This window comes from Lutjanus erythropterus, chromosome 4, assembly GCF_056507025.1.
Source record: "Lutjanus erythropterus isolate fLutEry1 chromosome 4, fLutEry1.hap2, whole genome shotgun sequence".
NCBI classification, from domain to species: domain Eukaryota; kingdom Metazoa; phylum Chordata; class Actinopteri; order Lutjaniformes; family Lutjanidae; genus Lutjanus; species Lutjanus erythropterus.
Window position 1 is genome coordinate 43,048,324 of NC_139320.1, and position 144,179 is coordinate 43,192,502.

The following is a 144,179-nucleotide window of genomic DNA, read 5'->3' on the forward strand; positions in this document are numbered from 1 at the left end:
AAATCAGTCATTTTAGCTCACATAACACAGGAGTTGCTGGTCTGCTGCTGCCTTGATCAGTTAGTTTGTTGGTTCTAATTATGTCACTTCGGGGTTTTAAAAGGTTAGTTCGGATTCACCAGAGTGGCACAGTAACATAAACAAACTAACAGATCAAGGCAGCAGTAGATAGACCAACCACTCTGATCTGTTCAGTGAGGTAAAGTTGCTGTTTTTGCAAAAGGAGTCTGGTTTACTGAGAGCGTGCTATTTGGCTTATAATAGCTGTTTCCCCACAGGAAAATGCTGATGGCAAAGGAAAGCAGTGAAAATATACTTGATATAGCACAAACTTCAACTGATATTAAATTTTTAGGTTGGCCTAAAATACCTTTTGTTGTTGACCTTGTTTATTGCTTAGCTTCCATGCTGGTACTCCTCTCTGCTTCTCCAAACTGAAGGTGTGTTGGGTGGTACCTACTGAAGGTAATACACTGATTTGGATAAGTACCTCATACAACCCCACTTCAAAAACTCTGAACTGTCCCTTTAAAATGCTTTTTAAGGAAATGATATGATTATGTTAGATCATTTCATTTTAACCAATCAAGTTTTAAGGAGACAAAAGGAAGTGGCACATTGAAGTGAAGTTTTGGTTTTTGCCCATTTTTTTGCATAGTTCATTGGTTCTCCATGTGTTCTTCTAACACAATCACTGAGGTCCACAAATACACAAAAAAGGAGAATAAAAAGAAAATAGTCAACAGTTACTTGCACAAAGCGATAAGAAAGAATTACAATGAATTAAACACTACGTGTTGTTAAATTTAATAAATATTTTTTTCAGTGAGTCTACACTGATCAGTGGTAAAACCAAGGCCTGCCAAAATGAAATGTTTTGCTGTCCTTTAATGTGGTCACAGTAGTGTTTGACTTCACAGAGCAGCAGTACATCATGCCTGCTGGAATAAGAGTGAGAAACACTTGTTCGCTCCTTGCCACATGCCCTCTGCACCAACTTGGACCTGAGGTAAATATTTGCTGGGTGTGTTGCTCTGCTCACACACACACACACACACACACACACACACACACACACACACACAGAGCGTGGATGACTCGGTCATACACTGCTGCTGTCAGTTTGCACAGGGTTCAAAGATTAGTGAGCGCACGGACGGTATTTGCTTGTTAGAGAGCGAGAGCACCTGCTGCTGCTGCTTTAACCTGTCAGGTCAGACTCAACATTAAACCTAACAACTGTATGATGTGTCTAAATAATTCAGTTTAATGACTCCAGACATATTAAATCAATGACATGTGTCCTGAATTGACCTCGTGTGGCTCAGTAGCTTGTTTTGTCAAACCACACCCATGTGCTACTATGAGAAGTTGAAAACACACACCGAGTAAATTATTTAAGTGTTATTTAAACCATTTGTGATCCACACATGGGATATACTGAGACACAATTTCATGGGCTCCATGTCCTGAGAGTAGAGACCTGTGAAAGTGACATATAGAGTCACATCATAAGTTAGCTAATGTTAGCAAAACACTACCTAATCAGCTAATAAACGATTCATGTGCATTAGCTCGCTAGTTAAAAATATTCTTGGAGTGCGAGGCAAAAAAGGGCTGGACTTAAGAATTGGGGTCATTCCCCAGTACTATATCTCTAAACTATCTTTAAAGGGAAAAGGGTTTAAAGGAAAAAGGACATTTTTCTTCTAAACACATATTAGAACATAGTTGCTGAAAACACGTGAAACACTTAGAACTGTGTAGTACTAAATTCTGGAGTTGGATTGTTAAACTGTTGTTGACAATTTTTTGTGTTCTGGATTTTTTTTAGGCAGACCTGAAACATGCCATCCTTAACAGTCAGTTACCAACATACCTCAATAACTCTCTGTCCAAATCAGCCCAGCAGTTCACTTCAGCTCACGTCAGTTCCAACAACCCGACACAGAAGGAAAACAATACCATCCTGTTGTAAGATGAGATTTATTTTGTGAAGATATATTCAGTAGATTCTCTTATTTTTCACTGTTTATTATTTTGTGTCCATATAATTTGCTTAATGGTAATTACAGTTGTATTCTGCTGTTAAAGTTAATCTGGACCTATATAATGTGGCGCACCTTATGTGCAGGTAATATGAGTTGTGATCGAGATTGGCGGAGTGATATGTTAGATGTGAAATGTCACTTTTGTTGTCAGTATTGACTTGTCCTACGTTCCTCCGGACATTAAAGTGAATTAAGTGGAAACAGTCGAAGCTCTCCTCGTGCTGCTTCACCCACAGCCCTTCTAAAGTTTAATTAAGTGATACACAAAGTACCGTGTATTACACTGTCACCCTCCTCTGGCTCTGGTGGCTCAAATATGTCCGGATGTTTCCTGGAAAGCTGTTCATAATGGTGTTTGACGCTGAGACAGCAGACAAACTGCTCATTCTTTTCATGATTTTCAGACTTAATTTTTTTTATAGTTAGCAATTTTTAATCTGGCCGGGTGGTTAAAAGCATGTGTCTGTGGTGTGACAAATTCAGAACACACGTTTATTGTTGCTTCACAAGATCTTTAACCAAGTCAGACACATTTAGACTATTCTGTGTGATCTCCTTTTGATAACTAATGTAATACTTTTTGCTTCCATTCATTGAGGCCCCCACTTTGAAAACCTCTGATCTTGTATTTGTGTGTGTGTGTGTGTGTGTGTGTGTGTGTTTGTGATATTGGCCGTAGCAATGTCTGTCTTCTCTCTAATATAATGGAACTAGATGGGACTTGAGACAATTTGAATGAAAAGCACTGATGTTTTATGGGAATTTGTTTCAAGTGTTTCGTGTGTTTAACCACTGGTCAGAGAGAGAGGAGCCATAGCCAGTTTTTTTTTTTTACTTTGTTAGCAAACATTTGCTTATTTACACATCCACTAGTTATGCAACATCATCATTTAGAGTCATGTTTCCAATACTTACTCTCCTTTGAGTTCTGTTTTTGGTTTGTATCCACTTCTGAGGGAAATGTGTGTTTTTATCACTTTTTTTTATTACTCTTTATAACTGTTTGGTTGCTGTTAAGTGTTGAACAGGTAGTGTACAGTGGGCTTTTAGAGCTTTTTCACTGAAAGCAGCTGCCTGCTGTGGGTGAAACTGATGCTATGAGAGCAGTGAAAGTGAAGAAAACGGTTCAGTTGTGAGCTGACAGCAAACAATGAGCAGAAACTCAGTACGACACTCTGTAAAGCTGAGGGGAGCTGCAATTTGAGGTGATTAGAGTGTTAGCATGCTAACATTTGCTATACTGGCACTAAAAGCAGCAAGAGTACTTAGCTGTGGACGTGCGGCCCTCCACATAAGACAAATCCATAAGAGCATGGACAAGTGCCACATCTAGAGTGCAACTGTTTTTCCTTGGAGGGTGACGGCACGACCCACCCCACTGACTGGCCCACCCTGACGTTCTTATCCCAACACTAACCAATCTCACTCCTCCTGTCTCAACTTAAAAAAACTCAACCAGCAAAGCCAACAAGAGCTAGCCAGTCAGTCAGGCCAGTCAAGACTTCACCATGACGGGAAACAAAAACTGGTTACTGTACAAAAACACAACTTTATCCACTGATTTCAGGGAAACTTGATCATATTTTATGAGGAAAATGTTTTCCGTTTTTCCCTCTGATGTTGGTGTTTACTGGCAGCTAGATAGCTTTACCTGTTGGTAAAGTAGCTATCTGCGCCAACTGTAATCATTAGCTAGTTAACTCAGTTAGCTCTGCAGCTAACATTAGCTGTTAGCTGAGCCCAGTTCCGTTGACCTGCTCGCCTGGCTCCGGTTCTGGTGTCCATTACCGTGCTGTTCCCTGCCAGCATTCCTGCTGCCTCCCCAACCCCTGCGCAAAGCAGAGTTCTCCAACGTTCAGTCCATGACAGGCTGTTAGCTAATTTACCAACATGTAAAGCTGTCCATCAGGACACTCTGTAAATCACATAGAGTTGAGGCAGAGCAGCCGCAGGACATCAGAGGAAAGACCAGAAAATATTGTCTTCATAAAATATGAACCACCTTCTTCTTCTTCTTCTGTCAAGTTTTATCCATCAGCCATTTCTGGTTTTATGGCGGTTGGTATCAGATTTCCTGTCAACTGCAGAGGTGCGTCTTGTACGTTCCCTTGTGGAGGTCTGCATCCAGGTCCCTCTCCAAAGCAGAGTACAGCTGAGGTTGACGGGAAAGTCAGTACTTCTGCAGGTATTGAGCCATAAACCAAAATACTGGAGAAGGAGAAGTTGAAGGATTTACCAAAGAACATTTCATCCTGAGGCAAGCATGAATGTCTGCACCAAATTTCATTGCAAGCACTCAGAACCACAAACGTGAACCCCACTGGTCACACTAAAAATCAGGCGATCACCAAACTCAGAGTGATTAATGCTCTAAACATAAATGTTTGTGCAAAATTCTGTGTCAGTCCAGCAGTTGATGATGAGATACTTCAGTCTGAGACCAACCAACTGGCCAACATCCCTTGAACCACGCTGCTAACAAGTTAAACAATTACCATCAGGGCATAAATTATACATACAACTCATCATACAGGATTTTTCCACATTATGTACCTGTATTTTATCTATTTCTGAACCTCGTAGTCCTGCTTCCTGTGAAAAAACTCAGAAGCTCCTTTGTGCTACACGGCAGCATGTACAGTCACTGATTTCTTTTTTTTTTTTTTACCTCATTAGGGAGTGAACGTTGGGTGATTAATGCATGTCTCAACTATGTTTCACTGCGTAGGACGCACCGTGTAAGGAATGAATGAACAATACCTCAAGTCATGAGTTTGGAAAGATCCAAATATCCAGATCCAGCACAGATCCACCAAACTTCTAAAGGTTAATATATCACAACTCTATTGTGTTCTGTTCACAACAAATTCTTGAATGTTAAGGAGTCTCGAGCCTCTTAGGAGCAAAGTGATCCATTTTTCAGGGTTCATCTGAAGTTCAGAGTTCTTTTTGGTGTATAGCAATGTTGAGTTGGATTTTGGCTCCGTTTCCCAAATCAGTCAGCCACCAAAACTGTCTGACAGCGATTGAGTCAGCGAAGGCTCAGAAACAACAACAAAACAGATAAAAAGCTGCGAATTTCCTCTAATGCCTCTTGTAACTCATATTGTCCTCAGTCTGCCATTAACTTCTTTTCTTGTGGGTCAGAATCGTGGACCTGCAACATCTTCATTTCCCTTCATTTTATATGAGGATTAATAATATAAATAAATGCAGTAAAGGACAACAAAACAAAGTGAAACGTCATTTTAGGTTTGAATGCAGCTGTTCAAACTGCCACACATCAAGTGCTACGTCTCCACTTTTCACATCTCTGACCTTTACTCTGATCCATCTTAGCCTTTACACCTGTTGCCAAGTTACAGATGGCTCAGAGGCTGTCAGCGCCTCAGCACATATTTCAGAAGACCTCGCTGTCCTCCTTGGTCTCTCCTCTGCTCCATACGTCACACACACACTCCTCATTTCGGTTATATGACTGCGGGTCCGTGGGAGTTCCAGTTGGTAGGAATCATTGTTGCGGCCAACAACCTGTACGGGCACATTTTTGTGGAGAGAGCTCCCTGTGAAACTGACGGGGGCTACTGATGAGTGCAGCAAAAATCATTATTTTGGTCCTTAAACAACATTAGAAGCCACATTCGGTGGCAGTCTAGACACTATAATAGCCTTGTGTAAACATTTATTTCTTATGTCCACAGCTTTCCACTGGGCAAACAAGAATCATTTTGCATATTTTTACGCCCTTGTATTTTGTCTTTCTGACACACAAACTAAGCAAAATATATTAAAGGGACAGTTCACCCCAAAATAAAAAAAAAAACCCAGCCAGTAGCGCTATTTATTCATCTACATAAGGGGTTTTCAAAGTCCAAGATTGTGAGCTCAACAATTGAACATACTGAATATAGCCTAATATTGTTGTGTTACATAACTTAAGACTACTTCAAACACCTTTAAAAAAGGTCTGTCTGAAGGCATTTATTGGTTTTTGACTCTGGGAATGTGGAAAAAATGTAAAAGTCACCTCTCTCCTTCCCTGTACTTAGATGTGCTGGGCTCGTCTATGTTGAAAAGAAACACACATTTTGAAGATGGTTGAACGACGGGCAACCTGTAAAAGTGGCAGATATAGTCACATTGTAAGGAAAACACAAGCTAACTAACAACTGATGCAGATTAGCTAGCTAGTGTTTTGCTGACATTTTTCAAATGTAACTAGCTAGCTAAAGATTTATATAGATTAGCTAGCTAGTTACACAAGGCAAAAGAGGGCGGGACTTTCCTCGCCTATGCTCATATTACCTGTGAAACAGCTACAAAACGTGGCTGGCTACATTGTTGCTAAGCGCTGAGGCCAGCTCATCTTTGAATTGTAGCGTGTCACGCCCAACACATAGTGACAAGTCCACTTAAAATGATTTTAGTCAGTGTTATCTGTAATTTTATTATCATTATTGTTGTGTTTTTATCAATTTTATTCATTTTTATTTTGTTTTCTTTTTAATCTATGTTATCTAGTTCTTTGTCTACATTTTATCTAACTATTCTATTATTATTTTAGATCTATTTTATTGTATGTCACTGTCAATATATTCTTTGTTCAGTCTTTTTACTCTATTTTATCTATAGTTTTTGTTTCACTCTATCACAGTCTTCACTTATTCTGTCAAATTATCAGTTGGTCAGTAATCTGTGATTTTTCTAAATTTCTTTTTTTTTACTTTAACCACTACAATCCAAGCACCATCTAGTTCTATTATATTAGAGAGAAAGCATTTATTTCTACAGCTAAGATCTCCAAAACTCTGCAACTCACACCAGCACACACCAGACGGATAAATATCGCTACAAGCCAGAGGAAAAAAACAAAGTGTCATGTTGGTGGTGAACTGTCCCTCTAACATCACTGCTTCAGTTCAATATAGAGTGAACTTTGACCAGTAACATGATTAAGATAAAACTCATCCACTTTCAGCTTCACCTTTTCCACAGAACTGTTGTCATGGAATAGTTTTAGTCCAAGTTGCTCATCCTCTGTGAATAATGAAACTATTTATCCTCTGTAATGTCAGTTTTGACTTCACACTACCATATTTGTAGCCAACTTGGCTCCTGTTTGAAGATGCAGATGCTTGCGAGAAAAGAGTCCACACCAGAGAGTAAGACAACGGTTTGATATTTTATTGAAAAGTAAAATCAGACATCAGTCGGTGGTCCCGGCTAACCCGTTTTCCTCCCCGTTCATGATCTTATCACAACGTTTACAAATGGCAGTGAAGTCTGTCTGTCTGTGGGACACTCGTCAGCTCAACACAAATAAAACAGAGAGAACTACGGTTTTCATCCATAGCCTTTATTGGAAATTCTTTACATGTGAATCCTCCAAACCTGCCCAAACCCAGCTTTTTAGAGACTATAAATATATATATAAAAAAGGAAGTGTAAAAGACTTTTGCAGTTCCTCCAAGAACAAAGAAAGCATTTACAGTCAGGTCTCAACTTGAGAAGGGCAGTCACCTTTTTGTTTGTTCGTTGAAATGTCAAACAATTATAATAGTGATTTTAATCATGTCAGGAACAAAGCCGAATTAAAACAGAAAGTCGCCAAATAAAAACAGTAAAGTCTTGATGACAATAGCACTAGAGAAACACAGGAGAACAGCACAGCACAGTACAGACAGAAGAGGGAAAACCAACCACTGCCTTATCAGTATATATATATACTGTATATACACACATATACATATACATTACTGGCAACCTCGCCACTCACTGCAGGAACTTCTGCACATTCACAAGGTTTTCATCTGAGTGTTGTATCTAAAAATTAAACCAATTTTCTGCAGCAGACTTCCTGCTCGGTGTGCAGAAGTTGTTACAAAACAAGTAAATGAAGCTCCTGTGAAGCTCCCCGTCCCTGTCCTGAGCGCACAAAGCAGTGGGGGAGTCAGGTGTTGCACTAGTCCAGCTAACAGCACTGACATTGAACTACTTGGAAAATGCTGGGAGAAAAGTACTCGAAGTGCAGGAGGAGAGCACCACCTGGTGGGTGAACCAGGACATGCAAGGGGGGGGGGGCGACGCTTCATCTGCCTCTACAGGAGCAGTTTAACCTGCTGTGACAAAAACAAAATAACTGACATGTTCTCTGCATCAACTAGGAGAGCAGCCCTGATTAATCAAAACTTTTTGCAATTTATTGGATGTGATTAAGATCGACTGACAGGTTTTATCATTTACAATACCAAATAAAATGTGCAAAAAATATCAAATATTCAAAAATGCCCATTTTTCTTAACAAACGTCACATTTTGTCGTTTTTAAACACTGTTTACAAATGTTAATTTATGCACATAATTTCAATAAAGTATGGTCCTGCAGCTGCTGGCATTATAGGTGCACTTAACTTTACACAAGAGGAGTGCAAACTGACGAAGCATTTTGAGGTACCGGTTCTTTTAAAGTGGCAGGGCACTACAGAGGAGGAAAGGCTGCTCAGCTCTACACGCCAAAAAGGAGACTTCAAACATCTTGGCACCAAGAGCTGAGATGAAAAGTCATGTTTTATCACAATAATGATGTGACTACATATGTGATGTGCAGTCTCCACTCAGATTTATGACAATAAATCTGAATCTGGGCTGGGAAAAACAAAAAAAATACTACAACTAGTAAAATCCTATCATGTTTATCTATAGAGTTGCATTTGACCAAAGATAATCTTGGTGTCAAGATGCTTCGTAGTAAGAGAGATTTACAGGTGACAGGAACATTTCATATCGCCCATCAGCACTGGTTTTAAGCAAAGAAAGGCTTGCTAGAGGGTTTTAGTTACACAGACACCACCATCTCTTTAACATGAAGTACTTTTAGTCAGTGAAAACACAATGACTTGTGACATATGTGAGTTTACTCATCCCGAAACACCTCCAGTAAAGTGACGGCTGGACGACAGACCTCTGATTACACTGTTCTGGTGTTTGGGGATTGCAAATGTAGAAAATAAAACAGTTCACAGGACATTTTAAGTCAAATTACACGTGTGTGTGTGTGTGTGCGTGTGAACTGAAACTCAAATCAAAGAGTCTTAAGAGCTATGAGAATCTCTCAGTTATCTCAAACGTCTTGTTTTTCTTTGCTGGAAAAAAAAAAAAAGCATCACCAATATTAAACATGTTACAAATATAAATCAGTTTTCTTTGTTGTTTTTCAAAAATATGAACATAAATTTAATAACACAAAAAAGTCCTTCTGAGGATCAAGTCCCGCTGGCTGTGGGAGGAGGCGATGGAGGGCTCGGGACAGAAATCTTAAAGCAAAGAGAGACGACAAAAACGAAAAAGGAACCCTGGACTTCATGAGCGTTTCTGTCGTTTGGAATGTCGCTGCTGGCTGGACCGCTCCTCGTCGCTGCTCCCAGCGTCGCCCCGGCCCCGACGAGTTCTCCGTGTGTCCCGCTCGCCATCGCTGTCCTGCTCCCTGTAATCCTTCTTGCCTGATGTGGCAGAGGACCGTTTACTTCTCCTCTTGCCATCATTATTATCCTCCTCCTCCTCCTCATCGTCCTCTTCATCCTCCTCGCTCTCGCTCTCCTCATCCCTCCGTCCTCGCCCGTTTGTGGCTTTCTTCCTGTTCGATTTGCCGTTCTGCATCTTCTTCGGTTCCTCTTCCTCTTCCTCCTCCTCCTCCTCATCATCCTCCTCCTCCTCCTCTTCTTCTTCTTCTTCTTCATCCTCCTCCCCCTCTTCCTCAGATGTTGCAGGGGCCTGGCTGATGCGTTTGCGTGAGCGACGGCGGAGGTAGCTGAGGCTAGGCAGCAGCTTTTGGAGCAGCTCAATGAACGTCTGCTCCGTCTTGACCATGCAGGAGAGCACGGTGCTGCCCTGCTGGTTGTACTCCTCTGCGTTGGAGAAGACCAGTTTCATGTCCTCCAGGAAGTCCTGGCCGTGACGATATGAGCCCTGGCTGAACTTTCCCAGCATCGTCTGGAAGTCCATGGGCTGGGAGATGATGTCCAGGTAGTCCTCCGCCTCCTCCGGGGACACGGGCTCCCTATAAGAGAAGCAGAGCATGAGGTGAGGGACTATAGATTAAGGATCATAATAAAGTCTGGGTGCTGCCATTTTTTTATTACAGCTACACACAATTAAAGCAGCAGTTTAGCTATATTTTACAGTAGTTTGCTCGCAGTTAAAACACATTCATATTTGTTCTCCTGCTGCAAAATCCATTCTAGTGTATACTGACTCAAGAAGTTAAATTACTTTTGAGCCATTTCTTGTGTAGTTAAATCATGATACTACAAAAAAAAAAAGTGTGTCCTCCTTTTCTCACCTGAAAGGCCAGCTGTAGCGAAATTTCATCAGTTTCTTGATGATCTCCTCACACCTCTCCAGCTCAAGCGCCTGCCTGCGCACTCCTGTCTGAGAACTCTGTCGCACCTGCAGAAACAATGACACAACAATTGATTTAAAGTGTGCACCCCATGTAGTGACGCCATCAGTCCGCTGCAGTGGTCGCCAACTCCTGCCTGCAGCCCATTTGCTGTATGTCATCCCCTCTCACCCCTTTCCTGTCATATCTTCAGCTGTCACTATCAAATAAAGGCAAAAAATGACTGCATGTTTAATTCTTCTAAGAAGCAAGATGTGGTCAGTGCGTGGGTGATTACTTACCAGTTCATCGATGTCTGCAGGGCTAGTGGGGCCTGTCCTCTGTTTGCTGCTCTGACTGCTTGAAGACGACTGCTTCTTGGATTTACTTTTTGAACTTGATTTACTTTTTGACGAGGACTGCTTATTTTTCTTCCTTGGTCTCACTGTGGAGAAATAACGAGGTGATCAGGACAACGAAAAGCAACCCCTATTCTGTAAGATCCAAAAAGTTACAAAAACAAATCTGGATATTCAGTCGTGTGTAACCAAAATGAACTGTTAATTTTTCATGTCATGCAATGTACAGACAGGGCTTTACTGTAATGAGGTTATTCACCAGTGAAATTAAAAATATCACAGAAAATTCATTCCTAATTGTTTGTTATATTGTTATTTTAATTCATACCAAACACACACACAGGATCCTCTCCTGAACTCAGTGCATAAAACTTTATTAATCGTCGACATGCAGGCTTGAGCTAACAGAGGGGATCATCCTGCCACATACTGTGAGTGAAGCCACAGTGAGACATGGCTTCAAAGCAAAGGTCCAGACCTGAGCTATGCTACATGACAACACACAGACAATAGAGACAGGGACACGACAGGGGCCAAAATTCCCCGTCAGCATTCCTCTCATTCCCAGCCTGCCACACTAAGGACCCCCATTTTCCAAAACTCAGGTGTTCAAATATGTCACCTATTTTTGGTTTTGTGCTGTAGTCTTTAATGCAAAATGTTCTGAGTCGATATAAAATGTCAGTGACGACCTGGACAGCCTGGAACAATCTGTTCTCATTAATCACCGTCTGTTCACTGGTGTGTGACTCGAGCACAAACTGGACTCAATTTTCTCTTGCTGATACTCACAGCTGTGTCCCATGGCTTTGTAGTCATTCTCTTCCTCATCCTCTTCATCCTCCTCAGAGTCCTCCTCTTCAGACTCCTCCTCATCCTCTTCTTCATCTGAGTCTTGGTTGTAGTTCCTGCAATGGAGAGGTTACAATCAAAAATCTTTACACTGAAGGAGGGCAGAACAGTGACTGTTGTATTAGTGAGACTTTGTCATAATTTCACACATCTGTATGAAGCCACTGTATGCGATTATTTTCTCTAATATAACATCATCTCAAACAAATCTCACCATGTTCTGTCTTTATCATTTGTGTTAATTTTGGGGCTGGGGTGATAAACAGTGAGGGGGGAGTAAATAATGTAAAAGCTTTGAAAATGAGGTCCTTTTGTATGTCAGAAACCTGCAAAGCTAACATGTAAAAAGTAGCTTAATTTATTTCTACAGTTACCTTTAACAGAACTATGTGTTTGGCCGTCACTGCAGCCACTACTGTGTTAGAGTCGATTTGTTCCATTTTTGCATATGAAACACATATGATGTGCATGTAAATGTTCCTTTTTCCAACAATATGCACTGCCTTCTTTTGTGATAGATCAGCTGAAATAATTAAAATATAAAATGTTTTATTGCACACAAATTAATGCCACTTCTAATTAAGTGAAAAGACTAACTTTTGTTCAGAAGTTATCAATTTTTTCCTCCCTCAAGGCCTGTTCAATCAGTGGCCACTCTGTTTAAACAGCCTGTTTAAACTTAAAACGTTTTAGAATAACTGTCAGTGTTTTAACAGACATAACCAATTATGAGGTAATTAGCCAACGAAAATCTTCTTTTCATACAATCAAACTGAATGGAAAGAAGGTTAAATGCAACATTGTGCTTATTAAAAACGACAAGCTACTTCTAATCAAGGATTACAAATGTTTGTTTTTTCCTTTTTTTAAAAATAATTTTTCTTTTCTGGTCATGAAAACTGATGAAGTGGAGGTAAAAATAAATAAATAAATGGTGCACTGTTTTACACATTTGGGTTAGCCCCTTGACACTTAACTTTGTTGTCAAATGCAGCTCTACTAAAACCAGGAACCCTTCCACCATTAACGGGTGTCTGGGTGAGGCGTGCTTAACTGGACTGGTGGGAGAAAGATGTACTTATAAAGAATTTGATTAGATTGTTATATTAGAATCATCATAATCTATGATCTGTTTTTGATTTAAAAACTTTTTTTTTGGAAAAGTTGACTTTTACATCATCAAAAAAATTAGATGAATGAAGCTAAAAACTTTTCATAAACCAGAGGGCAGAGTGCAGCGGACCTCTATCTTAGAGTAACTACATAGGTCCCTCAATGTAGTGCAACATGTTATATGGACGATGGAGGACAGAGACAAATAGTGTGAGGTGGACGGTTACCTTGAGCGAGAGCCACGTCTGGCCACAGTGGGCTGGCAGGCCGGGCACAGCCACTCTCCTGCAGGAATGCGGTACAGTGCTGGTCGCAGACAGAGAAGGTGGAAGCCCTTGTTGCACTCGTCACAGAGGATGAGTTTCTCATCGTCACCTGGAAGACATCAAGTTATGTCACGACTGCTAAAGAGGGTATTTTCAAACCAATTTCCTGGTTTTATCTGAAATTCATTCAGTATGGCCTCATTTTTCTTCTTCCTGTTTTACTTTTTCTCCCTAAAAAGGCAGACAATCTTTTTGCTCATTTTCCTTGTGTATCTGTTTCCAGTCGTCTTATCGCTACAGGTTCACCTGTTGGCCTGCGGAGCTGCTGCCTCTGTACGAAGACCTGCCTGACACAACTACTCTGTTCTGCTCTGGCCCTTTTGGATCTGGGCTGAGACTCCTTTATCTTCAGCACAGATGGCCTCTGCTTGAAGACTAGATAGGGAGCAGGAGATTGTTGGATATGGCATTGCGTCTTCACTCAAACTACAACTCCAGCACATCCAGCACATCTGGTAGGAAGGACTTACTCTTGTACTGAGAAAGACAGCTCTGTTAGAAAAAACACTCTTGTCAATACGGGAAACCTAGCACTCTCACTGGCTGCATATTGCCTGCGATGCACGTTTTATTTATGGCTAATTCCTTTCTTTGAGACCAAATGAGCGAGATGGCAATGCAGTCCTTACCTTTCCTGCGACAGACTTTGCAGCGAGCATTTTCTGCAGACATGTCCCACTTTATGCACGCGTCCAACATTCCCAGCAGGACGTGCATACGGGAAAAGGTCTGGGCCTCTCGGATAGCAGTCTTCCACTTCTCTACCGCCGTCGCTACCTGAGAGGAAACAGCCCAGACTTGTTTAAACTCAGCAGAACTTAACATGAAGAAAGCCCAGTAGTGATAGTTCTTCCTGTATATTAATTTCAAGTGTTGGATCAACAAACTTCAGCTTCTTTATGGACCCTATTACCTGTGAGTTACGCGTTTGTTACCAAACTGAAAACATTGCAATTCTGTTGTCTTACCCTGGCCTCTTCTGCCAATCTCTTCTCCTCGTCCACCTCTTCTGTCTTGCTGCTGTCTTCACCTCCCGTCTTTCTCTTCTTCTTCTGTTTGGGGGCCATGAACCCCTGCAGGAACTTTTTGATTACAGATGCCTGAAGGGTGATGATGCACTCGCCAAAGTCCTTCAAGCTCTCCATGTCTTTCAACTGTAAGGATGTGAATCAAAAACAGTTATGAAGTATAAATACAACCTTTTGTGAACCACGCAGACTTACAACATGAGCTATAAAATCAGTTAACACTTAAATTTTTAATAACATTAGCAGCTGCACAGAAATGGCAATATAATCAAACTTATTACAGTTTTACAGTGGTGTTTAAGGTTTGTGTACATCGTCAACACCCAGAAATGCAAAACAGCACAACAGTAAAACACTTTCACCCTGAAAACAAAATGTGAATAAACCCAATTAAAATCTCAAATTTATGCCACGAGCCTACAGCGTAACAAAGATGATTTTTTCAGGTGTGACAGAAGGCTGCACACAATCACTCAACCCCAAAGATAAAGGGATTATCCATTTATCAGTCTTCTGTGTTGACATTCCAGTGCTACTAATCTTGTATGTATCTGGACAAACTAATCACCTGTTCTTCAATGTCTACGTTGTCATCCAGGTATCCCAGGCCTCCCTTCTCGAGCCGTGACGCGACCTCCTGAATGTCACTGCGCAGGTAGTTGAGCAGCTCTGTGTAGCCATCACAGGTCCTGAGGCCCAGTTTGGGCTTACGGGTCAGATGGATGGAGTGGATGATGTCCTGGTATCTGAAACAGGGAAAGGAACAGTTTTGTGTTTAGCTTCACATTTACTCCATCACTACTGCTGGGCCTCATTCACTAACGTGTGTAGAAATGTTCTTACTGTGTGCACAAAATAAGTTCCCATGCAAAGTCACCCTCTGATTCATGAAACATGCGCACCAGCCAAGTTTGTTCTTACCACTGTGCGTATGTTTGTGAATCAGAATCTATAGTGACAGGCTTGTACCTGCTGGCTGCAAACAGTGCACCCCATTTTTTCTATGTAAGGAAATATGTTTGCACAGAAAAGTAGCATCAAGAAAGCAGTGAAGTCGTCGTAACTTGACATTCCAGCCAAATCAGGTGTTGCTGCAGTGTGTGGGGGAATTTGTGTTTAGAGTTTAACCGCTCTGATACAACCAGGAAATAACATCTTGTTTCCCTGATTTAAAAACTTTCAACCAGCACTGAGCACCGCCTCACCCCTCAGTCTGTACCACTGCCCGTGTCTGAGGAGGACAGAAAAGACGATTCTGCAAATCATCATAATAACTCCTTGGGCTGCAATAACCGAAGCGGTACATGTTGTGTCCCAGGAGAATGATGAAGATAATAAATCTAGCACAATACATTCATAAAATGCAACAAAAGTGCTAATGAATGCAGTTTTCGTATGCTTTACATTTAGTTAAAAGGTTTGTTTCAACATCTTCTAAGACAGCCAGGCTGTCATCACTTCTGCGTACACATGGTGTGAGGCAGTTCTGAATTTGTTCGCAGAGTACAAACAAATTCAGGTAAGACGATATTGATGAATCCCAGATTTGTGCCAAAAAACTTAATATGCACAGTTTAATCACAAATTTGTGCCCACGCACTGTTTGTGAATGAGGCCCATTATGTTTAGAGCTGCAATGACTTACCGATTAGTTAATCAAGAGAAAATTAACTGGCAACAATTTTAGTAAATAATGAATTGTTTCAGTTATCATTCAAGGAAATGTGCTGAACTTTTGTTCGTTTCAGCTTCTTAAATGTGAGGATTTGCTGCTTTTCTTTGTCATGTATGGCAGTAAATGAAGAGGTCTTTTCTTTCTCTTTTGGACTGTTGAACAAAAACAATTTGAAGATGTCGCTTTGGGCTCTGCGAAATTATGATGAGCATTTTCACAATTTTTAATATTTTAAACTTAACGATTAATGGTGAAAATAATGGGTGGATTAATTCATAATGACAACAATCGTTGCATTCCTAACTGTTGCTGCTGTTGTTTTTTCAATGCAACAAAGGCCAATTTCAAAATAAAGGTATTTTTGTATAAACATGAACAAGAGATCAAAAGCTTTAAACACCAGCTTTCAGATCCCCAAAAGCTGGTAAAACCTGATAATGTTTTGGCACCACATTAGGACTGGATAGTTTTTTTTTTTTATATCTCTTACAATGAGTACACACACCTGCTTTGTATCTTTGTCTTCAGTTCACTCTCTCGTACCCCCTGAGGATGAAGATTTTCCACGAGTTCCTCCAGCTCAGCTACACTGTCACATATAAACCTGCATTCAGAGGCAGAACAATTAGAATGACAGTAAAAACAAAAATGAAATGAAAAAGATGAAATTAATCAAGTGAAAGAGAAAAAGACAGAAGCAGAAGTCTTACCAGAGGTTCTGTCCCTGCTTGGGAACAGTGGTTTCTATCATTTCTATACTGACGTCTGCTGCTGCCCCCTGCTGGGCTCCTTCACTAATAGCACCATCTATGCTGCCGTCATCCTTCTCGTCTTTCTCATCCTTTTCAGCTCCTTAAACATTAACAGGAATTAATCATCTATTACCAACTTAAATTGTTTAACAAACATTTTGATGACGGTATCTTACTGATACTTCAGGTGGTGTACCTTGTGAATCTTGAGCAGCATCTTGAGTGGAAGCCGACCCACCATCCTCTTCCTCTTCTACCTCAGGCTCGGCTGGTTTTTCCTCGGGTGGAGGAGTGAAGCTGTAGTTGATGCTTTCGTGCACCCAGCCTTTCTCAATGTACAGACCAGGAACCACGTCAGAGAACAGCCAGTATCTGAAAGAAAAAAAAAAAACATAAAGCAAACCATGGTTCTAATTTACTGAAGTTACTCAAAGAATGTACATTTATCTGTGTGCGATCTTTCATCGTCTGTGTGCAGCACTAACCTGTTATGATTTCTGTCTGTACCCAGCGGGGTCCTGCGCATGACGAGTCTGGCTTTAGTCATACCGTCCTGAAAGGCTCTTTCTGTAGCAGCCCTCTGTCTACGAACCCGCTCCTCTTCAGCCTCCCTCTCCATGCGCTCTGTGGGGTGGGGTGGAGAGTTACATATACACATGTTATAATCATCAAATAATTCTAGATAAATGGTCTGGGGTTGGGCTTAATGACAAAAATCTTACCTTTGTTCTGTCTGTCCATCTCCTCTTTCTCCTTCTTGGCCTGCATGGCCATCAGCCGCCGACTCTTCACCGAGCTGATCATGTCCTCTGGCTCCGGGTCTGGCTCAACCTTAACTTCTTTTTTGCTCTCCTTCTCCTTCTCTTTCTCTTTCTTAGCACCACCCTCTCTCTTCTTCTCACCTTTGAGCACAGGAAAAAGGAAATATATTGTATCGGTCTGTATTTGGAGCCCCACTGATATTACTGACCAACCACACTTATATCAGCCTATATCAACATATAAGTGTGGTTGCTTTCCTGCATGAAAAAAAGCTCTATCTGCACATATCAAGCTTTTTTTCATGCATGACATAATGCAGCTTGTTTTTATTTTTTTAGTTTTATCGGCAGCATTTTATATACATTTGATTTTTTTCCTAATTTAAGTTTAATATTTCTATTTGTTTCAGAGTTTATTTTTATACTTGAATATTAAAAAATACCCATGTATTACCATTTCCATTCATTGTCCTGATATCATACCAGACAATAAAGGTTATTGTTACACTGTAAAGTATCCTGCCTTTATTACATATATTTATCATACGTGTTTGATAACCACATTTATGGGATCATTGCAAAAATGTGTATATATTCTATATTATGTATATTATATTCTGCATATTATAATGAAAATTGGTCAATATATCGTTATCAGAATTTTTCACTCCCTAATTTCAGTATTGGGCCCAAAACTCCAGTGTCGGTCAGGCTATACTTGTATTTACATTTTGGGGGCATTAATAAAATTCTAATGAAAGGCTAAGATGAAATTTTACTCACTCTGGCATTTTGACAATAGATAATCAAAACCTAGTCTCAATAAATGCACAGCTTGTATTGATATTTTGTAGGTATTACAAAAGTTATTTATTGCAGTTAATGAGTTAAGACAGAAGTGGAAATCACAGTATTAAATCATCTCATTTAATTCAGTATTACATTAAAAACTGCAGATGAAGCTCTCGGGTGAGTCTTGCCTACCTTTGCTTTCCATCTCCTTTCTCTTCTTCCTCTCGGCCCTCTTCTGGTCATTCACCTCCTTCAGCATCGCCAGACGCTCCTTCCACAGCTCAGCTGATCGTTGCTGCTTTGCATCAACATGGTCTTCCACCGAGTATGTCATGAGTATACGGTGGCACAGCGCCACCAGCAGGTTGACCTTCTCCTCAGGGCTCAGCTCAAACACCTCGATTGTCTCAAGCTTATCCAAGAACTCACTGGTCACCACGTCGTCAAAGCCCCCCAAACCCCCAGAGTCCTCTGAGCCCTGCCCACTCTCCTCGCCATGAGCGTCGCATGGTCGCAGGCACAACCGCGCCAGCTCGGACGCCGAGTGCATGGTGAGGGGGATCTCAGATAAAGGCATGTCGAGCTCGCTGTAGCCTTCTGCCAGCTCATCCTGCAGCAGTGTCTGAAGCAGCACCACCAGCACTCGGTTCAGGTAGAGGAAGCCGGACCTCTCCCCGGCCAGCGCTTCCATCAGAGCCACTGCTGTGATTGGATACTGGTCATCTGGCATCAGCAGCCCTGCGTAGCATTGAAGGAAGTCCACGACCATTGCCACATCTCCAAACAGGGTGTTGGGCAACCCCTCGGGCATGTCGACCAGCTTGAACGTCGGCAAGGTCTTGCTGCCCTCAATATCCTGGTCCTCATATCGGCGCGATTGCTCACGACGAACGAGCATCTCCTTCTCGCGTCTCTCCTTGGCCTTTTCTCTCAGTTTTTCTTTGAGCTCCTCGCGCCTTTTCTTCATCTCCTCTTGCTTTTCCTCCTCACTCATGGCTGCCCATCGCCTTTTTTGCTCCAGTAGCTCCCAGCGTTTCTGCACCAGCTCCTGGAGCTCCTCTGGCAGACGTCCCCGATCATCTGGGGACAAGGTCTTTGCAGCCTTGGTGATGAGAGAGGAAAGGGAGTTCTTTTTGTCCTCTTTGCCCTTGTTCTCCTTGTAGTAACGAAGGAGGTGGAGCGCCATAGGGTGCAGGGGCTTCCCCAGTTTAGGCGTTCCCAGGCTGGCACTACGTGCTCTCTTCTTGGGACTGCCAGCCGGGGGACTCTTAGCCAGATGCAGCAGAGTCATCTGCTTCATCTTTGGGGTCTTGGGACCAGTTTTACCATCCTTTTTTGAAGCTTTAAGGACATTGAGCTTCTTGTCACCGCTCTTCCTGCCCCTCTTTCCTTCAGACTTTCTGCCTGCTTTTGGAGTGGAGGGAGTTGAACCTTTGCCTTCTCCTTTCTTTGGACTTCCCGAGTTCTTTACTTTGAGTGGGGAGCCGTTCATTTTTATTTTCTGAAACACAGACAACATAAGCCCATGAATCAAAGTTTTGATTTGATGATCAAGCAGCATCTTAACTGAAACATGACAGCATGCATACAAGCCAGCTAACCTGCATGTGGCCCCAAATGGTTGGACTAAGGGGCATGCCTAGAGCGTCTTTCTTCCTTTTCCTTTTCCTCTCTCCCTTCTCGTTTCCTGATTCCTCTCCTGGCGTGTCAGAGGCCTTGAGCTTCTTGCTGGGTCTACCCTCTGGAGATGTCAGGCTCTTACGCTTCGCAGAGGGATTTTCCGCTAAAAACTTTAGGCAAACAAAAGTGTGAGCCAAGAACATACAAAAACACTTAAATCTGCAAAAACATACCACAAGCAAATTACCTTGTGTGGATCAAGAAGAAAGTTGCTGAATTTGCTGGGCAGGTTAAACTTTTTCACAAGTTCATCTTCGACCACCCAGGGAGCGCTCTCTCCCATGCCCAGCCTCAGAGCGTAGTGCCTGATGAAGTAGCGCATGATCTCCTTTGTTGGCGGGCGCTCCGTTCTGTAAAGACTGTCTGCTGGGACATCACTGATCACCTGCAAGAGAAGTCAGCAGGAAAGATTAGATTAAAATTAGACATTTATGGACACGGCTGCCAATACTCATCTGTCCAGGCCTGAAATTTTATCATTGCTAGGGATACACAATATGGATCAGTTATTATTATAGCTGATCTTTATCTGCTAAAATACACAGATAGCGATAGACCAATATGGATGTGGTAGGCTAAAATTGGACAATAATGTGTTGGTTCAAATTATAGTGCATACCTAATAATTTCACCACTTTGGTAATTCATTTTTTGAGGGCACAAAGGCCAAAGGCCAGGGCAGAATGGCCGCTCACTCCCTTTCTTGCACTTCTCCACATAAGCACTTTCGATCTTGAGCCTCTGTCACACCTAAATTGCCCATTTTTCCAGCAATTTGTACCAGACTTAAACTCTAACCCACCACTGGTTCTGTGTGCAGTGTTTCACTTCATGTTGCCCGATCAGTATCTCAACAAAAACTCTGGTGTCTAAAAACCGCGATGACAGGAAAAAGGCAGAGAGGAAAACAGTGAAATTGTTGGCCTGGTTGCACGCCAGAAAAAAATTAAATAAAATACACTGTCATGGGTTTGAAGAAGGAAAAGACTGCTTATAACAGGATACAAACCTTATCTTCATTAATGAGCTTCACGTCATACTTATGAGGAAGAAATTTGGGCATTGCCCACTTCTTCCTCTCTTCTTTCATGGCAGTGGGAAGTTTTCTGGGTGAACGTCGTGCTCTGTCACCTGATAGGATGTGAAAATTAGACATTTTTTCCCCCAAACACACAGAAGTGAAATAAGTGCAAACTTCAAAAGTAACGTGATAATCATTCTGCAGCAAGTTCAGTTGTATCCATGCTTCATGACTACATTTTCTATGGTCTTCTTCAAAACTCTTCCTTCATTTGTTTTATGTAATGATTGGTACTCACTGAGGCTCTCCCTTCTGTTCTCCTCCTCTCGGGGAGGAGGTTCCTTCCTCTGGTTCTCCTGACTTGCGTTCTCCTTGTCACTGGATGGAGAGTCGCAGGCTCCTTCAAGCTTCTTCTCCGCTGTCTCTCCCTCTGGGTTTTCCAGAGGATGGACCTTCACCACCTTCGCTCGCAAACTTTTGTCTTTCCCCACCTGAGGTGAAAACGTCTTGTGAGCATCTCAGAGGACAAGAGGAAGTTTTCAGTTAAAACACCTGCACACCACTGCAGACGGTTATTAGATTTTACATTAATGCTATATCATATTGATTATATTGATATTTCTTTTTTTAAGATTATTTTTGGGCTTTTTCCTTTAATTGGATAGGGACAGCTGAAAATATGACGGGAAAGGGGGAAGAGAGAGGGGGAATGACATGCACCAAATGGGTCACAGGCAGGATTTGAACCAGCGACCACTGCAGAGGACCAACAGCCTCAGCACATGGGACGAATGCTCTACCAACTTAGCTATGGGAGCATCCCATATTGATATTTCTTAAAAGGAACCAAAACAACTACAGCTGCAATGATTAACTGATCGATTCATTGTCAATTATTAAATTAATCAACACCTATATTAATTGATTAACTGGTTAGAGTTATTCAATTTGTTTTTTTTTCTGAGTTCTTTATGTGTCTGTGACAGTAAACTCAACATCTTTGGGTTGTGGACAAAACCAGACATTTGCAGATGTCATCTTGGGCTTTGGGAAACACGAATAAACATTTTTCACCATTTTATAAACTAAACAACCAACTGTTTAATTGAGAAAATAATCAACAGATTCATCAATACTGAAAATGCAGCCATAAAGCTTGGGAAAATAGTCAGAATAATTCAAAGGTCTGGCTAATTCATTGTCAAAAAATACACAATCATTTGTATGGTCATCTAACAACGTCTATTTTATGCGTAACTCCAGGGGTGAAAACTGCTGGAGTCATCATAGGATGCAAGTTACGAAACAGCCACGTTTTCAAAGTAAAGTCAAACTAACCAGGAAGTCACACTCTTCATCCACAGCATACTTGGTGAGAATTTCCACCCAGGCCATTTCAACCAGTTTGTCTAAAGACACTGTGTTGTGGTGGACCATCTCCAGAACTGGTTTCTCAAACCATGGGGGATACTCCTCCTGAAGCCTGCACAAAGAAAACAATCAATAGTTAGTACAAAAAAGTATATGTTCTCCTTTCATTCATTCAAGACAAAGTCTAATACTGTTTTTAATGTCTTGACCACATTTAAAACATGTTCTGCAACTAAAACTGCTCCCACATTAGAGATAAATTTAATTTGCTCATGGGTGTGATGTACTCTATTCATGACATGCTGTCTTTCACATTGTTTGAATTTCTGTGATACATCATCACAGGGACTAGAGCATTACATAACAGGGCAACAAAGGGTTGAGAGTGACCAGCAGGGGGAGTAAAACTTCTTGGCTGATATAATTAGACAGAGCTTAAGTACAGCCAGTGATCTTGAGTGACTTGAGCTCTGGGCAGCTGAACACTGCTCTGCACCGACTGTACTGTGACATCTCTCTAGGACACATGTATAGTTTGGTTCACCTTCCTCTATGCGGAGAGCACATATTCATACAGTATACAAACACCTGTTTGGTGATAAGTGGGCTGAAAGAGATGAACTACTGAAGATGAAGAGTTGAACTATTGTGTGAAAGATTTTTGGCTATGTCCTTCTCTTTAGTAGATAGGAATAAGGGAACTGTCTCCAGGCCATTGCAGATCCAAGGATGACTCAATCACACACCCTCTAAATAGAATGAGAGGAGGAGCACCACATTTATCCAATCATAGGAAAGCAGCAAGCCTTGTGACCTTCACTGGGAGAGTATGGCTCTTACCTGACACCACTGAGCCCCTACTAATCTGTATTTTTGGACAAGTGCATCTACTGGTACATACATCCCAGCATACATTCCACAGGATATACAAAATTTGCATAGCTCATGGACTTAAATCAGTCAAGAGTAGACTAATGGCTCTTATTTCACTAGCTGGATGGAATTGTGAACACGCACACACAAACTCTGGATACAATACTTACAGTTCAGTGACTTCTTGTTCCTCCTCCCATGCTTCTTTGTGTGTGAGCTGGCTGCTTCCAGTGCTCTTGCATGTCCAGATGCGTTCACCATACCTCTGCAAGCGTGCATCATACTCACTGTAGACATTTTGTCAAGGAACTTAGACAATAGTCACATGTAAACCGCTAATCACAAGCAAGATATCCACGGTCTATTGTTAAGAAATTAGTGTAAGGTCAGGGGGCATCAAGCAGGGCTGCAATAAAATCACAATATGGTCGAGTGCAATTGCCAAATCACAGAACTAGATCACAATTTTCTGAAAATAATGTGTGAGAAAACAGCCTTATAATCAGGTACTACAGCACTGCATGGATGACCTGCCCTAAAAATCTTTTTCTCCAGATGAAAGAAAACATATTTGTTTGGTACAGACCTCAATAAATATCACATCATGATGATTTTAATTTACTTTAGTCAGTGATGATTGTTGTAATGTAAAACGGATTATTTTCATTAATGGTAGTGCATCTCACAGTCAGTCAAAATAACTGCAACATGACTTTGTTTTTTTTTTTTTTATCAAATCGTGCAGCCCTAGCACCGAGCATACACACACAATTTCATAACAAAACCTAAATGTGTGGTTATAATTAGGGATGTACAATAAATATCAAGGCTGATAATCGGAAATTTATATCACTGTTGTTACAATAATGAAATTCCAGCTGATAAATAATGACTAGAAATATATCTGATTTGATCCATCATGTGAAAGCATTTAAATTGAGTTCTTACACAAACTCCTATGAAAGCGAAAGTGTATTTGGTGTCCTTTGTTTGTTTGTTTTCTAGTAAAGGACTCAAATATTTGAAAATAGTGATATCAGTTAGATTTGCTTTGGTCAGAGCTATGAACATTAAATCATCCATCCTTCCTTCCTTACTACATCTCAGGCTTTCTTACCATAAGGTGTACATAAACTACAAGTTATACTAAGTTCTTTTGAAAATACAAAAACATGAAATTATGGATTAATTTATAATCTGAAAAAATCCATATCAAGCATCCCTAGTCATACTCATAAAAAAGTTCTGAGGCTGTAATCAACCATGTAAAACTGGTGGGACAGCTGCTAGGAAATAATGATGACTGGGGAAGCTGGGACACAGTCCTGACTACCTAAGATTAAAGTAAGTTTAGTGGCAAAACTAAACCCACTTGTATAGGTAGTTGAAAAGTAAAAAGTTTGACTCTTCTACCACTGATGACTGTAAAAACCACAACAGCAAGTTGAACGAAATTTCCACTGTAAATTCTCAAGTACGGATAGGATAGTGCAGAACGGTAGATGAGAGGCCTGTGCTTCACATAGCTGCTCGTCAAGCAGTGATGATAAAAGCTTTAATGTAAAAAGGTAGATATAATCAGCTGAATGACATGTCCTTGTCACGGCATGAATCAAAAGCTGCAACAATTTATAACAACTTAGGTGACCATAAAAATATCTGAAGACCACATTTAACGTTACGTGTATCACTTTTGAGCTGTCATGACTGGTTTCATAATCGTTTTAACAGTTAGGGACCGCTGACGTTTAAAGTTTTCATCTGAACACCAAAACAAGTGGGCAGAGTGAAACAACTATTACACCACAGCCAAACTATGTCCCCAAAAATGTTGTCTAATCAGTAAACGCCTCGTAAGACAGCTATTGTCCTCTCTTGGTAAACTTAAAGACATAAATATATACCGGCAGCTAATGCTAGCTGACTCTACAGAGGCTTGCGTGCTAACGTTAACGGCTAACTCTACTCAGCCTAGTATCATATCCTCAGTCAGACGACGAGCTATTGTGCCATAATGGGATACCTAACGTTAGCAGCGGGCTAGCTAACTGTCGTGCTAAAAGGGAACTCCAGACCCACGAAAGATCTCGCGAGAGTGATCATTTTAACCAAAAACACAATCTTTTTCCAACCTATCCAAGTGTTTTTTGTCACCAAACATGCCAAGATCTTACCGCCAGCGTTGTCACATCCTATGTCGTAATTAAAATGTATAACGTCCACAATTAAAGAACAACGCGTAAGAATCTCGCGAGAGTTTCACAACTGCAGGGTTCCCTTTAGACACGAGCCTAGCTAACCCTGCTAGCACTAGCCAGCGGCTGACAGCGGGGCCGTAAAAGCTGAAAGTGAAAGGACGTCTTTTGACAACGCTCTACAATTAGTTAAACATAAGAATTTTGCTATGTGCCATACAAAACGTACCTTTGTGCTAGCCTAGTGAAATAGCCAGCTAGATACAAAGAGTTGTTTGGCAAAGCGGAACGTTACCGTAAGCTAGCTAGCAAGCCTGTCATATAAACTGTGTACATGCGGGGGAAACATTAAATGGGGGGAAATGTCAGGTAACATCAAATTAGGTGCGTTAGCCGTCGTCACAATCGGGTGCATGTGACTGTGTGAGCATCAATTTAGTCGGGTAGACAAAGCCAGATGTACATGCATGCCGGCTGGCTCGACCAGTCGAGACTGAGCATCAGCATCATGTTAAAGGATACTCTTTGTTCCTGAAGGCCTCCTTGGTGTGCTCGATGATGTAGACCTCCTCTCCCGGGCCTGGTGGTTCGGCTAGCGGCTTAACCAGTGGGTACGGTTTCCGGCCTAAAAGCGGTGCCATTTCAAATCCACAAATGGCACGGGTGCCAACGGTAAAAAATCAACCTTTTATCAACAAACTAGTGCAATAATATACAATACTATGTCCTTAGCATGTATCCTAGTGTCCCGATGTATCTTAGCACGTCTCACGTTACCGCCGGCAGGCCCGGCACTCAACGTGCAGTAGCTAGCTGACTAGCTAGTAGGCTGGATTGCTATCTCGTTGCAAAACAATAACAGTGCTCTTCTTGCCAACCGCCTCATCGCATCCTTCTCCTCTCCTCTCGTAGTGGTGTCATGCTGCTTTCACACAATGTCTCAGATGTAGAACCGGTTGCTGAACTTGTCTCTCGGTACAGTTGGTAAACTTTGAGCTCCTCCAGATGAACATGAAAGGATGCAAAACCACACACCGAAATCAAACTCGCGGCAACAGCCAGAGCTCAGTTCAGCGGGAGGTCTGGCGCGCTGTACAATCCCAAGTCTTTGAAAACTAACTAGGCCTGTTCTCCTTTAATCAGCTGTGTTCGACGCTTGTTCTCACAGTCGGAGCTACTTGCTATCAGATAACAACGCTAGTAAGTGTTGCAAAAAAAGTAATCTGGATCAATCAAGAGGTTAATTCCTACTCGAAATGGCGGGAGTTTCTAGTCCACCGGCACAATTCCGTACACCGTCAGTACTCCGTTTCCCCGGCAGCAAGCGGCGTCGCATGCATGTCCCGCCCTCTCTAGACGCCAATTGGCTCTCTCGGTGAAGCGCCCTCGTCGAATAGGGCTGATACGGACTCTCATTGGCTGATATTGCCTGTCAATTGTTTGTCCAGAACAGCCCTTTCAAGGAAACCACGCCCGTATGGAATATAAATTAGAGGTCAGCTGATTACAATAAAGATTACATGATCTGTTTAACTGGATAGTACACAAAAAAACACTTCAACATTTTGATAATGTATTTGATGAAAAATGATTCGTGGTTTCAATTCCTCTTTGAAATATCCAGTCAGTCTCTAAACCCATTGTCTGAGCTCCATTTTGAACAGGTCTGATTAAACAATAGGGCCTGCCTTCATTATAAATTGGCATAAGATATTATGGTGAATAAATACCAATGAATTGAAATGGAAATAGAAAGAAGCATTTATTATGGTTTACAACATCTTCAGTTATAAACATGGGCAAATTATATTATAAATATTAAAAAAAAGAATTTATAAGCCAAAAGAAGATCTGTTTCACAAAGGATATTTAAAACAAGATGGCACATCTAAACATCAATCTGCATAAAACTACACATTTAACACCTTTTCAAATTGGCTTGTAAACCTCAAAAATAAAGCAACAGTATATGACAACATGCAAAAGTAAAGAGAACTGCATAAAGAGTAAATCAGAAACAGTTAGTAGCCAAAAAAAAAAAAAAAACTAGACATTTACAGCATGTGAACTGAAATACACACTGCCTGCAAGAGCCACACAAAGTCTGGAAAATCCTCTTCATTCATGTCATTAAAACAGCAAAGTCTTGCACAAAGATTTTGCTGTAAATACTCTTTTTTTGTCATTTTCTGAAATGTAATATTTGCGTAAAGTGGTCAGTCGAACCTTAGAATAATATTGAAAGCTTAGCTAATCAGACTGAGGAAAGGTATCATGTTTATTTTAACAAAACAATTATAAATAAGCTATCTCAGAACAGCATTTTCTCCTGTGCAAATCTTCTTTAAAGGAGGTGCTCCTGATTCATCCAGTTCCTCCTGTTGAATAAAAAGGAACATATTAAATAGGTTACTTACATAAAACATTTATAGTTTGAATAAACATCAAATTTCCATTATTACTGCAACAGATTGATTACATAGTAATTGAAGCTACTGCAAGGAATTTGAATATGTTGTTGATTTTAGGGGCCCTTGTGGACAAAGGCACTGGTGACTCTACTGCCATAACCATAAAATACACCATCACAAATAAAATTATGAAAATAAAAATCTCTTCCTGCTTCATTTTAACTAGCCAACTTACTACTCACTGTAACTGTGGCTTGAAAAATGTGAACAGAAGCTCTTTCGTCTAATTTCACAGAGGATCCTACTCCGTGGCAGCCATTAAAGAACAACTATACAGAAATAGTCGATCTTCTCGTGTTTGGTCTCGTTAACTTATGTAGGTCATATAGAGGCATCAGCCATAACCAGTCATAACCAGTTACAAAGTCCTTGTAGTAACTTTAAATTCATATTTAATCAAGGAAAATGTTCTTGTCTTCCTTGAACCCATTTTGAGAATGTGAACCTGTGTGTCCGGGTTGCTCCGTCTGACAGTTCCTGATGAAAGAAGGTCCTCCTTGATGAGGGTCGGAGGCTCATCAGCCCCCTCCTGTCCTGAATGTACTGGCTCTGCATTCACAAAGAGGGTGGAATTATATCCTCATTAATGCAGCTTTGACAATGAAACAAAATAGAGACAGTACAGGACATAACTTAGTAAAGATAAGTCATGGTTCCTAATTCTTTAGTTCAAGGTTTCATACCATTCTAATCATGCATACAGTATCTATTATGTGTACTTTATTCCAAATTTCTTCCAAAGATTTCTTCATCCACGTACCATCGACGCTCTCCTGGCCCAGCATCGGTGGCTGAGAGTCTTCGGTTCGGAGGCTGGAGGTATGTGGAGGGCTGACCTGCTGCGAGCTGGAGGTGCTGCTGCTGTTATCCATTTTAGGCTGATAAACGTCCGAAAGAAAGCTCTGGTTGCTGTTTTCATCTAGAGACAGAGAGCACGGGAGTTATCCTGCGCATCAGGCAACAGCTTCAACCACCACACCGGTATCACAGTATACCATGGTATGAAAATTGCTGGTTATTATATCAACCAAAAAACCCTCTGTTTTTCATTCTTTTAAAGGGATAGTTTGTTTTATATATTTGGCACCCCTCTCCCAGTTTGGAGAAGCAGCAAACAAACCAATGAACTGCTTTGGACAGGGTAAGCAGCAAAATGTACTTTAGCCACATAAAAATGGTATTAGTTTAAGTGTATGCTACATTTAGAATATTTCCACCGCTTTACTTTGCCATCAGACAGCCATTTCTAATGGGGAACCACTAGCCAAATATCAGTTTCTCCAAAATGGCCAGACTCCATAGGCAAAATCAGTCATTTTACTTCACAGAACACATTACTTTCTTGTCCACTGCTGCCTCGATCTGTTAGTTTGTTTGTGTTATTGTCTGGCATCTGTGTTTTAAAAAGAGAGTCACAATAACACAAGCAAATTAACCAGTCAAGGTGGTGGCAGACCAGCAACTCTAAAATTACCAGTTTCGCCTATGGAGTTTGGTTTGTTTATAGAAACTGCTATTCGGCTTGTGTGTCAGTTTCCTGTCAGTAAAGGTTATTTGATGGCAAAATAAAGTGGTGAAAATGTTCCAAATACAGCGTACACTTAAACTGATGTTAATTTTTTTTAGGTGGACCTTTTATAAGTGGCTAAAATACGTTTTGTTGCTGACCCTGTCCACAGCAACGCATCGCTCTGCTTCTGTGCTGGTGCCCCTCACTGCTTCTCCAATTTCATAATAATAATTGTGTAAAAACATCCACAAACTCACCAGTGAAATCCAGTAAAGAGTTGGTATTTTCCAGGACCACATCTTTCAGTCCTCTAACATCTCCACCTGTGGATTTGGTGCGATATATCTGATAACAAAGAGGGGGATTGTCAAATTACACTGCCTATTCATAAGCTTTAAACATTAAAGTAATTCTGTAACAGCCATTTTTTTTTTTTTTTTTTACATGGCATAGGACCCCACCTGCTTTGTTTCTGTTACAGGCACCCACTTGAATATGCGTAAGGATGTGTCTCCCACTGTCACCCATTTCTTCTCCCTGGGGATGAAATGACTTGGAGTAATTTTCAGAGGGAGCTCAGTCTGCACCATCTGCTTTAACAGCATTAATCTGTAACATGGCACACAATGCACGCTCGCGGCTTTTCTGTCCACAGCAGAGATGACAGCTAATCAAACATCCCATTATTCTCACTGATACACATCGTTCACTTTACACGACCGTGTAGAAAATCACGACAATTGGTGGTGAGGTGCTCATTAATGTGTCTGTGCTGTGACAACAGGACAGTCGTGTACATTACGGCGCTCAGCATGTGAGGCTGTAGCCATATTGACAGCTCTCGGCGGAAAAAAACTCGACTAGCCCCGCCTCCCCTGTCAACCCGGGGCATTGATTGGTCAGCGGCTCCGTCAATCATCTAACTTTTCCGACTGAAGTTTGTTGAGCGACGCAGCAGATATCAGCCTACAGTCTACTAACACATTTCCCTCCATATTGTCCCCCACACTGCCTACATACCATTTGCGCACTTTCTCGATGGCCGCCAGCACCTTTTTAATGTCATCTTTAGCCCGACTTCGTGTCTCGGCGCGGCCTGATCGTCCCGACATCTTGATGCTGTTATGATTCATCTACAGATGCATCTGAAAACTTCAAGACCAAGCCCCAGTCCTCCGTTACAGCAATAATCTCGCGAGATTTCATAATCTCAGAAGGTTTCTTTTCTTTTTTTTTTTTTTTTTGGGCCTCATCCTCCTCAGTACACTCATATATGTACTGCACTGATTGACACATTTGGCGTTATTTATTTAATTATTTCATTATATATTTAGTCATATGGGTCCACATGCTTGGAAGTCACAAGGAATTAACATGTACTTCTTACTTCTTTCCTTGCATTTTAATTCAATTTTCTGCTACTGTATACTTCTTTTTTATTCTTTATTTTTAAACTGTTTTGACACATGCAATTTAGCTCGGAGGATGTCATTTGTTTCTCAGCCAAGGACCCCTTCCAAGATAGAAAATATACTGGGGACCCCCTTATGTATGTCGCTAACATTGGAAAGTGCTGGTTTCCATCATAAATGGCTTATGTTGGGGTGACATGCTCTTGTCTGGCAGGAGGAAAATGTATACACATATTTATTATGAGTTCTTGATTGTTAGATTAGAACATAAACTATGAATTATGTTTGATTTGATTATTTAAAATAAATAATAAAAAAAAATGTTGAACTATGAAGCTATTTAAAAAATAAAATAAAATAAATGACTTTTTTTTGATAGGCCACCATGATAATTTGAATTAATTTAAATGAAAACCTATCATGGATCCCCTGGGGTCCCCAGAACCCTATGTAAGAACATCTGGCTTAATTGTTTCCAAATTGAATAATTCAAGTCCAACTGATAATAGTAAAAATTAACAAGACAACAACAAGAAAGAAAAAAGAAAAGAGGGAGATATGACAGACAGTTTGGATACTGCACACACTTATGTACATTTAATACATTCACATTTTTCATTCATATACATACTAGGCAATTAGTTAGTTGGGATTGTCTAACTGCAGCACCCAAATGATGAGAAAAGACCAGTTCTTTTCATTTCTTTCACCCACCACTCGCAAACCAATTCATGTTTGACTTTTTTTATTCTTCTCTGTAGTTATATATTTTAAAGAATATTATAGATCCAAGACAAAACTGACAGAAGGGCAAGACAAGAGAAAAGGGCACAATTACAAAATCTGTCTGCTATTTCAGCACCATGAACAGTGATATTGATTTAGCACAGTTAGCCTACTGACATTTCAGAGCCATGGTTAGAGCCATATATTCTATCCTGCACACACCTCAGTCAGATAAAGGATCAGTGAGTCAGATATATACACACCTGTGCGGTCACACAGGGAGCGGTCAGCTACAAAGTCATTTTGATAAAATATTGTAGCTGTAATTTAGCATCATCAGTGCATTTGCTAATGATGAAATCAATGGTTCCCGACCTTTTTGGCTTGTGGTCCCTACAAAAAAGCATGATCTGCTAAGGGCCCCTTGTCCCATTTCTGCTGTTTGTTTGTTTTTTAATGTATATTACTTTTTTCTTCATGCAAATCCCCCCCAAAAAATAAAAGAATAAAAACCACAAAAGCCAGACTACCAGCTACATACAGCAATGTTTAAACTCTTGTCACCTTATCAGCAAGAAAAACAAAACAAGCATGAGAAGGAATCACACAGCTCAATATTATGCAGTAGGGACAACAACTAACAGTTGGGTGGTTATCATATCTCATAATTGGGCCTTTGGCGCTGTCAGATTTTTAATTATTGCCATGTGTTGCTTCAGAGCCTCTCAAGCTAAATCCCTGAAACTTCCTCTCAGGTGGTTTAATTAAGAGATAGTTGTTCAGGTCTCAAAGAGGTAACACTCCAATATGTCACAAAAAAGCAAATATTAGATATTCCTAAAAATTAATACAGATTTGAGTAGTAGAGCTCAGTTTATTCCTTATTACTCTACACTATTAATCATCTCATGACCACACCAGGTTTATCTTGTGACTCTCTGGAGGAGCCTGACCTGCACTGTTGTAAATTACAAAGTAGATGAAATTAGCAGCACCTTGACCGGATACAACAATTAAATTCTTCTGTTCTGTTGCATTAACATTTACTTACAATTAAACTGTAGTACTTTTACTTAGCAATCTCAAGTACTTCTTATCGTCTGTTTATTTGTTTTATTGTGATTTATATTTTTTGTGCCGTGGAATAAAAACTTCCAGCTGATCCACCTGCTTTTCATTGTTAATATATCTAGTTTTTGTATTTGTGTGAATGTGAATGTATTTAGACAAAAGCTTAGTACAATGTGTATTAGTTCTGACTTGTAGTTCCCATGTTTGACCAGCAGATGGTTGCCTCGAGTCATACAAAGCAAACAATCTGCTCTTCCTGAGAGCAAAGCCTGAGTCTGTTGCAGTTTGTTCATTAATTATAAGAGTTATCGCTGGAAGAAAATGATCCTCTGTTTGTTTTGAGTGTGACAGCAGGGTCGTCTCTCTTTATCCAACTACGACCCACTCAAAACTCACAATACTTTGTCTCAGTGGACTGTGTGGTTTACTGTTTACAGCTCCAGAGAAAAGAAACCCCTTGTAAAAAAAAAATATTGTGCAGTGACATAAAGGGAACAAAGAAGTAGTCTTATCAGCGCTCGCACTCAGCAATCAATACATAATGACATACAGTACTACAGTATCACTCATCAGACAGTGCTGATAGTGTTTAGTGACACGTCAGTCTATTGATACTTGGACAAGTGGTGCTGGCAGTGATCAGGACAGCACAGGGGAAATCATTCCTCATTTCCTGCAGAGCTTATTGCATCAAGTACTGTATTATTAAAGAAGTGCTGTATTATCAGTGACTAATAAGTTTGGGCTTACTGGTAAAATGTTGGGAAGGTTACGTTTGAAATGTAACAGCATTCAGATTACTTGTTGCCCATTAAAAAAAATACTTCATCAAAGTAATGCAACTTATTATATGTGATTAACTTTTGAGTACTTTTATAAGAAGTGTTCTAAACAGGGCAATAAAGCTAAAAGTCCAAAAGAACACACAAAACGTGAACCCATACTCTCCAGTGAATGAAGCCTGTCTAGACGTATATAGAGTCATCCCTGATGGTGTTGTATGGTATAATGTGTAATATTTGTAATAATTTGTAATCACCAAATTAAAATTATATTTATTTAGCAATTTAATTACATGTAACTAGCCTGGTTACTTCCCAACACTGAATGTTGTGCTTCACTTCTTCAAACTTCTAAGGGTTTCTGTTGGATTTATTGGCCACACAGCCGCCTCAAACTGCATGTCAACAATTATCGTATCCTTCGTATTTAAGTTCCTGACTAAAGTATTTTAAATTAAAGGGACCATTCACCCTAAATTCAAAAATACATATTTTTCCCCTGGCCAGAAGTGCTATTTATTCATATTATTCAAAAAATTTTTGTTGTTGTTGTGTCACTCATGTGAGTTGCAGAGTTTTGGAGTTATGATATGTCTGCTTTCTCTTCAGTATAATGGGATTAAATGGCACTCAGCTCATGGTGCTCAAAGTATAAAAATACATTTCAAAAATTCAAAACAGCATCTATTTCAAAAAGTCATGATTTGGTGACTCAGAATATATATTATTAATACTGGGGTGAATTGTCCCTTTAAATAGACTTAAGCCTTTCTCCTATCATGAGCTTGTCAGGGCAAAAAGGCAATGACATTTACCATTAAACTGTTGCTGAACACATTAACATTATTATTTCAAAAACTACAATAAATCTCTACATCCATTGTGTTTTTGTATGCAATATAACATAACAGCAACAGCCTCAATGTGATTTTTCAAACACCACGTGAGTCTGAAAATTACTGGGCCTGTGGCAAAAAGTATTGTTGTATCTACATAATAAGGACCAGACACAAAGGGAAAATGAGAAGATAAAGATTTTTTCTTTGAAATTTGCATTCTGAGTTGAAATTCCAAAATTTCGACCTTATTCTCAAACTGCAGATACAGTGTTTGTTGTTCTCCTCTCATTTTTCATTAATGTTTCTCCAATGCTCCGTGTATCTGTTTGAAACGAGAACATGTGTAGTTTGTGGATGAAGCTGCACAAACTACAATCTCCACGCATCAGTGATGTTGTGGGCGGTCCTTCTGCAGCTCCAGCCAGTAGCTGACGGCAGTGGGAGGAGTCAGCGACGGTTGCCAGAGAAAATATCCAAATAACAGCGACGCTCGCGAGCAGTCAGACCGAGCGGTGTCCTCTCAACAGCTGCAGATGTTCATCAGGGTTTCTCTGGGAACACTGTGTGTAGAGGCCTCACACACACGGAGGTCGTGTGTTTTGTGCAGAAGTGAGTTTTGTATAGACAGTTACTGAGTTTTGTAAAGTGCCCGAGAACTATTGCACACATCACTTCTGGTTTCCGTGACTGTCCTCAGTAACAGTGTGTGTGTATTTAAAAAAATAAAAATGTATATGTGTGTATGTGTATATATTAATATACTTTAGATAAGATGAATTATCTCACTGATGCTTCTTTTAACAACCGAAATGTGAAGTACAAACATTATGCAAATGATAGTTAATTAGTAAGAGGTAATTATGGCAGAACTATACATGTCTTCAGTGGAAGAATGTAACCTAACAACGTACATTCACTCAAGTACTGTGCTTAAGTACAATTTTGAGCTAGGCGTGTTCTTTAGCCTACTTGAGCATTTCCATTTTATGCTACTTTTTATTTCTATTCCACTACAATTCTGAGGGAAAATATTATACTTTTTAGATTGTCAGTCATCCAGGTCATTTTATTCGTAGCTCTGAACTGAAGAAGCTTTTTGGTTGGGAAGCAAAACGTTTTCAGAAACTCTACCAAGTCTAGTGGCCTTTTCTATGTGCACTACATATATTTGACAGTTGCATTTACTTGTTATTTTGCAGAATCAGGTTAATTATACAACATATGATCAACTAATAAATTGTCATGTAGTACCAAAAGTTACCCAGCAGAATACAGAGTGGTTAAAATTAGCTCTTACTAATTCATTATTACAATAATCATAATCCAATATTAAGATAAATAGCCATCCTATATACTAACTTTTTAAACATTTAATTTTACTTTGCGTACTTTAAAGGTAGAGTCAGTAGGATTTAAACATATCAGGATATCAAATGCCAGTGTTTTGGTTTGGTGAAGCTTCCCAAGCACAGCAAAGCAATGGAAAACAGTAAGAAAACAGGGACTAGGCATGATCTCTGGGATTAAAAGGGATTTTGTATGAGTTGATGCAAAGGTTCTGAGTTTTTGTTTTGTAAGGAAAATGGTGCAGATTATACCTTCAAGTGTATTTTGATCCTAGTGTTTTTCTACTTTTACTTAAGTAAAACTTTGAATGTAGGACTTTCACTTGTGTTTGTGTTTGAGTATATCTAGATTATATTAGATTAGATTAAATTTTGTTGTCATGCTACTATTTTCTATTCATTAATTTATTCTATTAAGTAAAGAGATCTGTAAAGTAAAGATTTGAGTGCTGTGTGTTGTTTGCATATTATTCTATTTGTAGGCATTGTGCTGAGTTGCAAAAAGCTTCGACTGAAAAAGCTATTTAGCATACACGAATCAGCTCTTCATTTACATAGCCCATTAATCAAATGGAGCTTTTATTTTGAAAACCGGACACCGGAAGCCTCGTCTTCCTCGGTCTCACTTTACTCTGGTGCCGTTCAGGCTGCTTCTGTCATTGACTGGGGTGGTGGACAGAAAGGCCAAATGATCCAGTGAACGGGGCGACGAGTCCAGCACAGCATGGACTGCTGCCCGCCATAGTTTAGAGTAGCTTTCTTTTTTTATTATTATTATTATTTTTGACACTCTAACCTGTTTTTTATCGGCTGAAAGTTTAGTTTTTCTCTCGCTGCCGTGATAAAAAAAAAAAACACACGACAATGGATCGAGTGAAGAGCTCCATGCAGCAAGTACCCAACGCTATCCCCAAAGTGATACGACGGACCGGAGGGGCCAACAGCCTGGAGCTGGAGAAGGAAAACTTTGAGAGAGGGCAGGTACGGAGCGGAGGGTTCAGGGCGGGGGTCACATTAATGTTTTTACATTATTATTTCACTCAAAGCGTGGGAGACAAGGTCCTGCTGGCTGAGAGCCGCTGTGGAAGGTGGGAGGACAAATAATCATGCCAGGATGTTTGCTGTCAGCTCCTTTAAACACTGCATTGTGAGTTTTCGTCCGATCTACGACAAATGACACACAGTAGCCCCGTTTTTAAAACATGTTTTAGCAGTTGTTCCAGTTTTGATCCGTCGGTTCCGCCGTGCTTGATCCAGATTGTGTGTGATATTCCAGTGTTACTTTCCCTGCTGTGTGTCTGTGATCAGCAGAGATACCAGTGAGTCTACTGTACAACAAAAGAGCTGTTGAAATGTAGGTCAATGGCCTTTTGAATTCAGATAACTGTGCTGTTTAGCCTATCTGTAGAATAAAACCAGACAAGAGGGAGGCTGGCTGAAGCTCTGTGGAGCTGTGTCATGTATGACAGGCTGTCAGTGCCTCCTGTAGGCCCTCAGTTAAGGCAGGATCAGTGATGATGATGATGATGATGATGGTGAGAACTATTTTTAGGCAAAGGAGATAATTTTTCTCTGTTGTGTTGAGTTTTATGTTATGGCTGCTGATGACTGCATATTGGCAAGAATCTGACGATACGGTACAGGGGTTACGATTCAGTGTATTGCGATATTTTGTGATACTGTGAGCAAGGTGATATTTTGTTTTGAATTTCAGGAAAATTGTGATAGTATACAGAACACACCACCATATGCATAAAATCTGAGTTAAAAGTTGTTGTTTTTTTAATGCAATCATAACAGTGATATCTAGCAGGTGGGGATTTAAACACATCACAACATCTGCATGTATCATGACACAGTGCTTTGTGAATTGATCTAGACTTTATAGGTCCTGACGGATGCTAGACTTTTGGGGCCGATAACAATATTAGGAAGTAAAAAATTACCAATATCGATATATCAGTCAGTATTCTTTACGCAGAATATTATATACAGAATATATAATATAAGCACAAACTTTTTAGAAGGATGCACAGTAAATATCGCGTCAGGTGATTTTTGATTAACTTAACTAGAAAAAGTAAATGAACACGTGAAGAGTCAGAACTGTTAGTTGTTTTTGTTGTCATAGTGATGTCAGATTTGGTTTAGTCAGAGCTGTGGATTATTAAATCATCCATCTTTGCTCACTACATCTTATCCTTTCTTACCCTCAGCAGTGCATAAACTACATGTAGTATGACCTTCTTTATGTAATACAACATTTTGAAATTACCTGTTATCAGTATCACCTGAAAAAAAATCCAGATTGTGCATCCCTAGTTTTTAAAATTTCATAATAAATAACTATAAATAAAAATCGAAACAGAGCAAAATATGTGTATATACTGATCCAGAATTCAAAAAAAGGATCAAATATACACAGAAGGCTGCCTATAAAGCTAACAAATAAAGAAAAAAAATTAAGAATAATATGCCGATACCAGTATAGACTGATGTAACTGTGATCACTCAATATCAGGCCAATAATATCAGTCAATTGATATATTGGTCAAACTCTAATCATATATCACGGGATAGCCATAAGATATTGAAGTTTTGTTGCTGAGCCATGTTGCCCAGCCTTAGCAGGATGATGATAATGATGATGATGATGATGATGATGATAATGAGATCTGCCTATTTTAAAGCAAAGAATATAATTGATTTTCTTCCTCATGTTTAATTTTATGGGATGAATATTGAATGCAGTCTAGATTCATGTGACTTTGCATGTAGTGCTCTCCTCCCAGTAAGCATATGTATGTAGGCTGCTGTTATGCTGTGCAGCCCGCTGCTTCCTGCCTGGTGGTCTCCTCCCCTCCCCTCTCTCTCTCCCAGACCAGGCACAGGGGAGGGAAGGGGGGAGAAAGTAGGTCAGATGAATCGAGGCAGCCAAACTGCCATGGTAGTACTGCAATGTGCTTCTCCCATTTACAGCCGCTGCTAAATTGGACAGTACAGTCAACACAGGCTAAATGTGCACAGCAGTTATCAGGCAATTCTAAGTCTGGATGGTCGGATACGGTTCACCACCCCCCCACCCCTCCTCCCTCCCTCCCTCCCTCTCCCATCCGGGACAGCAGCAGCAGCATGGATTAGAGGCTGGGAGAGACGCATGCGTGTCTTCATGCGTCCCGAGCCAAGCCTGGTCACTAGGTCACTGTCAGGCTCCTGAGATCACACCCTCTCTGGAAGTGTGTCAAGGCAAAATGGTCTCCGGCATCACAACAATTGACAGTCAGCAAATGACAGTTTCACGCATCTGTAAATGAGACAAAGTGTTCTGCAGCTGATCGGCAGTGAAACTATTCATGCTAGTTAAAACAAGTCTGATTTGCTATTAGTTACCAGTGTTCCAACATGTCTCAGCTGCAGCGTGACACATTCAGCTGGTTTGCTCTTGATACTCGCTCTCTGACAGCTTCTGTAGTAGTAAAAAGTTTTTCACAGTTTTAAATCACTGATTAGGATTTGTTGCCTGTGTAGCGCCTCTGTTTGTGTTTCCCTCTCCCCCCTCGTGGTTGATTTTGGACTGTGGATCCAGAGCTGTAGTGGCAGGCGGTGCAGGAATCAATGAATCTGCTGTCTACTTTACAGGGGATCAGCGAGAGATAATCTCATCTGATCTGTTGTGCTCTAAAGCTGCCTAAATCTGCTGGGTGGCTGGCTTTCACCTCCTGTCTGTCTGCATATCTGTCTCTCTGCCTGTCTGTCTTTGATTTTTTACATTTCCAGCCATCTCTTTTTAGCCATAATGTAGTGAATGTTTAAAGGGATAGGTCAGATTTTTTTTTTTTTTGGAGTAGGGTTGTATGAGGCACTGAATTGCCTACAGTAGATGGCAGCTGGTACACTCCCAGTTTGGTGAAGCAGCAGAAGTACTGGTGTAGGAAGCTAAACAATGTACTGCTGTGGATATGGTCAGCAGAAATATGTGTTTTAACCACCTAAACAAATCAATTTCAGTTGAAGTGTACGCTCTATTTAGACTTTTTCCAGCTCTTTACCTTGCTGTCAGACAGCATTTTCAGACAGGAAACTGCTGTTATATAACCCAAATATCACTCTCTGCAAAATCACCAGACTCCATTGACAAAAGCAGTAATTTTACCTCACAGAACACAGGAGTTGCTGGCCTACTGCTGCCTAGCTCGGTTAGTTTGTTTGCATTATTGTGCAACTTTACTGAATCTGAACTAACCTTTTAAAACAATAAAGTCACACAATAACACAAACTAACCAACTGAAAAAGCGGCAGACCTGTGTTCTGTGAGGTAAAATGACTGATTTTATCAAAGGAGTTTGGTGGAGAGGCGCAAGCAATATAACAAGCGATTTAACTTCATTTTTCTGTCAGAAAAGGTTGTGTGAAGGTAAGGTGCAGCAGTGAAAATATTGTATCGTACACTGATATTGATATTTTAGGTGGCTAAAATACATTTTGCTGCTGACCCTGTCCACAGCAGCACTTTCCTTCCTACACTGGTATTCCTGCTGCTTCTCCAAAGTGGGTGTGTGTCAAGTACCATCTACTGTAGGTAATACACTGACTATGGACAAGTACTCACACAAACACCACTTCAAATAATCTGAACCGTCCCTTTAATGTTTATATTATTAAGCCCATGCAGTTCTTTCAATATTGACAGAAGACTGAGACGAGTCAAAAACTTGAGTTGTTGAAGTTTGCTGCTTCATGTGATCCCGTTAACCACAAAACACCTTCACTTTCATCTGACAAGCGTGCAGAGAAATTTGTTTTAAGAGACGACTATCAGCCATGTGACAGTACAAAGGGTGAACAGAAGATTTTTCAGTATGTCACCAGCATGCTGTCTGAATTCAGTGTTATTCAGCTACATGCATGTGAATGTGAGCAGCGTTTACTGCAGGCTGCTACCGCTGTCGCTGCCTTGGCTTTAAAGCCATAGTTGTGTAAAACGCTGATTCTGAGAAGTACTCGCCTATCTCTGTGTTGAGTTGGGTAAACAACCAGGGTGTGTTCGAAAGCCTCTCTGTCATAGTGTCCACACTGGGTTATAAAAAGAACGAAACATGGCAGCCAGATAGCACACAGCACTTTTAATGACATGTTTAACCTCATAATAGCAGCTGACTCTTTAATTTAGAGTTTCAGGGGGATTTAATCTCTGGTGTGTTTGTCTCAGATGTCATTGCATGATTCGGTTTCATATTCTATTGTGTTGTCAATAGCAATAAGAAGTAAATAACAAGTTAGTACTGAGCAACACTGTATATTTATAATCTTTATCTGAGGGCTCAGAAATGTCAGAGATGCCAGCTCTCTCCTAGATTGCAACACAGGCTCCAAGCTGTCAGGGGCCAGAAGAAGTTTTTCATTTGAAAGCTGGTGTAGGTAGTAATCTCTGGACTGATATGAACCATAATTAGTGCTTGTGGAAAACTTCTTGGGCACCAGTTCCTCAGCAGGGACATGCAGCGTGAGCCCCTGAGTGACACCACATTGTATGTTACATAATTAAGGCCTTAAAATTAGACTCCCTTCCTCCTCTTTTACTTGTACACATGGAGCGAGGTCACTCCTGTGTTTGAGTACTTGGTGTTTGACTGTGTACAGCAGTGTTTCCGAAACTTTTCCCTCTAATTGAGCTGTCAATACGTCCCTGCTGCTCCCACTCTTGAGCTATTTATTCATTACTTTTAGCCGCTTCTCCTTTAGGCAGTACATTTCGCTAACTATTTCAATTGTTTATCCATTACTTTTAGCTAACTTAACTGTTTATTTGTTACTTTTAGCTCTCTGTTTCAACCATTTAGCTTATTCATTACTTTTAGCTAACTATTTCAGCATTGTGTCTAGCTAACTACTTCTTTGTCAGTTACTTTTACTTAACTATTTCGACTATTTATCCGTTTACTTTTAGATCCCTTTGTCAATCATTAAGCTTATTCATTACTTTTAACTAACTGCTAACCGCTAGCTAACTGTTTCAAAACTTTATCCATTGGTTAACTGTTTGAACCATTGAACCAGTCTTTTTAGCTAACTATTTCAACTCTTTATCCAATACTTTTCCATTGACTTTCTATTTTCTATTTGAATTGTTCATCCATTACTTTTAGCTGTTAACTACAACTACTACTACTAAAACGTAGTAACTACTACTCTGCTCACCTGCTAGCTATTTTTTTTTTATCACAAACTCAATAGCAACTCTTGGTGTTCAGGTGCTGACTCAATATGTGATTTCTTAAATCAAATATTAATTTGTTTTATCAAATTATATGAGCTATTACTCCAGAATATTCCCACATTGCCTCGGCAAATGCAGAAGTACCACATGTACAGTGGAAGTACCCCCGGTTGGGAATCACTGGTGTACAGTATGTGTGGACCTGCACTGCTGGACACCCGTCACCCCCTGGCCTGCACCCTCTTTTAGTGTTGTTTGGTGCCCTGGCAGCTGTGGAATTCAGGGGAGGAGCAGGACCGCGGCCCTCGGGCACAAGCAGGACTCAGCAGGGCGGACGTAGACAAGAATTTTTTAATCACCCTGTCTCTCTGCCTCTCTTTTTCCCTCCGTCTTTTGTCTTTCTTTTTGCCTTGTTGTTTACCCCTCCATCGCTCATTGTCTTGAGTCTTCCTTTACTTCTTTTACATCCTGCAATTCAAAATGCAGGGAAGTTATGCAGCAACATCCGCATACATGCAGTACACACACAGACAAGCATGCAAGCATGAAAGCGAGACCATTAAAAGCACTGAGGCAGCAGAAACAGCAGGCGGTGGTTTGTGGCCTCATTGCACCGACTGGCTGTAGAATAATAGAGCTGGACGTGAGTGACAGGTCAGTAAGTGGAACAAAGTGCACCGATGAGTTCCTGGCGGCATTAACAATGGCTTTGATTTACAGATTGTTTTGGAGTCCTCTGCTGTGTTTTACAGCACAGTAAAGCGGAAAGGCAGAGAGACGGAGATGGAGTGTTGCTTTTTGTTTCACATGCAGCAGAGGTCAAAAGTCAGACAGAAACCTTCATCATCTGTGTAAGCATAAGCTGTGTATGCAAATGACCCTGCTTCAACATGAGTGGCCTCATTGTAAATAATCATCTGAATACACAACTACAGCTGTGTGACAGGACACAATCTGCACCAGAGATAAGACGACTACAGGTTTTTCTTGATAAAACTCCTGATGATGGTAATGCTATAAGTTTCAATTATCATTAAAACCATGTTTGATTAAAAACTCATTGCAAACACTGTCCAGCATCAGCCAAAGTTAGCAACAGCCTCCCAGACACCAGCAGCAGCAACAAGGGTTTGTTTTGCATCAGTGAAAACAATGACATCACAAAGGACATGATGAAATTATTTCAGTGTGTATCAGTAGTTTTTAAATACAGTCTAACAATACCATGATAATACTGCTCGATAAGTGTGATATATTTGGTTACTATAATCACGATACAAAATGTTCATACTATTTCATCTTTAATCTGCACACTGAGGCTGGTTGATCTGTTTGAAATTCTTCTATGATACCATGAATGTATAATATATAAAATACTCTTCTACATTAAATCTTCTACATTAAATCAGACAAAAAACAAAGTTTTTGATTATTTAGGGATGTTCATGATTAATCTTTTTTTAAATCATAACTAAGAGTTTAAGCAATTAAAAATGCATTAATCCATAATTTATCAATAGTCTAGAAAGGGCAGTAGTTGCACCTTATTTGACATGTTTCGTCTGGTGAAGCGATTTGTCGAATAAGGAAATTTAAAATGAGAAAATAAAGAGGGGGGAAAAAAAGAATTAGAAAAAAAGAAACGGAAATCTTGAAAAAATTGTGTTTTGTATCATAGCAACCATCAATGATTAATTATTAATCAATTGTTAGAGTTTTCAACTACTGGTTGAGGAAAATGTGCAAGATTTGCAGCTCCAGTTTGGTTAGAATCGCTAATTTGCATATCAGATGTTTGTATAATGTTTAACATGATCTGATTATATAATCAGGTTATAATGCCACTAAAAGTTGATAAACAATAATACTGAAGTGTTGGCCAGCACTAGCAGTGACCAAGCCAACTCACATGGGTTGTTGTTCACTTATACAACACGTCAGAATGAAAGGAAAAGCTTATTCATGGCTAAAGTAAGCACAAAGGACACATCCAGGACTTTACCATCTATTGCTTTGTAGTCTGATAAATGTCGGAGCCTAAACATTCTCTGCAGACCTGCTTTAATGCAGCGGGCTGCCTGAAGTCACTGTAGAGGGATTTTGCGTTTTGAGACACACAGTCAGCCTAACACACTAACCTCAGAGTCAGTCAGTCTTGAGCGAAGGGAAGAGACACCCACATTAGAGGACTTTAACCCTGGCGGTTTGCTGAACACAGATCATGTTTTGGCTTTACAACTCATCAGAAATGATTCAGAGGACTTTAAAGTTTAACTTACGATATAAAGAGTGTCAGCTGAAAGTCTCATACTTGCACCACATATGTAACTGTACAGGTAGGAATCAGCGCATGTTAAACATTAAAGGGATAGTTTGGATTATTTGAAGTTGGGTTGTATGAGTTACTTGTCAACAGTCAGGGTATTACCTACAGTAGATGAGGGTCAGCATGCCTCCAGTTTGGAAAAGGAGGGCAGACCGGCTGTGGACGGGGTCGGCAATAAAACGTATTTCAGCCACTTCAAATACATCAATATCACTTTAAGTGAACATTGCACACTAGAATATTTTTGCTGCTTTACCTTTCTGCCAGAGAGCCCTTTCTGATAGGAAACCACCATTATATAAGCCAAATATCGCTGTTTCTCACTGAACCAGCCTCCATTAGCAAAATCAGGAATTTTATCTGGCAGAACACCCTCAGTCTGTTAGCTTTGTTTATGGTGAATCCAAATGAACCTTTTCAAAACACAGAAGACACACGAGAACACAAACAAACTAACAGATTGAGGCAGCGGTAGACCAGCAACCCCTGTGCTCTGTGAGGTAAAATTACTTATTTTGTCAGTGGAGTCTGGCTGAGCAATATTTAGCTTATATAATGCAACCTTCCCTTTGGAAAAGGCTGTCTGACAGGAGAGTGGTGAAACTATACTAAATACTGTATTGTAACATTTCGTAGGTATTGACAGATGTTAACTTTTAGCAAGACTTTAAGACTTGAGTTTCTGTGTTTCCTTTATTAATTAAAGCACAAGTAAACTTTTAAATATAAAGAGGCATTTAGAAATGGCTAAATGATCTCACAATTAAATCCAGAGGTGATGTTTGGTAAGTTAAGTTTTGTCTCCAGCACTAAAAGGGAGGTGGAATTTCATCTGCTTTGTTGTGATCATGTCCTTCAGTCTGTAATACTTGAGATAGGAAGATACTCAGCATCATTAGTGCTTAACTTGATTTTAAGAAGCTAATTGAAATGGAAATCTCGTGATTGGGAGATGACACATAATGGGCACCGACAGCATAAAACAAACAGCCTTGCCTTCATTAAATTTCACTCTGCGGGATGAATAAACATGACTCACCAGCATTTTCACCTATTTGTTTATTTTGAGGAAACAGGTGTTTTTTTTAAATATTTCATACACTTGGTTAAAATGAGAACTCAAACTCGGACACGTCCTTCATTCCAGGTTGGTAAATTGTATAAAAAGGCGTGGGGGGTGATTGGGCGGCTGAGTGAAAAGCCAGACTAAGACGGAGTGGGACTGCTGTATGTGAGAAATGCTCTGTGAGGCTGCCCTCACAACGAAGGGCCCACGCCGTACCAGGAAGTGAAGAGACTCTGGAGCGAAAAGAGCCGGCATTGTCTGGAGACAGACTGTTTATGTTGAGCAGCCCGGAGGTATAATGAGTAGCATATTGATTATCGTGGCCGGCCTGGCCTCAGCTGGTCAGCTGATGGCCTGTGATTGTATAGAAAAGCCTTTTTCAAAACAGCGGTCTGGGTTTTAAAAATGGATCTTGTGGGCTTATTGTTTCTGGTGAGAGTAGGGTTATTATCATTTTTCATAAATTACGTTTTCTCGTTTACACGAGAAAAACTAACGACAACAATAATAATAATGAATGTTGGATCTTCTGTAATCAATGTTTCAAACTCCTGAAATGCTAACATGTGATGCATCAAATTGCAACTGGAACATGTAATTGATTTCTCTTAAGTACAGTAAATTATACATCAGTTTAATTATAATTGATTGGAACATGACCACTTTAGGTTATTCAGTCCAATCCAACTTTATTTGTAAAGCACTTTAAAACAACCACAGAGGACCAAAGTGCTGTACAGAAATAAAACACAAGAATAGATTGTTTGGTATGGAGGTTGTTTTATTGTTGTTTGTTTGTCTGTTTGTCTGCAGTATTTCGGAAAAACTAGTTGTCCGATTGACATGAGACTTGGTGGAAGGGTGTAGCATGGACCGAAGAAAAACCCATTAAATTTTAGAGGGGATCTGAATCATGCAGCAGACTCTCTGGAGCTGGAGTTCAGTGACTGCCTGTCCTGCCTGCAAGACTCCGTTAACATATTGCTCAGTTTAACTGTCATAAACATTTGCTTCCTCTAAAAAAAATATCGATGATTTCTTACTCCCAGGCACTGATTCATTCAATGAGCATTCAGCATTAATTTTAACTCTAATGAATGTGAAATGGGCAAACAGTAACATGACTTACAAAGGATGAATTGTTGTCAGGGAAGAAAGTATTTCAGCTTAACATGTTTCCTTCATCTCTGGTGACATACCAAGGTCGTTTTTATTATTTATTACAGTAAATATATTACAGACTTCTCCTTTAACATTGCAAGGTATGGCAGTTGGCCTTGGTGGAAAACCTCACCAACTGTAGACATATAATGACCGTATCACACTTCACATTCAGTCGTCTGTGGCAGCCTACACATGAAGTTGTAGTTTAAACTTCAAATAGCAAGCGGTCATTATGGAGCACTCTGGAACTGTGGTTTCATGGGAGAACCGGTAAAATTGTAACACTTTTCTCAAACTAAGATGTGGCCATGGAAATGTAATGCAGCTAATTTTAGTCTCACTCACATCCAAATGTGAATTATCTGCAATAAACGTGCCCTTAATATTAAAGATAATGGTCTAAATTAAGGTTTCATGTGAACAAGCAGTGATATTGACTGTATTAGAGATTTATAGACAGTGTTTGCCTTGTTTTGATGGAGGTCTGCACTCTCTGAGCGCTCTTCTACACTGTCGAACATCATACAGTAATTTAGAGGAACCAACTATTTCCTTGTTAACTTTATGTAAATATATCTTTTCATAAACTAAAGTTAAATCAATTATAAATTTCTACTTTTTCTTTTCAGACTGCTTCAAAATGTACAAACATGAATTGTTCTGACTTGAACTCTTTTCAGACAAACTGATGTACTGCAATGAGTTCACTCAACTCATTAAAGTAAGTTTTCAAAAGAAAATTGTTCAGCATTTTAGCAGACTTCCCAGCATGCAACTGAGAGTTAAAACTGTCTTCAGAGTCCTCTGTTTTACAGTTTGAAATTTACTGTATGTCTTACATGTTATAATGCATGTTATAGCATAAATCATGGTTATTTCTTTTCATAATAATGAAAACAATTCTAATGATTTAGATATAAAATTCATTCCTCTCCAGTACATTTGAACTTAATATCATGAGCTTATTGAACTTGAGTGTTTTCTGAAGTTGACTCTGTTGGTTTTACATTTTCAAAACTCATAAGACGATTTTGAACCAATCATGCAGCTCATGGTCAGATACACAACATGTTTAAGGCAGCAGGGAAACCTTTTTAATTTGAACCATCTTAAAATGACCTACAGTGCAGCTGTCTTTGCAAATGGAGGATTTATGGCTAAGCTGTTGTACTGGACAGCGTTCGTTTTTTTATAGGTGTATGAACAAAGAGGCCACTGAGTGTATATTTATGGCTTATTACAACTGATTAACACACATGTATCAGTAGCGTGTTCAGTTTGACTAACATAGATACAGTTCTCTTTTACAGCATGCAGCTTGGAGCAACATTTAATCAACACAGATATACTGGAAATTGTATATATTATAGAAATGCTGGTCAACCCCGAGTCCTTATCAACACCTCATGTCCTTTCTTACAATAGACTAAATCTGGGAAATGTCCCTGACAGTCTCAGCATTCGTTACACGGAGGAGAAAGAACTGATAGTGTGGGCGATGGTTATAAACTTCCCACCTCCACAAGGAAAACAATGGGTCGCGGTGGTGGGAGGAAAAGTGTCAGACTTCTCTGCCTGTGCCTCCGTCCACAGTTACCATCTATTTACTACTAAATCAGTGAATTATTAAGTGCCTTGTTCTGTATAGATTGGAAAAGAGAATATGCCAAAGTAGGACACCAGATACAATGATAATTTAATTCTTGTTTACAGTTATTAATATGAATGATTTCCTAATAATCTCATTAGTGATGCCACTGTTGTGCACATTACTGGGACCCTGAAACAAAAACAGCTAAATGGAATTCAGCTCTTCATTCATTCATTTTCTTATTTATACCTGTGCTCTCTCTACTGAGATATGTCATAATATAATAAGTGAAAAGCGCAAAAACTATTGCAAAACACATATGCTGTGTATTTAGACACAGCTGTATTACCTTGAGGACAGAAGATTTTGGCTGACAGTCTCAGAGAAACCAGAGGGGGGCATCAGTTACCAGGAATTTCTCTCTCTCTCCCTCTCTCTCTCTCAGTCGAGCTTTTTTGCACATTTGAGGCTCATTCATTTTAAGGCTTCATTTGTTTTCCATGAGCAAATTATTGCCACACACACACACACACACACACACACACACACACACACAAATAAAGGTTCAAGGGGATTCTCCTTGGAAAGAAGCCCCATCCCATTAAAGAACATTTGATTAGCTACCAAAGCTTTCGACCATGTGCCATTATGTAATGTTTTTAGTATTATTATAACCACATGTTGTTAAATCTGATTAATCTGCTGATTATGTTCTAGATTAATCGATTAGTTGTTGTGAAAAATGTCCATCCCAGCCTCTCAGAGTCCGAGGTGATGTCTTAAGTCCAGGTTTTTCAGTCCAAAACCTTAATATGTTCATTTTAATATGATGTCAAACAGAAAAAAAGCAGGGAATCTCCATATGACAGTCTGAAAACAGCATTTTTTCCATTTTTTTCATGAAAAATTGCTTTAAGGAGAAAGTTATTCTAAAAAATAGTTGCTTTAATAATTGTAATAGTAGCCATAACAATAATAATAACAATAATGAAAGTATATTTGCACAGAATATCAGTATACATATAGAACAGTACAATTTATAGAAGTTATAAAGATAAAAATATAAATACAATATGTTTAGCAATCTGTGATATATTATTTAATTGATTGAAGTAATTAATTGTACAGTACCAAGGTTCTGCCACTAGGGGTCTCTCTCACATTAAAGCAATAACAAAACACGTAGTTTGATGACATTGTGAAGTAGCATGGGGTCGAGGTAGTTGTTGTCTTCATTGTTAAACCACCATCACTGGCGATGAGAATCCATCTGACAGGACTCACAGAAATCATGTTCATAGACGAAGTAATATTAAAGTTTTATTCATGTTACATTCCATCTCGCTCGCTGACTTCCTTCCGCAGTCTCTGACATATCCGTATCCCATGTTTTCCTGGAAGTTATGGAGTGCTGCAGGAATGAGTCCTAAAAGCTGGAAATGAGTAAGCATATTAGCTCTTCCGGCCCCTCGTCCCTCAAAGGGTTTTTTAAATGGGTGGGTTTTTTTTTTCCTGAAATAAGGTTTGTGGTTAACACAAGCTTAACAGATTTTCATGTTTTGTGCCGCAATGCAAAACACGTCAGAACATGAAATTGTTGTCATACCGAACACTAATCTCTTACTGGTGGTGACGTTGAGTCACGTGACCAAGGTGCAGTTTTTTTATAGCCTAACGTTAGCGTTTTACTTCTGGTGACTACATTGAAGCTTCAAAAACCATGAAAGGCTCGTTCATTTGTGAAGATTATAGTGCTGAACAAAACTTGTAACTATGAAAAACTTTTGTTGTTTGTTTGTCACAGAGCTTCCTTTTTGCAGTAATTCAAAATCCAGTGAAAAATTCCATTGGATTTTTGTCCAGGGAACCAGAGCGATGCTAACTTCAGGGCTGGTCTACAAAAACATGTCGTCCCTGCAGCATTATAAAGCAACTAGCTAACATCAGCTAGTGGGAAACGCACCGTTATCTTGAATTAATCAGAGATTTCTCTGTGGTTGAATATTGTTGTAAACATTTGGGATAATTTAAGTACACAAATTAACAGAATATATAACATGCGTATTGTTTTTAGATATTTGAATGTGGAAATTATATCTTTAAATCTGTGTTTACCTGCTGTTTCTTATTAATATGGCTGCTGTGAAAAAGGTCTATAGGTAAAACAATCTGTCCACACTGCCTCCTAATGAATGAAAGCAGTAGGGCTGGGCAATATATCAATATCATCAATCAATCAATATCAATAACATGATATGGGACTAGGTATCGTGACAGATTTTGCTTATTGTTGTATTTTGTTATGGAATAAGTGTTGTCTTTTTTCCTGGTTTTAAAGGCTGCATGAATTAAAGTGATGTAATTTTCTGAACTTTGCCTATTTGCCTTCACCCACTTAGTCATTATATCCACATAACTTGATGCTTATTTTTCAAAAAATCTCATTTGGTTAATATTTTGTGAAATCACCTATAGACATCCCTACAATATTGCTGCAATATCAAGGTATCTGGGCAAAAAATATTGTGATATTTACTCATTTTATCACCTCAACCACTTCCACCCCTTAACACAACATGTCGTGAGTTATAACCAGTATAATCAATAATTATCAATATGGTTGCAAATTGTAAGCATTTTTTAAAATTGATTCATTGGTAGCATTAATGATCAGTTAATCAATTCATTGTTATTATGAACCAAATGTACCTCAAGCAAAGCCTTATTTGTACAACAACATGTTGCATATTCACTGACAGCATTACAGCCTATGAAAAAAATCTCTCTTATATCCCAGATTTTTATTTTATAGTAGATCAATTAAATTTTACTTGATCTATCAAATTATTAACGATCATCAGTTAATTGTCACTTAATATTGATTGATATGAAGCTGAACTATTGTGATAAGTTTTTCAGTTGTATCACCCAGGCCTAGAAAGGACCACCAGTGGTTAAAAACTCAGCTGTTTTCTATCATTTCCTGGACTTCACCTCCCCTCTTGTAGGACCCCCGGCAGGTCCCCGCACCCCAGCTTGGGAACCACCGGGTTTGAGCCATCCCACTCTGCGGGCTCCATGCTACTATTGTCTAACAGGAGAGCGGGCTATTTGCAAAATAAAGGTAGCCTACTGTCCTGCTCTCAGCCGCTATGTGAGCTGGCACACACACACTCTCTCACACACACACACACAGACACACACACACACACACAGGAGGACTATATTTCTGTGTTATTATGTGAAGCAGCGTTGAAATGAGCGGCTCTTCTCCTCAGCAGCGGTAGTCCTCTGGGTTTTTTTTTACTCCCAGACAGCCTCGGGCTCCTCGGCGGTCGGATGCTGGAAGCCCTCGCCGAGCAGGGAGCGCGGAGGGCCGGCAGAGAAACAGGAGAGGGGACGCGGAAGGAAGGAAGGAAGGGAGCGAAGGACGGATAGAGGAGCATTTTAATACCAAATCGGGACACATGTTGAGCTAACCCGCTCCACCTCCCCCCTTCTCCTTCTCCTCCCTAATGCATTTGTTGCCTCAATCGCTGCTTTCCCGTTACTAATTACTCGGCGTTAGGATAAAGGCAGCGGAGCTCCTCAGCTCTCCGCCTCCGAGGATCCTCACTCACTCTCCGCTTTGCTTTGAGGGACCATCATGGATCTCAGTAAGATTGTAAGTGCACAGGATTTGTTTTCTGTTTTTTTTTTATTTACAGATATACCGACGCTTTACATGTGTGTTTTAGGAGGTGGGGGTGGTGTCCACAAGAAGTCCTGTTGCACACACACACACACACACACACACACGGGCTGTTTGCGCCAATACATGCAAGTTATGCTGAATGCAAGCAGGGACTTGTTGTCTGAAGATATTACAGCTAAATGTGGCCGTGGGAAGTTTGGTTGTTGTTGTGGAGAGAAAGAAGGAGAAGACATGAAGGTCTGGGCAGCCGCAGGGTCCCAGAGACATGGAGGAACCAGTTTAACCCCACTAGAATTTAACTGGGAACAATCAGCAGATCACAGGTTTCTTTTTACTTCCCCTTAGTGATGCAACAAGCAATCGATTAGTTGTCAACTATTAAATTACTTACTTGATTAATCAATTCTAGTAGTTTTTTTTTTTTAAAGAAAAAACATCCTTTTCAGTTCAGCTCAGTTGTTACCCTCATATGTTCCCTGAATAGTGAATGCAAAAAGGAAAAAACAATGAAAAACTTGGTCACAAAAACAGGAAATAATGTCAATGTTCTGATTCCAGCTTCTAGAATTAGAAACAAACAGATATATATCAGTCGGCCAAGCACAGCTATATCAGTTTATATCACTATCAGTGTGTTGTCTGATACTTTCTTCACAAAACATAATAGAGATTTTTTTTTTTTCATTCTTAAATTTTTAAAATTTGATTTTTTTTTTGCATTATCTTAATTCAAATTGTCCTATGTCTGTTTCTTTTATAGCTGTAGTTATTTAGACTTTTTTTTCAACATCATTGAAAGTTTCCCTCATTTCAGTTTGGGATTTTATATAGGTTATATATGAATAAAGAATATTGGCCAATTCTATCTATTGTCTTTGGGTTGTGGACAAAACGCGACATTTGAAGATGTCATCTTGGAAACACTGATCAATGTTTTTCACAATTTTCTGGCACTTTACAGACCAAACAACCAATCAGTTATTTGGGGAAATCACTGATAGATTAATCGAAATGAAAATAATTGTTGGGCTTGTTACAGCCGTAACTGAGAATAATCAGACACTCAGATCACATGTTTCTCTTTACTCTCTCTTAGAGCTGCAGTGACTAATTCATCAGTTGTCAGCTATTAAATTAATCGCCTACTATTTTGGTAATGATTAATCGGTTTGAGTAGTCAGATGTTTCTGATTCCTGCGTTTTAAATGTGAGTATTTCTGCTTTCTTTACTCCACTCTTATAGTAAACCAAATATCTTTGGTTTGTGGACAAAACAAGATTTAATGATGTCATCTTGGGTTTTTGGGAAACACGGGTCGACATTTCCCACCATTTTCCACCATTTTATTAGGGGTGGGAATCTTTTTGAAACCTTTTGATTTGATTCCAAGTGAAAGGGCTGCAATGTGATCATAAAACAATGACTGATGCATCTTAATGCACCAAATTCTTAAGCTTTTAAGCCAGGGGGTGTCAGCAGGATTGTATCCATCTTCAGTTGCTCTCGCTCAACCATCCTCACCAAAACTCAAGAAGTAGCCCAGTTCAGAAAGTAAACACGACACACATTTTTACATTTTCACATGTTTACATCCACTATGTTTCACCATCCAACTGATTCAGCTGAAAGGAGTCTACAGCTGTCTTATAAAATCATTACAAGTGATCATAATGTTGAGAATTGGGTTTTATATTTCAGATTATTGACTTTTCTGCATCAGTTCATAATCTCTCAACAGATTAATCGAAAATGAGACTAATCGTAAATAATCTACTCCCACTGTAGAAAGGCTGTTCAACAAAGCTAAAACAAACAGCAACCTAAAAGAAAACATCCTCTTAGTATGAGGACGGGGCATTAACACATGAGGGTTTTGCAGCTTTAACTGCGTCTATTTTTGGGGGTCCGGGACATGAGATGTGCTCCACTGTTGCCCGGAGCTCTCTGTGTCTTTCTAGCGGTCTCCAGCTGCAGGTTGGTGGAATAAGTTCAGCAAAGCGCAGCCTAAATTGTGCCCTGAATGTCAATTACAGGTTGTATTGATGTCTGATGTTGGAGACAACCCTTAAAGACAGAGCAAACAGTGCGTCTTTGTGTAACTATCAGTGTGTTAAGTATGAGTTTAACAGCATATTGTCTTTATCACAAGCACGACAGTAAAATTAATGTGCAACAGTGTGGATTTCCTCATTTATTTGAAAGTTGAGCAGATGTGTTAATGTTTCGTTCCACTCTGTGTGCTGTGAATGATGCGACAGAGGCCTCAGAGTGTACTGGAGCAGGTGCACACATAAGCCAAAGCAACAAGACCGGCCTTTCACTGCCAACATGGATGGATGGCTGTACTTTTAGCCCTTGTGTAGGTGTGGGGGAGGGTGGGTGATGAAAGCACACCCAGTGCCCTCCCTCCAGTGACCCCCAGAGTTTGTATTGAAGGAAATTGCTTTGAGAAACAATAAAAGAAACGGTACACAACGTTGATATAGTAGCGAATGTATGAAGAGGCACCGGATCCAAACAGGAAACGCACTCTCCGATCTCTGAAATAAATCTCAGCTGCCCACATGGAGTCAGTCGGGGGCACGTAGCGCAGACATGGCGTAGGTGTAGTGATGGAAAATCTCCTCCGCCGGTTCTCCATTCAGTTGCACTTTACTGGTGATTTGAGACAAACTGTTCAGTCTTGTGGATCTAGCAGAACTCCTCGAGGCTATTCTGCTCGCTTCTTTTCCTGCCACATTATGTTTTGGCTGTTTGGCACGCAGCGAGACTCAGTGGTATGAAAACAATCCTACATTCCCACACTGCATAGAAGTTGGCAATGCACAGTGGAGGCGAATGCTTGCTGGATTCTAGATCTTTGAGGAACTTAATTGCGTCTACGTGTTTTGTTTAGTGTTGCATGAAGCTCAGTTTTTTTTTACAGATATCAGATAAAACAGCGTTTCTCAAAGTGCTGCCTGTGGGCTAATGGCAGCCCTCAGAAACATTTTCTTCAGCCCCAAACATGACATGAAATGCATGCATTATATTTTCATCAATCTCTTTCAGTGCTTTCACTTTCAGTAACTTATATTTAATACACTACTCCATTACTCCCACAAACTGCTCCCCTTAACAAGCATCTGTCCAGATAGTAATGACAACTTTTAGAAGGTTACTGGTTGCATGGCAACTAGTGGGACCTCATGAGCATCATAGCATCATCAGTGCTAGTGCTGTTACCTAAAGTTAGTGATTTGGTGGACAGCTTTAACGAGATAGTTCACCCAAAATTGAAAATTCAGTCATTATGTACTCAGCCCCCTTAGTCCACAAAACACTGCTGGAGTTTCACAGGAGAACAGTGTTGCAGAATCTCCCAAACAATTTAAGTGACTGGTGACCAGTTCTCAAACAGAAAAAACAACCAGAAATTGCATAAAATGCCTCCATACTGATCATCTGGAAGGAGTGGAAGTGGAAGTGAGATAGAGAAGTCACTATAGAAAAAAAAAAAAAAGCTGTATGATTGACGTCATTGGGCAGTTAAACTGATCTGCTTTTCTGAAAAGGGGGTAATTTGGTGGAACCAGGGTTCTCTGTGCAGCCTCAAGCAAAATACACCTGAATTTGATGCTCAGGGAATTTTAATGTTTAAACAACTTCATGAGACCAATCACAAATCCTACAACAAGTCAAGGTGTTTTCCAGTGCGTCACTCAATCTGGCTTCCAAAACTCTTTGTCAGTTCATTGTTGCCCATGCGTGTCATCCTGCCGTCTCCTGTTTTGCCTTCTTGTGTTTGGACCTTGTATCATTTTCTCCTGGACTGTTTTTGTGTTTTGCCCTTTTGTGGATTCCTTTGTTTCTTTGGACCCTGGATTTTACTCTCCTGTGTTTTCATAAGCTTTTGTTCCTTCGTTCACTTTATTAAATACATTTGAACTGGTTCTCCCTTGTGGTCTGCATTTTGGGTCCTCCATCTCGTTTACCTTGACACACATATAACAGTACGAACTGACCGATATGGACCCAGCAGACTTTTTTTTGTTTTAGAAGAGCTGAAGAAGGCGAGCTCTGAATTGATTCAACTAGCCTCAACCACTGAGGGCTGCTATGACTTAAAGCACAGACTATTTGTGTATTCCTTAATGGACAAAACTATTTTGTCAAGGCCCAAAATTTTGGCCAATCCTGTAATGTCTCAGAACTTGGCAGTTATTGCAGACCTTAAAAGAAACTTGCAGCCCTGTATTAATTCCCCTGATTCTGGGCTTTGCATGGACTCTCTTCAGCCTGCTAGCCCCCTACTAGCTACAGATTCTGCTAGCAATGGACCTACAGGCTCCCAATCTGTTAGCTGGAAGCCGGCTTCCCAGCCAGCCTGTTCCCTGCCCAATCCAGTCCCTAAGTCATTGTCTGAGAAGCTTCCCAGATGTAAGCGTGGCTGTCGCCACGATAGGCTCCGCTTTTGCCGGCCTCCAGAGGGGTCCCGCCTTCATCTTTGCCGGCCTCCAGAGGGGCTCCGCCTTCACCGGGCTCCAGAAAGGCTCCACCTTTGCTGGCTTCCAGGTTGCCCTCTAGATCTGCTCTGCTCCCCTGGGTTGACTCCAGGCTGTCTGCCCGAGGTCTCCAGCTCAGTCTTTGCCCTGCTCTCAGGACACCCGCCTGAGTTCTCCAGCTTGCCTCTGTTCTGCCCTCAGTCTATCCACCTGAGGTTCCCACCCGGCCCCTGTTCAGTCCCCGGGCCAGTGAACTTATGGACTGATCTTTGTTGCCAGGCTGTGTGCCTGAGATTGTGACTCTTAGTTTTGAATATTAACATAAGTCATTAGGAACTGCCTTTTAACCAGAGCTGAAATGATTAGCCAATCAATTAGTCAATTGACAAAACATTAATTAGCAACAATTTTGATGGTTGGTTCATCGTTTTAGTCATTTTTTAAGTAAAAATGCCAAAAAGTGGCTTGTCTGGCCTGTCAAATGTGAATATTTGCCCATGTTTTGAGTTGTCTATGACAGTCAAATTAATATCTTTATGTTTTGGACTGATGGTAGAGAAAATGAATAATTAGAAGACATAGATATAACTCAAGAAAAAGCAGGTGTTATTTCTCAGGTGTTGTAAACTGTCTACATTTTAAATCACATGTAAGTAAGGAGGAACAAACTGTCTCATCCCTGAGTGACAAACTTATTTTTGTCTCCACATAACTTCAGTAAAGTCTCTAATGATGCTAATCAAAAGACTTTTTGAGCAAACTGAGCTGGCAGTTGCCAGTCAAACAGACTGTGGTGATACAAAGAAACCACTGACAACCGAGTTTTTCTGCTGTGGGATGTTTTAATTGGTGTTAGATCACTAAATAAGCCAACATCAGTCCTTCAGGAAAACACACCCACACACACACACACACAGATGAACTCTGTGATGTTCACGCGTGTTTAGTGTTGGGGAGTAATGAGCCAGTGGGCTTAGGAGCGTCGCTGAGCCACACAGATGTTCCCTTTATAACGCGTCGTCGCCATGACATCACTGGTCCTGCAGGAAGTTGAGCTTTAGCGCAGAGGCTCCTTCACACAAGGCTGCAGAAAGCCGTCTTATTAGGAGAGGCTCATAAACCTGCCACAGGGGTGTCGGCTTGAGAGTTTAATTATGCTGGAGCCCGGCCTGCAGCGTGTGTGTGTGTGTGTGTGTGTGTGTGTGTGCGTGTGCGTGTGTGTGCATCTTTAACCAGCTGCTGCCCTCAGGAACAGAAGCTCGGTGCTCTGAGGTCACACACTCCAAATGTCCTGAAGCCCCATGTTTTCATGCTTTTTAATGGGCTCTTAAGAGACAGCGTCATCCCACTGGGCTTATCTACATCAGCGAGGGCCCTGTTATTATGATATTAGTGGGATAGAAGATGCTCTGCGCATTCTATGGAAAACAAGCTCCCAGTTACAGTCTGAGAGGCTTGTACGTGACCGACATTTGAGGTTGTCGGCCTCCATGATGTTGCTCTTGATTGTGATTACGCTGACAGACGCTGAGGCAACATGGATGGGTGGTTTCTCCATCACTTATGAGCAGAATTATTAATTTCAATGCAGATTCTGTTGATAGTGGTGGTGTAGATCTTATGAACAAATTAATCAGATATTGCAATGTTTTTAACCAATGTCTTTGATCAGTATCTATCAAAATTGTGACATTGTAGGGAAGGTGCTGTTACAAAATATTAACACAAGGGGATTTTTGTCACAATATCAAATTTTTTCTTGATGTTTATGATTAATATAATTGTTAGTAGTAGTAGTAATAAGATTACATGGGTTTGAAACAGAACTTCAGTCTTGAAAGCTTGTATAGTTTGTGTAATGTAACTTGTGTAATGGCAACCATTGTAGGGAGCTGACACTTACATGTGCAGCTGATAGACGGAGAGATTGCCCTTATTTGCATAGTTGTCCCACGGTGCATTGCTAAGAGTTTATGTTTGCTATTTTATGTTCCAAAACGCAAATGTTACCGTTTGTTATGTGTTTGTTCAGATCATGGTGGTTTATGTCAGTTTTTACTGGTTTATTGTTACACTGTCGGTGAGGTGTCTAGTAAATTTCATCACTCCAGCTGAATTGCAGCACAGTATATTGGAATGCTTTTCCCTTTTCCCTGCCCCTTACATGTAATTGCAGTGTAGAAGTGTAAAGCGCTGTTTAGCTCTCTAGTTGTACTGTGTAATGTTTATAAATATAAAACATGTGGCATTGTGGAACTGGTGTTGTGGAATTTAGATTGGAACGTGGATCAGTGTTGCAAGTCTGATAGCCAATGAATGCCTTGCAACACTGTTGGGTCCTGATACAAATATTGGATCTGTCCCATCTCTATTTAAAATATCACTGATATCTTCACTACCAGTATATTGAAACACCCGTAGTGGATATAAGGACTAAGTGGCGAGTAATAAAGCAGCTAGAACAGTCTGTAATTTCAGAACATTACATCACTTTACTGTAATGCCACCTTTAAAACCAGGAAAAGACAACACTTATGCCATATTACTATGAAATTAAATCCAAAATCAAAGATGATCTAAGATCAATATACAAGCAGCCTCAGTTCTGTCCAAAAAGGCCTGTAGAACATGACTTCTGCGAGCTCACAGTTTTCCCTTTCACAGCTGCGTCTTTCCCTGTATGCATTCAAGTCCACAGGAAAAATAGCCGCTCTAAAAAAGGCCATCTTTTTCCACCACCTTCCTCTCCTCAGTGCCAGCTAGGCTGCCTTTTCAAGAGGTGTGGAGTGACTGTTGTATGGGAGCGGATGTTCATGTCAGATGCAACACGTAAAACGGTCCTTAAACGAGCAACACAGAGGGCTCTGTTCAGAGGAGTGACCTTTGGAATCGGGTGGAGTTACTTTTGGAAAAATGTTTGGGCCCAAAATGCTGTTCCATTTATTATCTGATCTTTGAATGCGCTTGGAAAAAAAGTGCCATTTCATGGTGAGGGTGGGACGTGTGTTTGTGTGAAAGACACTGCGGTGAGGCTAGCTTTCGGTTTCAAGTGTTTATTTTGGTCGTGCATGTTGAACCACGAGAGGAGCTGTATTATTTTCAAGGAAATGGGCATGTGTTTTTAGTTGGTCAAATCTTCCTACACAAGAAATGCTGATATTAAAGGCCAAATTAGTCATTCTTGGATCATATAAATCGCATATATTCACCCACAGGATTAAAAAGTAAGCGGTTTGTGCATGTCTCAACTGATGATACTTTAATGTTTGTATATCTTACTGGTGTAAACAAACTTTAACTGAACTTATAGCTGCTATAAGCTTTACTTTCATGTTAACAATCAGATGAACTTACTATGTGTATGTAAAAGGGGTCACTCATAATGATAGAAGAATTAGCACCCAATTCTACAGTTCCTTCCAGCTCTGTGGACCATTTTAGCCTCTTTCAGCTCGTTGTTTTGGCTTCATGCTCCACAGCTCTTTTGTTTTGGTTCTCTGTCACCAGTGAAACAGCACTGATAACCTCCCTGTACACGACCTGCTCAGCCCCAAGACAGACACGTTTGGCAACTAACAGTTGAATTCTGTTGAGCATTTAGCAGCTAAAGAGACAGATATTTCCCTCTGGAGTTGGTGGAGACCAAAAACAGAGTTAAAAGAGAGTGAATATTGGACTTGAATTCATCAGGTGAGCAGAAACATGAATCAAAATGAATGTTAATACTGCTCCAAATCTGATGCGTGTGTAAATAGGAAACTGTTCATTTCATTTAAATTCTGGTTTAATATCAGGTTTAATGTTGTTTAGTGTCCATTAAAATTAAAGGACCTGACTATAATTAGGAGGCCCAAATTCAGTGTTTACATTTTATTGTTTTGGTGACCCCTAAACTTAACTTCTCAATGCATAGATAAGCATAAGAATAACGGCCAGAGTATATTCAGCTCAGCTTTAAAACCATGTTTTTTTTTTATAATGGGCTTAAGCAATCGGACAGTTCTATCACCAGTTGTTTTTCAGGTGCGATTTTGTCTTTATTTTGCTAATTTAATAGTCTGTCTCCAAAGAACGAGTGCGAGTCTCATAAAGCCTGGAGCTCGAAATGTCATGCAAATAAATACCTTAAACGGGAGCTTTTTGGTTTCCTTCTCTGTTCAGGTCATTTTTAATCCAGCATACATCCCATTTGGCTTATTAATGTGTGTGTCTTTTTCTTTTTTTTCAGTTCGTGAAAAAAAACAAATGGTTTGTCAAACTAATTTAGAGGAGACAAAAAAGTAAATTATAAAATTCTTATCCAAACCATTTGTTGAGCAACTTCATCACAGTTTACAGATCAGCTTCCTTGTTAAGTTTACCACACTTAACTGTTTTTTGTGAGCACTCCTGTGCAGTGAGGGATTACTAGGAACATTAAAGGTGTGCTCACTTTCACTTTTACATCCAAATAAAGTGGTTTAGGTAAAATGACCAAACGTTTGGCTGTTCATGTTTGTGGCCTCATATTTTAAGACATATCACTTTGTTCTCAGATCTTAAATATTACTTTGGCAAGTGCAGTTTTATTCACTGATACCCAGAGCTACAGTATGAAAATAAGACTCAAGCTTTTATAAGCTGTAGTTTTCCTTTAAGAGTCACCTGGAAGAGTCTGGCAGGAAATGTGAGAGGGTTGAGGGAATGAAATGTTCGGCTTGGCTGACTGTCTCGGCCGCTGTCTGGGTTGACTGAGCAGGGTTTTTAGCTGAAGGGGAGTGGAGCTGGGCATTTTTCAGCAGGCAGGCAGGAAATGGGCAGTGCAGGGTGTGCCAAGACAGGAAGCCTGACTGAGCGCCTCTAACCCCCCCTCCCCACCACCACCACCACCACCACCACCGCTACCTCCACCCCCAGTGCGTCAGCCACAATGACCATGCCTCCACCGCTGCACCTCAGCATTACAGTGCTGCTGCATTCACAGACAGCCCTGCACGTTTCCTATTTTCACTCCTCCCTCCATCCCCTCGCTGTTTACCTGCTCCCACCACCACCAACCCCCCCTGTACACGGCAGCGGTAGCAACAGCAGTGATTGTCACCCTCCTCCATGATGTGACATCCAACCCACCACTCATTTAGACTAAAATCACAAAAAAAAGTGTGAAAAGTGTTTTTGTGTGTTCTCTGTGGCAAGTGTAGAGTGAGATTGGAATTATTTATCAACAGATGGAGTCAGATATGACTATGAAGTACACTTTAGAGAAGCTGCAGGTCCCTGTATTCAGATTGGTTTGGTGAGATTTTCAAGAGAAGAGGTAGTTTTCATCAGGAAGATGTGTTAGATAAGATGCCTGCACTCAGCCTTGTGTTGCTAAGGTACAAGAAGGACAAAAATGTCATATATTAAGAATGGAAGTCTTTGCACACGTAGGTCCAAATCAAGTGTTTACTGTAAAATTCAGCTCGTAGTCTTAAGGTCCTCTTCAGGACTAGTGCTTCACAGAAGGCAGTCTCAGAGTTTGGATACACTGGATACACTTATGATATAGCTGGCATTGTTGTTTAAAAGTTGTTGGTACTGCACTTAATGTCATTTTGTTTCTCAAGGTTACCATAGAGTGCTCCAGGGGTGATGTATTTTTGTAGGCCAACCCAGAAGCCAGCATCACTCTGGTTCTCTCCACAAAAATTTTTGGATTTCGGATTATTGCAGAAAATATGCTCTGTGGTGAACAAAAGTTTATAATACTTACTCATTTTGTTAGATAATCTTCACAAATGAACATATTTTTGAGCCGCAAATGCAATTGCCTGAAGCAAAAAGCTGTTACTAGTCTATAAATGAACACCATGGTTGCACAAACCCACTGACTCTGAGATGAGGGAACCTGAAGTACTAATATGCCAACTCACCTCTGGGTTTTAGGACTTCTAATGCTGTTTTGTGAGGCAACACAGCATTAGAATGAAGTACTGTAGTGCTGCTACTGACCCACTAATGTTGTTCTCCAGATGTAAGCGAACATGTTTGTTTAGAACAGACTCCAACAAATGTCACATCATCACAATTTTAATAGTATTTTCTCAGTGAAAATTAAAATTGTGATTTAAAGATGATCATTACCACTAATCATTAATCACATTACAATCACAATGTTTTTTTTTGTTGTTGATGTTGTTTCACCATATGGACAGAGAAAGCTAAGTTCTCCTGTTGCAAAATCTGTTGGGGTTTTTTTTTCTGCTCCAGTGATGTCGTTGGTGTTGAGGAAGAACTACAGACTGTTTCAGCTTGGATGTCTGTTCTCTGCCTCTGGGTAGCCGGGGCGCGTGATGGACGAGTATCTTTGTCACATAGCGCTGTGTCTTGGCTGACAAAATAATAGCTATAGGGTAGGGTGGTGATGCATAGCAACATGGGTGTGGGAGTCAGAGTCTTGCATGCAATGCATCATGGTACATGCAGGCACTGCTGGCTTGGCTCCATGAGCAGGAGAACTTCGCTTTTTTGGTCATTATAGCTCACACTGAGGAATTTATTTCTTTAACTGGCTACATTTACTATCAAAGAAGTCAGTCCAAACTCATCATACCACTGACTTCATGATTAAAGTCTTACAGTGGACCTGAGTCTTTCTTTCTCAATAAGAAGACTGAGACAAAAAACACTAAAAAATTATGATCTGATATATATGTGAAGCTAAAAACGCTGCTCTTGTCTATCATGGGTACCCCCAGCTCTGTGTCCTCCTCCTTCTACACTTAATTGATGGGGTTAGATAATCATAGTACTGTAACTAAGATTAATCACTCCACTCCCATAATAAATCATCAGGGTCACGCAAGGACGCCTCCTCTGCCTCCTCGACCATGAGAATTTAAATCCATTGAGAACAAATGTTTCCGAATTTACTCTGCCCCCTTTCATTTGGCTCTGCTGAGGTTTTCCACGCTCGTTTTCTCATGATTGAATGCTATGGGCTTGAGGGTTCGTCCCATCAGTAATGTTGACATAAAATGTGCCACAGCAGCGGAGACAGAAATAACCAAGAGCGCTGCCTTTGCTGCTGCTACGATCACGGAGCGATCGTGACGCGACGACATATATCTCCAGGTCTAACATGAAAATCGAATTGCCGGGGCACGCATTAGTCACATGCTCTCGCGAATCGAGAGTCAGTCAGACGCAAGGCAGAGCAGAGGGGATGGGGAAGTGAGTCAATGAGGGAGGGCCGTTGCATTTAGCAGGCAGAAGATGCTTCCTCTCTCTGGGCTCTGTGCACTGACCCTTCAGTGGACACAGCCAGGCGATGATCAGCATATCAATGCCCTGCTTTCTACAGAAGGGGCTGATTGGGGCTTGCCAGGCCTGACTTAACATGCTTTCAACACTGTATCAATAACACTTTGTTCGAAAGCGAAGCCATGGCGGAAAAAAAAGATGTTTCTGTAGATACCAAGAAGGGGTTTAGTGTTCAGCTGGCGAGGAATAGTTTGAATCCATATGATAACTGTTTTGGTATAGCAGTGAAAGATGAGGTGAGGTCGTCCTCCAGTGGAATTAGTGACGTCGGTTTCTCAGACGGACTCCCCCGGGGCTGATCTTTGCTCTCTATCCTCATAATCACTTGCTTCTCACCTCCGATTTAATTTCTCCTCGTTGCACTCTGTCAGCTGGTCGGCGTGGCCGCCCCGCGAGGAGCTAATAGGCCATTGATGCATCGATGCCAGCAGCCAATGCCAGGAGTCCCAGGCAGCTGGCACTCTCATTCAACCCAAACACAAAGTACAAAGTCTCACTGTGGGCTAATTGGGTCATCCTCATGTGGGAACCAGTTGCACTGGGAGCTTTTCAATCATCCCTTGATTTTTGTGTGTGAGTGACAGATAGAAGAGGGTTTGCAGGATGAGTCGAAATGACACAACACTGGAAAAATAAAAACAAAGGGATGAAATTTCTCTTCTTGTGATCTGAATGTGACATTAGCTTCAATAAAAACGTCTTAGCTAAAGCTTGGTGTCATCTTTACTGCATGACTCTCAGATGACATTAACATAATGTCATGTTTGCTGTTTTGACAGATTAATAAGCAGGGCAGTGACACAGGAAATGACACAAAAAGCCACTTCCCTCTTGCAAGGCAGATGTGGCCTGAGTGTGAACAAAACATTCTGACAGAACTATACACTGAATTTTGTCTTGAAATATGATCTCCCTGATAAAGAGTCTGTGTTTCTTGTTAAAAAAAAACAGTACAGCCCTTGCATAGAAAAAGCTCTGATTAGCTTTGCATGCTAGTGGTGGAAATTAAGCTAGTGCATTTGTAGTTTTTGCACAGATGTGAACAAAGCCAATTAAGTATGCTAAAAGATAATACAGTGCAGCAAGCCTTGAATCACCCTAAAGGTATTTGTGTCACAATAATGACCTGCTCACTGTACATTATACCTCTTTTATGTTCAGTATTAAGCTGTTTTTTATGCATTCTCACGCTAGCAATGAAGATGAGATAACAACAGAAATTACTGCAAGTTGATCCCTCCTACCTGTAGTTATGCAGAGTTTGAGTCTTCTTCTGGTGAGTTAATTTGTAGTTTATTTGTCAACAGAAGTGTAACTTCTTACAAAGCACCTGCTCAAGTTTAACTCTGTGACCTTTCCCTCATTGTTATGATCAGAGGAAACAGATCGTGGGTTCAACCACAGTTGTATTTCAGCTCTCTTTTGCACAGCTCAGACAGGACAGTGAAAGCCCCGCTGTGTTTGACCTTTACAGTACACTCACTCACACACACACACACACACACACACACACACACACACACACACACACACACACACACACAGACACACACACACACACACACACACACACACACACACACACTCGCAGCCAGAGTCTTGGCTCAGGTTGTTGCTGCTGATGCAACAGGACAGGTGTTGAACTTGTAGCTCCAGTGGACAGGAGTGGAAGCCCGGCGATCGTCTTTACAACACACCGACCGCAGCGTCTCCTCGTCATCGGCAGGATTATGAGCCGAGCACAGACGATGAGGAATTTAAAATCAGAGATTTTTGAACCAGCAGCCAGCTCCACATTCCTCCTCCTCCTCCTCCTCCTCCTCCTCCTCCTCCTCCTCCTCCTCCTCCTCCTCCTCCTCCTCCTCCTCCTTCCTCCTCCTGCTGCTCTTCTTCCTCCTGTCCTCACTCTGCTTCAGCGAAATCCTCCTGTGCTGTGACTTGATCTGAATCTCACTCGTAAATTAGATTTTTCGGAACACAAAACTCGTGTTTGCCAACTTGCTGGAGCTGCTGACGACATGTCACTCAGATTACACAGCGGTGGTGTGTGGAGGAGGCAGTCTATTGTCTGCCGCTGCTGTTTAGACAAGAAGACAGGAGCTGCTGAGTTTTGAAGCAGATTGTTTTTCTCTAATCCCAATTTAGTTTTTGTTCTGAGCTGTGTATTTGAAGGGATTATGGTTATAAATAAAACGTCCTCTGGACTGAGTTTGTAGACATTTTAGATTCAGTCGGTGACATCTGGTAGCATATTTGTTCTTCGCTCAAAGGATACAGAAGGGTGAAAACTGATCATTTTAGCAGAGTGTGTTGGGTTTGTCTCATCCTAGTGACACTGACTACGTGCACAGAATATTCCTGGTTTTGCCCTCATTTTGAAAAAGTCAGTATTCCTACAAGGGTGTCACAATTGTTCAACTCCACATTTCAATTTGACTTTAGGTTTAAACATATTTTGGTTAAGCACCGAAGGCTATGCCATTGTTAGACTATCAAGACTTGATTTGTAAAGACCAGCAGAACATTGGTTTTATGCCCTGACAACTGTCATGACTATTTTCAAATTTTAGCCGGTAAGATAATAATAATAGCGTATCCTGTATGTCTTCATCAGAAAATGCACCACACAGAATAAGGCAAAATTCAGAATATCCAAACGTTTACATGACCTGTGACAAAATCAGAATATTGTCATATTCAAGTGATGGTAGTGGAAACTGAGTGTACATGTAAACGTAGCCACTGATAGCGACCAATGCTCTCGAGTTCCTCTTCTCTCCCTCCTTGCTTCCCCGCCCCTCCCGGCCCACTCCTCCTCCCATGATTCCTCGTGGTGAACTTCCAGTCCTGACAGCTCACATACTGGAAGAGGAGGAGCAGACTCAGGACATCTGTGGGAAGTGAGATTATGAAACAAGCCTCACCCGTCCTCTGCTGACCCCGGTCATGATACCGTGCAAACCATACCGACAAAAATGCATATTTGACTGTATGTTTTGTTTTTTTTTTAAACTCTGGTATGTCAGATCAGGGTTTGAGTTGAGGGGCTGAGATGTGAGATTTTCTCTACTTGATTTTCCTCTTGTGTGAAACGTGGTATGTCAACCAGATGCTGCACCAGAACACCTTGTTTTGAAAACCATCTGAAACGGCTTAAACTTTCAAACAACGCGGGGCTTAAACTTAAAGCAGGAACATTTTGCGGGCTCGTCTTCATATTTATTTCACCATACACTTTCGGTATGGCTGCCAAACATAACGTTGCTGGGACATAAAGAACAAGAATCGCATGACAACAAGTACAGGGTTTTCTTTTTTTAATCCATGCTTAGTCTTTGCTCTTGCTGAAAATTGTTGGGTCTCTGTAAATAATATAAAGAGCGCAGTCTAGACTGGCTTTATATAAGAAGTGTCCCGAGGTAACTTCTGTTTTGATTTGGCAGTTATAAATAAAACTGACTTGACTCTATGGATGCAGCTCGTGCATGTGTGCGCTGTAGACTGTCTGGTCTGAGTTCTGCCTCTTTTGCTCCATCAACATCATGATAGTTGATATTTGGAAAATAGATTTTTGACTTCCATGAATCAGTTCAGAATATTCCTTGTCCGCATCGCGATACATCTAAGAATCAAATATTTCCCCCACGCCTGCAAGGCTCACAACTGCTCAACGCTCACTCGCCAAGTTGACATTTGAGACTCTGGAGGCTGAGATAGATTTTCATTGTGTCTCATTGGACTTATACATGAACAGCAAAGTATTTAAGTAAATCATGACTGGATGTTTGAGGAATGTATGATAGCTTCAAAGCTCAAAAAATGATATTCTGGACAGCCTGAGAAAGCTATATTAAAAGCTATATTTGCAGGATACTATTAGTTGCAAGGAGAAATCCTGATAGTTTTACTGAGGTTTTGCTAAAAGAAAGTGGTTAGACGTAGTAAACATTATACCTCCTGATCCTACCTGGCTTCAAGGTATCCATTAATTCCTGGTAATGGACACCTACTAACTATTTCCAATGAAACTGTCTGTTCATTGTTCTAAATTAATGCACTGGAAGGAGTAACCATAGCAACAGAGACAATGTCACAGTTACTGCCTGTCAGAACTTACCGACACCTCATTTCACATAAGCAATCGTCTCACTACTTTGCTTCCTCAGGCTGCGGCAGACGGTACTCGTGTTGAAGCGTTTGTGAAAATTGTGAGATTCGGGGACGGTGACATGGCTGGATAGCTCGCAAGTCCTGTTGGGAAACATGCTGTGAAATTATGTTGTATGTGTATATGTAAATTATAAGTATATGTTTGTCAGCTGTATGCAAGGTTATTGACTTTGAATCTCACTAGCATAACATTAACTTTCCAAAGAGTCATATAGGTATATAGGTACTGCCTGTTTGCTGTAGTCGTGAACGATGTTTCCATCGCATAAGAACCTTGCGGGTGGTTATGATTTGTTCCAGGTATTAGTCAAACCCTGAGGTGTTACCAGGCATTTTGATTGTAAAACACAGGGTGAACATAATATAAACGAGATGATTCTTTCTGAAGTGTTGAGGAACCATGATGGATGGATTCCTCAAATTTACACAACCATACAAAGCTGCTAACGTAGCTGCAGAATCTTATAGTCTTGTTTTAAGATAAACCAGACGCTTTTCTTTCTTTTGTCTCCATCAAATGAATAAACTTCACATTGTGGGTTGTAACCAGTTGTAACCATCAGTAATCCTCACTGAGGGGAATCCCTGTCAGCATTACCAAATCTGCAGCAGCTCACTCTACCATCAACACCACTGGTTGTTACATTTCAACCTGTCAAAACCAAACGCTACCACCACAACAACAACTTTGCCATAGTCATGATGGCTGTCAAACTGTGCGTGTCACTATGTATGTTTAACCGTGTCTGTCTGCAGGAGGCACACATAACTGAAAAGTGGTGACACCTCTCCAGAGCTTCTGTAAGACGAGTTCGATGATACTTTAATTTGAGCTGAGGCTGGAGGGGGGTTGAGTTTGAGCCCGGCCAACATTCCTCAGTAGATTTCACAGCACAGACACACACTCCCCTGATCATCCACACGTGAGGAATTGTTGGGGCTGTCTCATTTAGTTTGCCTGCTCACAACCCCGTTGTTAACTGCACTCGCAGAGGGCTGGTTTCCTCGGAAATGTGAATGCAGGCTCACGTATGTTTATTTCAGTGATGCGTTCTGCCCGCGCTCTTGTAAGAGACAATATACATGATTGTTTCCATTCTCTACACATTTTATGATACCAAATCCTGTGATTCAGCCAGCCACGCCGCCCTTTTACATGCACTTTGCCCGCATATGTGTGACTTGATGAGACAGGTGTTTGCCTCTGTAGCGCTCCTCAAAAGCAGAGAGGAGCTCAGGCCTCTCAGCTGCTGCCTTGAATACCAACTCTGCAGAAAATGGGTCAGTCACCCCGTACTAAAAAACTCTGCTGCCTCTCATTCCCCAGGTGATGGGAGAGGAAAAGGCAACTTTCCGAAAGGTGGAAAGGTGCCAAGTTTTAAAATGAATTATTTGACAGTTGAAGGTTTATATATACATGTATATGTGTGTGTGTTTTTTTCTGTGAGTGTTGTGTGAAAAAAGCTGTGGGCTGATTTGTGTTCTCTCTTTCTCTCCTCTGCCCTTCCTTCCCCTCCTCTTCACAGGCTGTCAGCATCAATAAGGCCATCAACACACAGGAGGTCGCTGTCAAAGAGAAGCATGCCAGGAATATCCTTATATTGTCTGTGTGTGTCTGTGATGGGAAGGAGTGTGTTTACCCTGATTTTTCCGTGTGGAGCCGTTGCTCCGCGGCCGGAGGGTTATGTCAGTGCAAGATCACAACAACAAACTTAGTATAACCTCGTCGTCCACACGTGGCCCCGCTGCAGAGCTAATTTAGTCATGTCATAGTCAAGTCCAGATACGCAGACAGAGGGGAGCGTTGTTCTGCTGAGTTTTATCTCTTAATTTGGTTTCAGCAAACACACGAATAAACACAAAAGAGCAATCATAAAATCCGGGGGAGGTCAACAGAGTATATCTAGGGCTCATTATTTTTTGTTGTTTTGCTTTTCAAAAGAGAGATTTGCATTTACTTTGAATATTAAATGCTGCTTAATAAGTTTAACTTTTTCCCACTTTGGAATACAGATTCATCAGCAGACAGTCAGCAGCTCGTTTGTTTTTGTCTTTGTTTTCACTTATCAAAACCATTGTTTGAGCTGTAAACACACTGTAGTAATCATTGTCTTTTTGGTGTGATGTTAGAAATATGGGTTTTCTGGAAGATCTGTAAAAACATATGAATAAATAAAAAAAGATGAGTCTTAAAGGGATATTTCAGATTATTTGAAGTGGGGTTGTATTATCAGTAGTCAGTGTATTACCTACTTTAGATGGCAGTCGACACTCCCACAGTTATGAGAAGCAGAGAGGATTGCCAGCAGGGAAACTAAGCAAAGCACTGCTGTGGACAGGGTTACCAACAACATGTATTATAAAAAACTGTATCAGTTTTAGTGTATGCTGTATTTAAACATTTTCACCTCTTAACCTCGTTGTCAGACAGCCTTTTCTGACACAAAACTGCCATCATGTAAGCCAAATATCACTCTCTCCAAATCAACCAAACTCCACAGGCAAAATCATTCATTTTACCTCACAGAATAGAGGAGTCGCCTGTCTACCACTTCTTCTATTGGTTAGTTTGCTTGTGTTGTTGTGTGACTTTGGTGTATCCGAACTAACCTTTTAAAACACCAAATACACTCAAACATTCAATATATTTGGTTTATATAACAATGTTTTCCCATTAGAGAAGTTGTCTTATGACAAGGTAAATGGTGATAATATTTCAAATATATTATACATTTAAACTGATAGTGACTTTGGTTAGGTGGGCCCTTTTTTATGTGGATAAATTGTATTTTGTGTTTCTTAATTGAGGGAACCAATATCATACGACCTGTCTTCAAAAAATCTGAACTATGCCTTTAAGTATATCAGTGTCACATTCTTGTAAAGAGAAAAATAAATAGACAAGGACTTAAAGATAGACGTCACAACAGAGTAAACAGGGAGAAAAGGAAAGCGTGAACAGGAAAAGACAGAGACGGATGTTAAAATGTAACACTGGTCATGAGCCAGACTTGACGTCCTGCCCTGTAACACAGCGATCCTTGACCGTCCCTGTCACCCTGCATCTTGGGGACTCATCATGAGAAAGGCGCCCACACTTTCTGGGCAGCGGTCAACCGGCTTCCTCTCTCCAGCAACGCGGTGCTCTGCTGGAAGTTCTGCCATGTCTTCCACAAGCTGCTGCGAGACGGACATCCAAACGTACGTAAAAGTTACCGTAACCGTTTCCGTTTCCACACGCCATAAAATGCATCTGACCTGTTGTCTTTTCCACTGTGGCTTTATCACGCCTCATCTGCGTTCAGTTAAATATGCCTGATGAGTCCTCTTATATTGACTGTTCTCCCCCGCTCCTCTCTGTTTCTGCTGCAGGTGATAAAGGACTCCATGAGGAACAAGGCTGATTTAACTGATATGAGCAGGATGTGGGTAAGGACACAGAGATTATTATATAAATGTGGTCATATCACAGCGCACAGTCACAAGTCTCAGCAGTACGGCCTTATGCAACAGTTCTCTACTGGTGACTTGGTGTATTTTTAATATTAAAAGATTAAACATGGACGTAGAATCCGTCAGCTCATACAAGAAGGAAAATGACTGAGTTCATTTCATTGAAGGTTGCAAGTGATTCTGTCTTTGCTGGTCTGCATAATAAAGAGAATGGAAATCGACCTTTCGCTAAGCCCCTCCCCTTCTTAATTGCTGTTGCTGTGCCTGTCAAGTTTCCATCCTTTGCAGTTCACAGCGAGAACAGCGGCAGCTTTAACACCAGAATCAGCAGCTTTTGAAATACTACGGCTTTGATTCCACAGAGGAGTAAACAAAAGCGCTCTCTCATTTCTAGCTTGCGACCGTGGATTTTGTCAGCTGAAATGATGACTCTTGCCAGCATAAGTGTGACTAGCTAATGTGAGCTAATGCTTGAGTCAGCTGAGAAGTCCACCTCAAACGAGAACCCTGTAAAAGGTTCTTCAATATGTAAAATTAATTGAAGCTCAAGCTTCAAAAGTTCAAGTAGACATTGATTGGACAGTGAAATACAGCATGAATATATTAGGGCTGACAGATTTGGAAAAAAAAACCATCTAATTCCTAAATTTCATGCGATAAGATTTGCATCATCATTATAATAATAATTCTCATTTTCACTGAAAAACATATTGAATGATTTTTGCATAGATCTCTAGTTTTTTAGGTGTGTAGACTATGACGTTTAGGTCAGGACACCTCTGCAGTACAACAATATTTGAATTAATTTGGTGGGAAAAAGCTGAGATTCTGGTGGATACAGTGGTATCTAACTCAAATTTGGCTGCAGGTAACATTACTGCAGGTGGTAAACTAGTTAGCTGGATATGCTAGTTTAAGTCAAATCCATGTTTGCTTCTGTTTTTTTTACTTTTCTGAACATTTACAAACTCATTAGACAGCAAGTATCACTCTTCTTTTGCTTTTCTCTGAGCCTCATGCACAGTGCTTCAGCATATAGAGAAACTTGACAGTACTGCGATGCCTAGTTACAGTTCCTAAGCTATGATTGGACAGTTGCTGTTTGGAGGAGGTTCTTAACGCCAGGTGATGTTAATGAAACCAGCAACATGACTGGCTGGACTTATATATATTAAATAGCATTTTTTCCCCCTTTTTTTGTCATAACATTTTGATTTCTGTTGAGGTGTAAAGAGAATTTCAACAAATATAGCAAAAATGCTTCTAAAATACATGACTTTGTCTACGTTTAAGGAAGTTTTAAGGAAGTTAAGTTTATTTTCATTAGAGCAGAGCCACCAACTGACTCCTCGTTATGGTCGTAGGATTACATGCCTGCTGTCGGTCTTATAGAATGACAGACATTGTGGCTGGTGATGGACAGAGCCATGTGAGGTGTGCCAAGTGTGATTGTTGGAGCTCACAGCACGTCGCCTTCCAGCTACTTGTTGTGGCTAACAGACAGTATTATTACATAAGCTCGTCTGCTGGCTTCTCTGTGGGGAATCTCACCTGTTTCTCGAGGTGTCAGCGGTAAACACTGAACATTACTGAAGAAAGACTTTTTGGTGACAACACTTGCATTGATCTAAGCGATGCACAAGTGTCTTCACGGCGTTGCTGCAGACACCCCTGATGAAATTCATGAGGTTTATTGTGTAAACTGCACTCCATTAAGCCACAAGCAGAACAGTCACTCGTCAGTTATGTCTTAAGCAACATGAGCCTGGGTGGAGAGGCTCTGCTCCGCTCTGTATCCCTTGATTTATTTTGTGATGTTTCTTTACTCAGTTTTTTGCTGATGTCACTAAACAGGAGGATACAGGAAGTTTGGTCCCTGTGACCAGGGTTGTAGCCCCTCTTTCCTGTTGTGTCATCACCGCCTGCCCACCCAGACTCAAGGAAAAAGGAAGTGAGAAGCAATTGGCCAAATAGCTACTCTGTTCAACTTTTCCTCACTTTTAAAACCAGGGACATTTCCACACAGAGTGGACTGAGCTGAACCTGCTGAGATAAAAAGTCAGAATTGAGACTAAGTCATTATTATGACATAAAAAGTCAAATTAGGGTCAGATTATGAGATAAAAAAAATTAAATTATGAGATAAGAAGTGATAATTGGGAAATAAAAAGTCACAATTGACATAAAAAAGTAATCATTATGGGATAAAAAGTCAAATTCCAGGTCATATTTATGAAATAAAAAGGTGTTATTATGAGATTAAAAGTCACAATTATTAGTTAAATGTCAAATTAGGATCAGATCATGGGGTATTAATTTGAATTTATGAGATAAAAAGTCACGTTTTGATATTTTGGACTTACCATGGGGATATTCTTTTCTTTACAGGCAGAACGTGAGTTTCCATACCTTGTGATCTCTCTTTCATGTTTATTGTATGCTGCCTTCAGCCAAAGTGCCACAGTGAATTTCCTCAGATGATTTCTTTTACCCGCCAGTCTTCCAGGCAGGGAAAAGATCATTTTCCACCTTTGATCATGTCTCTGTCTTCTTTCCCTTCATGTCTCTCTGTCCCCCCCAGGGTCACCTGAGTGAAGGCTACGGGAAGCTGTGCAGCATCTACCTCAAACTGCTCATCACCAAAATGGAGTTTCACATCAAAGTGAGTTGGCCTGGCCTATAAAACGCAGCTCCGGTCTCCCTCATCACTCATTATCTTTGTCTCAGACTCTCCTTTTAGTGCGAGTGTGTCTCTGTGGGGGACTGGCTTCATAGAAAATTCTGGCTTTTACACTAATGGCCTCTCAAGAATCTGTAATGTGGCCTTTTTATGAGACAGCAGAGCGGTGCAGGGACAGAAGGGACGCTGTTGATGATATCACAGGAAGACGTGGTTAGATGTTGCACTGATGAGGGCTAATTTTTAGCCAGGGGTGAGGGCGGTCTTAGAGGGCATTTTGCCACAATGTAACCTGAGAATCAAAAAGGTAACGTGACACTCTGGCGGTTAAAACCACTCAATCAACTTGTATTTCACCTTTCTATACCCTGTATTTGCTAAATTTGTTGCTTATACACAGCATGCAGGTCGATCCATAAGCCTCAAGTGTCTAAAACAGCTGAAATTCTCTCGTCACACACCAGATTAAAGGTCAGTTAATCAACAATCTGTCCAAGTTTACACAGTCTCATATTAACTTATCACCTGCAAAGAGCTGGTGAACTAAAAATAATATTTGGCTGGATAATTCTTACTTAAGTAATCGCGGTGTACTGCATATTTGTATATTTAAATAGAAATACGCTGCCTTTTGTATTATTTTAGCAATATAAGGTGATGTGTACAATATTCTTTTGTCACCACAAGAAAATGGCACTAAACCTCGTAAAACTTTCACAGATTTTCATGCTACAGTTTTATGGAAATCCCAGTTTAACAGGCAGGCAGTCAGCAGCCTGTTTGATGCAAAGACAGTTTTGTTTTGACTGACTTCAACAAGTGAGACAAAAATTAAAGAATGCACAGGAGCAGTCTGAGCAATACATTTACCTGATTAATTCAAAGGGTTTCATCTCAAACACTTTGCAGTGGATCAGATCATTTTACTTAAAGCTGTTCTTGTCAATATTTTTAATGTAAAAGCTACTACTTTCATATTTTGTTGATTTTTGAGACCCCTTTGGACAAAAGTGGTAATGTTTCCACCATAATATCCACAAAATATAATGCCATAAATAAAATGATCTAAATTAAAATCTCATCCTTCTTGATTTAAACTGGCTAACATACTACTCACTATTACTTTGCATGGAAAAAGGTGAACACAGGCTTGTTTCATCTGATTTCATTTTTTGGCCCACAGCTTCACTGTTTTGATTCACTCTTTTGACTCTATTCAGTCTTGTTTTTGGACGAAGCATGAACCTAGTTGCAGCTGAAAAAACTTTATCATACACTACCTGTCTTGCTCTAAATAGCTGACAAACAAAGTTAGCAACTAGCTAGTGAAAACAGTGGAGCGTTTGGCAGCTAAAGAGCCAGATATTTCCCTCTCTAGATGGAGGAGACCAAAAACAGAGCCAGAAGAGAGAGAATATAGGACATTCATCAGGTGGTGATTAACACAACTCTGAATGAATTATGCTTTTTATCTGCTGGATGTATAAATAAGCAACTGTTTGCTAGCAAGTTCTCATCATATCAATTAAAATGTGATGATGTGTCAGTATCAAAGTAGCTGTGCTGCAATATAGAGCATCCCCCATACAGTTAAAGCTGTAAATGTTCATTAACATGTACTGTCTGTATTTTAAATAAAAGAACCAAATAAAAACAAAGAAACATCCTAAGCAGGAAACAGAGAAGAGCATCTCTGTTAAGAAAATTAACACTGTAGTATAAAGACACAGTTGCAAGACAGTACATATTCACTATACAACAGCAACAACAGCAATGACAAAATTTGAAGTACAAGTACCTCATATTCATACTGAGTAAATGTACCAGCCAGGTAAACAACCATATTATCTTTTTGGCTAAAGGCCAATTGAATCAGCATGCTGGCTGTAAATTATCTTTCTTTCAAAGTCTTACAAAGTTTTTATTATTTTTTTTATTAAATTTCACAATTTACACAAATATGCAAAAAGAGCACCGTTCCAACCCCACAACAAACACCCCCTGTTGTCACCGCTAGTTAAACTCTCACACTTGGCTGTAAATGATCATGCGTTTGTCTCAGGCGGACGTCAGGATGGCCGAACTTGTTATCTGAGTTTAAAGCTTCCCCTTGTTGTCTTCTTCTTCTTCTTCTCTTCCAGAACCCCCGTTTCCCCGGCAACCTGCAGATGTCAAACAGACAGCTTGACGAGGCAGGAGAGAACGACGTTAACAACTTGTGAGTGTGACGTGCTGCTGCTTTGCCTGTTGTTACTGTGACCGCAGGATCCAGATATTAATGAGCTTCAGTGTCTTGCTCAAACTGTGCTGACCAGTGTGCAATTTAATCATTATATTTGCTGGATACTTTAATCATGATGCGCATGAACACACCACAAGAACTCATTAGTCGAGACAAATCAGTCTCGAGGTTTTATTCAGCACAACGTTGGTTTAAAAATTCAAATGCTGAACACATAATAGTCATAAGTGCGTTTTATTCTTCCAACAAAGTCTTCATACTGTCACAAACCCCCTGGTTTAAACAAAGGCCTGGTTAAAAAAATAGAAAGAAAAGGTTGCATGCATTGCTGCATTTTTTAGTCTCCCTCCAAACACTTCAGATCTGTGGCTGCTGCAATCTGCCTGTGTTTCTGACCTTTTTGGCTTGTCGTCCCTTTAAAACAAGCTAATGTCCACTCACAAACCACTCATCCGCGGCTAGTACCCCTTTAAAATGTGCCTGTTTGGGAGGGAAGGGCATTTCAAGGAAAAAAAAGCATTTAATGTGAGATAATCTACTGGCTGTTGTCGTTGCTAACAGATAGCTATTTGGGACCAGCTATTTGAGAACCGGCTATTTCTATTTAGCTTTTTAGGACCAGGCTATTTAGCCATTTGCGACAGGTTGTAATTATTTTTTGCTATTTGGGACCAGGCTATTTAGCCATTTGGGATCAGGCTATTTAGGCTATTTCTGGGAACGAAAGCATTCATTTCGACATCACTGATGCTTGAAATGATTAAGTTCAGCAGAAAAAAAATAGCAAACTTACAAGACTTTGCTACAGTGTAACATGTTTGGTGTCTGTACTGTAGTGAGTGAGGGAGAGCGAGCTATACCCAGCATGCCGTTCAGCAATTTAACAGTTAATACGGGAGACTCCTTCCACTTTTGTTAGATGTAGGCGGTTTAACCAAAGAGATTTTCAGAGACCAGAAGAGTTTTTAAAAAAAAACTTTTTTTTTTTTTTCAATTTGTGTAAGTGAATTACTTCAATTTGTGACCCGTCAAATATATTCTCAGGCTGGGATCCTCTGTGCTGTACAGTTTCAGGTGTGCATTGTTTTGGGTATTTTCAGTCCAGCTTAAATATGACTCAGCCGATCAGAATGCAGGAAGGAAGTGATCTGGTATTTTAGTGGTGAAGTAATGGTGTTGACTCAATCATTTAGTTTGAAGCAGCAGTAGATCTGTTTCTTGATCAGAGTTAACCACAGTGGTACAACAAAATACAGACCTGTGTTTGTTTGCTGAAAACATTTTTTTTTTTAAAATGGTCGCCTCTCTGTCTGTGTCTCCCCTCTTTAGCTTCCAGTTGACGGTCGAGATGTTTGACTACCTGGAGTGTGAACTCAACCTCTTCCTGGGTGGTAAGCTATTCTGGTCTGACTGTTCGCTCTGTGCTACCAGCTGTGCTTATCTGAGCATGACATAACACATGCACACACACACACACACACACACACACACACACACACACACACACACGCACAAAATGATGATGTTCAAAGTTGACACTTTGACAGACAGGAAGACGCTGTCTGACTGACAGAAATAGATGCTGCAGATGATATCGTCAATGTGATCAGAGCGTCAAATCGTCTGCTACAGCCCCGTTAGTGTTTACATCCTGTACTCAGGCCCTTTTGTTGTCTGGGTGAGTCATCCGAGGCTAATGTCTCTTAAAGTATGGACGGGGCTAAAAATAGACGGCTCGGATATGACCAGGAGAAATGCTGGAAAATCTGTGCGCTCCATTCATAAATACACAGAAGGAAATTACAGTCATGTTTCTCTGAATGATGAGGATGTTATCTCCTCCTCCTCCTCCTCCTCCTCCTCTTCTTTCCAGAGAAATGGAGATCTCTGCCAAAACCACACCTCCATATTAGTGTTCAGGGGCTGTATTACAGAAAAGTCCCATCTGAGGTGTTTCGTTTAGATTGGAAGATAGACTAAGATAAAGTTTGTCCCAACTTCGAGTTGCAGAAACAAATCCCAACTAAATTTAGGAATCCTATTTTACCTTATGTCATACTACCTTATTTCAGGTTAATTAATCCTAAATATCAATCCAACAGCACTTATCATGTTTATGTGTGTTACCTAGCAACAGACACTACTTTTCTCATCTTGTTGAGCTAAAGAACTTTTTGGCCATTTGTTTGTTTTTTTAAACATTGAAACATGCTGAAATATACGTTGATTCATACAAAACAGATAGCAAAAACAACACTGGGCACTTAACTTTATAGACAGGTGAGTTAGAGGTGTTAGTAACATCTGGAAAAATCCAACGCTAAGTCAGGAGACAAAGAAAGAGAATGAGTTAAAATAGCAGATATGGTCTTCGCCATATCTGGCATCCATTGTGTAAAAGCAATAAAAGAGCAGCCATTCAAATTAAGCAAGTTAGCTAAGACTACTTTTAGCTGCTGTGGGTGAATACTGCCATTAGTGAACAATACTGTTAGCCACTGTTAGCAAACACTACCACAAGCTGCTGTCAGCGAAAACTACCATTAGCTACCGTTAGCAAACACTACTGTTAGCTACTGTTAGCAAACATTACCATTAGCTGCTGTTAGTGACACCGCTGTTAGCTATTGGTAGCAAACACTACTGTTTGTGATCCCTACCATTATCTACTGTTAGCGGGTACCACTGTTAGCTACTGCTAATGGACACTACAGTTAGATACTGTGAGCTAATACTACTGTTAGCTACCGTCAGCTAGTTAGTAAGTTTTAATAAGTTAGATAGGACCTGCCAGTTAGTAAGTTTCTAATATGGGCCCAGAACAAAATGGCATGATTTGTTTTTTTAATCTACAGCACATTAGAGTCTGTGTTACCTCAAATCTCAAAGCTCATGTCAGCTTCCTCTTCTGGTCTGGTGTATTTTAAAAGCATCACGTCATCCCTGGGTAAAGAGGCCAGGCCTGAAGTGACCCAATGTGTGTGTGTTTGTGTGTGTTTCTGTGTTTTCTGGCAGTGCAGGAAACCACGCCTCTGCAGTGTACACAGGCTTCTGGGGCCTGGATTTAAGCGTGGTGTGAGCAGGGTGGCAGGGAAATGAAACGATGGAGGCAGAGACGGAGTCAGACAATCCTGTCAGTGTTCAGGTTGCTGCTCCCTCTCTGCTCCACTTTAAACCCTGCTTTCCTGCCTGTTTTTAATTAGCAGGACTGAGTTGTTTGTTGCTTTCAGATGTTTTATTAGTTCATTTCAGAGATCACAGCCGCACAACTTAATTGATTCATGAAAAATTCATGATGGATGAGCCTCGTGCACGTCTGTCTCTCTGTGTGTTTGTATCAATAATCACTGATGAGCGGTGACCTGATGGGTTTAAACCAGTCTGCATGTATTGATCAGGGTGTGTGTCTGTGTCTCCTCTCCCAGTATTCAGCTCTCTAGACATGTCTCGATCGGTGTCGGTGACGGCGGCGGGTCAGTGTCGTCTGGCCCCGCTCATCCAAGTCATCCTGGACTGCAGCCACCTGTATGACTACACCGTCAAGCTGCTGTTTAAGCTGCACTCCTGTGAGTGACGCACACCTCTGTTGGTCAAACTGCACAACTACAGCCTCAGTAGACACAGCACAGTTAAAGGGAGATGCCACCTATTATAATAATTCTCCTACAACACAGCACAGTTAGTCATTCTTTATAAATGTTTATCAAATCTATAAATCAGTGGTCATCAGTTGAGCTGTCATTCTAAAGTGAACTTGTTAACAGGTGTGAATTTGAGTTTTAACCTTGCTTGGGAGCCAGAACTTCAACAAAACTCTTATTTGTCAACCAACTGGTCACATCAATCGAATCAGTCATTTTTATCCCAAACATTCATGAGGGAGGTGCGCATTCATGGGACTTGCTCATAACTTAGACTGAGACTAGTGAACTAGTCTAAATGTAAGCTTCAGTTTAATCATCAGGGAGTTAATCTTCAGTAACATCCCTAATCAGCAGACTCAACATCCCCAAACTGATGAACAAGGCGACTTGTTCTGCTCCATTTGTGGACACGTTTCATTCACAAAAATGTCACCTGACAGCAAGAAGCAGAACTGATCAGAAATCAATAAGAGAAAACACAGTGTAGCACTGTCAATAGCAGCAGTTAATGTCATTGTCAATTAATCTGCTGATTATTTTCATGATGGATCATTTAGTCTATTAAATGTCAAAAAGTGGAAAAAAAACATCCAACTTCAAAAATCGCAATTCAAAATCAATTCAACAGTCAAAATCACAACTTTCCAGATCCAATAGTGATGTCATCAAGTTGCTTGTTTTATCAGACCAACAATGCGAAACTGAAAAATATTTAATTTACTAAAAACAAGAAGCAAATTTCCTTTTTTTATGCTCTTCAATCAACTAATTGTTGCAGCTCCAATCAGTGGTTGGACTTGAATCAGTCAATCAAACTTTATTTGTACAGCACCAGCAACAGATGACTGACAAACTGATAATAAGACAGAACGAGTAAAGACTTTAATAGAACTAAAAAGTGAAATAAAAGCTTTAGAGAAAATAGAGTTATATAAAACCTTGACTGAGAACTAGATAAAATAAATTATAAAGACAAAAGGAAAAAAAACCTGATAAAAACAAAACAATACTGATAATAAGAAAATAACTGCTAATGGTGAATAAAATGAAGTAAAAGTGAATACAGTTATGCTACATAACTTCAGTAAAATAAGTGAAAAAAGTCTCTAAACCATTTTTACTCAAAAGTCAGGCTGAAGAGATAGATGTTTAAATATTTTAACAACTGAAACAATTTCTGTTGAAAATGTTACTACAGTTGTCAATGATGAAGCGCCCTGAAAACTAGATTGCCAAGTCACAATGAAGATGATAATATAGTGAAGAGAATATTAATTTTGCATTAGCCTAAGTTTATTTTAGTTATACGACTCACATGACTCATATGACAGATCTGGACCACTCGAGAGTTTCATTCATTAAAAATTAGCGAAAGCCAGAAACTCTCTGGAATCACTCGCTCACTGAGAAACACATCTGTTTGTCTGAGTGGTTCTTGTATTAGACTCATCGCCTCTTGAGCAGCCTTGGATTTAGATGTTGTGTGTCTGTCTAGCTCTGCTTTAAGCTCTTAAACATCCTGCAGCGCAGAAGTAATTTGTCTGAATACTTCAAATGGGTGAAGCTTTTCTCCAAAGATTCAGAGGTGTCGTGCTCCTCTCAGAGGTTTTCAGACCCTTTGGCTCCTGAGTCCTTTCAAAACTCCTCTCGATAGACTCAAAAACACCTGCAGTTCACTTTCAAGCCTTTTCTCATTTTTAGAAAAGGAGTTTTTTATACATTCATGCACAAAATCTCATTCATGTGTGCACTCAAACTTTATATATACAGGATACCTGAGTAGTTTTGGTGTCTGAGCACTGACCTGTGTGTGTGTGTGTGTGTGTGTGTGTGTGTGTGTGTGTGTGTGTGTGTTTGCAGGCCTTCCAGCAGACACTCTCCAGGGCCACAGAGATCGCTTCCAGGAACAGTTTAAGAAGTATGACACACAGACAGAAACACAGCCGGTCACAGATTCACTGCACTCACTGTGACCCTGAGGACGGAGCCCTTAGCACCGTGCTGAATGAATTTGATTTTCTGATTTCCTCTCCTCTCCTCCTCTCTCTGCGTTTCAGGTTAAAGAGTCTCTTCTACCGCTCCAGTAACTTGCAGTATTTCAAGAGGCTGATTCAGATCCCACAGTTGCCTGAGGTGAAGACCAGCCGCCCTCACAGAATCTTAACCACACCTAAACCCCGACTTTACCCACGACGCTTGTTTCTGTTTGCCAGTTGGTTAATTAATCCTTTTAGTGTCTATTCTGTGGAAGGCCGTATTTTAATCTTTGTTGTGGCTCAAAAACTGACATCCATAGAGACGTTTTGTTTCATCTTAAACCAGTGTTTCTGCAGATTAATTCCATACCTGATATGATTCAGTGAAATTAGGTACAATACGAAATTAATAAGTTTCTGTTTTTGTTAGATCTCCATGTATCTGCACGGTCGCCATATTGGAGCATTCAACGTCCACCAGTAAACAAATAAGAGAGGCAGTCTTCACTATAAAATCGACTGTAACTTGCTTAATTACGGACAGATTTTTATGAAATTTGTTTTCTCATAAACCTGTCACGCTGAACATGATAGTGGTTACTTGTTGGAATTGAATTCATTTACTCGGTGGGGCCGATCTCATCAGCTTTATAGCAAATCATGAACTTTCTGAAGGCCACAACTTCCACTGGCACATGCAGGCTCTGACCTTTGAACAGGCAACATCAAGTTTAAATTATTTAGAATTTCACATTTTGTGAGTTTCTCCAAAAATGTAAATTTCTGTTTCTTTTATACTGTTGTAAAGCTGCCTGGTTGCTCGTATTGTTCTAAATTAATGACAAAATGTTCAAAGTTTATATAATTAGATGAACCAAGCACACCGGTTACACTATTCTGTGCATCGTGAAGAAACTAAAGCTAGTATTATGCTTTCTGCATCCGTCAGTGCGCGAGGGTCCACTTGGCTCCATGTAACATAAATTTCATCATCAGAGGATGCACACGTCTGGTCTGTGCAGACATCTGCATACCTGCCTATTTGTTGTGACCGTGTGAACTCAAGCAGTCTCCAGAAAGTAATGTACATGTCCATATGGGGCTGTCATAGAGGCCTAAGACTACACTAGACAAAACAGAAACACTTAAATAAACATTTTGCATACATCTATATAAGAAAATTTACACTAAAGTATAAAAAAAACTTTTCTTTCTGGCAGTTGTGGTGCCATTGCAGTAGGTGCTTCACCATATGTTTCCTGGCAGAGATCTGTACTCTACAGGGTGACCTCTTCTTATTCTATGAAATGAATTTCAATATTCAAGTGACTTTTTAAACTTAAAACAAACGTCACAGTTTCAGTGGTTGAATAAAGACTTTTTGGGGCACTTCTAGCTGCATTATTCACATCCTGATCTAAATTTTGCAAAAGCCTTGTAGATGCGAACAATAACAACAACAAAAAAATAACAGAGTGATTAAAGTTGTGCTTTGTGCTTCTTGCAGAACCCTCCTAACTTCCTGCGTGCGTCGGCTCTGTCGGAGCACATCAGCCCCGTGGTCGTGATCCCCGCTGAGTCGTCGTCTCCGGAGTCGGAGCACGTGGTGGAAACAGACGACCTGGTGGACACAGACGTCCCCGTGCTGCCGGTAACTAAACAAGACAAGTATCCCTGAATGTGTCCTTCTGAAATGTGATTCATCTGTTCTGTAGACGGTCGGCTGGTCGGCTCACATGTTTGCACGTGTTGTTGTAATCAGCGATCAAAAATGTAGGAGGGATGTTGTGTCTGTGGGAGATGTCGGGGGGGGGGGGGGTCATACAGTGAAAGAGATAGAACAGGAAACAACCTGCCAGCAGTGGAGACATTAATAGACTCCTCTGTGAAAACATCTGGTTTATATTCATGCTGACACGTCATGGTGTTAATTACGTTGACTGTCACATAGCTGACTGTTGAAGCTGAACTTGGACAAAAAACAAATTTTTCATCTTGTAAACACAGGAGATAATGAACCATGGAACCACAATCCAGCTGCAAAACACCTGGATCATAGGTGTTAGATCAAGACATAAAACTGTAGGGGCCTTATGGTGGGATTGTATGTACAAGCTTCAATAGATTATGAATGTGTTTTAGAATTTATAGAGATAATTGTCATAACATTTGCCTTGTTTTTTCTCCTAAACTGTCAGGCTGCTTTAGAGACCAAGTTTGACGACCTGTTCGGCACATCAGCGGCGATCGACCCCTTTAACTTCAACAATCAGAACGGCATGAGGAAGGATGACAAGTAAGGCTTGAAAACATCACATTCTGATTTGTTTTTCTACACCGAAACACAACATGTGACTGTTCTGATCAACAAGAGTTCACGTAACAGAAGAACACCAAAGAAAAACTTTAAACATATTGATGGTCAGCTAACTGTTGTGGTATATTTTATTCTTACCCAGAGTGCACAAGTAAGAAAAATAATAAATTCTCGGGGACTCACTCAAATGACCACATTTGGGTCCCAGGGTCTCACTAAATAGAAGACCTGTAAAAAAGTCTGTGTGATCACAAATATCGTTAGTTCATTATGTTTGTTTTGTTTAAGTTAAAGACAGCAACACATAATCATAAAATGTGACAGAACTCCAAAACAAAATCAAGCAGAATTTTCATTTTCACCTATGAAAATACAGTAATTGATGTAATTTTTGATCTATATTTTGTCTGTCCCCATCAGAGACCGTCTGATTGAACAGCTGACGAGGGAGATCCAGGCCCTGAAAGAAGAGCTGGAGTCCTTCAGACTGGAGGTGAAGAGCTCACAAATGTCTTATCTATAAAGGATCCCCAGAACCGCGGGAATCGGCTGTTCACCTGCTCCACATCTGTCTCGCCTTTTCTGCTTCATTTCTCTTTTTTTTTTTTGTCTTTTTGTCCCTCATCAGAGCGGTCGCTTGTGTCAGGCGCTGAGGGGGCGTGTTAGCGAGCTGGAGGCGGAGCTTGCAGAGCAGAGCCACCTGAGGCTGCAGGCCGCGGGGGAGAGCGAGTTCCTGAAGGCGGAGCTGGAGGACCTGCGGAGGGTCAGAGAGGACACGGAGAAAGAGCAGCGGAGCCTGACGGAGATAGAGAGTAAGGATGGACTTAATGCCCCTCTGTCTCCTCATGGTCAGGAAGATATCGATCACATCAGAATGTTTAATTATAATAAATATTGAAGCTTTCTTGTCCTCAACTAGGAAGTGTTGAAATTGGTGGAATACATGGAGATGTGTGTTTAGAAGTTAGCTTGGCCACACTTGAAGAAGTGGTTACCTCTTTGATCATAATAAGAAAAGAAAAGAACAGAAAGGTGGGGATTTAAAGCTATAATAAGCAACATTTCTGCATTAAAATGTTTAAAAACGCTATATTTTTTGGAGTTGTGCATTTACATCATCCTAAATGTTTCCAACAATGTTCAAACCAGGAGACATCCATAATTTCTTCAAGGCAACATTGCATTTCCTACTAGCCGTTAGTTAGAATAACTGCAAGGAAAACACAGGATACATCAGAGAGTGAGGACGAAAGTCAGCGAACAATGTGAATTAAACTTTAATACGTTACATAAACATGATTTCTGCCTGACCTCTGTCTCAGTCATGTCAGACAGATTTTCATCGCCTGGAGTTGGAGACAACAACTCCCCTGATCCCACACTACTTCACAGTGACGTCAAGCTGTTGCTTTTTAATCGTTTTAATGTGAAAGAAACCTCTAATGTTTGCATGTTGTGTGTTTAAATTTTCTTAATTTATCTGGAATTGAGTGTCAAATACGGCTGGTTGGTATGACAAAATTTTCATATCAGTTGTTTTTTTTTTTTTAAATCATATCGGTTTCACGGTATTTAATGGTATTTTTTTTCATGCAACAGTGTTGTTACCCACATTTCCTTCTACTGAGAACAGAATTACTGCAGTTGATTGTCTTTGAATAGCCAATTTTACTGTCATAAGGATTGTATCATGTTTTTTTCATGTCCAGACAGGTAAAAGTATGACCCCTTCAAAGTATGGTTACCGTCACATGGACGATTATACAATTAAACGTCCCCACCCACGCTAGTCGGCACCAGAAATACTAGTAGTTTAAAATATTTAAAAATGAAATATGTCAATATTTCATTCATGCATGATGCCAGTTACCTGTTGCCGCACGGCACTAGTCGGGGCTGCGGCTCTGTCAGACAGCAGCTCCTCTCACCCAGCGCGTGAACCGATCGCCATGACAACACCGGATGTTTACGTCAGCGAAGTCGGACAGATGAATGTAGACTGTGACAGAATAAGCTGATATATATTCACTCGACTGGAGAAACTTGACCGCATTAAGCACAGACACAGACATAAACCTGCAGGCGGAGCTGCTGCTGCTGCTACTACTAGCTGCTAACGTCACACTGTGTGTCAGGCTGGAAGCTAACGTTAGCCACAGCGTGTGTCAGGCTGGAAGCTAACGTTAGCCACACTGTGTGTCAGGCTGGAAGCTAACGTTAGCCACAGCGTGTGTCAGGCTGGAAGCTAACGTTAGCCACACTGTGTGTCAGGCTGGAAGCTAACGTTTTTCGGACAGTGTTTAACATTATAAATTAATAAATTCTGCCTTGTGTATTGTTAGTGACTATTCTAAATGCAATTTTGCGTCTAATCAATAGAGAAATTAGTTGCCAGGAACATCCCTAGTACACACGCTCAAGCCAGCACGCCTGTGGTTAGGGTTGCCAACTTTCTCACTACTAAATAAGGGACAGGTGCACGATGCCATGGTGGTGTGAGCACAATGTATAGTATACAGTGTGAATACAGTGTATTTTCATATTCTGATTCAACTGGAAACGCAGAAAATGTGCATATTCCCTTTAATCTTTACTGTATCATTAGGTAACCTCATAGGAGTAAATATAATAAATTTGGCCCTGTACATCAAAAAACAGGCAAATAAATGAAAGGCAAAAGAGGAGTATGACTCACCAAATTTACTTTTTCCATGGGTACTTTTTGCTGCTCTTGACTGACTCAAGCAGTCTTTTGTCCTTTTGCACAGCCAGAGAGAAGTCTTTACAAGACAAGTCACAGTTCACAGGTGAAGCATCTTCATTTTGAACTTTCGGACTTCCTCGTACACATCTATGATGCAGAGCTTTGTTTCCTCCAGTTTTTTTAACAAGTTGGTCAAAAACACACCCCACGTTGTGGAAAAAAAAAGCACAGGTAATTCTCAACAGCTACGTTTTTTTCTTCATCCTCAAAAATCCTCCTCAGTGCTACAGGACAGGTCTCCCCCGAGAGACCTGAAGTATGACGTCAGAGCTGGCCAGCTCTGGAGGAGACGACCAACAGCTGGATGAAGGGAGAGCCAACGTGTGCAAACATGACGCAGAACTTCACGCCATTCAACGTCAACAAAAGCAAAAAAAAAAAAATGCACACAGTTCTTCTCTTCGGGAAGCGGATACTGAGAAGTGACTGTAGATCTTCATAACAATAGACTCGATATCCACTGACAGCTGATCGCAGGCTGCTTGCAGGTATTATGCGCCATGTGCGCTGGGCAGTTAGCTTTCAGAAAGCGATTGTTTGCGCTGCTCAGTAACTGGTAAACGGAGTGATGTTTTCCGAAGTTGACATTGGCATTATCTGCTGCACAGGCTGTAATGTTTCTAATATCCAGCTCGTGCTTTTCCAGACAGTTCATCAGAGGTTGATGTATGCCATTCGCAGTTTCATCACTGTCTTCATAAAAGTCAAGTAACTTGCACTGCACTCCCTCAGACACAGAGAAGTATCCGAACACACACTGGAAACATGTTTCTGTTTCCCTTGTTTGAAGCATCTGTGGCCATGGAAAAAATACACTGGCTCACCTTTGGTTGGGGACAGATCGTCCAAAATATCCCGCACAGTCTTTGGTCCTAAAACATTCATTGTAATCATCTCTGCTTTTGTTCTTCCCAGTTGAATCTCCTTCACAACATTTGAGTCATGAAATAAAGCACCATTGAGCTCGAAGAGACAGTCGGTGCTGTTGTAGCTGAGTCCGTGTTTTACCGTATGGTACACGTATGAGGCCTCACGTGCTGCGATTTTATCATTTTCTGCAGTAGATGTAACGAAGAACACACCAATATTGCTAGCGCCTTTAGCTAGCGTGGCCTTCTTGTGCATTTCTGTGGAAGCATGCTGAGTTAGGTCATTTTCACCTCCGTGTCCAATTGAAAACTCCCGACGGCATAGAGCGCAGAAGGCTTTTGTCGAGTCACCGCTGACAGGCCTTCTTGACCCAGGTCTTCTTTGCTTCCCATTGTTTGTTGTAACTGCACAGTCTTTTCTTTTTTTGCAGGTTTATCCATGTTTGCCAAACCGACCGTACTACACTACGCATTTTCTTTCTTTCTTTCTTTCTTTCTTTCTTTCTTTCTTTCTGTCTGTCTGGCGAAAATAAAGACCGGTTTTCGGTACGAACCGGTATACCGCCCAGCCCTAGTGTCAAAGCGATAGGAAGGAGAAAACTTGTTGTTACAAGAATTAAGCAAAAAAAAATCATTAAGCCAGCAGTTATTTCCCTGCAACAATTAAATTAATTGATCAAAAGAAAATTCGTTGCCAGTTACTTTGACAATAAATGAATTGTCTGTCATTTTTCAAGCAAAAATGTCAAACATTTGCTGGTTCTAGCTTTTTAAATGAGAGGATTTCCTTCTTTTCTTTGTCATTTATGATGGTAACTGAAGAGTCTTTGGGTTTTGGACTTCATTTTGGGCTCTGGAAAATTATGATATGCATTTATTGAAATGATTACATTTTATAGACAAAACAATTAATTGATCAATCAGTAAAATACTCTGCAGATTAATTGATAATGAAAAAAAGTTACAACAAGTTGCTAATTGCTGTCCCTGTTGTGTGTTTCTTACCAGAAAAGGCTCAGGCCAATGAGCAGCGCTACACCAAACTGAAGGAGAAGTACACAGAGCTGGTTCAGAGTCACGCAGACCTCCTGAGGAAGGTGAGAAAGACGAGTCTTACCTCTTCTCAGTGTTGATCAAATTCTCCTCTGTGTCCTTGTCCCATCCTTTAAAAAAATGTCCAAGTTAAATTAAGTTCTGTCCTCCTGCTGTCCTTTTATATTGCCCCCAAGCTGAAGATCCAGCCTCTGTCCTGATTATTTTGGTGTGTTTCTCTGCATGTCTGCATCTGTGTCCCGTGTGTGTGTGTGTGTGTGCATGTGTGTGTGTAGAACGCAGAGGTGACCCGACAGATGACGGTGGCTCGGGCAGCACAGGATGAAGTGGAGGCCGTGAGGAGAGAGATGCAAGAGAAGGTGAAGGCCGCTCAGGAGGTCGCAGAGAGACAAGTGAGTGTGAGAGATTAATTTTGTTATCACTGACGGACAGATACAGCAGGTCCACCTCACGCTTTCAACTCAGTGCTCTGCAGCCAAATGATTCTCTGTGGGTCCGACAGTCACTGCCGGAGGGAGCTCATTCCTTTTTTTCCTTACCTTTATTTTTATTGGAAATACACTAAAGAAGAGACCTCATTTACAGTGCAGCCAAGTAGCAAAGGATCTAGAAGAAAGTGGCAACAAAAAATTTAAAAATAATAATAAGAAGAAGAAGAAGAAGAATAAGAATAAAGAAAAAACCTTATCAATAAACAAAAACAGTTAAACTTTAAAGTAAATGAATCAACTAAAACAAGAACATCTGGAAATGAACTGTGATAGAGTAAAAGACTTAAATTGCTCTAAGGCAGACCTGGGAAAAATGCGGCCCAGGGGCCAGATGGGGCCCACTGAAAGGTTCATGTGGCCTGAAAGGCCATCATGGAAATAGCAAAAATTAAAAGTCTAACAATGACAGCGAATAGTATTTTGCTTAGTAGTAAACCGTTATTAGACCTTAATTTTAAAAGCGGTCAGTGCTGTGTTCATTGGTAATGATAGCAGTCTAACATGAGATTTTTTTTTCTTCTCTAGGAAAGGGAACAGCTGGAACAGCTTCAGGAGCTCCAGAGAGAACTGATGTCCAGCAGGGTGGAGCTGGACTCCCTGAAGACCACCATGGTCTCATCACAGCAGGTCACTCTCCTCTCATCTTTTTTTACACAACAAAAGTATCTTAAAGGCATAGTTCGGATCATCTGAGGTGCGGCTGTATGAGGTACTTATCCATAGTGAATTACCTACAGTAGATGATGGTCGACACGCCTCTAGTTTGGAGAGACAGAGATCAGTTCCAGCACGGAAGCAAAGCAGCGTACTGCTGTGGACTGGATCAGCGGCAAAACATATTTTATCCACTTAAAAAAAGCAACCAAAGAAGTCAATTTAAGTGTGTGATCTATTTAGAACATTTTCACTGCGTTACCTTGCCGTCAGACAGCATTTTCTGTCGAGAAGTCACCATTATCTAAACCAAATATCTCTGAGAGACCACTCCTGTGTTCAGCCAGGTTAAATAACTGATTTCACCAATGGAGCTTAATAATTTGCTCATATGATGGTGGTTTCCTGTTGGAAAGTGCTGTCTGATGGCAAGCTAACGCAGTGAAAATATTCTAAATGTAGCATACACATAAACTGATATAGATTCTTTTAGGTAAATGCTTTTTGCTGCTGACCCTGTCCCGTATCTTCCTACATCACTGAGGGCGAGTTGCCATCTACTGTAGGTAATACACTGACTATGAATGAGTACCACGTCAAATGATCTGAACTGTCCCTTTAAATCTGCCATCTAGATCCCTTAGTTGCTGTAAAAAGATACTGAACTAATTTAGTCCCAATTAAAAAAGATAATAGCGGCTGCTACAACAATGTGTGAAAAGATAAATGATATGAAATCTGTCACGCTGGCTAACAGACCTGTGTGATCCTAATGGAGTACAGATGGGATGAAATCTATCAATGGGGCTGCTGGCGTCACAGACTCTTATTCTAGTTATAATCATCAATTATGTGATGATCTGACTCAGACCCCACATTTGTTGAGTTAGCTGGTGCAAAAATCTGTGTTTGTGAAAGGTCGACTTTGTGGATCAGCTGTTTTCAGACACACTGTGCAGAAAAAGCAGGCCCAGGCTGTAGCACACACCACACCACAGATCAGGCTGTTCAGACTGTGACCACGAAATCCTGACGACAAGAGATCCTGACCATGATAAAAAAAACATTTCTGTGTTCCTTTAAGAGGGTCTTGCTTTCCATGCACTTGAATTCAAATATACTCGTTAGAAAATGTTTGATTTTCAGCATAATCTTTCATGTGTTTGTGTTTCATCACTAAAAATCTTTTAATATTTGAAATGAAGTAAATCATATTTGTTCATCTCCTGGTGTCAAAATGAACAACCATTAAATGATCAAAACTTTCAATCAAACTTAATATTAATAGCTGGTAAAATAATTTGTGACAATATACATTGATTGCTGTGGGTATAAGGAAAAAAATGTTTTCACAATTACACTGACTGACAGTTTAGATGTGATGATAAAGGCTTTGAACATGCTTGAGTTTTACTCTTGAAGCTGTATGAACCCTGTTTTACACATCGGAGTCCATGTCATCTTTCATCTTTAAGACAACTGTCACTCCCTCCATCTCATGTTTTTGTCTTTTTGTTACGTCGTCTTCCCTCTTAGTCACTGACTGCTCCTCCTACAACACAATCTCAAACACATCCGGCTCTCTCGCAATTCATATGTTAATGCTTTTCTTTGACATCGGTGAATTGACGTTGAGCGTGGGGGGAGAAACCATTTCAACTGTAGCAAGATAACTGTCAGCCAGTCTACTCCAGGGGTTCTCAAAGTGCGGCCTGAGGGCCAGTGGCAGCCCTCAGAAACATTTTGCGTGGCCCAGAACGTGACATGAAATATTTAAATCAACCACGGTCCATTTCAATACTGTCAGTAACATACAATTAATACTGCATCAAACTGCACCCCCCACAACAAGTGTAATAAAAACTATCATTAAGAAATTGTACATTCATAGTTTTTACTGTTAAGATGCATTTAAATATTGTTTATATATGCTTTGTAAACCATTTATTACATAAATGTAAAGTATGGCAACTTTACAGTAACCATCCAGGTAATGTTTATGGATGCAGTACAAAGTATTTATTAACCATTTACAAAGTGTTGTAAACAATTTCAACTTTACAGTAACATCCAGATAATGTTTATATACAACACGTTGTCACTCCCAGCTCATCAAATATGGCAGCTTGGTCAGTGGCCATATGTCTCAAACATGACGCTGTAGGTACTCCTCCAGCTCCACGTCAGGTTAGCAATAATAAGTATGTACAGTAACAGCTGGGTAGACTTTCAAAATAAAGACACAAAATCTGCTGTCAAGCTTTGGGTCAAAATAATTAAATTAGTTGCACAAGTTCACATATGTAACATAATGTACGTTAGTTATGTACGAAAGGTATTATAATCATCAGTTGCAACTTTATAATATCAGTCAAATAATGTTAATAGCCAGTTTACATGCTAATTATTAACTATTATTTTTAATTATTTCATCTCACTATACAAATACTTAAAGCTACTACAAGGAACTTTCATATTTTGTTGATTGTGAGGCCCCTGTGGACAAAAGCAGTAGTAATAACCACAAAATAAAGCAACAAAAATAAAATGATATAAAGGAAAATCTCTTCTTTTTAACTGGCCAACACACTATTCACTAGAGATGCACCGATTGCAATTTTCTTAGCCGATTCCGATTTCCGGTTTTTATAAGGGTCTGACCTGCCGATTCCGATTTTGACTGATTCCGATTTTCAGTCTTTCTAAGAACTGGAATTGACAGCATTCACAAACATTTTTGCAACTTTTCTTGTAAAAATTAAATTAGATGTTCATAATATGACACTGACTATTAAATATTCATTAAATAAAATTTAAATCTTCTCCAAAGTCCTCCAGGTTACAGCCAGGGCTTATTATAGGTTTACATTAAGATTATGAATCAGCTGAATGTGATCTCGCGAGATTTCGCGAGATTTCGCAGGATTTCGCGGGATTTCGCGGGATTTCGCGGGACGCGATTTCATTTTATCAGCGCTGCGTTGACATCACGGTCAGTTTGTCTGCTGCGCGCATGACATGACCATCATGCAGAACACGTGCGTGACAATGACGGGCACAGAATCGGATATGTGACGCTGACCGGCCGGTCACCGGTCAGGGCCGGTCACGCTGAAAATCGTCCGGTTCTGGTCTCTGGCCGGTCGATCGGTGCTTCTCTACTATTCACTGTAACTTTATCTGATAAAATGTATTGTACACATTTTCGTTTCATCTGATTTCACGGACAATCCAGCCCAACCAAGTGGCCGCCATTAAGAATAACTTAAAGAGAAATAACTGAGCCTCTCTCTGGTTGTCTTGTTTGTTTATGTAGGTCGTCTAGAAGCATCAGTATTAAAGAAAAAGCGCTGCATGGTTGGGGAACAAAGGAAGTCTCAAGAATATCACACTTGGCAAACCTCGGGGGTCAGATAAAGTGCTCTGCCTCGTCTGCGAGCAGGTGATTTGGTGCTCAAGGAATCTTGGAAGTCAAACTCCATCATGAAGCCAATCACAAATCCTATGACAAGTTAATGGGTTTTCCAGCGCGGCCCTCAATTGTACGTCGACTCCCTAAATTGGCGCTCAGTCATTAAAACTTTTAGACCCCCTGCTCTACTCCACAAAGAAGCCAAGTTGATATTTGTTACAGGCGACTGAAGGTATTTATTTCAAAGACGAGTCCAGAATGAAAACACAGAAGCAGTCAAATCTTATCCAAACAGCTGCTTGTGTAAATGCAGCTGCTGGGATCTCTGCTTCTGTGAAAGAAAAACTGATTTGCAGAAATATTTAAAAGTCGATGACGGATGTGACAGAAATTTACTTCAATAAGCCACGAATTCGTGCTATTAACCCTCACAACCCCGCTCATTGCTCATGCCAGCCTCCACCTCCTCCAGATGTTTCTCTGTATCGCTCTACGTACCTCTCATCTGTCTCTGCCTCCCACTCCTCCTGACGTCCTTTTGTTGTATCCACTTCTTACCGGCTCTGTCACTCTCTGGCCCCCTCCTCCTCCTCCTCCTCCTCCTCCTCCTCCTCCATCTTTCCCTAGTCCTTTCCACACACACGCACAAACACAGCCCACATTTTATTGCTGTTGCCTCCAGTGCCCAGCTCTCTGTAGCTCCTGCTGTGCAGTTTACATCCACGTCCTTAACAATTCTGTTTCTCCTCCATCTCTCAACGTTTCTCCTTCTGTGTCGGACCTGCTGGCGCCCAGGCTGTAAGTCTCTCTTTCTTACCTGCAGAACACTTTCATGCACGTTAATTAACTCCCACTTGTAAAAATGAGGATAGTTAAAGGTACAGTTCACACCTAAATCAAAAATCTTTTTTCTCTCTCTGGCCTGTCGTGCTGTTTATCCATCTAGATTGTTTTGGTGTGAGTTGGCAAGTTGGATTGTGGGTTTCAAAGTGCCAAAAAACACATAACTCAACAGCAATTTCTCTTTCCAGGAGCCATGACCCACTTGCTCAAGATAATCCGCTGAGACCTAACTGTGACCACTTTCATGTAGGAACTGTTTTCTTTCTACCGAACTACACCCGCCCACCGCATCACAGAGGTGAGCAGAGGTAACAGCTCAGCTGAGGAAGACGCCACTGATGTTTGTATCCTGTGTTTTCATGAGCACAAGCCTCTCGTCCATGAGTGGATGTACGCCTTGTTCTGCGCTGTGATGAGGTTGGTGGGTGTAGTTCGGTGGAAAGAAGATTACAGGTTACAACAAGATCTGTGGATTATTTAGAGCGATCATGTTCAAAGTGCGGGCCAGCAAAGTGGAGAGAGTAGGTGGCAGACCTCTGTATAACCAGCATCTCCAAACTCTGCAACTCACACCAAAACAATCTAGATTGATAAATAACACTGCAAGTAAGATGTAATTATGTATTTTTGATTTTGTGGTGAACTGTCCCTTACATAGTCCAAAAAATGTCACATAAAATTTCACATGCTTCCAGTACACAGGAGGATCTGATGTAACTCTTCTCTCTGTTGCCATAATTCATGATTGTTGCGTTGTGGCCGAGTTGCACAACCACAACTTCCCCGTGTTTGTTTGATTGTGAACTTAACCTCAACCCAAACCTCTCTGGAGACGGTACGCCGCTCCACAAACTGACATGGAGACAATGTTGTTATGATCAGTGGCTGAGGATAAAGTGTTTCTTCATTGTGAGGTCAGCGCACTCGCGTCACGCCACATCCCGACATGTCATGACAGCTAGGCATTATCCTAACCGTGTCCTCCTGCGCGGTCGCTGTGCCTCGAAATCATTTTCTTCTATTGTTAACTTTTCTGTTTTTATTTGTTTCCTCTCCGCAGTCGAGTGAGGTGCTGAGCACGCAGCTGGCCGCCCTGGAGTCTGAGAAGGCGGAGCTGGTGCAGTCCTTGTCGAAGGTGGAGGCGGAGCTGGCTGTCCGGGGGGAGGAGCTAGAGCAGATCCAGAGCTCGCTGGCTGCTGAGAGGGAGAGCGGGGTGAAGACGGCGGAAACCCTGCAGAATCAGCTCAATGAGAAGGTGAAGACATGTCATTTTCTCAATTATCTTTCTTCATTAAATTTCTTAAGTGGCTGAAATGAATCAAGCAGATGTTTCAGCGTATCCAATCAATTTAATTAATTAATTTAATTAATTAATTTAATTTAATCTGGTGTATGGAGGACTGAAACTGCCAAAATCAAAAATAAAGAAAGAAACAACTAAGTAAATTAATTAATAACATGCACCAGAAATTATAGAAAAAATCAATTTAGGCATTCATTAATTTATAAAATATGACAAATTGATACTGTATTTGTTTACCTTTGTTTTAATTCCTGTTTATTCACTTTACCATTTAATTTGACTTTTTATTTATTAATTTTATTTATTTATTCACATATTTACTTATGATGTTGATCGGCTAAACGTGACCCTATAACACGCTGACAGTCCTTGCATTCGCATAATGAAGCAAAGATGCATAAAGAAATGTAAAAGGGGATTAAAGAAATCATTTTCATTGGGGAATTAAATAGAGGAAAGTGCAAAGATAAAATAATCCTGAAGTAAATACATAAATAAAAAAAACAAAACAAATACATTACATGGAAAATAAATGGGCAAGTAAATAAGTAGGGAAATCAGTACAAGTATTTAAGAATCTGTTCTTAATTAGCAGATAAAACAGAAATGTAAATTTATGTCAGACACTATGAATTGATAAATACTTACATTTATTATAATATGATTTTTGGCGCATTTAATCGCATCATTGATTGATTTATTATTTGTTTTTTTGTTTTGTTTTGTTTTGTTTTGTTTTATTTTGCCATTGTCGGTCCTCTGTACCAGCATTTCTAATAAAGCCTGGAGTGATAAGTTGAAGCGTCTGTGTTTATTTTTCCACAGGAGAGCAGGGAGCAGGAGCTGGAGAGCCAGTTGGTGGCAGCTCGCTGGTCCAGTCTGCAGGGAGCTGTAGAGGAGGCGGAGAAGATCATCCAGGACTCGCTGGCTCAGATCGACGACCCGGCACACATCAGCTGCACCAGCTCCGCCGGTCAGAAACTAATGTTTCATTTGTGTAGCACAGCACAGAGCTGCTCTCATTAAGTGTTTGGATGCTAATTAGCAAGCTTGAATGTTTATGCCTTAGCTCACGTCTCACTGCCTCTTTCCTCTCTGCAGACTACCTGGCGTCCAGATGTCAGGCGTCTTTAGACTGTATGGACCGACTCACCTCTATCAGAGAGGCCTATGTGGCTGATAACACAGGTGAGGATTCAGGTTGGTTTTGTAACACGTGCACTTTATGTAATGACATGTACTAAAGTTATGTAATAAGTTTTGCATAATATTAACTGAAGCTGTGATGCATTGGATAAATTATTTTGCTCCTCAACATTTTCACAATTAGAGTTTTGAAGCTCTGATTGGTTGTTTTCATTCAGGTGCAGCCGATTCTTGCAAATGCCATTAAGAGCCCTTTGACAATCCAGAGAAACCTGATGTTTCATGTACTATTGCCAGGATTAGGGATATTAATCATTAACGATTAATTACTCTTAATAATTTAACAGTTTAAAAATGTATTAATTGATAATTAATTAGTAGTTTAGAAATAGCAGTAATCGCCCCTTCTTTGACATTGTTTTCTCTTGTGGAGCCATTTGTTGAATTAAGAAACTTCAGGTTAAACTTAAAGTGTTAATTTTTAATGATTAATTGATTATTCGGTTGTTAGCATTTTCAACTATTAGTTAGGGAAAATGCATTAAATTTGCAACCCTATTCAGGATATAGTGACAATTTCAGCAAATATGATAACAAGTTTTTTTTTTTGTTTGTTTGTTTTTTATTGAAGTTACCAAATGAAGCTTTAATTCACAATAGAACTGAGGGGAAGCAATTTTGTCATGAAAAAGCAGGTTAAACACAGGTTGATACAAATCAAGGTTTTGTTAAATTCAGGTCAAAAAGAGTCAGGGTGCGGCTAATGTGCATGCTCTGCTGCTCTAAATGGAACACAACCTTAATCAGTATCATTGGTAACACCTGTGTTTAGACTACTGGCATGAAAAATGCCTTTTCTGTTTACTAGGATATTATGAGATTTGTGAAACAGTTGTCCTTTCTATTGGACTGGTTATGACAACAAGTAAATCTATATTTTAAGGTCATATAGTCTATTCAGCCTACTACAACTTATTGTTTGTTTGCTAAATTAGCTTAACACTAAAGCAGTTGTAATGTTTCTATCAGCTATATATATATGTGTATGTGTGTGTGTGTGTATATATATATATATACACACACACACACACACACATACACATATATATGCATATAAGGTGACCAACATGTTCTATGTGTTTATGTGGTTTATCATTATTTTGTGTAGGTGTATGTGACCTGGTGCGAGTGGTCACCCAGTGCGGCCACCTGGTGGGCGACACCATCGTTCAGGGTAGTGCCACCTCCCACATGGTGCATGTGGAGCAGGCTGATGGTAAGTTTGCACGTGAGAAAGAGATGAGTAGATTGTCATCTCCTACTCTTTTCTCCTGATATTAATCTGTGGGCGAGTCGGTTGGCCCAGACGTGGACGTGTTCTGACATGTGTGCGAGTGGTTCATACCTCTTCATGTGTTACATGTGCACTGTAAGGTTGGGCCGTATAACCATTAACTCTCTAAGCTGCATGCCTTACAGCAGTCTGTGTATCTGAACATCCTGCTCCTGTGTTCACACTGCGATTAAAAATAGTTCTGTAAACAGTGTTTCAGCCAAAACATGCATGGATAGGACAACGTTTCTGACTTCATACAGGAGTAATGTTTGCAGGATTTACCCTCTTGGGATATTAACAGCCTGAACAAGTCTAAACATGCCCAAATATAATGGAGGTCTGGCCGGCGGTCTTTTTTACGGCAACTAAAAACAAACATGTAGGGTTGAAACTGGGTCAAACTGAAGCTGTGTCTGTAGCTGCGGCTCTGGAAATCGATGGAGAGAGCATCGACCCAGTGTTCGTCCATACTTTGCTGAAATATATGAATTAAATCAGCTGGCTGTCCTGCATCTATGAAAAACAGGTCGGCAGCTGCTGTCAAGGTAGTTTTGGTTTCCCTCTTCCTCCCATTAGAGAGGCTGTTTCAGCTGTTAGTTGACACTTTGCTTGAGGGGATGTCAGTATAATTAACAGTGCAGCTGCAGCCACTAGTGGCACCGCTACACATCAGAGTTTACAGAACACATAATATGATGTTTTGACAGAAAATGGAGCGTAAATAACGTCACAGCATGGAATATATTAGCTTTAACTCTTTAAAACTCGTTTGTATATCATATCTATCATGAAAAGACACCTTTTGACGGCTTTGTTTCCATGTTTGCTCGTGTATTTTGGGACAATAACACATTGCGTCCTTGTCTCTGTCCCCGTCAGCCTTGTCAGAGAGCGTGAAGGTGTGTGGGGCTGAAGCTCTGGCTCTGCTTGGCCAGATGAAGCAGCAGGACAGCCTGGCTACAGCTGACAACAGCAAGCTGAAGGCAGCTCTGGAGGCCATCCTGGCCACTGCAGAGGTCCATACTTCATACACACACACACACATTAATGTTTGATACTGTGAACATAAATGGGACAAAGAGTCCTCAGAGTTGCTGTGTGGTGAAAACAGGAATGAGTTTAGCTGAATATAGACTAATAAAAGATTAAATTGTTTAAATTTTGATTTGAAGGGATATTTCAGATATTTTTGAAGTGTAGTTTTGTGAGTTTAAATGTACGCTATATTTAGAATGTTTTTACTGCTTTACCTTGCCATGTCAAATAATCCAAACTATCCCTTTAAATTGTTCAAGTGTGACTCATGCTGTAATACTGACTTCAGTCTGTTGTTGCGTATTCGTTCAGAAACTGCGTCCTCGGGGTCTTGAGTTGCAGCAGGGGGAGCTGGGAGATCTCGTGGAGCAGGAAATGGCTGCCACTTCTGCTGCTGTGGAATCAGCAGCTGCCAGGATAGAGGTGTGTGCGTGTGTGTGTGTGAGAGTTAATGTGTGTGTGTTTAGCTGTGGTCATCTGACAGCAGATGTGTATTTGTGCTTGCTGCGTGTTTGAGTGTACGCTGTGTGAAAACATTGCCCCCTGTTTCACTCTCCAGCAGTATTAACTTCAAAGTGTCTTTTTTTGTCTCCTCTGTGTCTCTGTGGATCCCGACAGGAAATGCTCAACAAGTCTCGAGCAGTTGATACAGGAATCAAGATGGAGGTCAACGAGAGGTAAAACTCAGATCAAGGCAACAGGCTGAAATCATATTTTACCATCACAATAGGGTGGGAAAAGGGGAGGGTGTTATATCACAGTATTTGTTTTTGTTTGCTTGTTTTTTACAGTGATATATTATCTCATAGTATTACAGAAATGCTCCACTCAAAATGTGTTTCTATCTGTTTTCACTTTATTGGCAATGTAAGGGAATACATAAGAAAGAAAAAAATATTAAAAGAAAAAAAATGTTATTGGCTCCAAATAGGAATGAAAGTGAGGTATAGTCCTGTGTGTGTTTTTAGAAGTACACAGAAGAGGGGCCTCGCAAAAACCAGCTGAGCTTGAAACTTATGTATGAAGTTCCACAAAAAGCAACAAATGAGAAGCATGAATATCAAACCTACTCTGGTTATTTAACTGGTGTCCAGTGACGTTTAGGGGCCGTGTTCACCAAAGCATTTTTTCCTGAGGCCAGTGTATTTTTTGAATTGTTTCCAATGGGAACGCCACAGATTTGCATGCTGTTACAAACGCCAGTAACATGAAAACGCAAATGAACTTTTGCTGATATTCCGTGTCATAGCAACCTCTCGGATGAATTAACGATGCACCTCTGAAACGCTCTTATATGATCATCTGAGTGTTGTCAGAAGAGCGCCTGGCGTTTTCGAGCAGGGATAAAATGCTACGGTGAACACAGCCCCTTAATGTTCACACAGTTTCTCTCGACTGTCCCTCAATATTATAACATTAGTCCAACATCGGCCCAGCCTGTGAGAGCAGCACAGATGCTAGTAGCCACAGCCCTGCAACATGCTACCGCCACATTCAACAGGCTAGCCTGCAACATTAACCATGAAGCAGCGTAAAAATAGCAAAACTTAAAGTCAGTCGATCAATTCATGAGCCTCAGTTTTAAAAGAAATCCTGCTCTGTACTGTCTCTTGTTAAAGAAGCAGTCCAAAGTAAAATGTTCAACTTAGTGCACATGTTCCATCAAAAATAAAGTTAATCCACTGACTCTTCATGTCCTCTGATAGAGGTAGTAATGTGGTTCCTGCACCCAACAACAGAGGAATGGGCGTACTTCGTTAGTAACTTTACCTCCCTCATCTTCATGTTACACAGTCTGCATGTTAGACCAGAGTCTACGTTAGTTAGGAAAACAGTTCTTCAAGTATATCCATATCTCTCTACCTGCATGTTCTCACAGTCACAACGAAGCACATTTGTTTTAATAGAATAAAATATTTATCACAGTAATGACCATATTGGAAAATGTCTCATGTAACCCAGAGAAAAACAGCTTAAACCTCAAATTAACTGAATACTTAAAGAATCTAAATGAGATCCAGAAGATTTGAACTAGATCAACCTCATTACGCTTACAAGAGTATCACACTATCCTGAAATAGAAACACAGCTGACCCACAAACAAACTTTTCTACTTTCTATGTCTTTGTCTTCTCTCCTCTCGCAGCAGTAAGTTGTGTTGAAATGAAAGAACAAGCTATAACTTAAACCAAAGCAGGAACTGTCAGCCATGAAAGAGAAATGAAAGTGGCTAAAAATATGTGATGATTGAGGAACTGATTCATCAGTTTAAGATACATGCAGCGAGGCAAGCCCACAGTTACTTTTTTTGTGTTGTGTTTTGTGTTTTTTTTTTGTTAACCACAAGATGAAATGGATGCAAACAAAGTCAGTGAAGTGGAAAAGGGAATAAAGATGCTTTTCAGGCAACAGTCACATGATGTTTCAGAGCAGTTTCAGATGGTCTCACACACTCTGACGGCTGATGTGCGAAGAATTTCTTCAGTTCAGCCACAGAGCAAAGTGCACATGTGAAGTCTAAAGCCCGGTGTGGCACGAAATGATTGTCTTTATCATCCACACAAGCCCGGAGGTTGTTTGTCAACTTCATATTCTGTAGTTTTGAAGGGACAGTTCTTGTTTTGGGGCTGTATGAGATACATATTATCCATCAGACAGTCTATTCTGTCGGACGACACTTCTATTACAAAAGCCAAATATCAATCTCTGCAAACCAACCAAACAAACAAAAGCAGTATTTTTGCTGGTCTACTGCTGCCTCGGTTAGTTTATTTGAATTATAGTGTGATTTAGGTGATTTAAAAGGTTGGTTCAGATTCACCAGAGTCGCAAAATAACATAAACAAGCTAACTGTTTTAGGCAGCAACTTGCCTGTTCTGCAAGGTAAAATTAATGTTTTTGTCAAAGGAGTTTGGTTGCTTTAGACGGAGCACGATTTGGCTGATGGGTCCCATCAGTGAAGGCTGCCTGACAGCAAGGTTAAGCACGGAAAATATTCTAAATATAGTCTATACTCAGGTGGACATTTTTTCAGTGGCTAAAACATGTTTTGCTGCTGACCCTGTCCACAGCAGGACATTGCTTAGCTTCCTTCACCGGTTCTCCCGCTGCTTCTCCTAATTGTAGGTGATATACTGACTGTGGACAAGCAACCCCACTTCAAAAAATCTGAACTATCCCTATAATATTGTCATTACTTTTTTACTGGAGCAGCTGCACAAACTATTATCATATTATAGGCATCTTACAGTGAAAAGGTTTATTTATGTTGTGCTTCAAAAGGCTCCAGGGAGTTCAGAAATCTCTTGATTACGTTACTGTGCAGAGGCTTGGCTCTCTGCTGCAAACTTAACCGTCAGACTGATCTGTTGCCCGCACATAAATCTTGCCTAAACCATAAACAGGAGTATCAGTTTAGACTTTCACTCAGTACTCCTGCTCTTTTCTCACACTGATATAAATATGCATGTCATCTAGTAATGAGGTTTGTATCTGTTCATTTTTAAACTCTAAAAAGAGAAAATGATGTATAATTCATCCAGTCTGTGTAATAATTCTCTTTGTGTGCAAATGAAGCCAGTTAAACTTTTCCTTTTTCTCTCATCTTTCCCATTGATTTAATTATTAATGTAAAAAAAAAAAAAGTTGTTTGCTGCTGTACCGCTGCTGTGAGAGATAATTATGAGAAGAAACAAACAAACACTGCAGCTGCAAATGAGAATTTAGGTCAGTGGTGCATCGGTCATGCAATAACTAGAGTATAGAGAAACACAAACTCCTATTTCCAAATAGTGAGGAGGCCGATTTCTTTTTGTTTTGAGCTCCATCATCCAAAATGAAGACACTCTGTGTCAGGCTGGATTATATTTTGATGAGCAGACTGAACTAGATTGAGCTGCACTCCGTACATTTGGAGGCGCGACACTGAACAAGCCTCACAATGTTTTTCTTCCTCTCTAAATCGAGCGAGCAGAATTAGCTGTGGAGTTCCAGTATGTGACTGTCTGTGTCCTCTGCTCTGTCGCCCCCTGCAGGATTTTGGCGTCCTGTACAGAGCTGATGCAGGCCATCAAGGAGCTTATCCTGTCTTCCAAAGATCTTCAAAGGGACATCGTGGAGAGTGGCAGGGTGAGTCAACAATGAGGAAGAGATATGGGTCATATTATCAATATAATATTATTAACATTTTACTGATTCCAACATCCAACTTCTGTCAGCTGACTCATTAGAATATGCAACTTTGCAGTATTTTAATTGTGATGGATACATTTCATACTCAGGTGGAAAGCTTAACTTCTCTATTTTTACTAAGCAGTACTGTTGTATTTATAGAGACTTTATTGTATGGTTCAACACATTTGTGCAGTTACCTTTTTTTTTTTTACTAAACTAACTAAAAGAAACAGAATATGCAGAAGAAATACCCTGATACCCATGATTGGTCTTGTTGTTCTTGATTGGCAGTTTTCACTATTTTCTAACATATTCTGGAGTAAATTATTAAGCAAAGTGTTTTTGTACACAAGTGTTTCACCTAATTATTTTTATTTTTTTTTTTTTTTTATTTTAAAGTTTTTCCCTACATCAACACAAGGTTTTGGGTGGGTGTGATCTGTGACCAGAGAGCTAAAAATAAAGAAGAAGATTGTTGTTTTTATTAAGCCTCTTTTATTTATGTTTACACATTTAAACAGTGTACATTAAGTTATATATTACACAACTCAAAATAACAAAACACATGCATATGTATATCATGACTGCTTAATTAGAAAATGGCCTTTTTCTGACACTTGCGAGCTTGAATAAAAACAAATCAAAACATGGAACTGACTACTTTAGTCTGACAGGAGGAATGATGAGAGGGGCAGAGTTTTCACCATCATCATTAGGACAGGGATTGAAGTATGGGAAGAGTTTCTCAGTGAAGGAGCAGCCAGTGAAGGAATAGATGAGAGCTGCAGCATCTACGTCATAAAAGGAGACCAGACCCTCTTCAAAATCCAGAAACACTCCCACCTTCTGAGGCTGAGACTTCAGAGAGAGACTGACTCCAGGGTTACTGAGAGCTCTGTACTCATTTCCATTTCTCAACCTTAAAGTCCAGTTACCGTGCTTAGGACCAAGACTGATTAGTGTCTTCCTGTTGATCGACTCTTTCGCCACTCCAAAGTTCCATTTCATCTTCCCTTTAACCTGAACCTCGTAGTAAAATCGTCCTGATGAGAAACTCTGCTTTCCTAAGACCCAGAGATTGGCGGAAAATCTCTCTGGGTTGTCAGGGAGAATCTTCTTCACATCACTATGATGCACTTGTTTCCCATCATCAGACAGGACGAGTGCAGGATGTGCAGTATCGGGATCAAGAGTCACGTCCACTGCAAACTGCTGGACCCTCTTCAGCTCTGCTTCACGCAGCTTCTTCATCTCTTTACTGAGTGTCTCCTCCAGCTGAGATGCAGCTCTCACCACAGTGCCATCATAAAATGGACAGATGCTGACCTCTGTCCAGTCCCTGGTTGACGGAGGGTGGTGGGAGTTTAGGGAGTGGACTCTCTGGAGAAGATGGAGGTGGTCTTCAGAGCGTGAGAGTTGCTCCACCTCAGTCCTTCTCTTCTTCAGCTCAGAGATTTCTTGTTCCAGCTCTTTGATGAAAACTTCGGCTTGGTTTTCTGTTTTTTTCTGCTTCTGTTTGATCATGTTGATGAGCTCATTCAGGACTCTCTCAACAGACTCCTTCAGCGAAGTCAAGAGCTGAACACCTTCCGCCATCTCTCTGTCAGCATTTTGCTGACTGAGGCCAACCGAGTGTTTGATCTCCTGAATCTTCAGGCATCTCTTCTGTATCATCTGCTGAATTTCAGCCTCTGTCTTTCCCAGCTCTGCCTTCTTTTCTTCATATTCTTCTTTCAGAGGAACAAACTCATGTGTCTTGTGATCTAAAACAGGACAGAGCACGCAGACACATGTCTGGTCTGTCTTGCAGAACAGCTCCAGAGCTTTGTCGTGCTTCGTACACATCCTGCCTTCCAGGTTTTCCACAGGGTCGATCAGCTGATGTCTTTTCAGACGTGAAGCCGTCCGATGAGGCTCCAGGTGAGTCTCGCAGTAGGATATCAGACAATCCAAGCAGGACTTCAGGGCCTTCAGTTTGGTTCCAGTGCAGACGTCACAGGGAACTTCTCCTGGTTTGGCATCTTGTTGCTCTGAGCTGCTGCTGGCTTTCTGATGAGCTGACTGTCTGAACTGAGCAACCATCTCAGAGAGCAAAGTGTTGACGTGCAGCTCAGGTTTTGTGTTGTAAACGTTTTTACACATCGGACACAGGTACTGGCCATTAGTGTCCCAGTGTACGTTGATGCAGTTTTTACAGAAGTTGTGTCCACATGATGTGGTGACTGGATCAGTGAACACATCCAGACAGATGGAGCACAGAAACTGATCTTCAGATGGCAGATAGTTTGCAGCAGCCATATCTACATGTGTAGCGTGGAAGGAAAAAAAAGTATTCAAAATACAGTTTGAGTATAACATATATCAGGTAAAGTCATTTACAGTTATATATGCCATGTTTTGACTGTATCATGCTGAGCTGTGAGTGACCGTGACCATGCTGGCAAGCTCAAGCTCACAACTCTGCGCTAAATATAATGTTGTACTGACCATTTTGTATTGAACTATACAGTAGTGCTGCTAACAAACCTCTGCTCACTTAACAACAAACATTTCATTTCCTCTAGCTGCTTCACATTAAAAGCTTTCCACTGTTTTGCTGGTGGAAAACTTTAAATGTGAAAAAGGTAGAGGAAATAAAATGTTAAATGTTTGTCACAAGCAATCGGTAAATACAAATAATTCCAGGAAAGTAGGAGTGAAACTGAACTCCAAGCCACAGAGATTCAGTTACACGTTACTAAAGTCCTCAGAAGTGACACACAGAAACTGTTTGAATCTATTAAAGTGGGCTGCAGCACAGTGAGTCCATAGTTTAATAAATGTGTCGGTATGAAATGAAGAGAGTAGCACTTCCTGTCTGAGCAGAGCTGAAGTTTTGTCTTAATCTTGGTTGATCAAACTGTAAATATGATCAGCTGTACTCACCGGTGTTTGGCAGAGACTTTGCTGTGTTGTTGAGAGAAAAGACCCGATGAACTTATTTTGAATTTTCTTTAGAGAATCAGACAGAGACTTGTCTCGACTGCTGCGTGGCTGACACTGACAAACTTTCAGTTTCATTTCTGGAGCCTCTAGTCAGTGTTGCTCCGCCTCTTACTGCAGCTCTGTTGGTGAGGTTTTGTTTCCTCCCTCTGATACCTGAGTTTTTTCTGATTTAATGTCGAGCCAAACAATACTTCACAGGTAGGAGGAGTAAGGTATGTGAAAAGGAGCTGGTGCCTGAGCTTTACTTGTGCCACAAGAGATTAATTTCATTTATTGGACACAAAGAGAGAGATGTCACACACATCTGCAAAATGTCAAAGATGACACAGAAAAGTCCAGAACTTATGTCAGTGGTGGTTCCTGATGTGAAATCATCATACTACCATCAAATCAGAAAAATAAACAATAAAATCAAAATCAGAAAATCAAGATCATTATCATCTCAAAGTTTTTCTTAAAATGGTGAATCCTTGAGGTCCTTCAGCAGTCAGTGATGTCACACACACACGCAGCCAATCGCCTGGTAGAGATAATAATTGTCAGATTATGAAAATAATCAGATATTTTCCATTAATGTTTTAGTATATGCTCTTTTTGTCCACCAGGGGGCAGCCTCCATGAAGGAATTTTATGCCAAGAACTCCCGCTGGACTGAGGGCCTGATCTCTGCCTCCAAAGCAGTGGGATGGGGCGCCACAGTCATGGTGTAAGTATCAGTCCTCCTCTGTGTGTCTCTTACAGACTGTAAAAATGTTCATAAAGTTAGCAGCGAGAGTACACTGTGAGTTTTAAATGTCTTAAAGAATGAATGAGGTGACCGTCTACGGGGAAATAAATAAAGAAAAAACAGAACTGTAAATCAGGTTTTCAGGCTGTAAGGTCCTTCATAAATCAGGTGGGTTTATTTTTCACTGTGTTGTGTTGTTCCAGAGATGCAGCTGATCTGGTGGTGCAGGGAAAAGGGAAGTACGAGGAGCTGATGGTGTGTTCACATGAAATCGCTGCCAGCACGGCACAGCTTGTGGCTGCCTCTAAGGTGAGCAAACAATACAGTCATTCTCCCGATGGACTCCAAACCAGTCACAGCACCTTTTTTGATGCATAAAAGTATAGTGGTCTTGTAGGGGATGCATTCTCAAGAAAATGGGAAAATATTTGACTGGTCTAAATTTTTTGGTGTTTGCTGAGCTATTGTTGGAGAAATGATGGACCGGGATCAGAAACAACCCTGATATTTATGACATTCTGACAAAACACACCACACAGCAATGAAATGGGATACTGTGTGAAATCACACAACCAAAGACTTTGTTTTGTCACGAAACAGAGCAGACCTGACATATATTGGTCAGCAGGTATATGGGCCTGGGCCATGGGCCTATCACAGACACACCAGTATCTTTTGTATATTTACTGAACTGCACCGATATGAACCTTTTCTGCAGAACACATAATACAGAAAACAACGCTTGGGGCGATTTAGATAGAGCACAACGGGAAACATTTATGAGGACTAGAGAAGTTTCCTGGCTGGTGTAAATACTGAGAAGCTGCTTCCTGTTTTTACAACCAGCCTCTAATTAACTGACAGTACTAAAATATTCAGCACTTGACTGATACTGAACAGCACCAGTCCTTATTTTGCTATTTACTCTATTGTTGTTTATTCTTTATTTTCTCTGGGTTCCTTTGGCTGGTGTATATATTAAATTATTTAACATGTTAAATAAAATACTATTCTTTAATAGGGTTATTTGCTTAAGAAAACAGCCTGCCTTTGCATACTTTTATTGGTACAAAATCAGTACACAATCCACATCATGTTTCATGTATGAGGCTAGCAAGGCAACACACCAGCTTCAGGATCACATTTAAAAACTAAATTTAATTCCTTTTTTTTATGTAATCATAAAATAATGTTCTTTATTTTTGAGCGGCCCAGGTAGCCCAGAGTTCAGGAGGCTCCTCTGTCATTTACCCACCGTGTCAGACGGTCGATCCATCACTGAGTTGGAGGAACACAGGTGTAAACAGTGTTCCCATGTTACAGATCTCTCCTCATTCTCTTGTCTTGTTGCTGTTGTTCCTCTGCAGGTAAAAGCAGACAAAGACAGCGCCAACTTGCACCGTCTGCAGCAGGCGTCCCGGGGCGTCACACAGGCCACTGCAGCTGTCGTGGCCTCCACCAAGTCTGGGAAGTCCCAGATTGAAGAGACGGGTGAGAAGACTTTCAGTTAAAAGCTGTTTTATTTCTAGGTTTGAAGTGTGCTCAAAGCTACAGGTGATAAATAAATAAAAGAAGGTGTCTGACCATATTTTATTGTCTGTGTCCAGATACGATGGACTTCTCCAGCATGACCCTCACCCAGATAAAACGACAAGAGATGGATGCACAGGTAAACAGCGCTGAGCAGAAATATCTATCTTAACACTGCGTCTTAAAATTATGGTTTAAATAAAACAGTGAAGCAGCTTCACAAGTTATTATAGGAATGAATGATGTTAGGATTAATGATATGTTAGTTTCAGACTGAAGCTGCTACGTTTTTCATCTATTGAGAGGATGAATTTTAAAGCCACATGAACACTTCAGTCTGTGCTGTGGCTTTGTTTCTCCGACACTGAAAGAAAAACACAGAAAGGTCTGGACCTGCTCACACACACACACGGTCCATCGTTGTAAATACACAGAGGGCCTCTGTTTGAAGTGCATTTTATAGGAGTTTAACTTCAACTTGTGTAAATAATGGTTGTTAACTGGAAAAAAAAATCTTCAGACATGGGAGACTGGAGAAAACAACATATCCAGCAAGAGTTGAATTCACCACAGTTCTGTCTAATCTAAGTTAGCCTGGATGTGATTTTTATTAAAATAAGCATAATTAATTGTAAATTAAAAGTGACCTTGCATGACAGGTAGTTGATCATACAGTAATTATTAAAAAAAATGAATAATTAATGAGGAGTATGTTCATTATGTATCTTGCATGAGATACAAGAAAAAACATTAAAAAGTAAGACTGAACTACCAAACTGATCAATAAGCTCAAGCTTGAATCAAACAATGGTCAAGTTAGGAGTTAGTTCACCTTTGAAGTCAAACATTTATTGTATAGAAAAGCTAGTTTGTTTCCTCCCAGTCTGTTTCCATACAACTTGTTTTCTGTACGTAACCCATAAAAATAATAATCTGTTTAGGATTTTAGGTTTTCTGTGGTTTGTGAGGAGAAATGACGAGTGCGTGTTTGAACCTCTGCCTGCGTCTGTGTTTCCTCAGGTCCTCGTCCTGGAGCTGGAGACTCGTCTGCAGAAGGAGCGAGAGCGTCTTGGAGAGCTGAGGAAGAAACATTACGAGCTGGCTGGGGTCGCGGAGGGCTGGGGCGAGGAGGAGGAGGGTACGGACAGAGGACGGCGACTACGTGATCGTTTTAGACTGCACCCACAAAGATTAATTTAACCTAAGATTAGCTCTAATCTGAGTTTAGTAAAGCTCCATGATTTAGTCAAGTTGAAAAATGAATCCTCGTTGGTGCAACCTTACCTTACTCCTAAATTATTATATTGCAGTAAAGTGACTAAAGTTTGTCTTTTTCTCCACAGGCACAGGTTGAGACCCGCTGCCCATCATCCCCCTCCTCCTCCACCAGAAGACCGGCTTTTGTCTGCCTCTTTCTATTTATACACACACACGTTTCAGTCTCTTTCTCCTTTGTTTTCTTCTCTCTTTTTTTGTTATCTAAGCCAAATTAAAAGGTGCTTCTTTTCTAAACCTGCTTCTCCACCTGTGTCCTCAAGCTTCCATAAAGGACAGCACCAAGGGCTCAGCGACAGGAAGGGGGCGTTGAAGGGAGGAACAAATGGATGTTAGAAAGAGAAGCTGCGGCCCGACTTCACAGCCTCACATCCTCCCCCTCTGCCTCTCCCCCAGGACTGTGTTGGCGAAAAAGCGGCGAAGTGGATCCGTTCTACCCAATATTTATTGTCTTTTTCTTTCCCTGGTTTTCAATAACGGCGCTCCGTCGTGGAGGAGTCACAGCGGAGACGCCACGAGCACAAGTTCTACTCAAGACATCCCAGGATGCACTGCACAAGGGCGGAGCTCTCAGCAGCGAGAGGGGACATCAGTGACTGTCTGCCCAACCCCCCCCACCCCCAGCCCCGAAATCATGTCTCTGTGTAACATAGATGGCATGCATGCTCTCCCACTAAAACCAGTGTGTTCCACGTCGTGAGCTTATAAAGCTGTTGGACTCTTTATCTCCCTCCTCCTCTTCCTCCTCTTCCTCTTCTGTTCTCACTGTGAGTTATCACCTTATTAAGTCCATACCGCTTCACTGGCTGGTTCACTGGACTTTCTGCCTTTCACTTCTCCACCGTTGTAACGACCTGTGACTGTTAACTAGAGCCGAACCCTCCTTTTTTTATTTGATTTTAACGGACGTTTGTGTGGAAACTCTTAAAAAATGCTCCAAACTGTCAGGACACAGGGAGGTAGCGCCGTCTTTTTTTTTTTTCTCTTAACAGTCATCTCCCCGTGAGCTTTGAGACTGCCAACTACCTCATCCTACATCGCCAGAGGTAGCGGTGCATCATGGGTTGGTCTGATGGAAAAGAACTGATGCCCAAACACTAATGACATGGGGTCAAGTTTCTGTCTTTCTCCTGTTTTATTGGTAATTTAAAAACAATGACAAGAACTCCCACATGCTGGGTTTTATTAGATTATGACGTTTTTGTCTGTCCAGCCTCCATCAGGTGTCACGTAAATCAGTGATTCTTTTTCAAAAATGTACCCAATTTGGAATATTTTTTCAGCCAAACTCCCTCTGGCCAGCACAAAACACTCGCAAAATGCCTATAAGAAAGGTACAAAACAGCACTATCAGCTTGTTGGGGGTAAATTCCATTAAAGGAGCAACATGTAACTAGAGCATGTCTGAAAATGAGTACTGCTGTCCAAATAACGAAGTTGGAGCCGCTTGTGGTAGTAGCAGTACCCCAATTTGAGAAACACTGACGTGAACAAACGAGTCGCCAGAATCCACCCGTTTTTATGAAACGTCGTAATCTAATGAAACACTTCAGCGGTAAGCGAAGAAGAGACACTGCAGGATTTCTCTCAGTGTTTTTTAGTTGTACCTTCCTCTGACACACCTGCCACATTCAGGTGTACAAAGACTTTTTTATTGACTTTTTTTATTGGTTAAAGTTTAAAAGAATGAGGGCAGTGAGAGCAAAACCTCTTTTTATACAGAAAAAAAGCAACAACATTTTGGTGTTTCCATAGCAACAACAGTTCAGGTCATTCACAAAAGTTGTTAAATGAAGTTATGAAATAAAGACCCTTACTGGTGCATATTTTTACGAATAGCAGTGGCCAAGCAGCAGCTTTGGATCCAGTCACATTATGAACTGCTAACGGTGTCGTGGTCTTCTTGCTCAGTTTTTTTTTTTTTTTTCCTGGAGACGTAACGACTCTGCCAGCAGGTTGACGCCCGTGCTTCTGGAAGATAGGACTCCCTGCTCGCCGCAGAAGCAACAAAAGGAAAAAAGAAGTTTTGAGATCAAACTTGAATGTCTTGAGAGTTTTGGGAAGTTTCAGGCTGCACAAACCTTTTATTCATGAAATGTTTGAGATGTATCTGGTGTCTCATATGATCCTGCCTCTTCAGATTACCTACAAGCCTACGAGACGGTTGACTGCAGTTTTCTAAACCCTTCACTAACTAACACAGTGGACTCTGAAGTACAATGCAGTACACAGACTGCAGTGATTTCCATAGCTTCCTCAAGACCAAGTAGCTGTGTATATAAACTACAAGCCTTCTATTGTTGGAAATAAGCTTTTACTTTCTTCTCATCTAAATGCATCCATTTTTGCATCTCTCCAAGTAAGGATTCAGTTTAATTGAATTAGGGATACAAAATGGTGCATATGAACGCCACACGTAACTAATACGAGTCATTATTTTCTCCATAAGAGGTTGTTATTTAACAGAATTTCCTACTGAGACTGTTGGACTGACTTTCAAGGTGTTGCCAGTGAGAAGCCTGATCATGCCTCGAGATGATAAGGCATCTGTTTTGAACCTTATTTTCTTCTTCTTTGTGTTTGACGACAGCTGTGGTGATGATGATTCTCCTGGAGTTTGTCTTTCTTTGTGTCTTGACATGTTTAGTTTTGACACTCTGCTTCAGCTGTGTATCTACAAAGTTGTGACACTGGTTTATTTAACAGACGCTGGTCAAATTGTATTTGCCAATAATTCTTTTTTTTTTTTTTTTTTTAAATTGTTTTAAATCATGTGGGAGAAGCAGGTGAAAGAGAAAAGTGTTTTATTCATCAGAATTTGAAATGATTTGCTGCTGCAACCAGGTCAAAGCAAACAGCGAGTATTATTTGCAGTACTGTTGGCTCCAGGTCTTTGTATTTAATAATGATTTTAGCTGTTCTGTCACTTCTGAGTAAAATGGTAGCTGATTTCATTTAAACACCCATTCTTGAGAATTAGGACACACGAAAATAAAACTGTAAAAGTTATTAATTACATTTTTTGGTGAAAATGTATTCTTTCAGGATGTATACATATGCAATGTGTAATTTATGAAATGTTATGGTTTACTTAATTTTTTTTTTTATTTCTAAACTTACTCTAAACACCCTTGTCAAAGCAACAATTCACAAATTCACACTATTTAAAAATGTGTTAAAAGCCTTCAAAATCTTAAACTAACATACCTACTGATATCACAGGTATAAAACAGGCGTTTAGAATCGTCTTTGTTTTAAAATCAGTTTTTTAAATGAAACTTTTTGGCCCTTTAAATTCATTTACCAGATTTTCATCAACTCTGTCAGATTTTTACAAAAACATGTTTTAATCAGGCATAAAAAGGGTTAGCTATACCCTAAGGACCCCTTTCTCACTTCCTGGTTTAAAAAAGTCAGGAATACTGTTCAATCACTGGTAAACCTAATATTTTTTGACAAATTCATGAAAGAATATTGTCATCAGATGTGTCACGGTTTGTCCCAGTTCTCAAGAATGAGTGTAAAATTTTCAAAAACAAACAACAAAAGAAGGATAGATCCACTTCTTACGGTATTTCAAGTGTCTTGAGAGATGAATTGAATGCACCTTGAGTGATGTTTGGTTGTATTTTTGCCCAAATATTCTTTATTAACCTCTTTCTCTTTCTCTTTGTCTCTTCTCTCTCGGGTCTGTGTCTGTAGTCCTTACCAGCTCAGCCAGCCTTTCAAACTGCCTCACACTGTAGTCAAAGAGAAAACAAATACTCACATAGCAACATTGAAATATGTCTTTGTATGATATACTAAAACTATGTTGGTGGGTTTGTTTTTATTTTTTCAGTTTTTAAAATAAATATTTCAACTCGTTAATACAGAGCTGGGTGTGACTGTGATATTTTTATGAGCCGTGCTCAGCAATGCTCAAGTGTAATCAGCGAAGAGGGAGGCTGAGATGATTAAACAAGTTATTTTTAGATAATTCAGCTTGTAGAGAACAGTTATGTCTCTGTTTTCTGTTCTTCCTGCACATAGTATTATTCTTGGAAAAAGGTGGATGTTACATAACAGTTACTGATTGATAAATTGCTTCTGTCACTGTTTTATTAATCCTCTTCTGATGCAACACAAACATCCAGAAAAATAAGAGCTTCTTTTCGGAGGAAATAATATGCATGTTTAAGTGATTAAAGGGGCAAAATAAATCTTTCAATTTATTTTTAAAATTTTATTTTTCACTTTCAGATTTTTCAATATTCTTCAGTTAAAGGGGAGGTGGTGATGGGCTTCATAAGTGTTTTAGTTTAGGTAGAAATAAAAAGAGGAAATATATTTCAGAATTAATTATATGCCAATATTAGAACATTCTGATGCTTTGAAGGCACAACAATTGCATTGCCAAAGAATATTAGATGGAAAATAAAACACCTCCATGATTAAATGTGACTTCTGGCAAAAACCACACCTGCTTCTGGTTTTCTATCTGAATACAGATAGAGGCAGATCATTTGTTGGTTGAACAGATACTGATACAAACACCTCTACTACCATCGAGTTTTAGACTTTAGATCTTCAAAACTCAGCAGCTCACACAAAAACAACTAGACTGTTGAATAACACTACAGGTGAGCTGAAGAAAATATAGGCTACTCTTAATTTTGAGGTGAATTGTCCCTTTAAGGAGAATGTTTTCACTGCCAACACAACCCTGTGCTTGTTTGTGTATGTGTGTGTAAGAAAAGTGGGGTGTGTTGGCTCTTCGGCTGTCTTTTACAGGAGCAATAACCTCAGGTCGACATCAGAGCAGAGCTAAAATCCTAATGCACCTAATTGATTTTTTTGCGAGGTAGATTCTTTTCCAGTAAAAGCACTGAGTCATGCTATTTAAAGTGCTTTGTTGGCACTCAATTTGATATAAAACACTGTCAAATTACAGACACAAGCATGAACTTTGTGCAAAGTGTGTTGCTGCTCCCACTCCAACCTACCTGTAGAAATAACTTACAACACAATATTTATCCCACCCACACACACACACACACACACACACACACACACACACAGATAATATGTTAGAGGCACTGCGGTGCTGAATGATTCGGTGTAATCTGAAACCGCTGTGCTGAGATTACATGAAATCTCTAATCTGGGCTAAAGGGTGCTCCAGGATCAACCACATCTTCTGATAATCATCTTATTTGATCTGCAGGACAACAGACTCCCACTGAGACAGTAACACTGAACAAAAGCTACACACAATGGCACCCAATTATTATCAACCTCTATACATTTTTTGCTGCATCTTATATCACTGTTCACCTCAGAATCAAAAATACATATTTTTCTATTGACCTGTAGTGCTGTTTCACATCTAGATAGTTTTGGTGTGAGTTGCAGAGTTTTACAAATATCAGCCATAGAGATGTCTGTCTTTTCTCCAATATAATAGAACTGGATGGCACTCAGCTTTCGTCCTCAAAGCATAAAAGAAAAAAAAAGTATTTCAAAAACTCAGTACCAGTGTGTTTTTCCAGAAATCATGGCCTGGTTACACTGTAAGAAAAAATGTTGAGAGCACACAAAATTTCAAGGCAACTTGTAGCAACAGATTTTTGAGTTTTGAACCCAACTCAAACGCTTAAATCGTGAAATATACTTTTTAAAAAAAGTTTTGCCAACCTAACATCTTTAGTTAAGATAATTTACTTTTTATCTTTAGATGACCCTTCTCAAAAAATGTATCTAAAAAATTGGTCACAGTGAGCCCTGAACATTGTTGGGTTTTTTTTTTTATTCTATTGTATCTATTACAATAAGTTGCCTTGAAATTTTGGGTTGTAACTTTTACAGTGTACTCGAGATAATCCACACACCTTGTTGTGAACTTTTTCCAGAAGGAACTATTTTCTTTTTGCAGTAGAATCTACTGGAACTACTTTCTCTCTACTAGAAAGAAAGTAGTTCCCACACGAACTGCTCACAACAAGGTCTGTGGATTATCTTGAGTAACTGGGTCACACTTGTGCTGCATTTTTAAAATGTTCATTTTTGTGTGTGTGCTTCGAGCACCACAAGTTGAGCGCCATTTAGTTTTTTCATATTGGAGAGAAGGCAGACATCTCTACAGCCAATATCACCAAAACTCTGCATCTCACACCAAAACTATATGGAAGCACTAGAGGAAGAACATGTATTTTTGATATTGGCGTGAACTGTCCCTTTAAAATCAAGACTTTGTGGGAAGTTGGACTGTAAACACATAGTAAACACATATTTTGAGTCTTGTCTTGATTGCTGACAAAGAGTGTACAGATGTCCTACAGTAATTTATTCCTCCCTGACAGTTAACGAGCCACACCTGCTGCAGGTACGCACAGACCAGGTGTGCCTCGTTAACCACCAGCTAGGACCATAAACAGAGCAGGACTCTGCTCCAAAACAGACAGCAGTAAATCCCGTGAACTAACGGTGTTCGAACAGCAACAACGGGCTGAGTAACTGTCGCTGCAGGTGTGTGACGTTTGAGGCTGAATCAAATCTTACTTCCATAATGTAGAGGCTCTCAGGTGAATGTAGTTAATGGTACCGGCAGCAGGTTGGGTCTCAGCTTTGATAGAGGTACATTTAAACAAATGGTCAGACTTTAGATGAACGTACAATTTATTCAGAAAAACTACAGGCTCTTAACACTCCCACAGGTGTTTTCAGTCACAGGTGAGTAGAGCTACTCTGAACTAAGAACGGTTAAAGGGATAGTACGGGTTTTTTGAAGTGAGTATAAGGTGCTTAGATGGAGGTTGGCATGACTTAAGTTTAGCGAAGCAGCAGGAGTACTAGTGTATTGAGCTAAGCAATGTCCTGTTTTGGCAGGTCAGCAGCAAGACGTACTTAAGTGATCGAAAAACATCAGTATCAGTTAACGTGTGCACTATATTTAGAATGTTTTCAGCACTTAACTTTGGGGAAACTGTTATATAAGCCAAATTTCGTGCCCTCCAAACCAACCAAACTCCATGTTACCTCACAGAACACAGGAGTTGCTGGTCTATTGCTGCTTCAGTCAAATAGTTTGTGATATTGTGTGACTTCTGTGAATCTAAACTAACCTTTTAAAACACCAAAGTCACACAATAGCACAAACAAACAGAGTGAGGCAACGGTAGACCAGCAACCTCTGTGAGGCAAAATGACTGTTTTTGCAAAAGGAGTCTGGTTGAGTGAGAAAGAGTGACATTTGGCTTATATAAGAGCAGTTTCCAGTTGGAAAAGGTTGTCTGACGGTGAGGTAAAGCTGTGAAAATATTCTAATTATAGGATACACTTAAACTGATATTGATTTTTTTTTTTTTGCGGTTGAAATACATTTTGCTGCTGGCCCTGTCCACAGCAGCACATTGCAAAGCTCGCTAGTCATGTTGATCGTCATCTCCTGTAGTGTAATACGCTGATTATGGGTAAGAACCTCATATAACCCCACTTCAAATAATCCAAATTATCCCTTTAAGATATAATTTGTCCCACCCTAACAGATGCAACAAAGCTACCATGAGAATGAGGGAGATGTCAGTCAAACAGTCTGTACACACCCACACGGTCTTGAGAAAACCACTAGGTGAAATCAATAGTTCTGTGGGTGCACCATAGTTGTGCTGTGCCTGTAAAGTAGTAGTAATTTGCAAGACACTCTAAAAGACACTATAAAACTTTTTCAAGCTAAAAAAATGGCTGACTGAGCAACAGCATCAAGTTTATCTAAGCTCAAATATAGAGCTTTATTATCTTTCCTTAAAGTATGCAGGATTTGCCAGCTGCTGTTTGCAAACGCACCAGAAAGACAGTGAATTGTTGAGTCTCATTCCCAGGACATCAAATTCTGATGTTTTGGGTTGGTAAAGCATGCCAAGCACCGTAAAACAATGAGAAAATAAGGACATACAGCCAGAGGCAGGGTTGCTGCAGATATAGACACCAAGACCCACTTCTAGTGTTACAGTGCGAGACAAATTTTTCTTCCATATTTTCCTAACTGAAAACATTAGCTTTAGCTGCTGTTATGTAAGTTTATAGAGCTGCAGTATGCTGTACGTACAGCATGTGGATGATTGATGTAACACACACTCACAGCCAATCATGGCAGTAAAATGAATAAAGTTTTAATTCATTTTATCAGTTGGCTGATGAAAAAGGTTTATCAACGAACTAATAATATTGTTTATCAGTGTATTCAGTTATATTTTATTTTTTATTTATCATGTCTGATAAGCTTTTCATACATTTTTTATTTGTTTGTTTGTTTTTAATTTTGGATCTCTATACTGTGAGCTGTAACAGAACATTTTGATGAAAAGGTTTCAAAGATGAGTGAAGCACAACAGATAAAATACAGTATACATATTGTTGGCATTACTGTATTTTGTCATTGGCTGCTTTAAAAGTTAAATAATTTAAGCCAAATTATTCTGTTTTTCTCAGTTGTCAGCATGTCATCATCAGTTGTTTCAGAGGAAATGCAGATGTGAGAGTGTGTTAGCTGACTTGTTAAAATTTCTGACCATAGTTGTTCCAACTGTAATGACAGAGCAAAAATCTTGGCCTGACTCTTCAAACCAAAAGATTTCTTTGGACCAGTTGCTGATCTCCACCAGCCAAACCCTCCATCAATACCACTTGTTCACTTCTTCTCTGTCAGTGTCTCGGCTTCCTTTCACCTCCACATTGAGCAGTGAGCAGGTTACCTCTGATCTGATCTGGTGGTACAGTACGCAGTGTTGTTTTGCTCTGTGCTGCTGTGCTGCCACATGGGTAATGTGGTGGGTGGTGCTTGTGAGAGAGACGGGCTGAGCTATTTATAGTCTCTGCAGTCCTGAGCTGGGCTGCCTTACAGCAGGTCTCCTGGCAGCAGCAGCGGCAGCAGCAGCAGTGTCTCTGTTTGTCTCCCCTCTGCTCTCCAACACAAGCAGGATCCAACAGGGACCGACCAGTTTCACATAGATGAATGCTTTACATCAGCAGCTACGCTGACAGGTACACCATGACTGTAAATAAAGGTCTTTTTATGGACCTCTGTGAGCAGACGTCTGGTCTGATCTTTCCTGCTCAAAAACATGTACAATACATAGGAGGATGACATAATGACATGTAAAATATAATGTGAACCATAACAGAAATCGGCCACAAACACTGAAAATCAATGCTCAATATGATCAGAGATATGTCCATACCTTTTTGACTGAGGTGGTATGACATATATGCTATTAGTAATAATTTAATAATAGCATTAATTTACCGTTCTTAATATCTACTGTAATTCTACAAGATCTACAGTTCATCACATTGTTTAAAATAGTTTTAAGTCCAAAAAGAAACTGTACCTCCATTGTTCTTCTTTCCTCAGTCTATGAGGCTCCACAATGAAGAACAGTTATTTTTGTGATTTATTATCTATTCACCAATTTGCTGTACATACTATTTTGTATGGTTTTGTTTTTGTGAGTTAGCATAAAGTGAACTACAACAAAACATTTCAAAATACTCATCAAACTAAGACTGAAACTAAGGTTCTACCTTTCACCAGGCCAATCATACTTGATAATGGGGTAGCACTTGGGGTGGCCAGTCAGATACTGGAGGTTGCCAGTGGCCCCCAAGTTCCCCCTCTCTAGACACACCTCTGGATGCCCTGATATTCTCAAAAGAAATCGACCATTAGGCCTGGAGGACACAAGCTGCAAACTCTGTGCCAAAATTAATTTTTCCTCTTCTTTCATGTTTGTCTCTTTGAAGATTTGTATTTGCTTTTGTTTTCATTAATATGTTTAATCAATTCTTAATTTAAAGGACTTGCATGTATAATTTAGAGGCAACTATCGCTGAGCTTGCAGACTGCAAACACCTCATCTCTCTCTCCCCTTCCAAGAATGAAGGAAGATCTACAGTGACTTCTAAACTCGTGAAAAACATCATAATGAATAAGATTGTATCTGAAGCCAGTGTTTGATTTGTCCTTTCTGGTGGTGGGACAACAAAAAGGACCTGTGCCCTCTGTATATATATATATGGCCCATTCTAAGGTAATGAGAACCCTTCTTATTTCCAGTGATTATGCACCAATGAATGACGTACGATATTGTTGGGACTTTAGGAAACTTGGATTACACTAATCCTAAGCCAAATGTATGGATGCCATTTATGTTTTTTTTTTGTTTGGTTGTTTGTTTTTTGTTTGTTTTTTTGTCATTTCACGTTTCATATCTCATGCACGTGCAATAAACCATTTTCTTTTACTCTTAGTCTCTCCTGATTGAAGTTGCATTAACTGCTGTTTACCTGCCACTAGCACTGCAGGCTAAATTAGAATAACCGAGCATTATTACCGGACATTTTGACCACCAAGTTATGATCAACAGAGTCATGACGCTCTACAGACGGTGATAGTCAAAATACCTCTTTTCCAGTCCCTTTTTCAGAACAAAAATGCACAGTTGAGCGCTTCAAGAATGAATGTTTGTTTTGCTGTTTATTTATGACTTGACTGGATGAGAAAGTCATTTAAATAACTTAAGAAGGTCATTGTACCGAAACCTGTGGAATCCATTAGACCTTGTTCACATACATGGAAGACCTTGACTTTGCAGATGATTTGACAGCATCATCATCAAAAGGACTAAGGTGATGTGTCCCAACAACAACCCCCAATCACCATCGATGGAGAGCCGTGAGGCTCCCAGTGAAAAGATTCCCAAAGTTGCCTTGAGGTGGATTCAGAAGGGGAGAAGAAAAAGAGGCAGACCAAAAACTACCTGGCGAAGGACAGTGAAGATGAACCTGGAAGAAGCACAGGCCAAAGCACAAGACAGCGTGGCAGTGTATAACACAGGCCTTATGTTGCAGCCTGTGCAAAAGAGCATAAGTGATAAACTAATGAAAACGAATATCGTTTTGGTACATCAACCTTCTTCAGGTCATTTAAATAACTTAAGAAGGTCATTGTACCGAAACATTGTTATTTAATCTTTAATTGCAAGAGCAGAAGACAGTGTGTGGGAGTCTTTCCTGTGTATATTCAAGTCCTTCAAATATTCCTTTCATCCAATACAAATCTGTTTTTTAAAGAATTTTCCTGGAATTATTGAAAGAGTAAGTAGGTCGCTGCACTGCAGATTCAAATTAAAAAAAAAGTGACTCAGTGGGATTTTTGCAGCTGAAATAAAATTGATTTTTATTTAATCAATTACGACAATTACTTTCCATCATTCATTTCTATGATAAAGTGACCCTATGTTGGATTTGTCAGCAGGCCCAGTATTTCCCATCAGCCATCCTGACTCCCCAGACTGTGTCAACACAAAAATAACAACACTATCACATAACACCAGACGAGGCCGTAACCCTTTAACGAACATAAATCTTAACTTTTCTCCTTCAGATTTTCATTTGTCTTGGAACATTTCTGGTTCTAACACGCAGCATGTGGAGTCTCATTTTCAGTCCATTGCATTTTAATGTTGTCTCAGCAAAAAAGATACCTTAAAACATTTTAGTTTCACACTGTGCACTTCAGTTTGACAGCTGAATTATACAGACCGATGTAGAATTACTGCTGAATTAGACTGTTGAATGTTTGAATGCCTTTTCTTCAGAATCTGTATGCCTGGAAACATGCTGATGTTGTCATGGAGATAAGGTACACGTGTAGCCCATGAGACTAAGACTACTGGTGTGTTTCCGAGACAAAAGATTTTAACTGTCCCACTCTTCACAGCAGCAATGTTATATACCTGTGTACCTCTGTGAAGGGACAAGGACCACATTCAATGATCATGTCTGTCCGTCCCACTGAAAGTGCTCCTGGTCACAATGGATTACTGTGTTAAGAAACCAAATAAACCAAACCACATTCAGTCAAGGCCGGTAAAATAACTCACTGTGAAATTAAAATAACTCCTTCAAAAAAAGGACAAGTTGTCCTCCACTTGCAGGGGTATTTAAAGGGTATTAAAGCTGTCCTTATGTAGCTGGGGTCCAGATATTTGTTAATTTCTAATGTCCCCTCAGACGTGTCTTAAGACATACAGTATAAAAATAGTCTGCTTGGAGTAATAATTTATGTCTGATTCTGTCTAAAATCCAGAATTTCTAAATATGCAAATATTAGACAAATAAATCATAATATTAGGTAAATATAGATGTCTCCTTTTTCACTGTCCACCTTCTGGCTTCAGGTGTCCATGTCACAATGTGTAAGCTGCATATTGGACCGCGACTAGTTGTGATGTCACAAAATCCTGCTTGTACTGATACATGTTACACTGAGCTTTGAACTGCAACTTGGTACAAAATAATGTTTTGTTAATGATGTTAATGATAAAATAACATATTTATACATGCTTTATGCTCAAAACAATTAGGCCCTTTTTAATTCTGTTTATTTTATTATTAAATCTGGTCTTATTGTGCTATAAACAACGAAAATGGTGTTTTGTGATAATATTCTACAGAGGGGTGACAAAGGACAACGAGTCTGAAGGTGGATCACCGAAAAGTCCAACAGCAGCACCATCAACTGAGAAATGCAAGGCGCGGGTGTTTCTATCAGAGCCCTGAGCTTCAGAAATATCATCCTGACCTTCTGCGATATGCATTTTTTATGGGGGTCACACCAAATGGATTACTCTGGAGGGTCACAACTTGACAAGGTTGAGAGCTACTGGTTTGAAGAACAGTTTATTGGGTTGTTTTCTTTGATTCTTGGACTACAGGGAAAAAAAACTCTTCATTTTCATATCTTTCAACAGTTTCCCAGGTGTACAGAAGCTTTGTTTTTTACTGTTACTGTTTACCATAGCTTCAAAAATCTGGGCCACTCTCTCACACAAAAAACACACACCTTCCTCAACAGAAGTAGCTTCATGGGGAAATAGACTGTTGAAAGTAACATAAATCCTTGAAAAACAATGAAGATTGTGACCTATATTCTGCCCGCTAGATAATTTGATAAAGATGGACCATCTCTGGAGTGGGACCAAAGTGCCCTGAATCTGCCTACAAGCAAACTGTCATGACATCTCATCCATCCAAGCCAACCCTGCGTTCCCCCTCAAACAGACTGAACTCTTGTGTGCAGGACAGCAGAGAGAAAGAGGTTTTTAAAAGTGTGTTGTGTGTTCAGCTCACAGTACTTTTGTAGCTTCTAACTGAATCTTTGTGGTTTGAAGTTTAGTTTCACTCTTGTGTTGCTGTTTGTACTTTCAGGTATCTGCTTTATTTTACAGTTTGCTCTATGCTGAAGAGTCAGGCTAAGTTACTGCTGATGAAATTGCAACATTTCCTGAGTTTGCTGTTTCATAATAACAGTGTTAGACTAACAAAATAATGAGGGGACTTTTATTTTGAAGAATATATAGGAAATGTGTGTGAAAACGACTTGAAACATGGACACTCTATCGAGCAGCTTTATTGGCAACGTCCAGACATGCTTGAGCCACCAGAACCAGAGGATGGTGACAGTATGTTTTTTTTTCTGCTGCTGGGTTGTTGGAACTGAAGTGAGCTGAAGTGAACTGCTGGGCTGAGTTTGTAACTGACTGTTAGGGAGGGGGAGGGGAGGGGGAGGCGGTGTAGTTCATGTGTCAGTTTGCAAGGCTTATATATAAGCCCCGCAAACCGAGTATTGGGGGACCATGGCTCCAGCACATCAGGTCCACCCAAAAAATCCTGAACAGAGAAATGGTGAACAGCAGTTTAACGGTCTAACTCCAGAATTCAGTACGACAGAGTCTCAGTCTTTTCACATGTTCAACATGTTCCAACGTGTGTAATGTGTTTAGAAGAGAAACTCCCATTTTCCTTTACAAGGACTTTAACATGCTGGGCTGACATGCCAAGTCCAACCAAGTCAAGCCAAGCCACCACATGTGTATGGGAAAGGGGTACTGGTGGATCCTGAGCTTGTCCTGAGCCCAGCTGCTGTATCACATTGTGATGATGAGACCTTGGGAGTGGCTCATTAGGAGAGATGGCTAACACCTGAGTTGGTGTGGAGGCTCACCTATATTTATGGGTGTCTGAGCATTCAGTGCCCTCTCCTCCTCTTTGAGTTGCTTGGTTTGTTTGGTCTTGGGTTATTTAGTTTTTTTGTTGTCTTACATCTTAACACATTCACACACCCATACACTACAAACATTACTGATGAACTGACTTACATAAATACTTAATTTAGTTCATTTAAATACATTTAATTATTTTACTTTAAAGTGTCATGTGTGGTCTCCATATTTTGTCCTACCTTTGAGCCAGGTCGTGACATGAGGGACACCTGAAAGGAACAACCTGTGTATTGTAACCCCGTCTGAACGCTCTTTCTGTTTATGGAAGGGTTTATCTGAATAGGAGTGTCAGCCTCCTGAACAGCAAAGTGTCATCACTCAGGCCACCCTCACTGAAGGCCTTTGAATGCATTGTTTTGTGCTTGCCTTGCACATTGCTCTCCAGCCGGCCTCGGGCCTGCTTTTGAGTGCCTGATACAGATATGAGGTCACAGAATTGAGCAAAAAAAAAAAAAAGCCTCTCATTCTCTGCTGAGGTCTGTGGGCACTTCTTCCCAAGTAAACAAATAAAGCAGTCGGCACTTTGCTTCCTTTAGGGGCCAATGATTCCCCTCAAAAAGAGGGAAGAACCACAAAGGCAGCTTTTAGACGCGGGTGCAGATGATCACCTGGGGACGCTTCATGGCTTCCCATCGATCATCAATATCTGGTGCCACTTAGGTGTATAACAGACGCTTTTAGAAGTAAGACACTATGTTTTTATCTACTGAAAATACACACAAGAAAGTTCTCGGCGCACCCATGAAGCAGCAGGCTGTTGTTCTATGTGCTTTGAGGAGAATGATAAAGTGTTTGTGCTGTCTGTGTGATGCAGCTGGAAAAGTAAATTAAAGCAATTAATCAGGGACAGCGGCATCATAACATGGCATGTGGCTGCCATTTGTATTGTGCTTTTTCCCTTCAGCAGTACTGAAGTGTCATGGTGCTGGTTTTGTGTGTGTTTGTGTGACTGTGTGTTTGTTTGTCTGTGCGTGATGGATGATTACTCTGTGAGCCATTAGAGACTTTAGAGGCTTCTGTGTTAGTGTGCTCCTGAACTTCTGCATTTGTGAGGACCAAGTCTTGTCAATAAAAACATGAGCAGAAAGAGTTTGAAGGAATAGTTTGGGGTTACATGATTCTTTGACTCCTCGCTGAGAGATGTTGCTGAGAATATCAATACAAGTTTCAAGCATGTGAGGTAAAAATGAAGCTGGAGCCAGTTATCTTAGCTCACCATAAAGACTGGAAACAGGGGGAAACATCCAGCCTGGTTCTGTCCAAAGCTAACAAAACACATTAACCAAATGAGATATAATGAGTTAATAGAGAGCTGCAGGAATGAATCCTACAAAATGAGTTAGCATATAAGCACCTCCGGTTCTCTCATCTCAAAATCAGTGGATTTACTGACAGTGTGAAATCTGTAGTTAAAAAAAAGTTTAAGAGATCTTCATGTTTTGTTCTATGACATAAAATACACTGATCAGGCATAACATTATGACCACTGACAGGTGAAGTGAATAACACTGAGTATCTCTTCATCATGGCACCTGTTAGTGGGTGGAATATATTAGGCAGCAAGTGAACATTTTGCCCTCAAAGTTGATGTGTTAGAAGCAGGAAAAATGGGCGAGCGTAAGGATTTGAGCGAGTTTGACAAGGGCCGAATTGTGATGGCTAGATGACTGGGTCAGAGCATCTCCAAAACTGCAGCTCTTGTGGGGTGTTCCTGGTCTGCAGTGGTCAGTATCGATCAAAAGTGGTCCAAGGAAGGAACAGTGGTGAACTGGCGACAGGGTTATGGACAGCCAAGGCTCACCGATGCACATGGGGAGCGAAGGCTGGCTCGTGTGGTCCGATCCAACAGACGAGCTACTGTTGCTCAAATTGCTGAAGAAGTTAATGCTGGTTCTGATAGAAAGGTGTCAGAATACACAGTGCATCACAGTTTGTTGCATATGAGGCTGCACAGCTGCAGACCAGTCAGGGTGTCCATGCTGACTCTTGTGCACCGCTGACAGCACCAACAATGTGCACGTGAGCATCAGAACTGGACCACAGAGCGATGGAAGAAGGTGGCCTGGTGTGATGAATCACGTTTTCTTGGCCGGGTGCGTGTGTGTCGCTTACCTGGGGAACACATGGCACCAGGATGCACTATGGGAAGAAGACAAGCCAGCAGAGGCAGTGTGATGCTTTGGGCAATGTTCTGCTGGGAAATCTTGCGTCCTGCCATCCATGGGTGTCACTTTGACATGTACCACTTACCTAAGCATTGTCGCAGACCATGTATACCCTTTCATGGAAATGGTATTCCCTGATGGCTGTGGCCTCTTTCAGCAGGATAATGCGCCGTGCCACAAAGCAAAAACGGTTCACGAATGGTTTGAGGAGCACAACAATGAGTGTTGACTTGGCCTCCAAATTTCCCAGATCTCAATCCAATCAAACATCTGTGGGATGTGCTGGACAAACAAGTCCGATCCATGGAGGCCCCACCTCACAACTTACAGGACTTAAAGGATCTGCTGCTAACATCTTGGTGCCAGATACCACAGCACACCTTCAGCGGTCTATTGGAGTCCATGCCTCGATGAGTCAGGGCTGTTTTGGCAGCAAAAGGGGGACCAACACAATATTAGGCAGGTGGTCATGATGTTAAACCTGATCGGTGTATATCACTCTTGAATTTTGAACCTTTGAGGGAGCTTTGAATAAGGCACTTGCTTGACAAGTAGCTTAATGAAACTGAACATTAAACGTCATCATACATCTTTTGGTTTTCATCTTGTTACATCTTTTAGTCTTAGTTACATATTTTACTTTGTTTTTTGCCTTGTTACATCTTTTATGTTATTATTTGTCTTGTTACATGGTATGGTGCAGAAAAGCCTGCTAATCGCAAAAGAGCTCAGTAGCAGTTCACTTTCTTGTTTGGGTACGGTTAGCTTTCATACCTGATGTGGACTGTGCTCAAGTACACATGAACTGTACTCCAGTCAAGACCACATTTTCAAGTGGACCCAATCAGGGATCAACAAAGAATGGTATGCAGTTTTCACACTAATCAAATGAACTGGACTTTTGGGTCAAGTGTACTTTGGTTTGGGCCCAGATCTGAAAGGCCCCATTGAGGTGCTGGTAGTCTGACTTGATTGATTTGACACAGCCAGGCTAGCTGTTTCCACATATTTACACTCTTTATGCAAAACTAAGCTAACCAGCTGCTGTCTGTAGCTTCATAGAAAAGCACAACCGTTAGAGTGGTTTCAATCTGCCTTTAATCTGTTCATCTGACTTTTCGTTTAAGATTTGGTGTTGGGTTTATGATTAGATTTTAGATTAAGGTCAAAATAAAACTAAGGGGGGGGGCAAGAAGATGAAAATGTGATACAAGGTTAAAGATAAAAGACACAGTGTGCAACACTGTAGCATCCATGTGTCTTACTGTAAAAATAAATGGATTTATCCATCATTATTGTTTTAAGCCAAGCATTTATATTTAGGTATTTGCTTAATTATTCAATACAGAAGAATATTAGGGCCAGGCATAAGGAGGGAAGAATGAGAGGAGGAACAGTTTTTGATTTTTGATTTAGAGAATAAAGTTGAACTTGCAGCATTAGTGCCAGGCATAAGAAGAAATAAATCAGAGGGGTTTTTAATTTTTATTTTGCATTTTGAGAATTAAGTCGAGATGTCAAGAATTAAGTTATTATACCATTTCGATTTTATTTCTGACAGTATTTAAACTTTTTTCTTGACATTTGAACTTTATTCTCAACTTTCTGGCTTTATTCTCAAAATTCATAAACATTCAGTGTGAACTTCTCAGTTTAAAAACTTAGTCAACAAAATATTCATATTTTTTTTGTTTCTGTCTTTCTAAGTCCCTCCGTCTCCTTTCAATTAAAGAAAATAAAAACTGCTAAAAATAAACCTTAGACAAACCAATGCATGTGTGAGAGAGTGTGTCTGCAGGCCAGAGGGAGCATGAAAGCACTAGAACCAATGCCATGTCAGGATACAAGTCCCTATTTGGCCTCCTGTCTTTGTTAAGTGCAGCACGTGCGTGCGTGCGTGCGTGTGTGTGTGTGTGCGTGTGTGTGTGTGTGTGTGTGTGTGTGTGTGTGTGTGTCTGGGCAGAGCACACTGTATGTTGTAGTGTGACCTCACCGTATCTACAGCGTATGCTCATGCAGACCTGATGGTGTTTTCATTATGGCCTCCAAGATGACGAAAATAAGCCTTTTAAATGTTACATCCTGAGATGATAAAGATAACACGTGGACATTTACAGGACACTTAGCAGCTAGAATCACCATGAATGTAGGATAAATGTGGTGTAATTGTCCTTTAAACCCAACATGACCCAGATGTGATCTTCCCCAGCCGCTACAACATATGTGAACAACTGTAAAAAAAATCTAGGTCACATAGGGTTGCAAATCACACTGGTTTTTGTGTCCTGCTTTTGGCCATTTTTGCATCAAATTTAATCATTACACATGCATAGTAATCCAGACAGTCAGGCCCTGCCCTACTTTTGCATCTGAGAGAGAGACGGAGGCACAGACGTAAACATAGACATCAACACCAAGAGGCAGTCAGGTCAATCAACGAGACAGAAGAGGGGTGGGCACAGTAGACCCAGACAGTGCATGACACTCAACTCCTCTACTGCTCTGCTTTAGGAAAGAGAGACAGAGAGGGAGAGACGGGGTTGCTAGGAGACCTGGCCCAATGCAAACACAGCACCATCTGCTGCAGTGATATTTGGAGTGGGTTAGCCAAGTCGGACAGAGAGAGAGAGAGAGAGAGAGAGAGCGACAGAGAGACAGAAATCAGCCCAGAAGGATCATTGGAAACAACACTACAGGGAGAGACAGAGGAGGACAGAGGACAGAGGGACAAAGGGTGACAGCAGAAGATGAAAGACAGAAAAGAAAAGATGTGAAAGTGGAGGGAAGAATTAGGAGGAGAACAGGGAGGGAGGGAGGGGAGGACAGTAAGCAGGACGAGAAGGTTGATTAATGTATGACTAACAGGTGTGACTCTGATGCCACCCACACATAACCCTCCTACACACACACACACAGACGCTGACACACACACACACACTCATCTTCAGACACATTCTAACAGAAGACATCACGAGCATCATCCCTGCATTATTTCCTGTATTACGGTGCTGCTGTTGCCGTCTCCCTGCCTCCCAGTAGTAACAGATGATGCCCTTGTTACCATGGGGACAAAAAAATGTCACCATCAGATATCACAGTTCAGTCACAGCAGGCTCTGTGCCCACGTTGTCTGATGACGCCTGGCGAGTTCACACACACAAACATTCACCTCACAGTCAGTTTGAATCACTCATTTCTCTCACCATCACTGTTTTTATTTGTGCGCTTTAATGAGGTACAAGGGTTGTTAGTGTGCAGAAGCTGTACTCACACCTATAATCTACAGAAACAAAAATTATCTAAGGTAAACATTAGTTATCTATGTCACAGATAAGGCTGCACTTTGTGTACAAGATACAAACTGATCTCCTGAAGGGGCTCTCCAATTTACACATGGTGTTTAAAGGTCCAGTGTGTAAGATTTATGGAGGATTTATTGGTAGAACATGGCAGATTATATATGATAGTCTTAATAATGTTTTCATTAGTGTATAATCACTTGAAAAATAACAATTATTATGTTTTCATTAACTTAGAATGAGCCATTTATATCTAAAGATGGCACACGTCCTCTTCTACAGAGGCCAGCCTTTAAATCAAGCAAAGAAAGAAGAAATCATACATTTGTCCTCTCACAGATGAAAAGCTGAATGCATAAAACATAACTGTGACATTGTTCATTGCCATTTGATGCTATAGCCTTACTCCACTTATTCAACTTACGGCGGCAATGCTAGCCAATGTTAGCTAATTTTAGATATTTGGTCAATAACAACCTGAATCTGACTTTTTTCATCCATATATGTTATACAACAGAAATATATACTTTCTCTGGGAAAACAGCATTAGAAATCATAAAAACTAGAAAACAGGTAAAAATCAAACAAAAGTGACAGCTCCTAGTTAAGGCTAGCTGGTGAGATAGATAGTTAAACTATTTTATCAACTTTTTTGCTGCTGCTTTCTGGAATTGAAAAAAAAAACATTTTTGATGCAACATCTTAGCAATTAAATTTGCAATGCCATATAAATAAAATAGTAACTCAATCTTACAAACACATAGTGGAGAAAGTAGCACCAGATAAGCTAGTCTTGCTAAAAGCTAACTAGCCTAGCAGAGTTAGCGGTGGCTGCCATTTCTCCACCCTCTGACTCTTGTGGAATTTGTGTGGAAGAATTTATTAATCTAGTTCAACAAATGATCGAGCAAAAGAAAAAAAAACATTTTGTTCGTAGATTTCCCATTATTCCTGCACTCTTCAGACTGTCCATACAGAGAGCTCAGTATCCAAGTTTTTCTTAAAGGTTTCTTAATAATCACCCTAAAATGCATAAAATAAAGGTTCTATGAGTTTTCTGTGAGCTAGTGGTAGTGAGTTAATGAAGTTTGAAAGGCACAGGCATTTACTGAGCAGGGATGGTCAAACAAAAGACACTACTTAATTGCATTACGGAAAATGTTAGGGACCCCAAAATCTTGCAAGATTTTTGTGCATTGTTTCTTCTTTGTGCATGTTGTACACTCACTGTTTTTATACGACAGTGCTATCGTTAAGATCTGGGTAGGTTTACGGACAAAAAACACCTGGAGAGAGCTCATGGTTCAGGTTAATGATCACTCTCACAAAATCTTTCACGGGTCTGGGGTTCCCTTCTAGGCTCAACCGAAAATGTAGGATCCAGGTATTTTGCAGCTTAAGTCATACTGCAGACCAAAAGTCATGTCAAAAGTATCTCAGTTCTGTTGTATCAATTTTAACAATTCTTTTCAGAAGTCTGTCTCTTGTGAGTTGCAACTTAACTAAGCTGCAATGTTACATCATTGCAGTGCCCTTTTAGAGTACATTACCCCCAATATCAAGGTTTAATGTTACATAAGAAGAAACAAATAATATACTCTCCATACAGATATCAAGGTGCATTTTATTAGATGAAGATCCAATGATATATAGTCAACATCAGCATCCTCCTTTACAAAAGACATTAAAATTGAAACATTTTCAGTAAAAAAGTAGTATCGTACAGCCAATGTGGGATACCAGAGAGAAAGCATGACATGACCTAAATCATATTCATTCATCATCGTATGGATCATAGATAAAACACAATACATTAACACTATTTACAGTCTGTAACACAGAGGTTGACATGAATGGTAATCCTCATGGTGAATACAGTAAATAGAATATATTCATATATTAAGATCTTTTGTTTACAAAATCATAATGCATTATATATAATCACAGAGAAAGGCTATCCACAACCTTGGCTTTCAGCTATACACACCCCCTTGTTTGCCCAAGCAAAATGAGATTTTTGTTTGGTCAATTTATTGTTCATGGGTGGGTTCTTTGGTTGTGCTGGGTTTAATGTCGCAGCCTCTAACTGAGCAATCAGCTGCTGAGTGTTACTGAACAGAGTTATCTGTTTAGGTTTGGTTGTAACTGGAGAGTATCCAGCAGGACTTGCCATTCACCGTATGCACACGTGTCGCCATCTTGATTTGAAAACGAGGCTTGGGTGTGTTGTCCTTGGGCACAACACCAGAAAGATATATTTACATCCAAATATGTTGTCTTACTGCTGAGTCCCTGGGTGCAAGTCGTACAAGAAGGAGTGCTGTCAGAAATTCCGATTTCCAAGTTTGAAATTTCAACTGGAACACCCCTGACATCAGATTTCCAACCCAGAAAGTTGGAGGAACCTCACCAATCCTGACCTCAAAATCCAGTATGGCTGCTCTGCGCAGTAATGAAAGCTGTTTATTAGCACTTGTGGCTCATTAAATCGGTCGTCCAAACAGTACTGTCTGTGGACATGTTGCTACAGTCTTTGCATGCGCAAAATACAGTGGAAAGCGTTGTTATCAAGCACAAAAAAGTTTTTTCCCACTTGTGGTACTGGAATGTGTTCAACTCATTCCCAGCTCCGATTTCCAACCTCCAAGGTAAATGGAACGCACCATAAGACCTTCAACTGTTTTCCTGTCAATCCTGAAATCCAGTGGGTTGTGACTGCCGTTATTCCAGAGTGTAACATTAGCTAGCTACCTAGTGGTAGCATGTTAGCTGGCTAGCTCTGTATCCTGAGAAATCCACCGAACAGTGGATTTCAAAGGTCACATGAGTTAAATGTGTTGTTGACATAAAGAGATAGCTAACTTAGATTTAACTGGATGCTATGACTAAAACGTTAGCATGGTAGATCCATCCAAGCCTCGTTTTTGTTTCAAAATGGCCGTGACATGATAAAAGCACATATACAGGGCAACGTCTTGAGCAATTTTCGCAACAACAGGAAATTATTTGGGCAAGGGCAACAGGGCAACAACTTTTACTTTTCTAAACCAGGATCACATGTCATCTGCAGTGCTTTTGTGCTGTGACGAAACTGATAAGATGTTGTATTACAGCACAAGGTCTCATTGCAACCCTAATACACACAAAATGTTCGTGTCACAAAAACGTGATGAGGACCAGGCACAAAACTGGTCTGAACACTTGTTTTACTTCATGCATGCGTTAATGTTGCATTTCCACAGGATGGAGGTGGCTGTAATGGATTCTCTCATTTGAAAATAACACATTTCCATCCGAGAATGACACATCCAGCACATTAATTGAGTAAGATCCTGGCCTTAGCAAAGAAAAGTTAGCATCAATGTACCCTGAGCAATGCTTTCCCATTAATGTTACCTCAAATATTACCCAGGTGTCATTACAGGAGGGCCCATGATGCATGAGGGATATTTAGTAATGTAACTGAGGTAAGGAAATGATTTAAAACTGGGGCAAAACCTAAGAAGATAATGTGTAAAAGAATAAGTAAGTAGGTCTATCAAGTACATTGCTTCATAATATTGCCCAGTAGATTTTTGTTTTGGCCAGTTAGTGAAAATCAGTGTAACAGCAGTTAAACAGCAGTCATCCCAGACTGAAAGAGAGCCTAAGAGTGATAGATATTACCTTTTATACGTGTGCATCGACAGTACACACCTCTGTGGTCATGTATATACCTCGTTACTTCAGTAAAAGTAATAATTTACTTTTTCTGTTCATTTTTTTTACTATTTGCATTTTCCCTTGGCCCATGAAACCAGTCATGCGTTGGCCTTTAGTTTGCCAGTTTAGGGAGTTGTGTTTGTGTCAGACTGATCACCAGCTGCCCCCCGCCAACCCCAGCCCGACCAAGCCCACAGAGCCTCGTCACCTTTGCTCATCGACCTACAAGCAGCGGAAAGATGCTTACAGTGCTCGCAAACCTATGGGAATCCCAGCCAAAGTTGTTCACCTGAGACACGCTTATGTTGTGTAATGCTATCCAGCCAAAGTAACAAAGGTTGGACCCGGCGACGCGTCCGCCGACACCATACATACATGGGACGGATCAGCAGATCACTTTACACGATTCGTTTGTATCGAAGGATGAATAAAACGCAGAGGGGTGGGCTGCTTTGCTGCTGCGAGGGCAAATTCCTGCAAGGGTTTTAGGACAAGCCGGTGGCTGTCTGTCCGTATCTCTTTCACTCTCGGCCCACCCTGCCCACTCTGAGCTGCATCGCTCGCAAGACATGGAGTGGATCCCAGCCAGAAGCCATCAAAGCCGCTGCATAAGTGGATCAGGATCTTCCCCTCTGCCCACCGTGTTAAGTAAGCGGCCTGGTGGGTGGCAATCCTTGCACCCACATCCTCCTCCCCCTGCATGCCCTCCGCCACAAACCAACACCCATGTGCTCAGGCCTCCGTGCCAAGCCTCAGCTCCAGGCCTCATCACTGGCCCAGCTGGCATGGCCCTGATCAGCTGGATTTGCTATAATCATCTTAGGTCATCTCATTCAGACAGAGCGAATGCCCCTCAGTTCTTCAACCAAGGCCAATGAACCCCACCAGGCCAGTCCAACTGGCCTCCTTCTGCCTAAATTTCCACTGAATGACCTGTTAGCAACTGGTTTTGACATTATGGGGGGGGGATACTTAACACAATGAAGATGCATCCTACTAGGTATAGAGGAAGTGTTGCCACTTTTTTTAGGAGCTACTGGATCATTTTTCAGTCAAAAAAAAAGTGTGAAAATGAGACATCTCGTCTTGCTGGCCAGTCACCTAGTCCTGCTAGCTGCGTACAAGCCTGCCTAGTCTGTCTCTCTGTCAAGCTGGGATGTCTAGGACCTTGATGTGTGTGTGTGTGTGTGTGTGTGTGTGTGTGTGTGTGTGTGTGTTTGTGTGTGTGTACATCAAGTGGCGTGGTAGGGAGGGATGGGCAGAGAGTTACAGAGGTTAATGGTAAATCAGCCAAACCAAAGTTGCACACTCACCCACCACACACGACCCCCCCCCCCACTCCCTCCCTCCCTCCCATCCATCCATTTGTCCATCCATCCAACCCCCCTCCCCCTCCCCTCTGCTGCTGCGGTCGTGTCCCGGCTGCTCATCTCTCAGTCCCAGCCGTTGTCCTTGATCATGTGGGCCAGCTCGATGATGAACTTGCCCTCTTTATACTTCTGACTGCTCTCAAAGGCATGTTCCTGGAGGGTGTGGCAGAGGACAGGAGAGACACAGAGACAGGGTTTAATTCACATGAGAGATGGACAGAGAATAAGAGCATGTTTATATCTTTGACAAACAGTAAGACACAGGTTGCACAGAAACCCTGCTCACGACAGCCTTGTCAGCTGCAAATGAAAATCCTTGACTCAATCCCGGCCTGTCTCTGCTACTGGCTCTTTGGAAGCTGGTTATATAACCATCAGTCACTGAACACTGCAGAGGATCCAGCAGAACCAAAAACACTGACCAGACTGGATTGTAATACCTAACACTGGCAGCAATGTGTCTCTATCCACTAATAAACTGCTAAAAGCCAAAAAGCCACAGGTTTGGCAAAAGCCAACACAGATGTAGAGTCTGCCCTAATTTAGCAGGCTGTAACATGCATTAGTTAGGAGTGTAATCCAAAATTCCTCAGGAAAGTATGAATGGGGTTCATAGGAAATGCCAGAAAAGAAAGTCTGAGCTACACAGAAGCTTATTAGCTCCACTTAATGTTGGTATATTAAGTAAATACATGAACTGACACCATAATTATTAATTGTCACCCTTTATTTATTAGTTTTTCCTTGACATACACATGTTGACTTTAAAAATGTCAATTGTTAAAAAAATGTGACTCCAACAGTCATCAGCGTAACTTACTGACATACTGTCAACTAGGGCTGGGTATTGTTTAAAAAATTACAATACTCGTACCAGTATCACTACCGTTAAAGTGACTCCAATACTTCATTTGATACGTTTATTTTCTACTTCATTTGATAACGATCATGTGAATGGAAGCATTCCTGAAATAATCCTTGCACATCTTAGACATTTATTTTGATCAGACACCACAGGCGAATACTATAGCCAGACTTTCAAGCGATTTGGTTCATCTTGGCACGATGAACTGCCAACTCCGTGCTCGACTTCACCACAAGACAAACTGTATGGGTTGTCGCTGCTGAGTTAATGGGCCAATCACACGTTGCTTTAAATCCAAGAAAGCCTACAGTGAATTACCCATGAAATACCCATGCTACTGTAAATCCAATCAGAGAACCATGAGTTTATAAAAATTAAAAGATCAGTCTCAGATTCGACTCAGTGATGCCATGCCATTGTTCTGAAGGTGCATTATTCCCCAAACCCCACTAGTCTGAAAAAAGTCCCGTTGGACCAAATGTTCACTTGTCCAACAGTCCATCATTCCAAAAACAAACATGATTAACATACTTATTTTAACCCAAACCAGTCTTTTCCTAAACCCAACCAAATATTTTTTCATGCCTTAACCTAAACAAACGAGCGACCGTTTCACAATGTTAACCAAGTGTTTACTATTGTTACCATGACAACAAAGGTCCCCTTACGAAAGTCACCTGACATTTGCACGTCAAAATACACTAAGGGCAAAAAACTTCGGTACGAGTTAGAGTGTACTTTTGCAACAATGGGCCTTCAAGGCAGAGGGCATTTGTTTTCAGGTTAACAGGCAAATCAGCCTTCGGTCAAGTGGGACATTTTTCGGACTGTTGGGATTTTGGAATAATGGGCCATCAGAACAATGGGCTCAGTTATGTGTACTTCGTGTTTAGTTCCAATGAGCAAATGTTAGCATGCTAACACACTAAACTACCACCACAGATACTACTTCTGCTCGAGGTTTCTTGCTTTTAAAAAGAAGTTTTTCCTTGCCACTGTGACCTTGATGCTTGCTCTTGGTGGGAACTACTGGGTCTGTGTAAATAATCTTTTAAATAGTACAGTCTGGACCTGCTCAATATGAAAAGTGCTTTGAGAAAGCTTCTGTTATGGTTTGGTGCTACACAAATAAAAATGACAAATATTATACCTGCTTAGCATCAGAGTGTTAGCATTGCCATTATGAACATTTCAGGATGATAACATTAGCATTTAGCTCAAAGTACAGTGTCACAGAGCTGTTAGTGCAGCTGCAGACTCTTCTAGAATTTTTTTCTCAATAGCTAATTTTCCTTCTTTTAATATGTGTTTCTGGTTATTTTTATTTTTTCCCACTAAAAGATCTAACGGTCTAAACAGGAGCGTGTTAGGAGTGAATCTGTTCTTAATTAACAGATGTCTCTCATGGCAGTCATGTGATCACGCTCAACTGCGGTGGCTGCTGCTTTCTAATCCCAACTCAGTTTTTTTTTCCAGTTCCACCTCCCACATCCCCAAATTTGGATATTTCTGGCCCCGTTAACTGACAACGATAGCAGCAAGCAATAAACCCAAGCTTAAAAAGTCATTTCCACACAGCTCTTGTTTGATTTTTTCCTTTTCCAGCCGAGTTGCTGAATAATGCCATAAAAAAATGACACAAAATGACAAAACTTCTGCTTCCTGTCCAAGTGCATTAACAGCCTTGTGTTCTTGTTCAAAAGCCACTCAATCACTTAAAAACAGTGTCGCAGAGTAGACTGATACAAATGTTCTTTCACTGCGGAGCGTCTGTACCTTGTTTTGTCTTTGGCTATTTTGGTTCAAAGCAGCACAGGCAGGTTCTCAGATTTCTCGGTTTAGAAGTGCAGTAGGTCAAGCCTCTCAATAGAACTTTTGATGACTGCAGAAAACCAATACTGTTGCAAACGATATTCATGGCAGCCCTCCATTAAGTCCTATCTAGTGTCTGTGTGCTTGTGCATGCATGTAACCCCTCTGCCTTGTGGGGTGCTGACGGGAATAGAAAGTACTGAGAAAAGTGTTTTTACTTATGAAGCTGGTTTACCAGGTGTTCACTGGGTGTCGTAAGGAAAACAGTTTATTTTTGGGCTGGAAGGTTAAAAAATCGGGTTTAGGGTTGGACACGTGTTAGAGGTTAGGCAAAGAGTGCAGGTCAGTGGAACTTTCTCGGAAGTCAAACAACAAGGATACTGTGTGTGTGTGTGTGTGTGTGTGTGTGTGTGTGTGTGTGTGTGTGTGTGTGCGCGTTAACCCCTTTAGGATACAGTCACGTGCCCTATAGTGTAAACTCTCACCTCCGTGCTGACAGGGTTCACCAGTGACAGCTGCACATGCTCGGCTCTGTTGATATATGAGGACAGCTAACATGGCTGGATCCTGTTTAGTTCACCCTGACATGGGCCCTAAAATACCATCTGTACTAAACAGATCCTACATGTGTATTTTGACATGCTATATCACAGCTTCACAGACACTTTGACTATATATATATAGCTCTAACAGTTTGTGTATGTTTACTCAACATTATTAAAGACATTATTAAAGACATACTATGCAGGATTTTCCATAAAAAAACAACAATGTATTAACTTATATAAAATAATCCCTATCAATGATTACTTGTGACCCTCTACAGACCCTGCCTTCTGCCTGTATATTTTCTTATGTAATCACTATTTTGCTGTGTTCAGGATGCAGGTTTTGAGGTCAGGAGTCTATAAGCACATTGCGACCAATGGTTACCTTGCACTTTCCACCTTTTTTCCTCGGCTCTCTGTCAGTGTGAGCTACACAGAGAGTCACACACACACACACACACACACACACACACACAAACACATACACACACACACACACACACACACACACACACACACACACACACACACACACACACACACAAACAGAGCTCACTGAGGATCGCTCTGGCTGCATTCATACAAAATCTGGCATTGTGGAGTGGTGTGCTTATTTGTGCTTTGGAACGTAACCACTGCAAAACAATCAGGAAATAATATTTTATTTTCTGATTCACTGCTTTATTCTTGCTAACACCAGTCCCTCTCTTAATAAAAGCCCCCTCCAGTGAAAATCAGAAAATCACATTTTTAACCTTGTTAACATGTCCATGTGGTGTTTTCTATGTGTTACAGACATATGAGAAGCGAAATAAGCAGTAAACACCATGTCTGAGCATTTCTTGCTTTGAAAGTTCAGTGAGCAAGGGCAGCCTCAAAAAAACAGATTCAGTAGTGCTGGATATATGATATCATAAACCAAACAAACCAATCCTGTTAAATCAAGGCGGTCGCACTATTCATATCATTAGCAGCGATGCACAGTCCAAAGGAGAAGTCAGATGTAGCTAGTTATGGGTAGGGGTGAGGTTTAGGATGTGTGTGTGTGAGGAGTGGAGAAGGTGAGGACTATCTGCATAGTCATGAACCATTGAAAACTAAATTAAGACAAGGTGTAGAACTATATGTAAGCTATTTTAAGAAGGTTTTTGAACTTATTTGGCAAAATTTATTTCTTCTTGTGGAGCATTTTATATTGTTTAAAACATGACTGGAGGCGGACTTTAACTCTCTATGTCTGGGAGGAGAGTCCAACTTTGAATGTTATGTTTACAAAAAGCAGCAGACAATCTTGCATATTCTACCTTTAACATTGTCATGAAACAGCTGGCAAAGTGCTTACTGCTTACATGTTTCCTGTAAAAACAGGCAGCTGGGGAGGACCTGGACACTGACATGCATTCAAAGTAGTCAATAGCACTTAATATGCTCCCACCATGCAGCTAACTGCTAAAGTTAGCCTGTCTGCGGAGAGCAGTCCTTTTAGCTGATTCTTCTCAGACTGAGAGCTCCCACTGAACCTAACCAGACCAGGACCAAAACAACCACAGAGACCAACTGAGGCCAGTTTGATGACAGGGAATTCTGGCAGGGTTTGGTTCCCAGCCTTCCCTAGAGTCCAAGCTAATGGTAGTTAGTGGTTAGCTAAATGACTTTAGCAAAAAGTAAAGCTAGCTTTCAATGAGGAAATTCTGTAAACGACCTTGGTGTTGGAGGCTGTGCTCAGCTCTGTGACCCACCATGCTTGCAGGGAGGCTGGTGAGCCTGATTTTGCTGCCTGCTAACAACAGCTAACAGTTATGATTAGCTACATTAGTTCATCAGGTTGAAGCTGAGCAGCCAGAGGACATCAATCCACTTTCACTCAAATCAGAGAATAAAGTTGTAAAGGTGTGCCTTTGCACAGTGAGGGCCAAAAACATTTAAGCTCATCACAAGTCAAAAAAGATAAACTTCTCCCTCTTGGCTCCATGTGATCGGAAAAATCTGACTCATGCTTAATTCAGCCCACAGCTGTACCACTGCACTGACCCTGAGAGAGGAGGAGGTCCAAATATAATTAGGGTGCAAATAAAATTAGGGTACGCTATAATAACAACCTCCCAGTTTATCATCCCCTAACTTTGGAAGCAGTTAGCGGTGCTGTGCATCAAATCAGCCAAGGACACTTACGTATTTCCAGCCCAGGGTCGTCTTGCAGTTCTCACAGTAGATATCTGCTACAGCGTGCAGGCCTGTGAGCAGAACTCTCTCCTCTGCTGGGCCACACCCGACGTTCACCCTGAGAGACGGACACGAGCAGAGATGCAGAGACAAACATTAAAAAATTAGTATTGTGCAAGTGGCTCAGCTGCGTGTACGGTATGATGTGCCGGGAGTGAGTCACCGCCTCACACCCACTCACACAGCGCATACTGATAGGGCACCAGGCCACGGAGCATAGATTCAAACAGCCTAATTTTCACACCCAATTCAGCTGATAATGACGGCGCTCCGAGGCACAGGCTGGCTCCGACTACGCCAGGCCTCCAAAAACAACACAACTGCTGCGTGGAACAACACACATTAACACCTGAGCATGTTAGAACACCTGTCTCCTGTCGCAGCAGGACGGTTTTTCCTCAGACATAACATCAGCTGCAAAGCCATTTACAAACAGGTGGGTTAAAAGACTGGAAACACTTTCTCTGAAGCCCAGGTCTATAATTATAAACATACTTATAATTATTATACTGTGCTTATAGCAATATATAATTATAGCTAAAAGCACGCATAACTGTTCATACTGCTTTATAACAATAATCATAACACATTTTACACTGGCTTAAAAGGTGTCATAGTATCTGTTTGTGATATTTTCTGGCAAGGATCATATTGTATTACACTTCTCATGGATGTAATACATTATAACCATTTTATTTTGCATTATAATGTGCTATATAAGTTACTCTATGTGGTCATTTGTCTTGACTGGGTCCAGACCATTTAATCTGCCCACTAAGTTAATGGTGTAACAAGTTGGCAATTCAGTTTGATATCCAGGGAAATTGGGAGCATTAATTAAAGTGGGAAAAAAGGCAATAACAACAAACAAAATGTTCCAAAATTAATTTATTGGTTTAACGGGTCATAATAGAAATGCTCCACTTTGACACATCTTTTTGATGATGGACCACTGAGTAATGGACATTTACTTTTCACAAATGTAATATTTCACCAAAAAACATAGTTTCAATACATGATTACATGACATTATGTCAGTGATTACGATGCATTATAAAGTAGTTATACAACTGTGGCAATACACCATGATCCTTGTCCAAAAAAAGTCAGTGAGCTACCAGCAGTTATGAAGTATTATACCTGACCTTATTAGTCATTTGTTATAATGTGTTATAAGTTAAGTAAGTTAAGTACTATATACATTTCTAGAAGCACAATGTAATGCATTTTAAATATGTTTATAATGCATTATAAAGCATTATAGGTTTCAAAAGCTTATGGTCTTCATAGAAAGTGTCACTAAATGATTTTTAGAGGTATACTCACACTGAGTTGAACAGGTAGGCTCTGCCTTGGCTGCCCTGGAACGACTGCAGAGACAAGATGAGACAAAGATGAAAAGGCTGGAAGGCAAGAATCTCCCCTTTTCCTGCAGTCTAGTAACTCTAATTAAATTACACAGACATGCAACAACAGTAGGCGTATATCTGTTTATTTATTTTATACTTCTTTTCTTTCCTTGTTTTCTCTCTTGGTTTGTGCCCTTGTTTTCTAATTTGGGGTGGAGGAATCGATTATCTCTTCAAACGTTATGAATCAATGGAGAGAAAACCGAGTTCTCGACATGATGTTCACCTGTAACAAATTTGTAAGATCAAACTGTCCATTCTTCATGGTTGAACCAACTGAATGGTGAAATAAACATGTGTGTCACAGTAATGTTGAAAGATGGATACAATCCAACCACGACTCCCTGGATTAAAAGCTTGAATTTTTTGATGTATCAGTAATTGTGAGGCGCCAAAAGATTCTCACCCTTATTTCTAACATGAGTTTTATGTTCTGTCTACCTCACCGATTGATGTGTAAACAATCTGTCAAATAATGATAACTGTACAGTCTTTTACACTGCTACAACATTGTGCTTAAAAGAAAATGAAAAAGATCGCTTTTACATAACAAGGAGAAATGTATTCTACATTCACCTGCAATATATTTTTTTTTAATTTACAAGCATTCTATTATATTGCCATGATGCTGCAGTCAAATAAGATCCCTGGTTTGGTTTCTTTATAAAAACGCCCACATGCTGGTTTGAGACGAGCCTTTACTTTAATAGAAGGTCTTATTTTAAAAGCTGTAGAGAAAATCTATTTTAATATATGCTCTTAAATGGTTCACAGTCTCCCAGTAACAGCTCCATATGCTGCTGATAACATCATGGCTGACTAACGCGTAAGTAGCTTTATTTTCTTGCAGGCCTTTATTTGGCACAACACAGACGCAGCTATTGAAAAGACACATTAAACAGATTTATGCAGTGCAGCTGTGTTACAGCCGGCAGAAGGCCTTTGTACACAGGTGAGGAGTGTTTTCATAATCGCACATGGAAAAAGTGATAGTGCCTTCATAATCCAATTCACTAACCAGCTTATAACATAATCCATCCACGAGTAACAGTGTGCTAGCGACCGACACAGACATACAGGTGTTTTTATTTTTATCATTCTTCATCCGTTCTCTCTCCTTTTTCATCTTCAACACTTGTCCTTTTAATTGCTGGTAAATTATATTCTGTAATATTAACTGTAATTTGAAAAATACAAAGACTAGTAAGTAAATTTCCTCTTTCTAAAGTAGAACATTACTTGTGATAAAACAAAACTGTTGGGTTAAGACTGGTGGGTCGCACCAACAAAGATTAATTTAATCTAAAAGAAATTCTAATCAGTGTTTAGCAAAATGAGAAATGAGTAAATCCAGATTTAAAATTCAGCAGAGTTCTGTTGCACAATTAATTCTCAGCACTTACTAGATACTTAATCAATATGGAGATTACATAACCAAATTCAAATAAATAATAAAAAGACAATATTTTTGAGTGTTGTCTTTTAAGAGTGGGGAACACCGTTACAACTGCTTTGTAGTCCTCCACAAAACGTAACATTATTTGCTAACTAGCTAAAAAGTTCACAAAATATTACTCTGGTTGGTACCTTGCTAAAAAGAAAAAGGTTACGTTGTTTAATAGCTAGCTAAAAGTTAACAAAATGTTCATTTGTTTGCTTGCTAGCTAACAAGTAAGCAAAAGTTATGTGAGGAAAAAAATAAGTTACACTGTTTGCTTGCTAGCTAAAAAGTTAACAAAATATTACTTTGTTTACTAGCTAGCTAAAAAAGACACTCTTCGTGTTATTTGCTAGCTAGCTAAAAAGGAACTTGATTATTTTTTCTCAATCTATCTAAAAAGGCTGTTATTTTAAAAATTAAACCCTCTCAAGTGTCAGTTTAAAGTTAATGCTGGATCACAATTTAAGTTTTTGTACTGTACTCTTTCTTAATTTTAAACTAGTTTAAAGGTTTGGTGCAAGTTTGGTTTATTTTTCTGTCTGTAACAATTAGCGGCAATGTAAGTCCTTTGCTAGTGGTTTCCAGGGGCAACCACTGTTGTATGATGAGTCACGTTACCTTGGAGATGAGCTCGTCGTGGTTGGCCAGGTGAGCTCGGCAGTGGATGCAGCTGTAGGTTCGGTGGCAGCTCGGCAGGTACGCCTGAAAGGTCTTGGAGCGCGTCATTCTGACCATGGGCGGAGTTGGCGGGCGGTGCAAGAAGGGACTGCCAGCCCAGGTCGGCTCACAAGGGAAGCACCGCAACACACAGGTGAGGGCCGTGGTGGGCGGTGGGTTGGGAGGCGAACACCTGAGCACAGGGAGGATAAAAGAACAGCTAAGGGTTACGAGGCCATGTAACAGCTGCAAACGGAGCCACAGGTGTATAATTGCTGATGAGATTACAGTCTGCTCTCCAACCTGCTCACGTCTGTGAGACCCTCAAAACCTCAAAAAGCCATTATGTGACGAGACTTGCATTATCACGGAGACTCACTCACTAAATTTCACATTTTAGGTTCAAGCTGAAAACGCTGAAGAAATTCTACTTTAGGAGGCGAGATTCAAACACGATACAGACACAGGCTTCTATCACACAGAAACACAGATACCAAGAGGACAAAAATGAGTCCTTGTTGGTGAAGCAGGGACAGAAAAAATAAAATCGCTCGCTATTTTGCTGATTTCTTAGTTTAAAGTAATTTTTAGTCAGACTAGTAACAAACCTGTACAAAAGAGACTGCTGGCTTGTTGGTCAGTCGAACCCTTTGGTCCAGACTAAAATACATCAACAACTACTGGATGAATTCATATAAACTTATTGTACGGAAAACCACTAACATATACAAGAACAGTCTCAGTAATACTTACTCTCTATCATCTTTATTTTTCTACTAGTCGTACCTGTTGTCTGTCCTATGTGTATCGTGACATTCAGTTTTCCCCTGGGAAATTAAGTAAGTATATGTATGAATCTAACTGAGCTCCTCCTCTAGTGCCTCCGTCAACCATGACCATCTGTACTGTCCAATGCAGGTATTTGTAGGTGTTTGATTACGACCTAAAAAACCAACTATATAATTCCCATCAGCCTCAGCTGTACCCAGTCTTTAGTGCAAATTAGCAAATGCTAACTCACTTAATTGAGGTGTTAAACGTGGACATTATACCTGCTTCACAACAGCATGTCACCATTTTGGTTATGCACATTTTAGCATGCTGACATTAGCATGCAGCTGAAAGCACAGCTGTATACAGGCTCACAGAGATGCTAGCATGGCTTTAAAGGGACAGTTCACACCAACATAAAAATATGTTTATCCTCTTACCTGTAGCGCTCTTTATCCATCTAGATAGTCGTGGTGTGAGTTGCTGAGTTTTGTAATTTCAGCCGTAGAGATGTCTGCCTTCTCTA

The 144,179-nt window shown here is 40.5% G+C and overlaps 5 protein-coding genes across 7 annotated transcripts in view; 1 reads left to right on the forward strand and 4 right to left on the reverse strand.

Moving 5' to 3' along the window:
- Positions 1-7,220: 7,220 nt before the first annotated feature.
- On the reverse strand, positions 7,221-26,552 carry baz1b (bromodomain adjacent to zinc finger domain, 1B). Of its 2 annotated transcripts, XM_084718074.1 has the most exons (22): positions 25,748-26,552; positions 23,201-23,317; positions 22,125-22,269; positions 21,085-21,277; positions 20,775-20,896; positions 19,953-20,150; positions 19,687-19,875; positions 18,278-19,586; positions 17,255-17,434; positions 17,018-17,156; positions 16,748-16,904; positions 16,491-16,621; positions 16,286-16,384; positions 14,674-14,851; positions 14,046-14,231; positions 13,707-13,854; positions 13,324-13,452; positions 12,979-13,126; positions 11,579-11,694; positions 10,730-10,872; positions 10,389-10,495; positions 7,221-10,106 (listed from the first exon to the last, which is right to left on the reverse strand). In XM_084718074.1, exons 1-22 carry the CDS (start codon positions 25,864-25,866, stop codon positions 9,410-9,412), a joined length of 4,950 nt encoding a protein of 1,649 aa, XP_084574200.1. In that variant the 5' UTR covers positions 25,867-26,552; the 3' UTR covers positions 7,221-9,409. The 2 variants fall into 2 exon arrangements, with proteins under 2 accessions (XP_084574200.1, XP_084574201.1); XM_084718075.1 differs by lacking the exon at positions 13,324-13,452 and having other exon boundaries at positions 25,748-26,550.
- Positions 26,553-27,378: 826 nt separating this feature from the next.
- Positions 27,379-30,469, reverse strand: bcl7bb (BAF chromatin remodeling complex subunit BCL7B b). Its single transcript, XM_084716620.1, has 6 exons — positions 30,227-30,469; positions 29,668-29,743; positions 29,464-29,551; positions 28,457-28,615; positions 28,142-28,245; positions 27,379-27,603 (listed from the first exon to the last, which is right to left on the reverse strand). Exons 1-6 carry the CDS (start codon positions 30,337-30,339, stop codon positions 27,532-27,534), a joined length of 612 nt encoding a protein of 203 aa, XP_084572746.1. The 5' UTR covers positions 30,340-30,469; the 3' UTR covers positions 27,379-27,531.
- A 5,682-nt stretch (positions 30,470-36,151) lies between these two features.
- On the forward strand, positions 36,152-109,911 carry hip1 (huntingtin interacting protein 1). Of its 2 annotated transcripts, none has more exons than XM_084718076.1 (31): positions 36,152-36,363; positions 68,907-68,970; positions 70,439-70,581; positions 70,753-70,809; positions 73,415-73,495; positions 75,655-75,731; positions 77,085-77,146; positions 79,181-79,321; positions 81,260-81,317; positions 81,457-81,532; positions 82,883-83,026; positions 83,574-83,671; positions 84,113-84,185; positions 84,321-84,504; positions 88,334-88,422; positions 88,654-88,770; positions 89,395-89,496; positions 94,839-95,033; positions 95,907-96,054; positions 96,183-96,269; positions 97,396-97,503; positions 98,443-98,579; positions 98,911-99,021; positions 99,217-99,275; positions 102,634-102,727; positions 106,363-106,463; positions 106,688-106,793; positions 107,852-107,975; positions 108,092-108,153; positions 109,035-109,152; positions 109,358-109,911. In XM_084718076.1, the coding sequence occupies exons 1-31, from the start codon at positions 36,247-36,249 to the stop codon at positions 109,366-109,368; spliced, it is 3,144 nt and encodes a 1,047-aa protein (XP_084574202.1). In that variant the 5' UTR covers positions 36,152-36,246; the 3' UTR covers positions 109,369-109,911. The 2 variants fall into 2 exon arrangements, with proteins under 2 accessions (XP_084574202.1, XP_084574203.1); XM_084718077.1 differs by lacking the exon at positions 36,152-36,363 and adding an exon at positions 50,921-51,411.
- On the reverse strand, positions 103,392-106,269 carry LOC146329086 (E3 ubiquitin-protein ligase TRIM21-like). The gene is made up of 2 exons (XM_084718078.1): positions 105,698-106,269; positions 103,392-105,072 (listed from the first exon to the last, which is right to left on the reverse strand). The coding sequence occupies exon 2, from the start codon at positions 105,068-105,070 to the stop codon at positions 103,430-103,432; it is 1,641 nt and encodes a 546-aa protein (XP_084574204.1). The 5' UTR covers positions 105,071-105,072; positions 105,698-106,269; the 3' UTR covers positions 103,392-103,429.
- Positions 109,912-130,459: 20,548 nt separating the features above from the next.
- The window catches only part of ypel2b (yippee-like 2b), a 24,614-nt gene continuing 10,894 nt past the window's right edge, over positions 130,460-144,179 (reverse strand). Inside the window, exons 2-5 of the mRNA XM_084718079.1 lie at positions 142,844-143,075; positions 140,702-140,745; positions 139,325-139,433; positions 130,460-134,080 (exon numbers count right to left, since the gene is read on the reverse strand). Coding sequence (XP_084574205.1) covers positions 133,991-134,080; positions 139,325-139,433; positions 140,702-140,745; positions 142,844-142,960 — 360 coding nt within the window. The 5' untranslated portion in view covers positions 142,961-143,075 and the 3' untranslated portion in view covers positions 130,460-133,990. The remainder of the gene's footprint in view (positions 134,081-139,324; positions 139,434-140,701; positions 140,746-142,843; positions 143,076-144,179) is intronic.

Coding starts and splice junctions, on each gene's coding strand:
- bcl7bb (XM_084716620.1), bottom strand. CDS start 30,339: ATGAATCATAACAGCATCAAGATGTCGGGACGATCAGGCCGCGCCGAG. Junction 29,744..30,226: donor ATCGAGAAAGTGCGCAAATG/GTATGTAGGCAG, acceptor TTTCATCCCCAG/GGAGAAGAAATGGGTGACAG. Junction 28,616..29,463: donor CTCTTTACTGGATTTCACTG/GTGAGTTTGTGG, acceptor CTCTGTCTCTAG/ATGAAAACAGCAACCAGAGC.
- baz1b (XM_084718074.1), bottom strand. CDS start 25,866: ATGGCACCGCTTTTAGGCCGGAAACCGTACCCACTGGTTAAGCCGCTA. Junction 19,587..19,686: donor CCATTTGGGGCCACATGCAG/GTTAGCTGGCTT, acceptor TCTGTGTTTCAG/AAAATAAAAATGAACGGCTC. Junction 17,435..18,277: donor AAAGGAGATGGAAAGCAAAG/GTAGGCAAGACT, acceptor CTGTGCTCAAAG/GTGAGAAGAAGAGAGAGGGT.
- LOC146329086 (XM_084718078.1), bottom strand. CDS start 105,070: ATGGCTGCTGCAAACTATCTGCCATCTGAAGATCAGTTTCTGTGCTCC.
- hip1 (XM_084718076.1), top strand. CDS start 36,247: ATGGATCGAGTGAAGAGCTCCATGCAGCAAGTACCCAACGCTATCCCC. Junction 70,810..73,414: donor CTGATATGAGCAGGATGTGG/GTAAGGACACAG, acceptor TGTCCCCCCCAG/GGTCACCTGAGTGAAGGCTA. Junction 107,976..108,091: donor GTCCCAGATTGAAGAGACGG/GTGAGAAGACTT, acceptor GTCTGTGTCCAG/ATACGATGGACTTCTCCAGC.